General features: G+C 42.4%; 6 protein-coding genes across 13 annotated transcripts; 2 read left to right on the top strand and 4 right to left on the bottom strand.

Annotated features, from left to right (window-relative positions):
* Nucleotides 1-8,719: 8,719 nt before the first annotated feature.
* On the bottom strand, nt 8,720-20,835 carry mturn (maturin, neural progenitor differentiation regulator homolog (Xenopus)). Its single transcript, XM_088928714.1, has 3 exons — nt 20,404-20,835; nt 14,972-15,094; nt 8,720-12,946 (listed from the first exon to the last, which is right to left on the bottom strand). Exons 1-3 carry the CDS (start codon nt 20,569-20,571, stop codon nt 12,836-12,838), a joined length of 402 nt encoding a protein of 133 aa, XP_088784840.1. The 5' UTR covers nt 20,572-20,835; the 3' UTR covers nt 8,720-12,835.
* A 2,442-nt stretch (nt 20,836-23,277) lies between these two features.
* eaf1 (ELL associated factor 1) lies at nt 23,278-28,945 on the bottom strand. The gene is made up of 6 exons (XM_088929281.1): nt 28,687-28,945; nt 27,630-27,724; nt 27,169-27,305; nt 26,810-26,976; nt 25,218-25,415; nt 23,278-24,821 (listed from the first exon to the last, which is right to left on the bottom strand). The coding sequence occupies exons 1-6, from the start codon at nt 28,784-28,786 to the stop codon at nt 24,775-24,777; spliced, it is 744 nt and encodes a 247-aa protein (XP_088785407.1). The 5' UTR covers nt 28,787-28,945; the 3' UTR covers nt 23,278-24,774.
* Nucleotides 28,946-29,306: 361 nt separating this feature from the next.
* On the top strand, nt 29,307-33,930 carry mettl6 (methyltransferase 6, methylcytidine). The gene is made up of 5 exons (XM_088929071.1): nt 29,307-30,083; nt 30,917-31,051; nt 32,281-32,451; nt 32,734-32,875; nt 33,451-33,930. The coding sequence occupies exons 1-5, from the start codon at nt 29,610-29,612 to the stop codon at nt 33,588-33,590; spliced, it is 1,062 nt and encodes a 353-aa protein (XP_088785197.1). The 5' UTR covers nt 29,307-29,609; the 3' UTR covers nt 33,591-33,930.
* A 2,500-nt stretch (nt 33,931-36,430) lies between these two features.
* Nucleotides 36,431-60,546, top strand: LOC148822523 (SH3 domain-binding protein 5-like). Of its 7 annotated transcripts, none has more exons than XM_088928851.1 (10): nt 36,431-36,754; nt 38,016-38,280; nt 39,950-40,012; nt 43,746-43,874; nt 54,545-54,709; nt 54,979-55,109; nt 56,489-56,531; nt 57,189-57,408; nt 57,922-58,203; nt 58,341-60,546. In XM_088928851.1, the coding sequence occupies exons 2-10, from the start codon at nt 38,167-38,169 to the stop codon at nt 58,565-58,567; spliced, it is 1,374 nt and encodes a 457-aa protein (XP_088784977.1). In that variant the 5' UTR covers nt 36,431-36,754; nt 38,016-38,166; the 3' UTR covers nt 58,568-60,546. The 7 variants fall into 7 exon arrangements, with proteins under 7 accessions (XP_088784977.1, XP_088784976.1, XP_088784982.1 ...); XM_088928850.1 differs by having other exon boundaries at nt 36,444-36,575; XM_088928855.1 differs by having other exon boundaries at nt 36,582-36,775.
* A 4,155-nt stretch (nt 60,547-64,701) lies between these two features.
* Nucleotides 64,702-86,690, bottom strand: capn7 (calpain 7). 2 transcript variants are annotated; one of them, XM_088928996.1, is made up of 22 exons: nt 86,637-86,690; nt 84,843-84,961; nt 83,963-84,071; nt 81,801-81,958; nt 81,401-81,468; nt 80,409-80,609; nt 79,556-79,642; nt 78,706-78,832; nt 77,142-77,227; nt 76,579-76,672; nt 76,193-76,339; nt 75,655-75,761; nt 75,112-75,232; nt 74,139-74,283; nt 73,592-73,691; nt 72,996-73,131; nt 72,447-72,522; nt 71,167-71,312; nt 69,220-69,282; nt 68,670-68,800; nt 66,435-66,527; nt 64,702-65,858 (listed from the first exon to the last, which is right to left on the bottom strand). In XM_088928996.1, exons 2-22 carry the CDS (start codon nt 84,942-84,944, stop codon nt 65,714-65,716), a joined length of 2,442 nt encoding a protein of 813 aa, XP_088785122.1. In that variant the 5' UTR covers nt 84,945-84,961; nt 86,637-86,690; the 3' UTR covers nt 64,702-65,713. The 2 variants fall into 2 exon arrangements, with proteins under 2 accessions (XP_088785122.1, XP_088785121.1); XM_088928995.1 differs by lacking the exon at nt 86,637-86,690 and adding an exon at nt 85,188-85,289.
* Nucleotides 86,691-88,179: 1,489 nt separating this feature from the next.
* Nucleotides 88,180-119,356, bottom strand: LOC148822521 (collagen alpha-1(VI) chain-like). Its single transcript, XM_088929484.1, has 29 exons — nt 119,272-119,356; nt 117,114-117,243; nt 115,996-116,196; nt 114,492-114,651; nt 113,542-113,697; nt 113,471-113,491; nt 112,859-112,908; nt 109,686-109,730; nt 109,260-109,286; nt 109,029-109,055; nt 107,467-107,520; nt 106,746-106,801; nt 106,429-106,525; nt 105,917-105,979; nt 104,878-104,940; nt 103,590-103,638; nt 102,321-102,383; nt 101,413-101,475; nt 98,150-98,212; nt 97,470-97,535; nt 96,413-96,448; nt 95,925-95,961; nt 93,881-93,889; nt 93,653-93,786; nt 93,443-93,549; nt 93,046-93,229; nt 92,026-92,197; nt 89,431-89,460; nt 88,180-88,787 (listed from the first exon to the last, which is right to left on the bottom strand). Exons 1-29 carry the CDS (start codon nt 119,354-119,356, stop codon nt 88,180-88,182), a joined length of 2,856 nt encoding a protein of 951 aa, XP_088785610.1.
* Nucleotides 119,357-124,393: the final 5,037 nt, after the last annotated feature.

The raw sequence follows: 124,393 nt of genomic DNA, 5'->3' as shown, positions 1-124,393 counted from the left end.
GGAGGCACTATATACACAGTATATTATTAACGTCTTTCATCTGTAAAATTAAATTACTACCACTGCTCTTACTGTTGATGATAAACATTGATAATAAAGGTATGTGTAATAAAAACTTAATGTTGCTTGTTATTATTACTGTAACTCCTTTTTACGGTTACAATTAGTCGCTTCTCACGTCGTAAACAGATCTTTTCGCATATGATACGTATGTTTTCGACGTTCTTATAAACTTACTTTATTTTTATGCCATTGTTACCAGTGCTGGTTAACAATAAACAATAATTCATAGTGTAATAAGTTAGATCTACAAGCATGCTTATTTCTTTGGTGTATTCCTTGTCATCAAGGCATACAAAAATGCAATTTAAACTTAATGTCTTCGTAGTCACGGGTGAATCTGTCTACATAAATTTGTCAGGCTGTGTGAAACAGGAGGAGGAGAATGTGGAAATTTTGCCCAGATCTTTACAGAGCTAAAATTAACATCATGCAGATGGGTGACAGGACAGAATGTCTTGTATAGCAAGTAAATTACAAGGTGAGCGATGATTGATGAGAAGTATTATTAACCACTAATGTTTTATTTTTGTTTTGCTTCATTCTCAAGTATTGAGAAATCATCAACCTTTACATTTGCCTTGTTTTTTTTTTAAACAGTTTTAGGCTGGTTTTAGCTGGGTTCCATATTTAGCATGGCAAGATAAGTTCTTTTGGCATGCCCACAGGGACATAGTGCAGCGCAGTGGAGATCTCGGTCCATAAAGATGTTTTTTTCCAAGTGTTTCCTTGATCAGAAGTGTTTCACAATGTTCGTTTTTATGAGTACCAGGAAACTATTCCTCATCCTTTTTCAGAATTGTACCGAGCTATTTTCAATGGAATTAATTTTCTGCAGGCTGTTGCTAGACATTTTTTCTCTCATGTCACAGATGTCCTGATAAATGTTTGAGATCTAAGGAAGTTTGGATGAACTCCAGGACCCCCAACATACACATTCACAAAATTTAGTACACGTATCCAAGAATCACGAAGACTCCCAAAGAAAAATGTTATTTAGTTATTTAGAAACTTTTTGACAGAACTGTAATGTGTTTTGGCACAAAAACATTCAACAACAGAAACTACACAAAAGCTTTATAAACCAATCAGCGGTCTAATAAAGCCTTTTTCATACACAACATGCAGCAAGAAGCCTTAGAGCATGTCACAGAGCAGTTTGAACTACTGTAGGTGAGACGATCTGTTAAGTCATTATGTGGAGGAAAAGTTAAAAGGTCTTTTGTTTACACAAAACAGGCACAAATGAAAATGACGTAAGTCACCTTTTACGAACTACAGCCTCTTCATTTCTTCTCAACACAAAGCTTGCTGTCTGTCATCTCTTGAAAATAACATACAGTAAGTATGAGACAGAAGCAACAGGTCAGGAACCATATCTCTGAGAATCTCAGGTCACTAAGCCATTAAATCAGACTTTTCAATAAGACACACTTTCAAGTCTGCAGATGGGCAGGCTGGTGGGGACCGATCTGTGTCACTGGGGAAGTACAGTAGTTTGAAAGATGACTATAACCCGTATTTAACAGTAAACCCCTTAATAATTGTAACCAACAACCATAACATTTGAATTTGAAAATTTGTATTGTTTAAACCACACAAACATGAGTCCGTTTTGTTCTCATTGTGTCATTAAACAACAAAACATGGTTAGTTGCATTTAAGATATTCCATATACAGTAGTTACATTATATTCCAGCACAAGCAAGTAAGCAGATTTGAGCAGCACTGAAACTTCCCATGAATTAAAACTGAATCAATTAAAATGGGAGTGTGCGTTTGAGAGGCTTTCCTTTTGATTGCTCAATAGATTTTCTGCCTTTTTAAAGAGTGGAGCACCTACAGCCTGTGGGGAACACAGATGAAGTTTGAGCGATGTTTTGCTGAATGCAGCAACGACTGAGTCTCACTCATGAAGTCTCTATGGGCCTTCTCTTGCACAAAGCAGAAGCATAGAAATAATCTGCCTGTGGCACGAGGTTCAGTCTTGATGCACGTCTCAGAGCTCTCCTGGGGCATTGGCTGTTGACTGTAATTTCACTCACTGTTCAGGGTTTGCAGTTAGTTGTTGGTGTGACTTGTTTCACGTTATTTTGTGTGTTCCTTTTTGGTTACATAATGTTAAATAAATAGAATACACTGAGATCTATTTTGGACCCTGAGGAGATAGGAAGGGTTGTGTGTCTAGAGAGCTGCAGAGGAATGTGCACCACTAGTTGTGTTGCTCTAGGCTCTTCCTTGCTTCCTCTTCCTCTTCTCTCTCTTATAAACAGTTTTGGGAAATCTTGTCTGGTTTCTTACTGGTGAGCAGTTATAGCCATTAATTAAGATATTCATGGTTAAAGAACCTGGGCTATGAGAAAAAACTGTTCATTTCCAGAAACATAATGTGGCTTGTGTAGCATAATATGTATGAACTTTGTAATAATATGTGCACTGTGTTTTAGCAGGGTTTTAATTCTACATGGATACCTGTACAAGCAGAAACAACAGAGAGTCACATTATAATCTGTGCACTGTGAAGAGCTGAACAAAATACACAAGAATTAATGAAACAATAACTAATGTTAATAACAATAACACATTCAGTCATTTTTCAGTAATTCATTTATGGATTTTGTGTGGAAACACATTGTTTTGTGAATTTATATATTGATAGGATCCTTACTGTGCTTTTAAAACTATAGTCAGCATAAGGAAAGGGCAACAGCTAACATTGACTTCAAACAGTGCAAAGTTCCAACACAAATGTGAAAAATGATTATTGCTGTGAGCACACTGAATGCAACAATATAGCATTGTCTATCTCCTGTATTTGCTTAAAACAGAAAAGTATTGTGAACCTACAGACAGCAATTCACACTGTATTGAAAGAACACTGAAAGAAAGTCTGTTCTTTTGATTACAAACTCATTTCCAAACGATGAAAACAACGAATAAGGAAAATTCTTCATGCTGTACAAAAAAAAGGTACTTATAACTCCAGCAAAAATATTCTTAATGTGGGTGCACTGATTTATTAATGAAATGCCTCAAAAGGTTTAAGGTTTAAGGAGCAGTGTTTTAGATTGTTTTAAGGTACTGGTTAAGAGGTGGTAATGTTCTTCCTTACCACCTCTCAATAGAATAGAATACTCTATTCTAGTTACAAGTTTTTAATCCATGTTCTCTGAGGAGATCTAGGGGACTGATGTGATTGGGCTTCAGGGATTTTACTCTGATCACAAAGTAATTAAATTTAGTATCCATTGAACAGGGACACCCAGATTCAATTCTATTGATAAAGGGCCTTTATCCTGAAATGTATGAGTTGTTAGTAAAGAGTAACATGGTGTGTTGTTATTCTCGAAAAAAGCCTCATTCAAGAGCAGGAGCATTTCCAGAATCTGTGCTGGCTGCTGCACTGCGTGTTATCAATAGGGACATTGCTCTTCTGATGTGTAAAATTGTAACAGCCTGTGCTCAAGAGACCTTAAATGTCAACTGTGTCAAGTACAGCAGGAAGCTGACAGCTACATTTCTGTCAGTGTCCTGCAGCCCCCCTCCAACTGATTGCAGCAGCTGTGAGTTTGTAGTGGGTTTTTAGTGTGGGATTGCAGACAATTGTAGATCATACACAATAGATATGAATGATGCAATTAGTGGCGTACCACAAGGGTCTGTACTAGAAACACTGATCTTCTTAACTGATATCTAGATTCAGGTCCAGTATAGTTAGTAAACTCGCCAACATTTACAGATGATACCAAACTAGGAGGATCAGAAAACACAGCAGAAGTAGCAAATCAAATTTTAAAAAAGGCAGATAAAATTCAAAACTGGGCCAACACCTGGCAGATGATATTTAATGTAAACAGCTGCTGAGTTATGCCTGCAGGTTGTGAAAACATAAACTGTAAATATGTCATGGCAAATGCTGAGCCAGAAGAGGCTGCTTATGAAAAAGACTTAGCTGGTCACTTACTGTACAAATTCCAGACAATGTGGGGAGGCAATTACATATGGAAACAAAGTGCTGCAATGTATAGCTAAAAGTGTAGAACTTGAATCAAGGGATTCTGCTCTAGAAGTAGTCTAGAGAAGAGAACCCTGAGAGATTCTGGGGTTTAAATTAAAGTCCTACACTGACAGGCTGAAGGAAGTGGACATGTTCCACAGAGCACACACTATGGGCTGTGCAGATTTTTCCAAGTTGTTTGAAGAGTAATTCGCAAATTGCAGACCATGTTAATCTAACATAATACATTTTTCAGGTTTTGAACTGGCTAATTACTAGAGAACAATACAGATAAGACGTGATTACTCCACTGGGGGGCAATGTAATTAGTGGAGTACCATAATAATCTGTATTAGGATTATTGCAGTTAGAGTTGTACTGTTATAGTGCATAACTACTATACTAATGCACTAGTAAGGTCTCGTTAAGAATACTGTACACAGTTTTGGCCGCTGCTTTATTGAAAATATTATGCTGCTCTGTAAATAGGTCAGGAGAAGAGCACCCAGATACTTTCTGGGGTTTAATGGAAAGTCCTACACTGACAGGCAGTTTAAGTCTTCAACTAAGATTGCTGCTACAAATATTCAAAATCCTCCAGGGCCCAGACAAAGCCAATTCCTTCAGAGTGAACAGTGAGACACCAGGGGAAATCACATGGACAGGCAGTTAGAACTGAAAACTGGGGCTACTTCTGTTTGGAAGAAGCTGTTATTGTTGTGCTCTATCTACAGTACCTGCACTTCATTTCCAGTCGTGCCTTGAAGCTCTGGGGTCTGTGCTGAGTACACTGTGAGGGTGGGAGGATTTCTAGTCTGTAACAAGTGCTGGAACGACGAACCGGAAGAATATATGTCAGGCATTCCTGAGAGCGATGCACCAGGCCCTGTGAAAAACTACAGCTGAAAGGTATTATTCTTTACCAGCCCTCTGCTGATTTCATATTCTTATTTCATTTATATCCATTGATTGATGTCCCCTGTGCGTCTCTTGTTTTCTCCTTCTTTGCAGAAATCACTCTTTGGCTTCACTATCCCAGAAAAAAAAAAACAGGAAAAAAAAACTCTGTCAGAGTGGATGAGTCACCTTGGAAAACAACAAGCTGGAACAGAGAATCCATAAGGGCCAAGCGAATACAGAACACGTAGAAGCTAACAATTCAGAAAGGGTGAAGATATAAGATGCAATGGTTCTTTGTATATTAATGAATGGCTACTTCTTTATTGGGGAGTGTGATTCATCGTGTTCTAAATTTATGATGATAATTTTAAAAGTGACAAAGATCCTTATTTCTGTGCGCAAAGGCCATGATACCAGTTACCATTCATCCCCAGCTACGGAGGTGTATGGGCCCCACGTCACACCAGATGTCTGGTACAATGCTTTGATAATAGCAGGACAGAGCTTCATTGAAGGTCTCAGTTGTTTTACAATTTTAAAAAGCCAACAATTATACAGTTCTTCGTCTCTTACCTACCTCTTACTCCACTGCAAGTGTCCTACACAGACATCTTCCCCACAGTGGGCAAGCAGAGGCTTTGAGCTTTGAAATCAGAAATCTGAGTGATTTCATCCACCACGTCTTGATCAGAAAGTCAGTTATTCCTGGTAAGGGTCCAGTGTTATTTCAAACCATATAATGTTCCTGTAAATTATGTATTGATTATCTTCTAGTGACCTTTCATGCTAACAATCAATAAGCATAAACATGTTGAATTTCGCGATAGATTCATTTCTCTATACCAGGTACTTACTGTAAGTTCTACCACTTTATACAAACAGTCAAACAGTGCCCTCTGCAGCCCTAAACCTCAACTACAACACGCAAAAAAATACAAATAAGTGTTTTTGGTGATTGTGTAAAGATATGTAAGAATAGGAAATGTAATGTTCCTTTCTTCATTACTAACAAAAGGAGGTTTCATTTGCCACAGAATACTTCACTCGCTAATGACCCATGCACTTCTCAGCTAATGTCATGTCTGTACCTTGTCCTAGATAAAATAACACATGTACGTTTAGTTTGGTGAGAGACTTTACTGGGTTGCACTGTAGCTGCTAATTTACTGAGACTGAAGAACAAGCTACTAAGAAGCTGTGGGTTAGTTTTATTTAGGAATTTAAAAGTGAATTCCATTTTGACGATGATGAAAGATTATGACTTGTTTCTCCTTTGTGCCTGATTGTAGCATGAGGGGCTTGTGGATAGTGATTTTACTGCTTTATCTGTTATCCTGCAGGGTCAATTTCATCCGAACCCTTCGGACCTTGTGCCTCTATCCCACTGTTCACCCAGGGCCATGATCATCTCTAACCAGTCTCAGCTCTGTGCTCAGCGCCAGCAGGGATTCTCTAGCCTTTAGAAAGTACTGCAAGACTGGAAACAGTCATTTGGTTTCAGGCTGAAAAGAGAAAAACACTTTTACCAAAACAGATGCTAGAACAAGATCTTTGCAATTCCATCTGTTCCTGTCAGAGCTGGAGGACACCACTACAAAATTCATGAACCAATATGGCAGAAAAAGAGCTCTGGACCGAACTGCAGAGACCGAATCACGCCTGAAGAAAAAAAGAACACAGCTCGTGGACGAACACAGGCTTCGACGAGTTCTGGCAGCTCTCAGGAAGAACCTCTACATTTCAGTACAGCATTTCCCCTCTTAAGTGACAGCCATTATGTACCTTTCATTTTCAAATCTTTTTAAATTTAGTCCCTTTGTTATCTCAGGTGTATGGTATTTTTCGGGACATGACATCCTTTTCTGGGGACTTTGTGGGTCTTTGTCCTTGGACCCCTAGAGGTTTTTTTTCTCCTTACTAAGGAGTTTTTGGTTCCCCTCCTCCGTTGTCTTCTGGTCTTTTCTGTTCCATCTTCACAACATGTACAGTCACTTGCTTTGTTAAGAGCCTTGGGGCAACTCGTTGTGAAAGGCGCTATGTAAAAATAAACTGAATTGAATTACTTTCTCTGGCATTTTAAAATTGGTCTCAGATTGATAGTTTTCAGTTAAAAAAAATTTACTTTACTAAGGTTGCATGATAGCAGAAAAAAACGTTCTTCTCGGGTTGTTAGTACTCGCTGGGCCTAGACAGTCTAGAGACGTCTGCCTGTGACGTGCAAGATTCCCTGTCGTAGTCAGAGAGCAGGCGACAGAGCACAGCTTCTGACACCCCCTCACAATATCATGTATATAATTCCAGGAAGATAAGCCATCAATAAGTAAAAACATGCGTTTTTAACAGTCGGAAATGTTATTTTCCCCCAGAGAGATGAACGTTTGGCGTTTCATGCCCTTTCAGGGTGCTCACCGATGCCGATGTTGTTTTTCTGACACTTGTTTCCCGATGCCCTGCTTGGGTCCAGCGGTGAGAGAATTATGTTTGGTCAACAGCAGCTTGGGCACCGTCAGCACTTTGTATACATGTACTGTTCCGCCCAGCTGAACTCACTCGTGCTGATCCCAGCACTGTTATTGAATAGCCAGGCTCCCACAACAAGCTGCCTGCTGGTGTGAAGAGCTTTGCTGCTGTTTGGACCAATACAATCCATCAGACCGCTGATTTTCCACTTTGAGATGGGCACTGCAAATGTTTTGGTTTTTTTTAAATGTCAAAGGACTTCACTTTTCTAAACAAATCCAAATTAAATAAAAACAATATATGATGCAGGTTAATTGCACGAGTAGATAGACCTTTCCTCACAGCACTGCAGGACTCGACTGTAAGATGTTTTGCTGGAGATATTGACTGCTCAAATCCAGGGGGCCAGTGGGAAGAACGCCCAGCCCAGGCAAACAGCAGTGGATGCAATCAAAGCCCTGTTCATCAGACCCGCCTTTCAGACTCCCAGGGGCAAGCCAACAGTCTGGGAAAGGGCGAGACAATAATAGGATTGTTTTCTGTATTATATAGGTTTGGTACCAGAAAACAACATACGAGAACAATGATAAAATAAAAAGATTCACTTCTTCCTGTGCAATTTGTTTTCTTTCCCCAGGGAGCAGCAAACATCTTTATCCATCACCCCATCGTCCTGCCTGTAGCAGAGGTAATCTGCACCATGCAGTCTGCAGACACAGACTCCCCTTCGAATCTGCACATTCACAAGCTCACACTGCTGAGAAATAAAGCATTGTCTTTTAAGATAAGATCACTTTATTGGCCATATACAATTTCTTTCATTAGGAATTTGTCTTTTCACATACCCCAGCTTGCTCTCCATGAGACACACAGACAGGGAGAGAAGCTTGGGGTCAGAGCGCAGGGTCAGCCATTTATACGGCGCCCCTGGAGCAGCTGGGGTTAAGGGCCTTGCTCAGGGGCCCAACAAAGTAGGATTCCTCTGCCGGCTGCGGGATTTGAACCGGCAACCTTCCAGCCACAGGCGCAAATCCTGAGCCACAGAGCCTTTTCTTCACTAACAAGTACCTGTGACCCTGATTGCTATGAGGGGAAATATTGTATTGGTTTTTGAAAGAATTTAAATAGAAACTTGTTCACAAAAAAGTTGGTGTAACACCTCTCCAGTCTTTCAGCAGTGCTTAAGAAGTTGTTTGACAAAACAAGTCTCAGTATCAGGTTAGTTTCTGAAAGATAGTGCCCATCCTCCAACACCAAAACTGTCAAACAAGGACCAAACACAAATGAAAACACACAGCCAACATGATTTCAATATATATATTTTAAACCAGAATTTACAGTGAGAGTAGAAAACAAAGCACAGAGACAGGGGAATATCACGTTAAAAGAAGCAAACAAAAATCAGATCATTAAAAAAAAACAGTGTGCCTTCATAAAGTTCATAAAAGCAGTAAGCAGATCCAGTGCCAGAGCAATGTGCCAAAGAAATGAAGGAAATAAAAGTGGTCCAATGCAATGGCCTGATCTCACGCCAGACCTAGACGCAGTTTAAAAGCCTCGAGAGATACAGTACAGGTCCAGACCAGGGGGGCAGGTTCGATCAAGCAAAAGGAAGCAGAAGATAAAGACACAAGTGAGGGTCACACAACACACCCACGGCCTGTGAAAGGACTGGAACGGAAGCAATGAACCGCACGGAAACTGAACATCTCAACAGCCGAACTCAACAGGGCAGGGCTCAGCTTAGACCCGCGGTGTGGCCCTGCGTTTAGAAATACACACTGATGCGGAAGGACTATCCCATTGAGTTGACATGCATGAGGAAGTCAGGACGTCAGGGGTCAGTTAGTCCTTATGTCTTAGTGTTAAGGCCTGACTAAGGTTTGTACCACATTTGTTTTTTTCTTCCACCCTGTATTATCAGAGAATCAATTCACCCAGAGCACTTCTCAACCTCACCAGATGGAGAAAAGGGAAACCCATTTTAAAGCCGTGAACAAACACCACAGTTTATTTCCACCCGGGGGGCTCTCACTCAGTCCTGGGAGCGCCTGATGTCTTCTAGTTTTTGGTTTTACCTTGAGCCGCTAATTGCTTTCAGAATTAGACAGACACAGGATTGTTGCTGAGGTCTTTTACAGCTGGTTACACAACCCATTCACCTCATTACAGGTAGAGTTGCCTACAAATCACCTCAGAGCCTGGCGAGACCTTCAACAATTATGCAGCTAATTCAATAAGTAGAGCAAGAATGTAGCTGAAAAACGTGACTGGAACAAAAACCAGGGCACACTGGGCCCCTGAGACAGAGTCTGGGCCCCCTGATTTACAAGATTGATTTTTACTATTGTTCTCAGAAGTGCAGAACCACCTGGCTGGGCACTCTGATGAAATTCAATGGGCATCAGTCCAGCAGGTGATCTGTTACACCTGACTGGGGCCAGATTCTTAGCATGCTTCAGCCTTCAAGCATCACTTGATTAACGGATTGATAGCTTACAAACAACTGACCTATGACTAACTGAACGGGGGGACCGCAAGAATGATAGTAGATTCTGGTTTCAAGTCTTGGCAAATATTCAACGATCACTTAAAACTAGTGAAAACCCAAATCAGAGAAACAGTTTAAGCTGTCATTAAAATGCTATAATTTTACATACAAACTTCACACAGACTCCCCAATTAATCCATGGGGCCCTAAAGATGTGTCTCCTTATTCAGCAGCAATGTTCAAGAAGATGTGCCTTTGTTCTGCAAAACGCTGCCCCTTGCTGTTCCTCTACATCCAAGCAGTAGTCAAATCACATCACAGCATTTTTAGAGAATGCACAGTACCTGTTTGCTACCAAGGGGGGTTCTGCTGCTAATGAAATAAAACCAACTGGAAAACATAGCCGGGAACTGGGACCTCTGTTCACGATCTCAGAAATACCAGCAGCTTGTCATCCCAGTACAAAACATTTTCATGTCAGTTGAAGTATATTACATGTGTCTCAGTGTCTGAAGAGACAGAGAGATGACCAACCACACAGTGCAGTGGTCAGGAGAAATCTGTGACCTCTTCCAATCCCAGCTGAACATGATGCAAAGCTTCAATGGGAAACAACTGTCATTCATTAATTCATTAAGGCTTAGATTTGCAGTTGAAGGTAAACCCAAATGCAAGAATTATTTTGGAAAGGCAGATTAAAAAAACTCAAAGCCATGTCTTCAACTAAGCTATGTTTGTGTAAAACACTTGATATAATTCACTCCCAAGTCTTTGATCTCCTGCAAAACAATAGGCGTAGTACTTAAGGCTTTGAGTTTAAGTCTGAACAATATTTAGTATCTCCTCTGCAGCAAGTGATATTAACCTGATAAGAAATACTAACCATTAATATGGAAATGGATTTCAGATATGCAAGTCTCCAAGGTTTTTTTCTTTAAGTTTAGGACTTTTGTAAATTGTTACTAAACACAGGCCTTCTTCTCTATACAGGGTTGTGCAAGAGACTTGCTTAATTTCATGTGGTGGCCATGATCAGTTCTATTCAGTGCAAAGTATTTTAATTCATCATTTTATCACTCCATGTTGTAATCCTAATTTCAAGGCCCCCACGGTAAAGAAATATTTTAATATGCGGTTTACCAAGAGTACTGGGAGGCTTGACATTTCTGAAATATTGTCCATCTCTGAAAAAGTCAGGTTGCCCATACAACGAGGGCAACTTTTTCTGTATGTGTTTTAAGCTGGACAGCAGAAGGACAGGTGCTCTCTTTTCCAGTTTCTACGCTAGTCTGGCTGCAGTTCTCTAAACTCACTGAATACAGCTCACTTGAAACAGAGGCAAGAAGTATCCCTTTGTTCCACTGCTCTGTAGCGTTCCACACTGCATAATAATTCTCTCCGAGTCAAGTGCCACTTAAAATGTTCAGATAGTGCTTCTCAGCAAATTACAATGCAAATGTAAAGTGCCATTTGAGAGTTGCAACCTACTGCACTTCATTATACCCAACACGGAGAGAAAAAATTCCAGAAGATGCACTGAGATTTTGTCCTGTCTGGAGGTTACAGGCAACACAGCCATGAATTTTGCAAGAAATTGGAAGAATCACTAGCAAGACATATTATCAAGACGCAACAAGTGTTAAGTTTGGATCAAACTTTAATAGAAATCAGAGCTGTATGTAGCTTATGACACCTTATCTTTATACATTTCTAACTCTCTTATTGCTGAAGACAAAAGCAAAACGCTGAAATCTTGATTTGTGTATATTTTTAAATGAGAACTAAGCTTAAAGAGCAAGAGAGTTAGCTCTGTATATTTCAGCTCTTACTTTATTATTTGGGATTAAGTATGCAAGAGGAAGAATCACTGCTTTCTGCAGCAAAACATGTGGGACTCAACTGTCTGAATATCTACTTAATAATATAGATCTGGTAATACTGCTAAACGTAAGACAGAAGCCCAGCTAAAAATGCAGGAATGTCTAGTGGACAGTTACATATACGGTATGCCCTTCTGAAACATGTTTTGCAAATAATAAAAGCCTCATCAAACCCATCAGACGGACATCTATCAGTTTAGATGCATGTTCTAATTTATTACATAAAAGCATTGAATTCTAAATAATGAAAATTATAGCCATACACTGTACTGTATATGTCTGGGAAACAATTTTCTAATTTTCACAGGGTTTCTGCCAAGCTTATTGAACAATTAAGATCATTTTTTCTCTAGATATATTTAAAATATCGTAATAACATGTTTCATTTCAGATTTCCTCTTGTTAGCTTCCTCTCTCCTCTTCCTTAAGTGTTGCACATTATTCAATCGAGAAGAAGCAAAGACCTCCGGACTACACATTCCGCTGTAATTCACCTTAAATCTGCATCACGACGGGAAACGGCTTCCATTTTAACCTGTGTGGAATGTTTGCACTTCGGCAACAGCAAATGTGTCCTTTCAGTTTACTCTCGCTGCCTTACTCTTAAGGAATAACAATTCTTGCATTTAAGTTGTAATAACGCACTGTACTGGCAAGACCCTTTAAGCCCGCTCACCATCTTTAGGAAATTCAAGGGAAACTCCACTCTAAGTGGAGACGCAGCTGAAAACGAAAGGGCTTGAAATACGCTACTTTCTGTGTACTCTGCCACTGCGATGGCACGGTAAGAGAAAGCAAAGAGGTTTTCAGAACAAGAAGGAAACGCAACTGATAAGCTGTTCATCTGACAATAACCTTCTAGAAGGACAAGCCAAGGTCGGCACGGGCTGCTGGAGAATGAAGCCTGCTGACATGAAACTACGGGGTAAGCCTGGCTGGTGTGCAGTGAAGGGAGATGTAGGTGGAGTTTTGCTGGCTCTCCTGTAGGGGGCAGCACTGAGGTTCTCTGGCAAAGGCTCTCTCTTCCTCTCCCTGCCAGCGGCTCCCTCACTGCTGGCTGACGCCCATCTGCTGGTGGTCCGTCTCGGGCTCCCCCTCCTCCACGTCCGCGTGGTACTCCTCGAAAGCATCGTCATCGATATCGGGGAGCCCCAGCAGCTGCGCGGGGGAAACCAGACAAGAGTCAGGGGGCGCTGATGGTACTGCAGGAGGAGCGAATTCCTGAAATAACCCCGCGACTCCGACAACAGCGGTTCAAATAATTAGTATGTTTCATATAAGGATGAATAACACAGCCACTTCATCGCAATGATGTCTTTCAGGTGTTTCTCAACCTCTTCCATCACACACACTCCCATAAATGAATAATTGTACGGCAGACTGCCCCTATCCCCACACACACGGCACCGGCCCTGCACAATGTCATTAATATAAACTAAACTCACTGCAGTGCGCAAGGTCTGGCAGGAACTGAGGACGGTATAGGACCATTCAGATTTGTCAAACGTCAAAATCCTACCTCGTACCACATGTTATCGTCACGGACAGAGTGAAGCCTCTATCTCATGTGTAGACTCCAAAGAACTTCAGATAAATACGTAACATTTACTCATTTTTTAAATTTTTCTCATTTGTGACTTTTACAAAATTCCACGGCACACCCGTTAACATCTGGAGACACAATGTTTTACCATGACGCACTGACTGAGAGAGCACAGAGCACAGCCCATGATGACACACTGACTGAGAGCACAGAGCTCAGACCATGATGACTCACTGACTGAGAGCACAGAGCTCAGACCATGATGACACACTGACTGAGAGCATAGAGCTCAGACCATGATGACGCACTGACTGAGAGAGCACAGAGCTCAGCCCATGATGACACACTGACTGAGAGCACAGAGCTCAGCCCATGATGACACACTGAGTGAGAGAGGAATGCAATCCAGACCGGTAGTAACACAAATCACACTCAGGATTTCGAGTACAATAATCCCCCGAGAGACAGAGGGATCTGAACACCATCAAGAGGTAGGGGAAGTAACCTTGCGTATTCCAATAATGAATCTAGAATTAATTAATGCTTGCGAACACTGTCACTGGCTGAAGTAACTCCTCTACATCCCTTGTAACTCCTCTGCTGGCCGGTCAGTCTCTTCTACAGCCCCTGCCCAGTCCCTGCTGGGACAGGTGGGGTAGGACTGGGCTCCATTTGGTGGCTTTCTGGTTTTGCAGACTGATTTAAGTACATGCTGAAAGCATGCCAGCCATGACGCACGAGACATCTGGGACATGTGTAAGAGTCTGGAATCTGGAACGTGAAAGAGGCCTCGGATGATAAATTTGATACGCGCCAGGATCACGAGAATCCCACACAAATTTCCTCTCTCACTTTGAGGCTCGATGTTCTGATCTCCTCAGGATGTGAAGCCACCATGCAGATCTGTTCAGTTCAGTTCATGCAGTGTCTACCCAGTAAACTGCCCGGCCCAGAGAGGTGACATTGGAGATGCACGGAGCCTTTGCAGCCCATCACCCCTAAAGAGGCCAGCTCTCCAGGGTGGGGAGAGGACAGTGAGGAATATCTCCTACTGCTGCTGCCTGTACAGCCTTCTCTTTGTGGCAGAAGACATCTGAGTCACCTCAGTATTGCTTAGATGGCAGCTGTTGATAGCCCTGCCCCCCATAATGTATGGATGAATTGGATTTTTTCTTTTCTGCTCTCTTGATACTGAAACTCTTCTTTAACCTTCTCTTCTTAACCTATAACAACATTCACTCAAAATCCCTATATCCACACCACCCCTATGCATTGTGCTTTTGAAAAATAAGGTATACATACATATTCCTACACTGCAGCCTGAGCGTGCTAATTTTACATTTACATCTTCAAAACCTGCATGAAATTTTGAAACAGATCACACAGAATCAAGGTTAATGAACTGGAACTCAATTTCCAAGTGCCCCGATTTCTAAAAGATCATTTTTCGGCTGCTGCTTTGGAGGCAACACATAAAGTAAAGTTTATAGCAAATAAGCTATAACAACAAAAAAACCCCGGCAAATTCTGAAGTGCAAGACTGAAAGCTCTTCTGTACTGCTCTGTTCCAGATGTTAGCAGACCCGCCGGAGAAGCGCGGCGGCCGAAGTGGAAAGAAGCCCGGCGGGACGAGCACTTACAGGCCGGAAGGAGCGGAAGACCTTGTCCAGGATCTCCAGGAGGGTCTTCCTGCCGCAGGAGGAGATGTAGTCCTGGGCCAGCTGCAGGAAGGGCAGGCAGTCCTCGCTCTCGCTCCACACGTGCTGCCAGAGGAAAGACCGACAGTGAGGCGGGTGAGGCCCCGAGCGCCCGGTGCCGAACACCAGCGACACCCGCGCTTACTCCGCCCCGTGCCGAAGTATGACAGAAAATCCAACAAAAATATGGAATCTGGAGAAATCCTGACATAAAAAGGCAGTTGCATACAAAGTAGTTGACATTTGAAGGTGGGAGGGGGGTTGTGTTGTGTTTGAGCTGTTTCTGGGGGTTATGTCCCGTTAGAGGAAGTGACATCAGCTCTTTCCGTTTCACATCAGCTCTTTCTGGGCTTCTGCTGGTTTCTGGGACCCAGGTTTGAGCCTGCCCTCACCTCAACTTCCACAGCACACCTGGTCTCCGTGTTAGGAGCGTCCATCCCAGCCTCGCTGGTATTTGAACACCAGTGATCCTGTCGATCAGTGCAATTCCTCACTGCTGATATTCTACTGGCAATACCTCTGTTGGAAATACTTGACACACAGTAAATACATAACTTCTGAAATCCAGCAGGAGTCACCAAATACAAGACACCACGGGTCTTGAACAACAGCAGCAAAGAATCTTGCTGGTTTGCTGGCGCCGGGTTTTCAGGCAGCTTCAGAATGGCAAAAGTCAACTCGCCCTTCAAGATGCAGCTGAACAGACTTCCTTGTACGCTTTCTCACACTCCCTGCATGAGTAGTGTAGATGTTAACGGCCTGCTCTTGCACAGCTGTGATTAAGTCAAAATGATCTGGCCCAGACTAATTTCTTTCTCGTAAGGTCAGCCACAGATCTCTCATGTGATGACTAACGGCCTCTCCTGTAAGGCATGAGTAGGTATTTAATAACATTCATGCCATTGTGTACGTTATGCTAACTGAAATTAAACTGTTCCTTTAAGGAACACTAAGACTTAATACCATCTAGGTTTATAAAACTGCTTTTTTATTCCTTCTAAAACTAAAACGCCAGTCTATCAAAGGGCTGAGGCGCACACACTCACACCAGGGCCACTTTTCCCAGAAGGCAAATAACCTGCCAGCATGTCTGGACTGTACCGTGGAAACAAACCCACATGAACACAGGGAGAACATACACAACCTCCCGCAGACAGCAGCCCACGAATCGAACCCAGGGCCCCAGTGCTGTGAGGCACGATGTTAATCATCGTGTGGCCCTAACATGCAAGCCACTAAAATAAAAATTGTTTACAATGAGTGAAAGCTTCTCTTTTAAGATGGGGAAAAATTCCAACCTTATGTCAAAATCCGGGGAGAGCTTTTTTAATATTTACAAAAGATGAAAGATTATCTGTAAAACAGCTCATTTTTACAAGACTGCCTACTAATTGTGAATGCCCTTTTACGGTTTTAACAGTGATTATTTCACTGAGCTAAAGCTTTTAGATCTCTAAAGCAGCACACGTTTTGGATTATGAGTAATGCACACTTATAATTTAAAGATTTCAACAAATCACACTTGTAACATCGCAGATGATAAATTGCACTTATTCAATGGCAGACATCACATTTCTTCTGTCAGTTTAATCTCTGCAACATGCACAGACAAACAAGGGCGGCAGTCGCTTATCATGCAGGTTATTGAAAAGGCAATGAGCTCGTTCTGACTGTTCAAGGCCTCTTACAGGCATCCTCTGTAATTACAATAAACTGTAATTAAACGGACGGGGAAGGCATATCTTGGGGCTTATAACTCAAGCATGAACAGCAAAGGTTATGCAAAACAGCCAAAAGGTACGGCACACTGAATATCCTGTTTCCATAGACGAGTACTGTCAGGGGCCACGCACATGAACCTCGACCGCACTACTGACTCCTAAGGATGCCGCACCGACTCCGTGTCTTGCTGAGATTACTAAAAAAAAATCTGCATATCGGCCAAGGTCAGACCAGAGCCCAGTTTCTACAGCTCTGCACGCGTTCACAAGTACACGTTCCCACGCACCTGCATACAGTAAATCGTTCTCTAGGTGGCCCAGGTGCCTCTTGCGGAAGTGGAAGCCCATCCACAATGAATTTGCCCCCATGGCAATATCAAGTACCCAAACCGACTGGGCTTTCAGGCAGCGAGGCACCGATATCAGCCCACTGCCCACCTGTTCCCAGACTTTTTCACGCACCTCGATATTCAGTGTTGCTGTGATTGTGAAAGGCTGGGCAGCACTGGAAGCAGAAACTACTTCTATTCAAAGCAGGTTTCAGAAGGGCAATTACGATAAGAGAGAACACGGAGTAATATGAAAAGACAGCAATGTCTTCTTTAGTATGGGCCTGTTCCAGGCCTGCCTCCGACGATGATGATGATGTGGTGTTGTTAACCAGCATCCAAACAGTACTTGTTACAGACACACGCCCTGTTAAATCCTCCTACAAGGAGGCCTGAAACTCAATATTATACAAACGAACCCCACATCTTTCTACAAACCTGAGAGGCTCCAATGGTCATTGACATATTTAGATATACATCAGGCATGGTGGTGCTAAGGGAACAGTCGTGGCATTTAGGTTGCTGTAAGACAGCTGAGGTTTTTAGACCTGACAAAACCAGGACTGTATCCACAACCAGACCCTCCTGACACAGATTCCTAACACCTCAATGCAGGGACACTTCCTTTTTACCAGAGAAAGAGGATCCATCGTCATCTGCGACTCAATCATACATTCTTGATTCATCACAGATCTGTACGATCCGCTTGATTAAACAAAACAGTGAAGAACGAGTAAACGGAGGCTGAACTATACCACTATTGAAAGTCTAGACTACACTGTCTTTGCCATCTTTTTCTGATTTATAGGTTATTTTAAAAAGTAGGTCTCTTGCAGGACTTCAGCAATGTTATAATGTTCTCTTCAAATTAATTATTGAATTTTATTAAGAATAGGACGTGTGTTTTCACAGTACATTATGAGGTCAGGGAGTAACACCACTGTGCACTCACGTCCAACAAATTTCCGTTTCTGTTGACCTACTGACCACGAATCTGTAAGCCAGCTTGAGGGTATGTGTCCAGCCAGCCTTTGTGTGCTCCCCACATACAGACTTGACCATCTGCTTCTCCATGTGCTCCAGTTTTCGGGGTAGGAATTAGAAATTCATTGACATCTGTGTAGTGCTATCCATGCCGAAGGAGCTGAGAGACGTTGCTACAGTATACAGGAAGGGATGCACTGCAGAGCAGCTGCCCCCTGATACCGATCAGGAGGCAGAGGGAGAGACCACCTGACCAGCTGAATGGAGGGGGGTGTTGACGTGGGAGAGAGGATGAGCCAGTGTGTCGGGGTGGCTCAGGGGGCTGTGCCAGTTACAGAACCGACGCCACCCCCCTCTGAATTCTCGACAGTGCGAAACCCCACCTGCTGGACTCCTGGACAGGCAGGCTCGCTCTGGGCCTGCAAGCGATTGGAATCGAATCGCAGCAGGGGAGGGAGGCAGGACGGGTTGGAAGTGGACACGAGCCAGGACACTGGAGTGAACGCCCCTACTCTTACACACAGACTGACGGGCTCTTTAGTGAGGTGGTAGTCAGGGCTCCAGGTTAAGGTGTCCTTCAAAGGACAGCAACACTTACAGCACAGTGTTTTCCTCACTGGGTTTGCAAATTCTAGTCCAGAGGGAAGAGTTACACCTACAGGGCACAACAACACCACTCAGAGCAACAATCCCGATTTTCCTGAACGGTTTTCCCATTCTGGGACTGTTCGGGCCCAGCCTTGCGGGGCGTCAGAGATCCGACAAGATGGATGGCAACACTGCTGTGAGGCAGGTAACACTGCCTGTCCACTGATGACAGCAATCTCATCTCAGCTTCTGTCAACTGAGGTCTCATAATACAGCGTTAGAGGAATTCAGTCTGTTGGCTGTCTGGATTGGAGGCCTAGCCTGAGTGTCCTTGACATTTGAACACAAGCACTGCGAGCTGAGGCAGGACAATGACCAGGGCAGACTGCAGGCATCTACTACAGTAAAGCGCGTCTCGCTGTATCGTCTGGAAATTCCAAACCTATGACCTCAGCTAATGGTACTAAGATTTGTCCAATAAATATTGTAAATGCACTGTGAAACGGTGAACTAATCATCCTTTTTATTTAAAGGCCTAACAGGCATTTTAATATGCGTTCATTGCATACCAATACAAAGAGGTGATGACATTTATTCTGACTTAAATTCAATAAAGATAATATCAATTATCAAACATTTGGTGCGAAATTTAAATCTTGCTTTTACATCCCACTCGACTGGTACACCTTGTTAAGTGCAACCAGAAGACTACAGTCCTACTGTAAGTGTAGATGTCAAAGGCAGCAATCAGCTGCTGCTAAACTGTTTTTAAAAAGCTCTTTGAAAACCTGTGAGCTGACTTCTCTTTAAGGATTCAGAGAAAAGAAGGTTAATGTGGATACTAGGCAACTCTCTCAAGCTGTGAGAGTAAATAACCAAAGCTCATCCATTTTGGCAAAGTCATTCAAAACATCTGTCTGCATCCCCTGGAGAGTATACAGCACAAGAGCTGTACAATCACGTTTCTTCTCCCCTCACTAACACTGAGGATGCAATGATCTTGCAGAATGTAAAAATCTCACGCAAATCAGCAGACACACAACAGTTGCTGGAGCAGGGGGATTTCGTATTGCATTGACTTCTTTCTTGATCAGCTTTATTATACTGACCTTGTCGGTGCACAAAATCTAACGTAGGTATGTATACACGTTACGGGGCGGAAACGGAGATACTGAGAGACGACTGCTCGGCCAGCTGGCCCAACTGGAAGCCGTCAAGCCCCTTCCCACAGAAGCCCCGTGTGGACAGGCGCGTCATCGCCGTGCTACAGGTTGTAGCTCTAACGCCCCAAGACGGTGTTAAAATAAAAGGAAAGAAGGCCAACCAAACTGCCAGGATTGGCGTTGTGCCGTAATCGACGGTTTATTGGTCTACCGGGAAGCTAGCGGAGGACGCAAGAACGAAGAAGAGACGACACCATCCTGCACCTTCGCATACACGCCCTGCCGTTTAGGCACCGTAAAGCACTGGCTGAAGGGTGGAAAACACAGGTTCACGGGCACACAGGGCAATCAAAAAGCAACGCCCGATTCCGGCAGGCACCGCTTAATTTCATGCTTTTAACGTCAACCGGTCTGTTTCGCGTCTATTTTGCATGCGTCGAATTACAGTGTGGCGTTAAAAAAAACAACGTTTTTTTGTGCGCACGGGAGGTTTGAAGCGCCTGCCTTAGAGCATTATTTTTACAGGATTCTGGCAATACCTGACAATACCTCCCCTGCCACCCACCCCACCCCAGTTGAATTTTACTTACAAAATTGTCAGCACCACCGTTCATATCGGGACACAGCACGTAGAAGGAAAGTCCGGGCTCTGCGTAAAAATCCAGCCGCCTCTCGTCTATTTCCTCGGCAGCGATTAAATCAAAAGGGGTGCCGGTGCACCATTTCTCTGCTATGTCCACCAGCTGCTTGAAATCCATTCTTTTGTCAGCTGTTTGTACACCTGGGGAGAGGGGGGGGTGCGGAGCCGCCGCTTCACCAGGGTGGGTGTCCACGCTCCCCTGGGGAACAGTGCAAAGCAGGTCCCTCCTTAAAACCCGCACCTCGCCTGCATGGTGGATCCGACCGACGTTGGCTTCACGGGCAGCGCTCGGGCGTCCGTCACTGGGGAAAAAAAACCCCACAAAACGCTGTTTTTGTCGCGGCTCGTCCGAGGAGGCGAGCCTTGCAGACGCCGTGAGTGAGCCAGCCGCACGCACGCACAAGGACTGGGCACGTCACGTCCTTCGCCCAGCGCGGTGACGACAGGCGGAGAACTGCAGCCAATAGAAACCTGCAGCCCGGCGGCCAGCGCCAGCCTGCCGGCGTCCTCGCTGGTGTTATCGGGGGATTGGCCCGCAATACCGCGGTGATCCACCTAAAACGTGACGACCACGCTCCCGTTCCGACGCCTACCCGCTTGAGACGAAGGATATCCAGGCCGCTAGAGAAGAGAGCGAAAAGCGAGTGTGCTCCGACTTAAGACGTCTACACAAACGCACGGTGGTTCTTGTTTTTAACAGTTTTCCCAGAAGATCTGGTCTGGGCTTTTTCTGTGCGCTCCAGTTGCAAGTCAATATGATAAAATGTTACAGTTTAAAATAGGAACAAATGTTTCCTGCCTTCTTCCCTGAGCAGCGCGTTACTCTTTGTGAGCGATGGGGCAGTTACATTTCTTGTAAATGTTACGCATTCGTGTATTAGTACATCAACAGTGCAGTGGAGCTCTTCAGTAGTTTCTGCTTGTGCTGAGCCTCCTTTATATGACATTTGGTGTGTGGGAACGCAGGAGGCTGCTTATCATTCCTTACCATGGGGCGCTGCAGAGGATGAGAAGTTCAATACAGGGGGTGAAATCATAAACGGAAAGAACTGATGTGTTTTACCACCTAATCCTGTTTTTATGTGATTCAGTGCAATGTCCTATCTGTCCTGCTCCAGTCCCACACGTCAAATGCAACTGTTAAGACTACATAACAAATGCTACAAACTAGAGGAGATCTTTCAGCACATCTAGACCGTTTGCTAGTTGCTAGTTAATTGATCACAGGATCCCGTCCAGCAGAGTTTTGAAAGAACCCGGGGTATCGGCTTCGACAACACAACTGGAATGGCTTGTTCCACACTCACACAACCTCACAAATGAAGCTTTACTACTGCTTTATTACCATTTGAGCATAATTAAAATTTGAGCTTTTGACTATATTTCTTCACATTTTATTTGCTTATTTCTTGGTTCCCCATATTGTTTAGAAGGTGTGACTGATGTGAACACCTCGTGCTGCTGCGTACACACATGGTCAAGGGACAGGGCTAGCCCTGCGTTGAAGTACAGTATTGCAATCAGGGCTGCAACATTCCTCTGATCGCCTGTAACACAGCTCGCACTGGGAAGGAGATGTTACATAATACAGGACACAGGGCATTCTGTGCCTCCAGCTGCATGCTACCACTTATGTCTGTAATACCACAGCATGTGCCTAGATTCTTCTTATTAATCTCCTAGGAATTGTAAAACAGAAAGAGCCTGGAAGAAATACAGTTTACAAAATTCTGCATAAAGACAAAAATGAAGAAATGGCAAACGCTGATATGCACACAACAACAGGAATGTAGAGCTGGGTTGTGCGTTCACTCAAACTGAGTGGTAGGTCACAGCACAACACAGCTGTTGCTATAGCAAGAAAGGGGGATTGACCTAGTTTAACTAAGATCTAAATATGCCCACCGCCACGCACACAGCCCTTGCTGGTGTTGAGTGACAGAGTGATTAGCCACAACTCATTTCGGTTATCTGGGATGCCAAACCTGGCTGTAAAATTACTAGAACACTCCATTTAATTTTATAGCTGAACAAAGCTTTTTACTTTTTGTTTTTGGATTAACAACATGAAATAAACATTAAACAGGAACCAAGTCAAGTATTTGTTTAACATTTAAAATATTTCTTTGTGAAATGACTAGCAATAAGGTGCTTAAGAAGACCTAACCGGTGGTGGCAGATTTATGTTATGGGACTGGTTCTCATCAGCAGGGACTGGCTTGTCAACAGATGGAGCAAAACACACTCTTCTTTTCTGAGAGGCAAACCTGCTTCAGTCTTCAAAAGACTTAAAACTGAGCTGAAAAATGACTGTCTGCGGGCCAATGACCCAACACAAGGCCAACCTTTTGAGGTGGCTTAGCAAGAAGAAGGTGAACGTTTTGGAGTGACCCACTCAAAGTCCTGACAGGAACGTGACAGAAAGTTTGTGGCAAGCCCGAGCTCACAGCCCCCGGGCACTGGTCACATTCCCACGTGGACTCAAAACACCTGCCGCTGCCCTGAGAACTCGATCGGGTCACCTGTCTGTGCAAAAGCAGCTTCCACCAATTATTGATTTGGGCAGGGGGGAGGGGAGGGGGTGAATTCTAATGCAATCAATATTTTACTTTTGATTTTTTTAACTTCTTTCATTCAGAAAAGTGTTTAGTTGGGGCATTCACGTTTTGAGTAAAAACATTCACGTTAAACAATGTGTCATTTGTAATTCAACAAAATGAGACAACATCTGAAAGGGATGGTGACTTTTGCAAAGCACTGTATGAAAAGATTTCTTAACTAGAAGTACTTGTTTCTGAAATATTTAGAAATAATACAGAGGGCCTTTTTTGATCTCCCCAGAAAATTTTCAAAGTTTAATAAAGATACAGTGCTTGAAGTGCAAAACACATGTAAAGAATTAACAATAATAAGCACACAAAAATAACTACACAATTTTACAAATCTGGCCAGAAGAGTATTAACTAGATATGATACATTGTTCATGTACAGGATATATCAAACTGAAGTAACTTTTGTAGTTAGACAACTGTGTTTGTTTTTTTCCTTTGTTATTTAAATGTCAACCGTACCCCTGTGCTCTTCCTTTCCATTTAAAGAATGTGTTAGTAGCTGTCTGGCTTATATACACAATATTAAGAGAATAAAACTCTCTTTAAAAGTAACTTCTTTTTCCACTCTGCTCCTATTTTAATATATTTCCAATATTCTGAACTACACATTTTAACACTTTTGTCAACAGAATTGTTTACTGATAATCATTCAAACACAGCTTCTCTTTCTCTAAAATAATTGATTATGCATTTTGAACAAATAAATTAAGTGACCAAGGATCTGGACCCAACCACAAATTGCAGGTCTTGTACTTGAGTGTGGGTTGCTATTGGTAAGCAGCTGAGGTATCTCAAGCCACAGGTGCAATTAAACACCAAGTCTGCAGTTCAAAAGTAATGGGTGGAACTGCTACAAACAACGGCAAATAAGCAAAGGAAGTTTCATATGTTAAATGTTTCATTTCACCATTTTATATGCTGGCACCAGTCAAAACCTTTACTTTTTTTAAAGTATTTTTTCCTATTATGTACGTTGTTCTACTCAAGCACACTTGAAAATCAACCTGACTACACTCAGGACACCCTAACTGCTCCATCAGGATTTATTTTCAGGAAGGAAACTGGAAAAGAATGTGATGTTACGTGCTGTTCTGTGGAACAACCCCAGGTTCAGGAAACTCTCATGCACAATGTTCAGAGCTCGGTCATTTCAGGGACTAGTGTGGCTGTTAATTCACAAAAACTGAGCAGTTTTAACATGCAGTTTAATAATGACATGTTAAAACGAAGGGGTTCAAAAACAACATAGATTTATGTGATATTTCTTCTGTGGGGCATGTTCATGTATAAAAATTAAGAGCTTAATTTTGCTGATACTGATATAACACAAGTCCAGCAGCACAGTGTTCTAGGCTGTTAGTAAAGGCTTTAGACTTTCATGAGAAAAAAAGAATGATTTTTTTCATTCCAGATATATATATATTCTATTCCCTTATAATGTTATATGGGTATAAAGACACAGTGGACAAAAATAAATATAGAATCCTTATGTATGTATTCATAATATCACTACTTGCAAACTCTTCTGATGTTAGAAGATTGCATCTAAGGATAATGAATTACATACGTAAGAAAATACAATCTAAAACTCTTCCGGGTTGGGCAGGCTTGTGTGAAATTAAAATACACTAAAATCAGGCAGTAAAAACGTATCCTCGTGTTAATCCTCACTTGGACTCAAGTCGCTGCGATGAGAGAGGACCCAGGGCTTAGTCGTCACTGTCACTTCCAGATTCACTGAGCTGCAGGTCATTTCCTAAGGCGAAAAACAGCACATTACTCCACAGGGACTGCTGGGACTTCAAAGTCCCGATACACTTCAGAAACCCTGTCAGTTTTAGTTGTTAATATCGCTTATTTCAATCAAGTCCTACTGAAAATCCACAGAGAATGGGGATGTGTAATCCAGACTTTGTTTCTTTAATCTTTCACAGATAATCCTTAAACATCTCTGACAGGACTGTGAAAAAACAGGAGCTACTGTATAGGTTGGGTGTTAATGATGAAATCACTGCTTAGCAGAAAGCTGCTTATTTCCCTCTGTTTTATGACACGATAACTCAGGCAGATGGAAAGCTCCTGTGATTCCAGCTGTGCTGCAGGAACAGGAAGTCCAGGTGCTTAACGAAGCAGACAGCCCCGCGGTACTCACTCAGCGTGCTCATGAGCTGGTGGCTGCCCTGCGGCCGGCCCGTGCCGTTCCTGGCGCCGTGCTGCGGCTGGGGGGCCTCCTGCTCCCCGTCGCTGCTGGAGCTGTCGTCCTCGCTGCCCGAGGAGCTGCCCGAGTCCGAGGAGCTGCTGCCCCCGCTGCTGCTCATCTGCTCGATGATCTCCACCTCCGCGCGCAGCTCTGCACGGGCGGGAGCACCGACACCAACACTTCCTCCTCTGCGCTCTGACACACCCGCAGTCCGCAGAGCGGCAGAGTGCCCCTACCACACACTACTGGCAGTACAAAAAGAATAAGGACTGGAAAAGGCTGAACCTGAACTGTTTTCCTCTGTACACCTGAGTGCTGTTTTTCTATATTCCCTTGAGAAACAGGAATCTATGAGCAAAAAAAGTCCTAGTATTACTCACCTTCTAAGATAATAAAAGATCATCTTCCCTTAAGCACGTTTGTCTCAGTAATAAACAAATGTATATACGTAGACTGTTAGTGCACACATGAACCAGATTCTGGGACAGGACTGCAGTGATCGTACAGTATATGGATCCTATCTCTCTGCTGGCCGGGGGCCCCTCAGGAGGAGCCGGAGCCTGCTGCTGGGGACAGGGGGGTCTGCCCTGCCCTGCCCTGCCCTGCCTGTTACCACCACGACCCCCCAGGAGTGAACCGTTAGAAGATGGATGGACGGACTGACAATGCACTCTTACTCCTAAAGAGAAGTAACAGTGGCCATATTATTATTATTCACCGTTTATCATGCCTGCATTTTTATTGTGATGTCGGTATCGGCACACGTCATTTTCTGCCTTGCCAGTACATGAATGGAAAAGATTTCTAGGATGAGGCAATGTGGACAAGAATGAACAGCATTTTATTCCTTTAGTTAGATGTTTCTTTTCAAGCATTGGTATTCATGTAGCAGGGTGTGGCTGACAGGCCTTCTCTGGACGTCGACAGGCAGACTGCTGATATGGCTTGAGTGGGTGACTACAGAGCCTTAGAGTATGGTCACACTTTCTGTCCTCATTGCTGGATCAATTTATTTATTTTTTGCACAGCAATATCCACAATTTTTTAATTGCAATGGGATTGCATTCCATTGTCAGGAAATCACTTATTCGTGGCGAAGGCCCAGCTAACCCAGTTTCCTGGACACAGAAGGGACAAGGCTGGAGACCCCCCGCATGGGATGTCAGTTTAATGCAAGACACATCCCTACGCATTAATTAACCCCGACAAAGCAGCACAAACCCATGACCACCTGAGGTGGACACACAGTAACTGCAGACAGAAGACATTTCAGTCCAGATTCGAGCCCAGTGCCTACGTGCTGAATGACTGCAGCCCAATCTGCAACCCCAAAGGCTTTATCAGAGGGTGGCGATCAGAGTTTGTATCAGAGAACAGGCAAAAAATCCTGAAAAAGGAAACTCTTTTGTGTTGTGGCCACTGATCACGAAGGACCCACCTGCCCAACGGATAAATTGTTTTTGGCTAATCCTGCAAATAAAGGTTACAATGTGTTCTGATGGTTTAATCTGTTTTACAATACAGAATCTTCAATGGGCACCTACCTCTCTTAATGTCATCCAGCTGGGGCTCGGGGGAGGGGTTGTCTTTAGTAGGGGAGGTTTTAGCCCCGACGCCAGGCTTGGTCGGAGCTCTGAACTGTGCGGGAGGCTGAGTTGCCCGAACTGACTGCTGCTCTATTCTTGCCTGTATTTTACTGCTGCCTTCAGCTCTGAAACCGAACAGCAAGATGATTTAATCACAACAGGACAGAATAATTTAATTTGCCATCACAGTACACTGTAAGTAAGAGTGTTATCTGCTTTTTAAACAAAACATATCGACATTTGGCTTTGATGTGCATTATGAATTAACTGTTTAAAGCCTTTTTCGGGCACTGTAAATTTTGTTACATGGCTCTTACCTGGTTTTCTTCACTTGTATGCTGCTGCTGAGTTTCTCCAGCATGAACTCCCCTGTGTCATGGTTGATGATCAGCACGCAGTCTTTTTGATATGGTCTTTTGTTACCTTTGAACACAGTCATTGGTGGTGTGGAGCCCTTAAAATGGAAAAAAAAACCACAACAACAACAACAACACAGCTTTAATTTAGAAAATGTCATACACATGTAATACATTATATTCTACACCAATATTTTAAAGTAAGACTATGCCAAGTTTAACATAATTTCACATTTTCAGTAAAAAGTTAATAATTTACAACTTTACCGACTTCTAGAGATCATTTTAAGAAAAAGAAATTTATTTTAGAATTAAGAGATCTGGAATCAGCAACCATGCATTAAATTAACCACTAACGACCACTACAAACTACGTTTTAGGTCTGTAGCCTGAAATGAGCCATGGTGAAGATTGGGCTTTACCGGAATGTGAGGTAGGGTGATAGTGACTTCATCTCCTTTGCCTACTTGGAGCTCCCCTTCACAAGATGTGTCGATGGATGCCGGTTTAAAGTCATCTGTGGAGCACATGATTAGAGGATGCGGAAATGAATTCTGACAGCCACCCGCGATGTTTGCACTTTCATTCCAAAATGTTTTTCGCACCAGAGAAAGAAAACCCCATCACACCACCCACAGGGAAGCCGGAGCCGATCCCAGCCAGCAATGGGTGCGAGGCAGGGTACACCCTGGGTGGGACACCAGATCATCGCAGACACACACGCTCGCACCAGGGCCGGTTTTCCCATAATACCCAGAGGAAACCCACATGAGCAGGGGGAACATGCAAACTCCACTAAGACAGAAGCCCAGGTTCAGAACACACATACAGTAACACCAAACCTTTACAGCCAGTAGCTCTTATCTGAGACTGTGTTTAAATCTTTAGTTATCCAGAGTACACCTGTAGTGCACTCATCTGTATCAGCGGGGTATTGGCTGGAGTAACTGTGGGTGAAACACCCTGCTCAAAGGCACAACAGCAGCATCACGTTCAGGGTTTGAACCTACATTCCTTTCTAGAATTACATCACACAGCTGCCTTGGCCGAGTTTAACTGATTAATAAATACAATAATCATAAAATCATATCCTTGGAGATCATTTTCCTTATTTAACAATACAACCAATAAAGGAAGGAGTATTATTATTTTTAAATATGCATCAGATTCTATTTTGATCACATCTTACCTTCTTACCCAATATACTTATTCTCTGAAAATGACAAAAATCAGGATTCCAACTTTTAGACGTTCTAAATTCACGGAGGAGCCACCAAAGAAATCGCTTTCTGAATTTGTAGCGTACTAATTCTACTCCCTATCCTTTCCGTTCCCCAAGATAGGTATTGTCACTGCACATACGTGTAATTAGCCCTACAAGTAAACAACATTTAGAGCCTTTATAACGTCTAAAACGTTGCTGAGACTTCGATTGTTAACCACAGGATTATTGTGAATAAACGTAAAAGTTTCACTTACACCTGATGGTGTGAAATGATGATTTCGGACGCTTTTCAAAGCTCTCTCCGAGCTTCAGGACATGTTCTTTGTCTAACAACGGGTTAGAACTCCCATTCATGTTTCCAGTTTCAATGTCCGATTCACATTAATTAAAAAAAAATAAAAAATGCAGCGGCACACACTTTTAAAAAAAGTAGTGGGACATAAAACCAGATTGTAGGATTCCCAGTCGCAGGAGGCCGAGCATAACAAACACTCCTTTTCCTGTTTGTGTCCGACACACAAATGTCGCCGATGACAACATCGAGACCAAACTGGAAGTTTCAACGTCGTGAGAATTAACTGATAATAAAGGCAATTTTTTAAAACTTGAACATCTTGATTCGTGTTTGTATAAACTTATTGCCAGTGAGTTGCACAAAAAAAGCCATTTTGAACATTGACCTACAAAGACAATCTTATTATTTGGTTTCATATCCATAACACGGGAAAAGCACTGACACTGTAATACGGAAATAAAGTAAACTGAATTACAACAATAAAATATAAACAACATTTTTTTTTGCAAAATCATCAATCAAAAATAATGAAGGAACGCAACATTTTTAGTTGGTTTAACACGGATTAAATTAATCGACGGAAAGGATGTTTTAGTTGTAATATTCCGGGTGGAATTTTAACTGGAATAGTTGGACCTCAGTTTTTACGCATTAATGTTTAAAATATGTTATATGGAGTAACTGTACAAAATAACTATTATGGAGCAAAAAAGCAAATAGTGCTGTTGCGTCCCCGTTCGTACAGCTGCTTTCAAAATACGAGTGGTTAACTGAGGCACGTGTAAGACTTTTACACGTTTAGTGCTGCGTACAATTTTAAGATTCTTTTATTCGGGTAATCCATTCATTTCCTTAATTTTAGAAAATGCAATTGCATACTGTATGTGGTTTTGTTTTCTTCAAGTTCAAGTGAGTCTTTGCGATAGAACGATTGGCTGTTTTTTTTTGTTGTTGTTGTTGCAAATTTCTGTTTCCTTCAGTTTTATTTTTTGTAAGGTCGTGCAAGAAAAAAAAACTATGCCACTTAGGATGGAGGGCATAGACTCTGAAGATGCCTGCGGTCCACATTGCGACAGTGCAAGTCCTTCAACTGGGACACAGTTAGCTGGGCTTGCGGACTCTGAAGTATCTGAGACAGTATTCCAGAGAAAGGAACACTGTGCAAGGGCTCTGTCACCGGAGGAGAGGGCGAAACTGAAAAGAGACCAGTATTTAGTGTCGGACTTCAAACAGCAGAAGCTCGAGAAGGAGGCACAGAGAAACTGGGACTTGTTCTACAAAAGAAACAGTACAAACTTTTTCAAAGACAGGCACTGGACCACAAGAGAGTTTGAGGAGCTCCAAGCGTGCAGAGAGGTAAGGCAGATGGCTCTGTGTCCTTATAACAATATAATAATCAACTTTATTTTATATGGCGCCTTTAAAGGTGGCTTCTCAAAGCGCTTTACAGAATGACAACAACAATAAATAACACTTAAAATATACAGAGGAGACTGTGGATGGTGGTACTATGAAGAGCAGAGGGGTGAAGAATGGAACCAGTTCAGTAAAGGCTCTTCTAAAGAAGAAGGTTTTGAGTCTGGATTTGAAGGAGTTTAGAGAAGGTGACTCTCATATCCTTGGGCAGAGAGTTCCAGAGATTGGGGGCATAACAGGAGAAGGCCCTGTCACCCATACAATGTAGATGAGCTTGGGGGACAGTTAGGAGACCAGAATTAGAAGAGCGAAGGTTGTGAGGTGGGGAGTAGGGCGATAATAGCTCAGACAGGTACTGAGGTGCCAAGCCGTGCAGAGCCCTATAGGTGAGCATGAGGATTTTAAAGTCTACACGGAATTTGACAGGAAGCCAGTGCAAGGACTCCAGGATAGGAGTAATGTGATCACTTGCACTAGACCTGGTCAGGATTCTGGCTGCCGAATTTTGGACATATTATAGTTTGTACCCCTGCGAGTAGAGCATTACAGTGGTCAATTTGAGAGAACAAAAATGTGTTGATCAGCTTTGTGTCCTTGAGGCCAAAGCAATAATATTAGCACGAAGGTTCATGCTAAGTTTTAATTGTTCCTTGTGTGTTCAACCCTGATCTTCATCAAAGTAAAGTGAGATGCTTGGAGTGTTTTCCCCACAACATTCATTGAAAACTAAAAACGTAAGTATTTATAATCCTGTTAAAATTTGTGTGTTTCAGTTTGAGGCTCAAAAACTGATCCTGTTAGAAGCTGGCTGTGGAGTTGGAAATTGTATATTCCCGCTGTTGGAAGAAGATCTCAGTATCTTCGTGTATGCTTGTGACTTTTCCCCAAGGGCAGTGGAGTTTGTGAAAGTGAGTAAACTGTAAGAAATATTTATAGTCTTATATTTTTTGCTGATTTAGAACCCACTGCATCGTTGTTTGCCCTACCTTACTGGCAGTTCAGACAATGAATGCCAATTGGACATATTAAATGTGGAGACCTTTATTTTTTTTTCAATTTAACCTGAAAAGGTTTAATTTTTAATGCATTGTTATGTGGTTTTTGTTAATTTGTCCTTGAGATTTGTTCTGTTTTTAGTTTTGTGAAGTGCTGGAATGCCTCAGCATCAAGGCCACACTGTAAAAATTGCAATTATTTTGTCTTTCCTGCTGAGTGCCAAATTAAGATGGGAGTCATTGTAAGAAGTGTGTGTTTCCCTGCACTGTACGCAATGCGGGTTTCATTAGGTAATGATCTAAAAAAAAATGTCACATGGTCTTCAGCATGACATAGCCACAGATGATAACGTTTTGCAGTTAACAAAATGTGTACAAACTGTCAGATATTCAAGATGCATAAAGCTTGAGTAAATAATGGACTACAGACTACGCCAGCTGACGCAGCTACCCACCTGAACAATCTCAGAATAAGACTGAAAATCCTGCTTCTCATCAAGGAATGAGTTTACTTCTGACTTCAGCAGTGCATTTTGAACTCCCTGTACGGATGTGGCATACACACCCTTTGGAGTCTGTCTTTCTCTCAGTTCACAGAACAAAGCTCTGAACACTGGGAGGCCATGTTTTCTGTTCTGTTGCTCCAAGCATTTCTAATGATCAACCAGCTAATATTAGATCTTGCAAGTCACTCAACACCTTCAATACTGTCTTAAAACTCACTTTTTTATTTTACTATACTCATTTGTATACAGTTGTCTAAATTATATTTGTAATGCACTTTGAAATTATGTATCGTAAAAAGCACTACAGTATACTCCCATTGTGCTCAAGCTCTTTTAAAGCATGATAATGTACAATGTTTATCAGTAAACCATCTGAATGTATTAAAGTAGTTCAGGTGGGGAGCTGCGTCAGCATGTGTAGGTTGCAAAGGAACAAGTAATAGGTTTATTCCATGCTGAAAGGAGAAGAAAGAAAACACAACGTTTCGGCTGTGGAGCCTTCTTCAGGTGTGAGGATTCGGGTGTTCCTCACTCCTATAACTTGTTCCTTTGAATGTATTAAATATGGCTTAGTGTGAGATCATGTTTTTCTAGTCTATTATAATGTATCTGTTTGATGCCGTTGTTTTAATTCAGCAAAACCCCTTGTACAATGCCGAGAGATGCGAGGCTTTCCAGTGTGACCTGACCAAGGATGAGTTGTCAAAGAATATCCCACCTGAGAGTGTGAATGTTGCCACCCTCATATTCGTGCTGTCTGCTATACACCCAGACAGAATGCACCTGGCCCTTGAAAACATCTACAGAGTAAGTACAGAAGTGGTCTTCCTCTCAATGAAGAAAAAGAAGGTTTAAATGGCTCAAGCTAGGATCTTTCTCCATTAAAGCTTCTCCATATACAGTGTATTCACCCCCCTTGGACTTTTTTACGTTTCATTGTGTTACAGCATGGAACCAGGATGTATTTAACTGAGACTTCTTGCCACTCATCAACACAAAGTCATCTATAATGTCAAAGTGAAAAAATACATGTTCCACGCCTTAACACAATATGATATTTTGTTTTTTTTTCTTCATCGGGGTGGGCAGGTCTTGAAACCTGGAGGCACTGTCTTGTTCAGGGACTACGGACTGAACGATCACGCCATGTTGAGGTTTAAATCCGGGAGCAAGCTTGGAGAGAACTTCTATGTGAGGCAAGATGGTACCAGATCGTTCTTCTTTTCTAAAGGTGAGTAGCAGACATTCTCAAGCCATCGATACCGTTCTGTCACCCTTTCAACTTCAGGTTCTCTAAAAAAAATTAAAACACATTTTAGTAGCTAAGCCTAAGCAGGGGCAAGATAGGATTTATACAAAAAAAGATATAAACAAAACAAATTTGCTTTAAAACCCTACTAATGCACTGCCATACAACAGCATCTCAAAGTAGCAAAATGTCTGAACTGTCAGAACTGAGCCTTCATTAGTCATTATTGGTTTATTATACTGGTTAGTTTTATCTGAATGCTGGTGAGTCCATTACTGTGATTTCTGTAGATGCAAATATAAAAATATCTAAGTAAATATATTTATATATTCTACGGTATATATGTAGTTTATATTTGAATATATACATACATGTAGTTATATATTGAAATATACACATAGTAGTTTTAACTATATACAGTACATACCGTATAGCTATAACTACTACATATATGGTTATATAAAAATAGAAAGAATGAAAGGCTTTTTTTCTATATGTGATGTTTCATAGTGTGTAAAACCTGCCTTTTAATTTGTTCCTTTTACTTTTCTGTCTAGAGTTCCTGGAGGATCTGTTTACAGCGGTGGGTTACGAGACCCTGGTGAATGAGTACGTCCTCAGAGAAACTGTCAACAAGAGAGAGGGGCTTTGTGTCCCAAGAGTTTTTCTTCAAGGCAAATTTAAGAAGCCACTCTGACAAACAGCCTGATGGTGATGCTGCTACTAGGAAAGAGAAGACTTCGTATCTGAAAAAAACCCAGGAGGGATTTTATTTGTGATTTTCTTGGCAGAATTCTAGCCGATCTCATTCTTCTGACCAGCATAGGATTTCACGTCCATTTTAAATACAACACTTTACCTGCTTGTGGAAGAGAGCCTTACGGTTTTCACAGCTCAAGTGATTTTATCTCGGAAATAAGAATTCTCTATTTAAATTATTTTTTGATGTGTATGTAAAGACCTGTAATGATCTTGTAATGATTGTGTTTCCACTGTACTGTTTTTGTTAAATAAATAAAATATTGCTTTTTATTTACAAATGATCTTATACAGAGCAAGGATAACAGGATTAAACATCTCACGGATCTTCCAGCACACTGTTGAAGCCAGTCTGGAAGATTACAAGGCTAAGGTGTTTCCACAGATGCTGTAAAAGAATGCAGTGTGGAGTAATGGTTAGAACTGTGTTCTCTTGATGGCTGGGACAGGGGTTTAAATCCCTAGAGTCCAGATTGCTCCAGCAGCCTCTGCTCTGTCGATATCGAATTTCGATGTTCAATGATGTTTTTAGCATTTTTTAGGTTATTTGATGTGCTACAAGTATCTGCAGAAAACAAGGCAAGGTGTGGGTCATCTTTGTCCAGGCAGAAAGGTACTTTATATATTCTCATCCTTGAACTCTAAATCTCCGCACACACCTTTTTCCTTCCTGGTGATATCCACAAGGAATTCCGTGTTTCCCCGAGCTGTGGTGTTTGTGATGTGCGTTTTCCTTCTCAGTAACTCGTGGTCTGGCTGTCATGACGCCAGAGCTCAGGATAGGGCTTTTTTTGGGACGCGTCTAGTCCTGCTGTCCTGTCTGGCACCACTGGTGCCTCTTGCTCGCAGTGAAATGTCACATCCTTGATTGTGTTCTTCCTGTTCAGACAGGTTTCGGATGCAAGTCCAGTTTGATATTCCTTTAGAGGATGTGGATTACAGGACGGGAGTATGAAAGCTGAGAAGGAGCAGGGCATATTACTCCCAGGCGGCAGGAGACTCTGAAACTTGAGTTTTTAGTTGGCTGGTCGACTGTATGAGTCCAGTTCAGAAAATCATTTCCTTGGTCTAAAGTTGAAATGAAGCCCCACACAACCTGTCAGTTTCATTCTTCATTTTTTATGGCTGTCTTGGACTCTGAGTGGGAAGCCCAGTGGGTAAGTACCAGTACTCATGCAGACAGTGCTGCTGTACCCCTGAGAGAGGTACTGTACCCCAGTGGCTCCAGTCCGCCCAGCTGTGTAAATGGGGGACTGGCACTGCTGGGAGTAATCCTTGATTTTCTCTCCTGTCCTGGGGGATGTCACTTGCTCTTGCTCTACTCTGCTTAACCCTCCAGAAACCAGGATGAGCTCTGCCCTGACGTGCCGCTGCAGCTCAGATATGGAAATTGCCTACCTACCGTTGGCACAAGAATCAACACACTCTGTGACCTACACAAGCAAATTAGTGGTGAACTTTTTGTAGGGATAGGAAGTGATTGGGAATGGACCATTTTCGGATGTGTAATTGATCCAGCTCACAGATTCAACCAGAAAATCAAACGTGAGCTTGTGGTGGAGACTGAAGTACGTTTTCACCTGAAGTACAGTAGATCGTGTAGGAAAGTAGGGAAGGAAGGGGGGGGGGGGAGTTGGAATGCTTTACATCCTGTTGCATCGGGATTTGTAGGAGAACAAGTCCAGTATGACATCAAATCAAATTGCTTTGTTGCCGCTTTAGGGACCTTCAGCAGAGGTGCATAAACTTTCAGTCCGGCCCTGTCCTGCCGTCAGAGTTGTCATCTCGGGTAAAGAGGTTGTAGCTGCGGGTTGTGTGAGCTGAGCTGAAAGTCTGGGGTCTAGTCAGGGGGAGAAGAGTGTGGTTCAGCCAAGTGTGCAGCTGGACCACTCAGCGCAGGCAGGGCTTGAAATTCGTGGTGAACAAGGGAGCTGCTGGCTCTAGCAGGTCTGTCTGTGCCAGAAGCTCCCGGCACAGCTGCAGGGAGAAGGCGTTGCCTCCATGATGAAGATGCATTCATCTGAGGTCATGGGTTTTCTGCGTAGACAGTGGCGGTTCCAGCACTATTCACAGAAATCTGTACCCGGCTTTTGTAACTGATCTAGGAGCTCACAAAAAGAAACATTTTGCCTTTCCTCTGATGAAGAACACATTACGCCCATTATTGTTTCCTTGGTTACCAAATAATCCCAACAACAAAAAGAGCCTTATTAAGGAGAAGAGATGTTTGGTATAAATTGACAGCACAGTGGCCCTGGAGGAAAATTGAAAAGAGTACTTTTAAACATTTTATTTTGTACTTTATTACAGCAGTGCATCATCTGGAAATTGATTAAATTCCCGGATCTAATTCCCAATTACAAACCAGCAGCTCTAAGCAGTACTCCCACAATTTTAATAAAACCACCTATTCGGATCAGACTTTTTCAGGGTTCTAAAGTTCTCTGTTTTTCCCGGATAAAATCTCTCTATGACTATCCACAGCTTCTTAAACTTCATACTTTTTTACCACAATCCTACCCCTATCTCTAGGATCTGTGGGTCAAGTGCTCCCAGAGGGGTTTTCTATGATGTGGCCAGGTGTGCCTCCTATTTCCGAACAACTCTTGACAAAACAGAACGGTAGAGATACCTAAAAACACAGAATTACGTGTGAATATTGTGCCATGTAAGAGTGGTGTTAATAGATAAGGGAGCGTGTAAGAGTGGGGTTAGTAGATAAGAGAGCGTGTAAGAGTGGGGTTAGTAGATAAGAAAGAGTAATATGTCAGTTGTAACAGTAAATTGACACCAGAAATGAGTAGAGTGCTGAAACAACTATTTTGGCTTCAATGTGGACATTAATTTGACTGTCATCTTCATAGAAATGTAATTCTGACCACGTAATTTTAGTATTGGACCAAGGAGAAATCGTAATGTACAGGTAAATACTGAATAGCAAATAATACTGAATAAGTACTGAAATAGCAGAGCGCCTGGTGTTGAACCCTGTGAAGCACCAGACGTAACAGCCTCAGAAGTAAACCCAAGAGAAACAAGAAGATCACCGTGTAACAAGAGGCAAGGTATGACCGGAACCACTTCAGGACAGCACCAGAGATGGTAAACAAACTCTCCCATCCAGTATGTAGAACGTCATGACTTAACAGTATTGAATTCAGAGTTCAGGGAGTCATTTACAAAATTAGGTCAGGTGGGTAGCTGCTTCAGCGTGGGTAGTCAGCCAAGGAACAAGTAACAGGTTTATTCCATGCTGAAAGGGGAAGGGAGAAAACAACGTTTCGGCTGAGAAGCCTTCTTCAGGTAATTTATATCATTATGTTTGTTACACACCAGAGATACGAGACCAAAATAAAACAAACTGAATAGAGCAATAACAGCAATCAGGAGGAGGCTGGTATTTTTATACACTCTTCTTTTCTATACTCAACTTTTCATTTTTTTCTATACCGGTGTACAGTATAAGACCAACAGCATTACAGAGTAATTGCGCAACGCCAGTTCACTATAAAGCCCTTCCGTCATTGCTTAATTTAGGTTTCAGATGTGCTCCGTCTACCGACCGCTAGGGAGAGACAGATCACTCTTTTCCTCTGAAGAAAATTTGGGGAACGTCGGCTTCAACTCTCTCCCATCCCTGGGGTTATTGTCCTTTTTTTCCCCCTCGGGTTTAGTAACCCCCCTGTCAGTGAGATTACAGGACATGACTGCTGTAATTACTGCAGTGTGTACTATAACTCAAGAGAGCTGAAGACGGGTACTACAGGATTAGTTGGGACCTCTTCTTGCTTAATATAGCAGTTTATTGCCATGTGATTTGCGCTGAGATGTAAACGGAGAGGAGTGCGCGATCCGCCGGGCTATTATTAACAGCATAGCAAAACAGGGAGGACATCCATTAGTTACGATAGGCGGCCGGCCCGGTCGAAAGGGTTAATCGGGTTTTCCGATTTCATCGCCCTCGCTTTTGTGTGCTGGCGGGGACCGGCAGAAGGAGCCGGAGACGAGAGGGGAAGCCAGCTGGGTCAAGTCGGACCGCAGCGGGCGTCGCCACACCGTGCGGGGCCGCAGATGACACGGAGGACGGCGGCTTGCTTCCGGCGTCGTGCGCCGTTCCCTTCGATTCGCGGAGCCAAATAAGAGCCCGGCAGGAAAATTACAATATTTCTGTACGTCTATCTCGGGGATTGCCTTGCAAAAGCTGGAAAGGGGAGGGGGGGCCGGGGATAGGCGGAGCGCTCAGGTTCTTATTCCAAGCCAGTTTGTCCGAAGAAAGGGGCACCTCCTGTGTTTCTGCTTCGCTGAGGGTTTTGAATGTTGCGGACCTCAGTTAATCCTTAACTCCTTGCGTTTGTGTTTAAAGATATCTTTTCCCCATATGCCTTATTGCTGAAACGGGGAGGAGGTGGTGGTGGTGGGGAACTAGAGTGGTCGCAGCAGCGCTTGGAGAACGACCTCAGCCTCCCCAGTTTCGGACCTGGGGAAAGAGAAAAGACATTACTGCTTTCAGCAAAATGGACAGCATGGAAAAGGGACCCAAATCAGACGAAGAGATTGATACGCCGGATGAAGAAGAAGAAGAGGAAGCAGCAGCAGCAGCAGAAGAAGAAGTCGACCCTAGAATTCAGGTACGCGGATGCTATATATATATTTATATTCCCGAGTTTGGTGGTGTTTTTTTGCGTTGTTGTGTTGCGCTGACCTGCTCGGAAGACGTGGACGCACTGTATGGGTTGGCGGTGGCGTGTGTATCCTGTTCCCGTGTGGGCTCAGGTTTGTGCCGTGCGGGTGAATGTCTTGATGGCATGGGAGCGGGGCTGTACTGTGGCTGACAAACTGACTGGTGCTGGGTCTGTGTGGCCGCGTCAAGAGTCTTTCAGCCTCCCTGTGCCCGAGCAGCATCTCCCCGGCACGGAGCTGCGCTGTCTCCGGGCGCAGCCGCCCCGTCAGTGCGCCGTGGCCGCAGATCAGAGTCGATCTTATCGGCCAAATGTTGTCATGGACTAGGATGTATCGCCACGTTTGAGTCGGATCTATTCCTAATAAACGAGAATAAAACAAAGTGTTTTTTTTTATTATAACAGTAGGGCCTTAACACCAACACTACGATCTCGATGAGATAAAGGGAATAATTTTTAATTCCATGTCATTAGCCCTTCTACAGAAGCACCGTTTTTGCGCCGTAATGGTCCTCAATAGTACTACATTTGATTTAGAGGAATTAATCTTGCAGCCCCGCTTAATTACTGTACTGATGCTATCAGTGTTGCAGTCTGTCAACGCAAGACGTTTTTCTGCTCTTTGTTAACGGACAGACGCCAACAAAAGTATGCAAGAAGACTGAATTACGCGTACATGCTAGAGAGGTCGTTGTTTTTATTGCCTTTGTCATCCAGTTCATGTAATTGATAAGAAGAACAGGAAAGAATGCTGCTTGCAGTGTGTTGTCAATACATACTGACCAGTGTCAGTCAACGCTTTGTGCTTTGAATTAATCATTAAATTGTTGGAATAACTGGACATTTCTTTAACTGCTCTTTCTTTTCTAACCAATTCTGCTATACCGTCCTTCTCTTTTCTGTAATATTTGTACCTTTCATAGTTCTCACATTTGTTTTACATCTGCCCACAGAAGCATGAAATATTCTTTCATTTGGAGCTGTCGGTGGGATGAGCTCTCTTTTTAAGAGGAGTGCTGACTGTACTCTATAATATGGTGTCTTTGGGGCGTTGTAATTGCTTAATTACCATCTCCAGCAATGGAGCTGAAGAAAACACAGTGGAGTTAGCGCTGCATTAAGAAAACTAAACTGTGGATCTGTCACTCTTGTGTCCGAACGCATTTTATTCAAATGTTTCTAGTGCGGGTTTTAGCTCCGTGAATATTTTATAGATCTGCTGGTCTGTGCTGCAAGGAAAACGGCGAAAAAAATACATCTTTTTTAAAGTGAGGATTTTCATGTTAATGAATTCATAGTTTTTAGTGATAGGTGCTCCGTGCTCAAGTTTGTGTTTTGTAGCTGACATACAGGTCTTAATGAACATTACTAATAAAATTAAACAGCGACTGCTTTTCCTTTGCTTCAGCTTTACTTGCCTGTAAGTCTTGCGGTGGCGGACGGGTAGTTACAGCTGGTAGGAAATGGCGTTTTGTTTTTTTTAAAGCCAGTTTTACACTGTGCCTCTGGGAAAATGTTTAGTCAAAGCTTTCTTTGCCAGATTTAACAAGCTCTGTATGCGCCTTGTTTCCTTTCCACGGTTAATGATGTCTTCTCTCTTTCCCCTACCCCTCAACAGGGTGAACTCGAAAAGTTGAATCAATCAACCGACGACATCAATAGATGGGAAACGGATTTAGAGGTAGGGTTTTTCTTTTCTCTGAGGGTTTTGTTTTGGCCTTTATTGAAACACAACAACACAAACACAGTTAAGGAAACTGCTGCAGGAGCAATTTTCCATTTCTGGATCCTGCGGTGTATGTTCATATTTTCCCAAAGCCATTTTTCTTGAAAATAAGTGGTTTCCAAAGGATATATTCAACCAAAGCCCTGTAGTGTAATACCCTCTCTTGTGTGTGTGTGTGTCAGTAAGAACTGCCCTGGTCTAAACTGAAGTGATTGTTTATCCAGCCGTCACTCACTTGAGTGTAGGAAGATAAACACAGATTATCACTGTGCCTTTGTAGAGAAAACATTGCAGGTTTCTCTGGGTTTTCTCTGAGTTCGTAAGTTTCCTTGGTGTGAGATTGGTGGGATTGGTGTGAGAATCACTGTATTTTCAAAGCTCAATGTATTTTGTCATATGCAAAATAACAAGTGCAAGTTATTTATTATATTTATTATTGTTTATTAAAAACAAGTGCAATGAAATGATTATTTGCATGTGTGCTCCAATACAGAGACATAAAGGAAACAATGAAAAACACAGTACAGCAACAAAGTTAAGTTACACTCAATTTAAAGGAAACTCAGCAGAAGCAGTGTGCAAAAACACATCAGTCTGAGTCAGTGGTAGGGATAGAGATCAGTAATCTGACAGTTTGCAGGAAGAAGGTGTCTCTCAAACTGGAAGTACGTGGCTTTATTCTGCATTAACTCGAGTTCAGTACAATAATGATAAAGGGAAAACAGTGACCCCCTTGATCTGGATTGATATATTGTTGATCAGTCTCCACAGGAATACAAAATGACGAAGAAAATGAAAACTGTTCTTATGTTTGTAGATATCCTGAAAATGTCTCTTAAAGTGGGACAGCGATGAAATGTAAACATCCAAATTATAAAAAAAAGTAAGATAGTACCTCCATTGATGTCAAAGAAGATTACATTCTTGGCTGTTTTCCAGTTTTTGATTTGATCTGGAGACTATAAAGTCAGAAAAAGGACAGGCAAGACTACAAAGGCAGGTTTGGATTTAGTTTAAACTAACAAGTCTTTTAAGTTTTTTAGCATTCTCTTCGCTGACATGGTAAATTTAGTGCTCTAAGTCTTGAGACTTGACCATTTTGACCATTGGTCATTTTAGTTTGTATGAGGTTTTTTTACTCGCATAAGAAGGAGAAGTATTTTTCAGTGTTTGTCATTCTTATACAGAACTGAACGTTTAAGTTTTAAACAATCATGCAGTCCTCAAAGCCATGTGGTTCATTTGGTTGGCTTCAGAACCAGCACTCAATCACAGAGCACGTTCGGGAAAGAGGGCATTTTAAACTGAGGACAGGAGGCAGCTCTTGACACAGACGGCTGAAACACGTAACTGTGACATGTTGCTGAAGCCTGTAAGCTGGCTGGGTGAGCTCCTCAGCCTGCTCACCAACCAGAAGTCAGAAGAGTTAAATGAGATCAAATTGCCAAATCTCTTCCTGACATTTGTGACCTTTTTTATTTTCTTACATTGATAGGACTGTGTTGCCCAGAGGCCTGTAATGAGTTTCTTTTCAGACTTCTGCAAAGACAAGCTTGGCTCTCTGGCTTTATCTTATTACTTTCACAGTCGACATTGCAGTGATTAAATTAAGAGTTTTTTTTTTCTGGTGCCGTGTTTTTGTGTAGCTTGGGGCGATGTTGGCAAGTAATGCAGAAGACGTATCTTTCTTTTATGGGGAACAGAGAGTGAAGTTTCCTCTCGCCCAGAGCTACCTCTTCTGGCGCAGAAGCTTTTCTTCTGTGTGATGGGTTACCTGCTTCGTTGGAGGAATAGTTAGCTGTTCCCTGGTGCAGCCTGAAACCTTATGTCATTCTGCAATGTAGGCAAGAAAGCGTCCGAGCACCAGTAGGCTAGATCTCATACTAATTACCCAGTCAGCATCATGCTAGCTAATTAATGTGCCCATATCCTTTCTCACTGAAGCAGCTTCATTACAGACTTGTTAAGTATTTGTAAGACAAATACCAGTTCAGAATTCATATGGAAGGACCGTGAATAATAAATAGCAAATATTTGATAGCTTCTGTCCAATTTGTATAAACGTGTACATGAACAGTATACTTTCAAATATTTACTTTGTTATAGTTCTGTAAAAGGTAAATGTGAGTTAATAAGAGTTTCGTGCTTGTTTTTTTTACAGAAGATGCTTAGGTATTTCATGTGAAGTGTGATGCATTAATCATAAACACATTTACAGTGCTGTGCAGATGACTGCATTGCTTTCCTGGCCTGATTATTTCACTAGATCCCATTGCTCAGCAGTTGAAAATTGTTAGTTTGCTTGCTTCCCAAGGGTAGCCTGTGGAATGTGATAAATGTGTGTGTATACACATTACAGCGGCACTACAGTTTGAGTGCTGCTGTGTTTCTGAAGTCTCATGAATCCATTTTACTGTCAAAGAAGTCAGGAGGGCTTCGTTAACTCATTATTGAGATCTCTTTTCTTCAGAGTGCATTTCCCTTCAAATCAGTGTTTTGTTAGTTGATAACTTGTCCCAAAGTGGCTGTATAAATGCAAGAAGAATTTACCTTAAGAAAGCAGATCTATTCAAGTGCACTTTCTATGGCAGTTTGCTTAGTTCCAATTTCTTCTGAAAAGTTAATAGAATAGAAAAATACAATATTGAGATTTTACCATTCTAGAAAATGGCGACTTTCAGTATGTTGGTGGCCCATCTTGTAGGTGATGGGGTAAACCGAGAAGGTGGCTACTCCATGATTCTGCTTTAATGATCATTTTTTAAAATAGTCAGTTTGTGGAGATGGACAGGGGGTTTTAATGCCGACATGCAGAATCATGGGTCAGTGTAGCCAAGTCCAGTGGTTCCTCGGACAGGAAGGTACATATTAAAATGGCACAGTGCATGTGTGACTCCCATCTGATGTTAAGGTTTTTTTATTCTAAATAATTGATGGTATCAATTTTGTAGAAAAACAAAGTTATAACAATTTCCTTTTGGAAGGGTTGCAGTATCTTAACATCATTTCATATACATAACGTCTGGAGCTTTGGGTAATCTGCAGTTTTTGTTAAATACAGAGGACAGCACCTTTCAATAATAATAATAATAATAATAATAATAATAATCAATAGTATTATTCTGCTGTAGAATATCTTGTAATTGTAAAGTTACAATCAGCAGCTCTTCAGGAAAAGCTTCTTTAGCTCTTTAAATCTATTTATATTTAGCATGCATCTTCTGTCATGCCTGACGTAATAAGAGAGGTGTTTTCTAGTGTCTGTCTGCATGAACCAGACATTGCTTTGTTGATGTCTTGATTTTTTGTCTATTTTTTGTTTTGGTTTAACTGCGGAAGGCCGGTTTGCCATCACTCCTCTTAACTTCATTAGACTCAAATTGAATTAAAAGACATTGCTCGCATTAAGGAACTATAAAGCTCAATTATTGTAATTTTATTTTCTTGGAAATCAAGTGTGCTGATGGTTGGTGTGCATGGATGTTTGGGTGTATTCAAGGAAAGCGGTAAATTACATCAGGGGAGAAACTGTGTAAACATGTTTTTTGTGCTGGGCAGACTGTTGGGTTTTTGTTGGCGCTGTTTACAAGAGGAGGGATCTGCTGTCTGGCTGAGGACAGTGGCTGTGGCTGCCGGTGGAGCAGGATTGCGATGGGTGCTGAGACACTGCTGTGGTTTGTCTTCGCAGGAAGCTCGTCAGAGGTTCCGCTCCGTCCTGGTCGAAGCCACCGTCAAGCTGGATGAGCTGGTGAAGAAGATTGGGAAAGCGGTGGAAGACTCGAAGCCATACTGGGAGGCCCGGAGAGTGGCCAGGCAGGTGGGAGAACGTGGATTGATTATTTGGCATGCCCAGTGCTGTCATGTGAAGCCCAGAGTGCTGGTACTTCCCTGACCAGTGTTGCTCGTCTCCAAATGCGACGGCTGAGCGTCAGGACAAGGTGTTCGTCGCCACCACCCTTTTTGGCACTGAGCTGCTTCGGGTACAGTTTGGTGTTCTGCAGTGACCTGCAGGTGTGAAGCGCAGCTGACATGAGAGCCTGTATAAGTCACTTTTATCCAATAAAAGTTTGTTTTAGGATTCTGGTGGGCATGCTAACTCGTTCTAAGCCGTTGAAGAAGAACGTGATTATAGTGGAAAATAATGGCGGAAAACACATCTGTTGTTGGTGTTAAGATAAACGTGCAGTTTCGCCTGTTTTGCAAGGAGTCCTGGGATAAACACAAGCGGCAGTTTTGTTTAATTGGAAAACTTCCATTGGTTCACTTTTGCCTTGTTTGAATTACACCTTTATGCTTGAGCCTCTCTGCACAGGAAGTCAAAGCCAGACTGTTTTCAAATCTGAGGGGTGTGAAATGTTTTAAATAACCTTCACACAAAATGTTCAAGTCATTGGGTAATCTACATGTGTACTCCTGAGTATTTGTCTGAGCACACAGCTGCCTCTGTTTAAATTGTGATACGGCTACAGTTTTGAAAAAAAGACTTTTCCATTTTCTGTATGGTTGATACTATTTTAGTATCACAGTTGTTACTTGTAATTTCTACTGTTTTAAAATCTTGCTAAGAAATTGTAGATGTATGCACATCTTGTACTTTATACACTTTTAAAAACGTATCTCATTTACAAGTCACCTTCTGAGACACATATACTAATTCATCATCGAGCACAGGAGCGGAGCAGCAGTGATTGTTTTGATTAGCACATTCTAGTCCTCTGTACTCGAAAGTGTCTCTCTCGATATCATTCTGCACTATAAAAATGTTTTGGGAATTTACATCAATGCTCTTTATTACTAAAGACACGTTAGAAGACATAATACTGCAGTGTGTTCAGCTTGTCAGGGGGCTTCAATTCTTTACCACGATGCCAGAAATTCAGCTGTGTTTCACTGAGAGAATTTAGAAATAATTATGTACATGGGGCTGACATTTAAGATGTGGAATTTTAAGTATTTTTAAAACACAGCGGGGTGTTGCGTATTGCACTGCTAAAAAATCTGTCAGTAATCAGCCTTGATAAAGTACTATGGCGCTGCCTCAGACGGCGCTGGCAGTTTGTTTGCCATTAGTTTCTGCAAAGCTGTGGTTATGTAGTTTTCAGCTCCTTAGCAATCCTGCTAAAATTATATGTAGTTCTTTTGTTTTTTTTTTTGCATTTTAAATCCACTTTTATCTCACCATTAATCCTCTTGGAGTGAGAAACGTCTCCCAACAAACATTATGACAAATTTTGTTTTTGCTTAGAGCGCGATGAATCCAGTTTAGCTGGTGCTGTGTATCTTATGTGTGGGTTTGTTTAGTATATAAACTTATTCATATCCCCAGTGCTTTCATTTTCCTAAGGTCTGTTCACTTTCTGTCTGTGCAGAATACCAGTGTAATTCCAAATCCACACTCTGTTTATAAGCTGTTCATCAGCAAATCAAACAGTCATATTCACAAGATGTGGACACATTTAAAAGTGCTCCGACTGTGCAGAGTGAATATTATGCTGGACTGACATTGTACAATATATAGAACATGTACCAGAATTTTTCATTGTGAAAGGTTAAGGGTAACAATGATAGTTGACTATAATTTTCCCTGAATTAATGCCATTTTGTTTTGCTAAAAGGCTGGGAATCTGTGCAAATTGCTGCTACATAAAGATGTACTGTCTAGGTTTGGGAGTGGGTGAAGTAGAAAGGCGCTTGATTGGAGCCTTGTCATACAGGTGCTGCTGGTTCAAGGCTGGGCTGTGTCAGGACTCGGTCAGAAGCTGGGCAGGCTTCAGAAGGTCACTGCCTCCTTGGCCTGCTGGGAGAGCATCTAATACAGTAAAATGCAGGGTTTCCACACAAGCCCCGTTATCTCGACAGCACAGTCCAGGAACTGACAGTAGCTTTGTTAGAAAATTGAGAATTGGGAGCCTGTGTATCTACCAGCTGCTGTGCCAAATTACTGCCTCTCTGCTGCCAGCTGCGTCATCCATTGTGCTGTGCAGCATGTTGCGTCTGCACCTGTCCATGCCTGCGTTCAGACCGTTCCTTCCAGGGAAGTGTTTTAGGTACAACAAATCAGTTTTATCGCGACAATGCTTTAACAGGATAATGGTAACTGATCTCATTCTTTGCGCCTCATCCAAGCGTAGCTCTCATTGCGGTCTTCTTGTGTGACTGCTCTGCGTGATGAATCCTTTCACTGCAGCTACGAGCTCGGACAGCCTGGACCTACTGGATGTGAGACTCAGGTCTGCTTTCTGACTTGGTCCTTGTCTTGCTCTTATAACATTTAAGAAAATGACAAGCGGGCAGAGGAAACTGTGAACACTCTGGATGAGCTGGAAGACGCGGTGCTTCAAAATGCTTTCTGTGCAAAACGCGTGCACGTGACGATTTGATATTCTCACACAACGCAGAGCAAATAAAGCCCTAGAGAGGGCGATCTGTGTTGGGGTGGGTAGTTAAATGTTCCACGTGTCTCCCACAAGGGAGACCCTGATCTTGACTGGCTGGGCTCTGCTGATGGGGGGGTGGAGTCTGTAGGAGGTGGCCACGGTGACCCCCCACAGCCCATACACTTGCAGTCCTGCAGCTTGTGGTGTTGAGAGGCACTCTTCCCCTGCAATCGGTGAAGCCTGTGATGCGTGTTGAGCCGCTCATCCTTTTAACACAACTGGAGGTTGCAGGCTGGAAGGGTGTGAAACCAAAAGTAATTTCCAGTTCTACATTTTTTTGTAGTCTTGGTGTCTTGCGCCTGTAATCTCTTTGCAGTGTAGCAGGCCCCAGGCTCAGAAATCATCTATCCTCGGTCAGTGCAAGTTGTTTGTGTTAGGATATCTAGTTAAACCCACTCTGTACCATTAGGGTCAAGAGTTCAGAGATGCAGAACCATAGCGATTTAGGGTGCTGTAGTTTTATCACTCATCGTTGCACTTTAACAACATAATGAGCACCATCACAGGGACTTTGTGCTGTCAAGCTTGAAATAGTTTTAGTCATAAAATATACATTCAGCATTTTTTTTTCTCCCCCAGTTAGAGCACTTGTTCTAGTATAACTAGGTCATGCGCATGTCTTCTCTCTCTGAAGCTCCATTTTGCTTTGGCACAAAAAGAGAACTTGCAACAGTAAATAGAAAAAAAAGGCATTTTCTTATTTTCGTTGAAGAAATTGATTAGAAAGAAAAACTTGCTCTTTCCACCGATTAGTACACATTTCGTTCTTTCACAATCAAAAGTGACAGTGTCTGTAAAACATTCTGCTGTGGGAAACGGAGCACTTTTCCAACACAAGACGAGGTTTAGTAGATTTGTTCCTAAATGAATCTTCAGCTTTTTCACCCTGTGAGCTTCTACTGCGTAACTGAACAAAAATGGCATTGATCGGATTTATGTTTATTCATTTGGCAGGTGCTTTTCTTCAATGCAGGGTGGAATCGCAGCCAGTCGCTATGCAATATGCTTGCAACGCTAGCGTAGATAGACACTAAAAGCACAGAGAACGGCGAGTGCTGGATTTATTCGGTGCTCGGATGCACGGTGCTGCCTGAAGCTCAGGTAGTACTCGCACGTCTGTAAGCACTCATCTGGGAGAGATGCTCAGAACAGGTGCAGGGAGATTCTCTTCAGGAGCGGGGCAGCTACAGATTTGTGGACGAGATGAAGACGTCATGGTTAATTGGAATTTGTTTTAGCCGAAGTCGGCGAGGAGAGATGAAATCTGCTCGGGGAGAAGTGGGGTTTCACGTGACGGGGCCTCGGTTCAGTCCCGCTTCTTCTGTTAGGAATAACTGGGCCGATCCACTCCGTGGGTTTTGTAATGAAGGAGGAATTTTTTCCTGAACCGCAGTCAGCTCTGTCCCAGTCCTGCCAAGGATGATGGTGATGTGATGTGACAGGGCTTTACTTTATAGCCTGCTTCACCGCACTTTCCATTATCTCATGTAATTACTCCGCGAGACTGGCTGTGGCAGGTCATTTAAATCTCACCTATTACTGCTTCACCGTGACCTTGGCCTTCTGGACCGGATCTTTGTGGAGGGATCCATCTTCATCCTCGATCTTAAACTATTCACTGTGCAGTAATGCGATGTGAAAACACTGGATGAGTTTGCCGCAGTAGAACTTAAGTCTGCTTAAATAAATCCCAAGGTGGAGTTTGGTAAACTGTATACGTTATTTAGCTTGAACAGTTTGTACGTTGGAGTCATAGTTTTTGCTCTTTTGGTGGATAAAAGTCAGGCTACAGCCTTTAACCAAAACGGAAACAAAAACTCGGGCATGCAAATCCTTATTAAAGCCACAGTGTGAATATAACAGGTGCGAGAGTCTACAAAATTCCCCCCTTTTTACTTTTATATTTCTTAGTTTCATTATTTGGTATTTTCTTGTTTTTCCATCCCCTTTGGTTTCAAGTAAGTGTTTGTAAACTCTTCCCCGATGGTTTTATTCTTACTTTTTTAGCTAGCAATTTTTCATTTCCCCTACGAGAAGGGTTTAACCCTGCTAGCCTGTAAAATAATGCAGCAGACGTGTGAAACATTAAGCACACAACATTGCAGACAAACAGGTTGTACTGAAATTCACAGAACCCCAAATTCCCATTGTTGTGTTGTTTTGTGAATGTTTGTGGTACACTGTTATTGTAAGTGCATTCTTAATGTACGTGTTTGACAAGAATCAAGGTGGATGTCAGGGAGTTCAGATTGAGCTTTATTTTGTGCACAAGGTTGTACAGGTGCAGTATTTGTTACATCACTTCAACCAGAAATTATTTGACTTGTAATTGAGGTCAACTATATAGAAGCTCACTGTCTTGTGCTATACAAGGATTTTGAGAGACTTTAAGCACAGAGGCTTGTAACTGTAGCATGCCTCACTGTGTACAGTTTGTGGTTAAATTGCCTAGAATGTGTTTAATTTTATCTGGTGGTTTCCGGAAATATTTGTGTGGAAATACCCCTAGTGTGTTTTTTTTAGCCACCATGGCTGTTACTACTGGCCAATGCATGGCATATGTTTGTGTTCAGCTTTCAATAATCTGTTATTTTAACCTTAGTTTGCACAGAAGATGCTTATATGCAGCATAACGTTGTCAGAGGCCTGAAACAAAACGGACTGCTTTTGATTAGAATAATTTTTGCTGTAAATGCACGTAATGATTTCATGACCAGAAGCTTGACTGGTACGTTAATTATTTACAAATGCCCAATATCGAATACATTTTCGTTAGCTTCCACTCCATCATTTTTAATTTTAATGTCACACACAACATCATAATGGAGTTTTTTATGCAGGTAGCAGTCTAGATCTTAGGATACGCAGTCATACAATTTATTATAGCATTGCCATAATAAATTAGAAGTCTGGTATTGCATGCATTTCTTTTCCCATAGGGGCTTAGTGGAGCAACCTGTATCCCATTTACTGTACAGTGAAAAATGTCTGGACAGAAGGTTACACAGTGCTGCCAGCAGCAGCGTGGGACAGGGATCGCAGCTCTGATTCGTACCCAGCAGGCCACGCAGGAGCTTTGATTTGGGCTCACCCTCCCTTAGGGGCTCCTTTCTTAGAGGCAGGCTGGCAGGCTGTACCAGAAGCACCGCAGGCGGCTGCAAGTCGTGTAAAATTCACTTGACAATTTAAAGAAGAGGGTGTGTGAAACATTTCTACTTTTCTCTCCTGCTCTGATGAATGTATTTCGGGCTATGAGAGTCCTGCTGCCTTTGGTCCTTTCCTGCCTTTGACATGACAGATGCATATTTACATTTATAACTCAACCAACAACCAAAAAAATATTTGAGAAATAATAGAATCGGATAATATAATTTTGGGTAACATGCCCGCTAGAAATGTATTTAATTTTATAGTGATAAGTATATTATTTCCCATATCCAAGACAACTTGCAATACATTGGGTTTACTTTAGATGTACTTAAGTGCAAGGAAGAGTTGTGCTGAAGCAGTTAGATAATTAATAAAATGACAATAAGGGTCGTCTGCCGTTTAAGGTCCTTTAACGACTATCCATCTTGTCCAAACCTCTGGGTGCTTTGTCCCGGATCCCCACGCTCCTTGATGCCAGCTGCTCCTCAGTCTGGTCGATGGCCCTGTGAGTGTCCGTGATGAGGGAGCAGTGAAATGCGGGGTCTCGAGGAGGCTGCAGGAAGCTCTCCACCTCCTTTCTTGTCCCCTTCGACGGGCTTAAGTTTTGAGATCTTTTATTATTATTGATAAAAGTAAGTTAAAATACTGTTTGATCGTTTTGTGTCTGCTGTGATAAGCACACGAATGCGGTGTTTGTGTTCTTTCACATTGCTGAAAGATGATTCTCTCCAAGAGTAGTGTGCTTTATATTTCTTTTTGAAGTGAGCTTGCGAAGGCAAGAGGGTGAGGACTGGGTTTATCAGGACTCGGAGAGATGAGTGGGATTCGGAAGAGAATGCAGGCCCTTCCCCACCGAACCGCCACGGAAATTCCCGTTCAGATTCTTTCTTCCGATCAGACTGAAAGCTGCAGTGAAAATCCTCCAAGCTTTCTTCCAAGACAGATTTTACTCCCTTATTTCAAAGGTAAATCATTTGACAAAAGGGTCTTTTTCAAGATGCAGTTTGTACCCCAGTTATCCAGAGAGAATAATTTAAAAGAAGTATGAAATCAGGCGGTCTTTGGAGGTCTGGTTAACGTTTGAGGGAAGTTCTCCACTAAAGCATAAGAGCTGTAGATCTCCTCAACATGACGAGTCTGTGTTCTTCAGCATGTAAGGGGCTCATACTTTCTGTATGAACGGCGTTATATATGCAATAACAAGCCAATGTTAACCACGACTGATTTAACATTTACCATATACAGTAGCATATGACTCGTGTAGGAATAGATCTGAGATGCACCTTCTTAAAGTAATTGTTGAATTGTTTTCAAAACGTGCAGAAAAAGCACTACCAGAAAATAAATGTACTGAACCTAGCTGTCCTTCTTGTCTCAGATGATATGTGAGGAGAGCTGTATGCCAAACAACACTTGGAGGCTTAGATTATCAGTGATTTATTTGGTCTCCTGTTGTCTGCCATTACCGGAAACATACCAAAGGCTAGATATTTGTTAGCCAGACTTACAAAGTGAGGTCTTCTGTTCTCATATAGTGCATTTTTAATCTAACGGATTAGCAGTTATTACACTTGTGTGTCATTGTTGAGGGAACTGGGACATTGTTTATTGTTCTGATGGGTGCTGTGAAATACCCTACATGCATCTGAGTAGAAATTGAGGGTTTTGTATCTCTCAGGTGTTTTTAAAAGATAATGAGTAGAATTTTCCTCAGGCACACAGTAACCATCCTATAAATCCATATCAAACAGTGAAGGTGGGTGATACAATTGCATTATGAAGCATGACATCCACATTGCAACATCTGCCAGTGTGAAATGAAATTATTTGCTTCAGTTATTACTTAAGGAATGCAAATTGAGAATCGTTCCTTTTGTTTTGGTCATTTTGAGTGTGCTTTTTAGAAATTGTTGCATTCCTGAATTTTTTACAGTTTTTACTGCCTGCTCTTGGTGTGTAAATTTGTTGACTGCTCATCGTTGTCAGGTACTGTTGTTTGACTGCATTTGCCATTTATTGGCTTCAGACATGGCATCAGAATATTAAAGAAAATATAACTTCGGGAAAGATGGTAAATGTCATTAAAGAAGCAATTGTCATTTTTCTGAGTAGGTTATAAATCCTCCTATCTCCACTACAGTGGTGAATCATCAAGGTATAAATCTATAGACCCAACTTGGGTGGCTAGAAAATACAAATCATTCTGCGTTACTGAATTCATATCAAAATCAATGAATTTCACAGACCAAGAAAATTCATGCAGAGCTGTGTTACTGCACCTGAAGGGTTAACTAACTGCTTTTTGGAGAGAACCTGTCCAGAAGGATTTTCTGGTGTGTGGTAATGACTGGGCTAAGACCCTGGAAAACGTGTTCTTATGAAAAAAGTAAGGGATTATAATACCGGTTCTGCCTCTAGGGACGACTCATTGCTCAAGCTGTCTGGTGAGGTTTCCAGTTGACTGGCTTTGTTAAGCACCTTATGTGTGTCTGTCAGTGCTGTCGTTTTTCACCCACAGCTCTCGGCTGCCCATGTGAGTTAGGATGCTCAGCGTTTAATTTAGGTTGTGCAGTTGAGAGGTTGCTTGTTGTTAAACTCTGGGTATGGATCTGCAGAGCGTTCAGATGGATGAAACCTTCATGACCTTATGTGTCTGCATGTGTTTTAGTGAAATGCATTTCAATGCATTAGAAACACTTAATTCATCTAATATGATTAAAGGCACGTTAGGCAAGACTTAACGTTCTTGGAAATCTTTCCATTTCGTTTTAAAGTATTAAACATGTCTGTCTGGGTCAAGATCTAAATAAGAAGATGAAGGCCTATGGACAATTAGTTGTACCGCATACTGGATCTAACTAATGGCTTTTGGGAAGGTTTTCTTTGCAGTGAAGAGACCGTTTCTGCTGCTAAAAAGGTTGCTGGTGTTCTGTAAACTATCAGGTTTGTGTCTCAACAGTGCTTTTGTACTACAAGTTTCCTCTGCATCTTGCTAAAAAAATGCAGTTAACTTGTGAGCATTTTACTGGTCGTTGTACCATGTTTGGACAGATTTAAATTGGCCTGTAACTGCAGCATAAACTAGTACAAACAAATTCTCTGACGTTAAATAAGCTATAGTGTATACAGTATGTCAGAGATAATTCACGTGTTAATCAGTGAAGCTCTAAAATAATACAGAAAAGCTGTTGAGAGCTCAGCTGAGTCACAGTGCTTTATTGGATAAGCCAACACATTATTTTAATTAATGGAAGAAGAGAATCAGAAAAAAAATGTTCTTGATTTTACATGATGTTTCAAGTATTTTGGAACTTTAAATGAATGGCCAAACTGTATTATAGAGTCCTTGCGCTTCTGTGAGGCTCCGTTTCCTTTTTTAGATCAGTACTTTTACTTCTTTTATGATTAAGAGCCTCCAGAGACATCACCGAAAAAAAGCAGGCTCATGTGTTAGTCGTTATTTTATTGCAGTTTTTTTCTCCAAACAATAGTTATGAAATGTGATACAAGCTGTCGCAAAGTCTAATTGCTTTAAATGTTAGAAAAGTTGCAGAAACGCTTTGCAGAAGAATGACTTTTGGTTTTTGCGTCTGGTGTGTTCTGTAATTGCCCTTCAAATAATGGGAACATCTGCGACTTGCATAATGTTGGTTTGCAAAAAGTCATTAATACTTTTGGCACCAGTTGTAATGAAAATGCCTTAAGCCATGTGCTTATTGTTTTAATGATAACTACATTTATTTGTTTTTTACATGACTCATTTTTTTTTTTGTTCCAGTTCTGAAAACTCGCGGTTTCTCATAGATATTCATTTTCCTCACACTGGCAGATCAGGATATTATATGATTAAATCAGTTGCAGGCAGTTTAGTCGCGTAAAAACAACAGATGGCTGACAGAAGGGGCAACTGTCTCTGATCCCCTCAGATGCATTTATGAAATGTCATGGAACGTCTTTGGGGTGAGCCCTGTTTGTACAAGAGTACTCGGGTTGTTATTTTAAATGGGTTGGGCAGTGAGCGTTGAGGCTTGCACGATGTCATCACTTTTGTATAATTAAAGGGGAGCTGCAGTCACAATTTTGTCGACCGCTTATTAAATCTCTGCAACAAAATAAATTCATTGACGGTATAGAAAAATTTGACAAACATCTCATTTCGAATGAAGCACAAAATTGTGAGCTTGGTGAAAGTACCGTGAGTCACCGTGCTGTCGCAAACCCCCGGTCTCTCCAGGGGCGAGAGCGAGAGTTCGTGAGAATTGTGACGTGAGGCGGCCCTTCCTGCTCACTAGTCTCCGCCCTGACTGATGTGATGCGATGAACGTGCGAGTAAGTACAGGTTGTGCAGCCGATATTTCACCACAGAAACGTTCCAACGTGATGTTCATGCAGAGTTAACAAGTAGTATGTGTCGGCAAAACGGTCTGGAAGTTGAGAGCAGTATTTCTATTGAGTTTAAAGACGTATTCACAAGCCTGCTTGTTTCCAATGTAATAAGGCCACAACACGTCATCAGAAGTTTTGTTGCCTCGTTGGCAAAATATGATGCTGCAGGTACCTGCAAATTTTGTCTATTTTGTTGATGTAAGTAGGAGGTTTTACAAGTGACTTTGAGCATTTTACTTTGTGGTTTGAAATGCGCTCATCATTCATTCTAACCGCGGAATATAAAAGTAGCGCTGCACTTCCCCTTCGAAAGGGGGGATAAGAATTTTAAAAGGCTTTCGCGTTGCGAGCTGGGAAGCGGAGGGGATGGAGAGTGTTGTCGCCGATTGGTCATAGCGCGGGAGACTGGCTCCGTCACCGCTGGGTTGTGGCCGGTGTGTGCGTCTGTCAGCCGGCTTCCCAGACCCCCCCCCTCCTTTCCCCTGACTCACTGTGCTCCCCCGTTTCCTCAAAGGCTCAGCTGGAGGCGCAGAAGGCCACCCAGGATTTCCAGAGGGCCACGGAGGTGCTCCGCGCGGCCAAGGAGACCATCGCGCTGGCCGAGCAGAGGCTGCTGGAGGACGAGAAGAGGCAGTTCGACTCCGCCTGGCAGGAGATGCTGAACCACGCCACAGAGAGGGTGAGCACTGCACTAAAATCCACAGGCCGCGAGCTGCGAAAGCGTCTGAGACGGCACTGGAAAACAAATCAGTTAGAAACCCCCGTAGCTTTAAAACATGTGGTGTTGGCAAGGAAAGGAGTACAGTCCCGAGTGGTGGTGTGACTCTGGTCACCACCTTAGCGGGTGGCTTCACCTGGGACAGCCAGCCATGCGATGATCTGCCGCGTGCCTGCCCCTGCCAGCCGCCGCGGCCGCTCACCGCGCTGTTTCTGCCGGCCCCGCTGCAGGTGATGGAGGCGGAGCAGACGAAGACCCGCAGCGAGCTGGTGCACAAGGACACGGCCGCCAAGTACAATGCTGCCATGAGCCGCATGAAGCAGCTGGAGAAGAAGCTCAAGAGGACCATCAACAAGTCCAAGTGAGTAAGGGCCGGGGGCCGGCCGGATGGGCTGCCCTCCCTGTGCTTCGCACGCTGGCGCGGAGCTGTGCAGGCCTGAGAGGGTGGCATTTAGTCCATCCAGCACCGAGTGTTCTGGGGCTGCGACGTCAATGGTTGTGATGAAGTGGGCCCTCGCTCCACTGTGATCTCTCATGTGGAGCACGTCGGGGATCTCTTGTTCAGAAGCTCCTGGAAACGTTAGATGTTTTAGTACAAATGAGGACAGGAGGGGGTTCATTGTCCTGCGTTCAAGCAGCTCACGTTCCTGGTTTCCTGTATGGATAACACCACAAGAGAACTGAGAGCGATACCATTACTAGCTTTCTGAGTTCTGAGTTACACTTCTCTGCAGTGGTTCAGCCCCCTTGAACAGTGAGCTGAAGTAAATCAATTAGCAAACAGATGGACGCTTTAAAATGTGAAAATATTTAAGTTATGAAATCTTAGTTCTTCTTGAAATGCCATTATATCAGGCATTGGTGTTGTGCGCAAGATACACTACTAGTTGTGCAGTATGAAGCAGACGGCTCCATTTATCATATAGCATCTGTGCCGGGAGAAGAGAAGCCTTTCAGACTTCTGACTTGGTTCCCTGAGGATTTCCTCAGGATTCACATTCATTAACTGCAGCTCGGTTCCCACTGCAGTTCCAGCTCCAGAGGAGCTCTGAAGTTCATTCCCATATTTCTCTAAGATACGGTGAAGTGTTTATTTGTTGGAATGAACTTAAATTGTAACTGACTTCATGTAACAACTGTATATATTGTAGATGATACTTGTTTTGTCCTTGACTTATTTTTATTGCAAGGAATGTGCTGTGGTGCAGTTTGACAAAGCCAGATGAATGCTGCAGCTTAGATAATGTAACAAGTGAACTGAAGTCATTTGTGGTTAAATAATGACTTGCATAGGACACAAACGTGGCCTTTTTAGTAAGCGTCTTGTGACTTGTTGACCCAAGAAATGATGCAGTACCAAGTGGGTGTTTTCTCAAGCAATTATACAGGCACTCTGGAACCTTACAACAGCCTCTCTCATGCCTCTAATGTGGAATCATTGTTTTAATGTGGGACACTTGAGATATCACATGAGGCCGGAGTTCTGGGTTTAGGGTTTATTTCTTTACAGTGTCTTGGCAGGCCATCCTGTCTGGGCCTAATTCTTGCCAGGTGCGGCCTCCACTTGAGATCACGCAGTAAATGATGAAGCTCTATGGCAGGACTTTGTTTCCCTTGTGAAATGTGAGGAATGTGACAGCTCGTTGAGATGGTGTCTGTTTCTGCTGAGTTTTTCAGTTACCATGACAATCCTTTTGACGCGCTATGCTCGGTTTAACAGTTTTCTTCTCTGTTTTGCAGGCCGTATTTTGAAATGAAGGCAAAGTACTACCTGCAGCTGGAGGTTTGTAAAAAATTGTATACAAAGATACATCTGCCCGTGAGAGCAAGGACCGAAGGTTATTACAGCACTGTCGAGTCTGTTGGCTTTTCAGAGTGTGAATATAATTCTAGCCTGGAGAGGAAAGCTGTTGAAGCTGTGACCCAAAGATTACTGTTGTGGAGCAGGTCTGAGGGTTTAATGGCTACCTTGGTGGATATTACCCAGTTCTGAATTGTGGTTTCTCAAATACTACACGGGTTTCCACAGAGCCGGCATGTCATTTCCTTCCCATGCCAGTGTTAGGCTGGGTCTGGGTGCTGCTCGGTCAGAATTTGACTGTGGGTGTTGGAGGATATGTAGTGTCACAATCCCAGTTGTTTCTGGTTGTGAGATAACTGGTGAGCCTATGTTTATAACAAGCATGTGGAATAAAATAAACTGCTTATCCCTGCGGTTCGGCTCCGATAAAATAAATATTTTTTTTCTTTGGAAAAGGCCTTGTTAAGGGCAGAGCTCTATGTAATTGCAGAATAAACCGTAAGCAAGCTAGGAAAGCCGCGGTGTCGGAGGCGTTAGGCATTCGTTCATGTGGGGCTCCTCGTCGAGAGCTGTACCACGTGCTCTGGCGGTCGGGTGCTTGGTGTTTGAGCGCTGCTCTCCCTTCTCTCGGCGGCTCAGCAACTGAAGAAGAACGTGGACGAGCTGCAGGCCAAGCTGTCCCTCGCGAAGGGCGACTACAAGACGGCGTTGCGGAACCTGGAGGTGATCTCCGACGAGATCCACGAGAGGAGGCGCTCCTCCGCCATGGGCCCCCGTGGGCGCGGCGTGGGCGCCGAGGGCGACAGCAGCTCGGGGGACGACCTGTCCGGGTTCAAGCTCGAGTCGGACGCCGTGTCCGGTGAGTACAGACCGGGCCCGCGCTCCTGCGCCAAGGTGTCGAGCCGTTGAGGCGGCCTTTACAACATCGCGTTTCACAAGCAACATTAAATTCCAACCGTTTGAGTAGCGGGGGGAGGGGAACTTGCTCAGTCTCAGGGAGCTGTTAAATAGAAGTACAGGAAGAGGTCAAATTGTAATCTTGCACTCCTTTTGTCCATAATATTTAACGTAAAGATTTAGACACCTGTGCCTCGCTTTGTGCTTCTGTAGTGCTCCTTCCTCCACCCCATCTTCACCCTTGCAGCTGCCTCCCTGGCTCATTCCTCACAAGTCAGATGTTTATTTCACCCTGGACCTCTTGGTTGAGACTGTCATTTCCTCTGCCATTCAAAGTAAAGCTGAACATGAAAATATTAAGTATGCTATTCTGTATATTTCATTTCTTATTGCAAATGTGTGTGTGTGTGTGTGTGTGTGTGTGTGTATATATTAGAATTTGACTTGTGATTTGAGCTGGGTGTTTCTTTTGCAGTGACCTCGGAGGTGTTTGAAGAGGATAACTGCAGCAGCGCTGTGTCGGAAGAGGACTCGGAGACCCAGTCCATGTGCAGCCTCAGCTCGGTGCCCGCGAGTCCGCTGGACCTGCCCAGCCCCTTCCCCACCTCCTACTCCTCCTCCTCCGTCTCCTCTCGGCCCAGCAGCCTGGACCTGCCCAGCCCCGTCTCCCTGTGCGACTTCGGCCTCATCTCCCCGGTGCTGGGGCCGCGCAGCGAGTGCAGCGGGGCCTCCTCCCCAGAGTGCGACCTGGAGCGAGGTGAGCGTGCCGGCTTGTTCCCGCTCAGATAAGCCTCGGTGGTTTGTTTCGGGCCATCGTGTCAGATCTCGATGTGGATCCGGGGCGGTGTCCTGGAGACCCTGCGTTTACTCTCTGCCCTCGTCTCGTGTGCGCAGGAGACCGTGCGGAAGGAGCCGAGGACGAGGCCGACAACGCGCGCAACAATAATAACAACGGCAGCAGCAGCAGCAGCAGCCACAAGAAAACCACGAGCCTGGAGGCGCGCTTCGGCCGCCTGTCCTTAAAGCGCCCAAAGACTGACAACCTGAAGAGCGCCGAGAGAGACCGCTTCAGCCTGGCTCAGCGCCCTGCGGCCTCTGCGCTGTTAGTCAATGGGCTGTAGGGAGAACTTGTCTTCATGAAGCCCTACAGGTGCCAAGGACCACTGTGCCAACAATCGCTCCCCTTGATTATGAAGGACTCCACAGAAGGCTTACTCTTAACGACCCCACCCCTCTTGCTAGTTTTTCTCCCATCCCCCCGTTTTGATGAAACGACAGCCCCTGCGCTGGAGACGGCACCGTTTCTCTGCTCTTGGTCACCTCTGTGTCATATGTACACCTCGTACCTGCGTTGTAAACCTCACGTGCCCCCGGAGCCGAGGCACGTGCGACGATACCGACTGTCCTCGCTCTTTTCCCGGCTGTGTGCAGACGCGCGCTGGTGCTCCTGCGCCGGCGTGGCTTCGTCTTGTGTTCCTGCAGATTTCGGCGCCCTGCCCCCTCTCCTGCAGGAGAGCTCCGCTCTCGCTCAGTTGTGTTTGGACAGACTAGTCCCCGCTCGATCCACTCTCTTCTTTCGAGGACCCTTTTCATGCCAGTGCCAACCACACCGGAAAAACAGAGCGCTGCATTTTCCACCTCACTGATCCGGATGGATTAAATTCCACCGTCTCCTGCTGTTGTAAACCGCATCCCGAAGAATGATTCAGATCTCGGTCACGCCCAGTCTACTGCTGTTGTGCCGAGATGGAATTAAATCGGACTGCTGATGTGAACAATGAGACATGGGCGGTGGAATTGTGATGTTTGGACTGTGATGTTGTAACCACCAGCATGTGGACGAAAGAACACATGGAGCAACTACACTGAACGGCCCCTGATGTAAACATGGCCGAGACATCTTCCCATGTCTATGTGTAACACACTTGAGTAGAGTATAGGCAGCATTAGTCTTGCTAGAAAAGCACAAGATGGACTGAATTACTTCAGATCTGTGATGTACTTCCACACTAACCTGTTACATCCAAGGTTGCATTCTTACAGGTACTGAACAGATCGAACCAGGAAAGGTGTAATTCCTAATTGTCCGTATTATAACAGAAGAATGATTTGCAAGTAGAAACACTGGCCGGCTGCTGTCCTTGTGTCACTTCTTAAATGGAGAACTGTTTCTAAAGGAAAACAAGTCTTAAATTTTAGTCCTAAAAATTTGTATGTTCGTCTGTTGTTTGTAATGAAGTCTTTGGCCAAATTGGATTGTGCGTTGCCAATAGGATGTGAATCCAGTCCAGCCACTTCCTCGAGTTTTACGGTCTCTGAAGAGACGCATGCATGAGTGAGGAACTGGCTATGTCTCGCGATGCTTTTTCAACCAGTCTGTCCCACTGACGCAGGGCAGTGCTCACTAGGCGATGGTGGGGGAAAAAGAAGATCTGTGTTTTACCAAATGCCATCCATTTAGTCTCCCCTGTACAAAATAGTGTTTACATTTAAAAGACATTTCAATATGTCTCCAAACTAAAACAAAAAAAGAAACATTAGTCGTACACGAGCGGCTAGCGCAGTTAGAAAAGAGTATCCACGAATCTTTCATGGGAGTCTCTCCAGTTGCAAGTGGAATTGTGTGGTGGCACTGCCTGGACTGTAGATTGCCTTGACATTCAGGGCTTCATCTGGAAACCAGCCTGAACTGGGGGCCTCCGTTCTGGAAGCATCGCACAGAATTTGGAGGGATTCACCTGAAGTGAAACTGAATTAACACCCAGCCTCCTCTGGCCTGATTTCATTTGGCTGACTTGGGTTGCTACTGCTGAGCATCCTTAGTCCTTAGTTCACAAAGCCCATTAACAGGTACTTGGTCAAGAGTTCAAATACCACATTCGGTAGCTGCTTCCTTGCACTGCCTTATTTTATAATGTCTTTTTCTTCTGTATGTGTACTGTATTGTAAAGTATATGAATCTATATTTTCACTGTTTCTTTTAGTGTGTGTTATTATGAAAGCAGGAGAGGAGATGCCTCTTGTGCTACTGTTTCATTGTCTTGTACAGTATCTCACAATGGCTTGTGTACCTGTGTTCAATAAACAGCTATTCACTGCATTGCACAATAGTTAGTTGCTTTTTAACTAGAAGGAAAAAAATACATTGGCCCTGAGGCCCATGTGCTGCAGGGTTCTGGCAAGGTTTTTTAACAGATAGCAGTGGGCAGAAGTCGTCACAGTTGCACCATCAGACGCCTTTTGTTTTGAGGTTTCCTGAATCGGTTAGGGAAATTTCATATTCTTCGCAACTACACTGAAAAGGTGTGAATACGCATTTGCATATAGTTCAAATATGAATGTGAGGTTTAAAAAAAATCGGTGCTTCCTTTTAGATGTAGAGGAAAAAAAGCTACAAGTCATATAAACACTGACAGTATTCATAGAAAATGACATTTCAGATTATGAAATGTGCTTATTTTTTGTTACATAGTTAAAGGGAATATAAATGTTTGACAGTGAAAAGCTTCCTTACAGTCTGTCATGTAGCAGATTTTTGACTGTTTTTCAGCAGGGTTTTTATTATTCACGTGTAGACACTGTGGAATTATCCTGCATCACTGAAACACAACTGTCAGTTTCCGCGGGTAGAAAATAGGTACTGGAATGTGAGATTTGTTTTTAGGGACAGGTATCGGAAATTGCCATTTTCTAGGTTAACAGTTCGGAGTTTCATTTTTAGGAATATCCTGCTGTTCTGAAATTTCTGCAGCAGAACAAACCACATTGAGCCTAGGCAGCTAATTCAATCTATGGCTGTTTTTTGATGAGTTCTTAGTCATATTTACAATGTTTACATTTTTGCTCTGCAGCACTATGTTGTTGAGGGCATTGTGTGATTCTTCAAGAATAAAAATGTGCAGGAAGCTAACAAGAGCAGAACGGTGTAAAGACGCTTCTAGTCATCAGTGTGACACAGGTAACATTAACCATTATACTGTTACAAGCTGCAGGGTGTAAACAAATTCGAGGGGACTGAGATTTTACATACAAGATCAGCTCCCGACAGATTGCAACAGTAAACAAGGACGCCCCCCCCCCAGTGGTGTCATTGTTCCCAGCACTGTGAGGTAGTGGAGTCATAAACAACACGGCAAGCTTCACATACACCGTTATTTACAGTAACGGACGAAGTTTGCGAGAGCCAGGACCAGTCTTTTAGAGAACCAGGACATGGAATTCAGCCCTGCAAATGAGGCAAAAGGGTATCGCCTGTGTCTTACAAAACACAAGAGTCTGCGTAGGACTGAATCACCTCCAGAATGGATACTGAACAAATGGGAACCTCTCTACAAATAATGCATCGCAATACGAGCAAGAGATTTCTGGTACCTGTGGACACCACAAAAAGGGAATAGGATTTAAAGTACTGGAACCAAGACTGGTTTCATCAGTTCTCACATTACGTGGTAGCATTTCGGCCTGCAGTGACAGCACAGTTTCTCTTCTTGATTGTCTCTCCACCACTGTCCTCTTGTTCTTGATCATTCTGTGGCTCTGGAAGGGGTATGTGAAGCCTTATGTATATGGCATAGAGGCACAGTTTTTCCTCAGAAAGGCCTCTCCTACTGACCTCCCTTGATCAATTCAGTCATTGTTAAGTCTTGATAACATGAACTGGCCACTTAGGCTCTGTCCCTAAGATAAAGGACAGATGTGGAGCTCCAATTACCCTGATCAAACACTTGGAAGAATGCCCATTGTCTTACGTGCAAGATAAGAACTACTAACATTTCTTGTTTCTTGATAGCCACCTCCAACACACACAACTCATCATGTTAACTCCTACAGCGTATTTATATACTAATTTAAAGGCAGGAAAACTAAGATGAATTACAGGCTGGGGTTAAAAAGAAAGTTTCTACTAGCTAGAGCACAGTTTTCAGGGTTTCCGACAGTACCTCAAAAATAAAAGCCCAAAAAATCCACACAAAAGCTTCAAGAACACATGCTGTGAGACAAAAGATTACTGCAAGTTTCTGTTCCCTGAGCTCAGACGCCTGGCCTTCCCATGATGCTTTCTTAACCACAGGCCTCCCTGCGATCCCCAGGGAGCCCAGTGAAACAGAGGAACCGGTCACTTTCCATCTCAAATCACTGTGCAAAAAAGACATGTGGAACACAATTGTGGAATCACACCATGCCAAGACACAGAACCCTTAACACCATACTGTTAATTTCACTGCCCTCCAGTTTTCTCAACTGAGTGTCTTTCACCAGCACAATATTAAACTGCAGATATTTTATGGCAAACTCACATAATATCCATGTCTTTATTTTTAAACACATGCTTCCTTTCCTTGAACTTAACAGAGGGATGGTTTTTCTTAAATGCAATAAAAAAATGACAATCATTGAGAAATCATGAATATGTCGGATACATTCAGATTTTCTTCATTGATAGCGCTTCTGTACAGAGTTCTCAACTTCTGAAAATGTGTTACCGGTTCTTAAACATAACACTTTGTCTGCCACATATACCGTACTGCAAAAAAAACCATAGCCCTATAACAAGCAGTCTCTCACACTGTTGGTATGGCTAGGTTTGATACATGTGTGCAATTGGTTGCTTGTGTCAAAACAGAGATTAGCTGGAGTCCTCAGTAGTAAAGAGCAAAGGGATTTCTGCAGTCGCCTGCTTTTTTTAACCAAACGCCCTTTTGAATGTCACTCTGACCCTTTTGAGTTTACTAGAGAAGCAGTGTGGAATGGAGTCAGCCCACGGCTCTCCATAAAACATTCAGAACGGGAATACAGGGAAAAACAGCAACAAAAATAAAAGTAAACCATGTCCCGTCTGTCCTCCACAACATTGATTTTGCTGGGGAACTTATTTACTTAGATGGCAACACAGTGCTGTTCACAAACCAGCATAAAAAAAGTGCAACTGGATCATTAAACTTCTTATTCATTCACTCATCGTACAGCACATTTACCAGAACAACTTCTTACTAATTTCAATACAGTAAGATTTTTTTTTAAATACATAATGACATCCTGGGCTTTTCCATTCTACGCCAGTTCAAGACTGTTTCTTAAAAGGCCTTTGTAATCTGTTTACACTGCCCTTGAAGAAAGGAAATTAAACCTTTTATTACAATACTTATAAATATCCAGGGCTGAGGGCGAACCTCCTACTGTCAAACACTTGCTGTGCAGCCTCGCCTTTGGGGCAGATGATATGACAACTCCATGTTTTAAAGAATCAAACCTGAGTGATACAGCTCATTCCAGTAGCTTTTTCTTAGCTATAATACATACCAACTCTGCTTCAGAAATCATCTGCTAAAAAACCCCATAATAACGGGAATACTGTAAAAGAAGAAACCTTGCACTCGTGCTTCTCCCACAGTGAATATTCGTGAATCATTTGCAAATAGGAGCTGTGAAGGAATCAGAGGCACATCTAGAAGCAGGTTCAGGATCAAACGCTCTCTCACAGAAAAGGGCACACTGTCGTTTAGCTTTCCACAGGACCAGCTCACTAGTGTGGCCAGGAACTGAAATAGCAACACGGGGTTGAGCCCACGTGCCTCCTCTCCGCCTGCTGCAAAATCAAAGCTGCAGCAGACCCCTGCTTCACGTGGAGCTTTTAAGCTGAGTTAGTCTCAGGGGGGGCTTAGGGAGGTGGGTGAGCCTTTTCATTTATTATTGAATGAAAAGGCAGGTTGAGGGTTCGAGTCCCTGCTGCAGACAGTGCTGCTGCACCCCAGCAGCTCCAGTCCACCCAGCTGTATAAATGAACTGGCTTAAACCAAGGGAAACCCGCTGCCTCTCTATTACGGACTGACAGCCTCATGTTCCAGTCATTTCTCTCAGAATCAGTACGGAATGTTTTGTACAGTGAATTATTGAAATGGGGAAGGGCAGATTTATTGAGAAGTCTCCCTTTCCTGAACCGAATGTCTCCTCAAACCAACGTCGTGAGATACTTGGGAAGGACGCTCAGCCCTTCCACAGCACCAAGCGAGTCTCTCTTCTTATTTATTTTTGCAACCTGATCTCAGTCCTTCCCTGGAGATTCCCTGTGGGTTGTCGGCTGTTGCATCTGGGCACTATGATTAGGCCTTAACTGAACAATTAACTGCATGCCATTTCAGTTATTTTCTAAGGGGAGATCAAACAAAAAAACAACAGCATTAGGACAGCAAAATACGCAAACGTTTGATTAAAGTTGAAAGAACCAAGAAAAGTCAACAGACTGGATAAAAACAACTTCGCTCTATTTCTGATCAACATTTTATCTTACAGGGTAAACGAAATAGCTTCTTACAAAGCTTTAATTCTCTTTTGTGACAGAATACGTTTAATCCATTCATTTGCTCTTTATAGTATCAAGAGATTTTTACAAACAGAAAGTGCCACCTTAGTGTACTTTACTAGTGCATAGGCATAACCTTATGGTTTAATTGTAATGGTGTTTTTAGCGACGCTGAATGAAAACAAAAATACCTTTACTTGAAGTATGCTCCAAAATCACATAAAATATATATTGAGTCTGTAAAAATACAGAACTTCCAGCATTCAAGGGATTGAAATAAAATTAATCAAAAGAGCTCCTGGCTCCTGCGCTTCAGACTGACCAGCTCACTGATTATGTGGTGTGAAAAACCCATTTTGAAACACCCTCCAGGTTTCCTCTGGACTCAATTCAAGTGATTCACAGAAGCCCTTACATATCATAACACAAAGACCAATGAGCAGAAAGAAAAAGCTGTGTGCATTCAGCCCAGGAGCTAGAAAGACATCATACAGGAAGCTGGACTTGAACACATCCAGCTTGTTAACCTGTCCTGCGATGGGTCTGAATCCATGTGCTAGTCACTTCAAGTGTTTCGTACGTCTATGTGCAAGCAGGACTGGTTACAATGCATTGAAAACAGAAAAGGACAATGACGGTAAACAGGTGACTGAGTATCTGGTGTGCTTATTTTGGATGGTAGATGGTTTGATTAAGCCACACGTGTATTAGATGCCAGTATACTTGCTGCGCTGTGCAAAAGGTTTACCCAAAGTCAGTAGGTCATTCTTTCATTGTTTCTTTTTTGGTTAAAGACCATGGCCATGTGACCCATTGGAGATGGGTCATCTTCACTAACGGTAAAAATAAACATCATCAATTTACAGACGAGCTCCTGAATTCACTGATGGCTTAAAAGTTAACCAGGACCACAACTTTTGCCCTCTCGAGTCAGTGCGTCCTGAGAACATGGACTTTGGCATGCCCTTTACTGAAGCTTAGAGACCTTGATCGGCGTCGTAGTGTTAAAGTCCAGGAAGAAAGGGCCTTCTTGCTTGGGTAGGAAGGTGGTGGGAATGATGTTGTAAACTCCAGCAGGAACACAATCAGCCTCCATGTAGCAAAAGCCACACCTAAGGCAAAAATAAAGACGGACAGGCAACAGACAAGGGTGAGATTGTGGCTTAACGCAGCAACAATCTGAGAGCAACAACACAGTCATGTGAAGAGGCAACAAATTAACAGGTTCATCTATAAATGATTCAAGGAAATGGAGCCAGAGAGGGGTACACTCTCATCTCACTCTGCTTATTAGTAAAGTGATTTTAGACAGAGGCACGAATTGTTAAGAAGACCTGGACTTAGTTCTAGAAAGTTATTAATAGGAATACCAGTGTTATTATGGAGATATTAAGATGGGTAACAATTAAAACACAGGAATGCACTTTGAAGAACTAACACATTTACCTCTTACTCTGTAAACTGCTGCTATCTGCAGCATTCTTATGTTCTTTTAAGGTTTTCAGGTCGTTTTAAGTTTAAGGGTTTTCCGCTGCTTTTGAGTCAAGCGGAGTGATTTCTGCAGCAGTCCTGTGTCTGCTCACAGAGCAGGATCGAGAGACCCGCCCCGGCACACCTGCTCACAGAGGCAGCGGGAGGAGAGGCGGCACTGGCGTGGAGTGAGCTCGGGCGAGCCGAAGGGAAATTACCGGTAATCCCCACTGCTCCTCTTCTGAGCGGCCGAGGGTCCGGGATCCCCCACGGTGGAGACCGCGATCACCTCAAACCCCACGCTGTACTGCCTGCGAGAGGCCGTTCACAGCACCCAGCAGCGTCGGGAACCAAGGATGGAAAGGAAAAACACGAACTCAGCAAAGCAAGAAGACCTTGTACAGCGAAGTGGGTTAAAAAATGCGTGATACGGAAAGAGACCTGTAGGACGATAACGTCCTCTTAGAAGCCGAGACAGTCTCATTTATCTTGCCCCCACAACTCAACTTCTAGATGGGCTCAGCGTGGAAAGCAGGGGGGAGAAGAAACAGCCAGAAGGCCTAAAGTCCGGCTGAGAGCTACAGTCCCCCTACGGCGCCCCTCCGGCAGCTCCAGCACCCCCTTCCCCTTTGAAAACTACTACCAACAAGCACAGCGCCCCCTGCTGTTGACGAGACTCTCCTCAGTCCCGCAGAAGTGAAACACAAAGAAACATTTTGTTGTGATGGGGGGAAAAAAAAACAACTTTTTCATGGCTTTTCCAAAAGGGTCAGGTATGGGTCCACGAGCATTTAAATCAGGAAGAGCACATTGTCTGCTTCTTGAAGCGTGGCAAACAACGAGAAGTCCAATTGGTGCGGCATCAAAAACATTACATTACTAGGAGCTTTAAAAAACATGGTTGTGAAACTGCACAAAACTAAACACATCTCTAAGGTCAAACTGCACAGATTTCTACAACGTGTTTCAGCTTTAGTCATTCACTCGTACAAATGTCATTTAAATGCCACTGAAAACTTGTTAACGTCATCATGTTTCACTACAATCCCAATTCCCATGCAATGAGAGAAAGTCTGTTTACAAGGTCAAGATCCTTGTTCCTGTGGGAAGGTTTTGGAGAATGGCCAAAACAGCCTCCTGGATTTCCCAGAATGAGCAACCATGTCTTTTGAACACAGAGGCTATTAAAACAATCTCAGAGAAAAATACACATTACGATTAAATCTGCTTGCCCTCTCTGTTTGAGTAATTAACAGGAAGGGCTTGTTATGATCTTTTTATTCTCTCTGGTTTTTCAGCTGAGCTCTCCATTTCTATCTCAAACAGTAAAGTCACGTGTTTAAAACAGACACTCGATAAAGACTTGCCCTGTATCAAAATACTGCTGAGGGATGCTGCTGTTGTCCTCATCCCCTGCTGGAGATAAGGCTGTTTTTTGCTTTGTCTTCTATGAAAATGTTAAGGCAAGCGAGGTCAGAAACTCTCTCTACTGAACCCCAATTAGCTTTAATGCTACAAACATACACAAGTACCTTATGTGGCCATACAATAAACCACTGACAGAGCTTCTGAGCAGGTAATTCTGTTGAAGCAATATAATTTCTTCAGTGATCCACTGACTATTTAAAAATAAAATAACTGGATGTTTGATGAACCAGTTATACATTGGCCTATTTACTTATTTTGAACTGAAGATTATAACTCAAAACAAACCTTTTGTTGTGTATTTAAGATTTCATTAAGATGAAATTACTAAATGTATGACAATGTCATACACCTTAGCATGCTATCACCTCCTCCTCCAGAGCTTAGGAGATGTTAAACCCATTCTTATACTGTATAGTGTGTGCAGAGTTCAATGACCTGGTCTGCAATGCATTCTCAGCACAGAAGCTGAAGCACAAGATTAATTTTAGATGCACTCAACCCATAAGAACGATCAAGACATGCATTACTCTCAAACACAACTTTGCATAGACGAGAAAAATTGTTCTGAATTAAAAATAGTTCATGCACTAGCAGGGTGTCTCTTAAAATGCCGAATTCTGTTCTTCAACAACGGGGAAAACAGAAACAGATATTTTAACAGTCTTATGAAATGTTGGGGGGAAAAAAAGCTCAGAAAGGTATTTCTCTGGAAACAAAAGGAAAGGGAGACTGGGGTCTCTAGAATCACTGAACTGCTGTGAAACCCAATGCTTGACTCACATGACCTAGATCCTGTTATAAACCTGGGCCTTTGAGTACAGCACACACTGCCCAGCACAGACACTGCTATTTCAGGACAGACATGAGGCAACCCCAGGCACCGTGTGCAAAGGCAATCTATCCCCCAGCTCGCCTTGCCAGCCCCGACGCTCCGCAGTCATCAAGGTCAGCGTATTGACAGTGCGCCACGAGAGCCTGGCGCCAGCTCTCCGACAGCACACCATCGGACTGTTTCTCTCACAGACCTGGAGCCCCGCAGCTCAATAAGGAGAGGCCCCGCTTTCTCCAGCTGGAACTGGTAGATGGGGTTGTACTTGTGCGTCTCCTTGTAGTTCCCACAGCCGCCGGCACTCTGACCCTTCCACTGGCCGTTGACCTGCGGAGACAGCAGTGGGGCACTCCGGTAGTGGCAGGGCTGGTCGCTCGTGTCCGCCATCGCCATGCGGGCGATCTACCGCTGCCCAGAAACACCGCTGGGCCTTGCGCACAGCACGGCTCCCAGGCTTTTACTCAGGTACCGGCGAGCGTGAACGTGCAGCATAACCAGACCGGGGCAGCAACAAAACAGCTGTTTTACAGGACGTTGGCTATTCTACAGGTGGTTGCTACTCTTCCACGAACTTCCCCATTTTTTTAAATGACTCATTCGGTGAAGTCTGAGAACGTGACCCCTTTGCAAACCGGAACAGATACCCCTGTGCGCACGAGCAGTTTGGAGTGTTTCAGCGGGAATCGTATTTTCACGCCCGTTTCCTCTTTCCGAAGTGGTAGCCTTCGAGTCCACCGAGCACTTACCCTCTTCGAGTGAGTGTAAGGAGTAGGGATCTTCGAGAAATTAAACTTGCATCCAGAGTACACCTGTTTGGGGGAAAAAAAAAAAATTTAGGAATAAGTCAAATGTGGCCGTTCAATCTGACGTTTAATGCAACTTCTGACAAAAGTAACAAACAATCTGTGGAAATGGAACATATTCTACTAAGAGGACAGAGCGATTTTCAGCTTTAAGTATTATTAATGCCACATCTCCCAGGGGTTGTAACATTCTATTTGGAAAGAACTGTACAAAATCAAGACATTTGTATTGTTATAGGAAAACAATACTGTTGTTTAAAATATATTTTACCATGCAGTGTAATTTATGATCAAAGGTAAAAATGATAATATAATAATAACTGCACAGGCTTTGGCTTAAACCACTCTCTATTCCTCTACGATTATAATGGTAACCGCACAGATATTCACGAGCCGCAAACTCTACTGCTCCTGACACACTGAACATGTATTTCTGAAATCTTGTTTTTCTTGGCATTTGCTTGTCAGAACTGGCTTGATGACCATCTCAGAATCAACATCTGAGGCTGTAGGTAACCCAGCTGGTAGCCTGTTTCTTAATGCATTCAAACTGATTAAACAACATTTTCTCTGGACTCAGCAAATCTCAAGACCAGCAAAACAATGCCCTTTATAAAATAAAAGGTGATTTTTCTGTAGTCAGTTCTGTAGCAACTGGAAAGTCTTAAAAACAGCAGGAAATGATAATTTAATGAACCAAAATTACAGATCTGTTTACCGGTGGACATGTGAGAAGATCATAGAATTTAGACGTAGAAAACATTTATGCAACTTCTCAAGAAGAAATAAATCCAATACTGCTTTTACAGTTAAGATTATGGCACAAGCCAATCTGTTGCACAGCTTTCTTGAAAATAAGGGATTTACAGTATACTGACATCCATGATTTAGGTTAGAAAAAACAGCTTGTAAAGAGAAATGCTTCTCCCCTCTTCTGAACTGATGATCTGAATGTTTAAGAGACCCTGCCTTTAGGCTGTAAGTGTGCACTTTCAAATACATTTTAACTATAACTGTGTTTATTTTGTTAGATTTTTCGTAGGCAAAAAAAAAAGAAAACTCTAACAAGCTTGTACTTTGGAGGGTGCGCATCATGTTTCTGACAGCCATTTCTGGGATCAAAGAGGCAACATATTGCTGGAGGCTTCTTTTATGCTAATTACTGCGCCATGTGGCTGACTGCATCCTTCCTTCTGTCATACAGACATAACTGGGACACTGCCCACTTTATACTGGGCCCGTGCATTCAAACGCCTCCAACAGCATTCAAGATTAAAATCCGTGATGCAAACTCGGAAGTACTGAAGGCTATAAATATGGCTTTTGAAAGAATTAATTCACACAGTCAAAGCTGAGTGGCATCAAGGCTCCCATTCCACAACGCTCTCTTCATTTTGACGAACTTGGAGTTTCAAAGACGTCATACAGATCTATCCGGAGGCCTGAGGGCACCCTGCTTGACAACAAAGTATTCACTTTGGTGATGCAGCCACGTTACTTTTTTACTGAAATAAAACTGTTATTATGCAGTAAATCTCTGTCTGTCCAAAGGACTGCTTCTGTATAAGATGGGCTTGAAAATCTCCCAATACTATGACGCAGACATAATATTCTTTTTCTTAGCACAGGATGTCTGAAATGTTTTTCCGAAGTCTCAATGTCAGTTATTCTATTTCTCACAAATCAATCTACGTGTTGCTGAACGCACTTATGCTGGGGGTGAGAACGCGGCTCTGAGCGTTTTGACTGTGTGCTCATGGGGCTCAATGGACAGCGTGCTTTGATTTGTCCATTTCTCAATACCGACAGAAACACAATGGACGTCTTCAGAGCCCTGCAAAGCGACTCAGATCTCCATGCAGTGCTTTGGAAGCCTGGCGGTCCACTTACCCTCAATGTGTAGTGGATGGTGTTCTGCTTCTCGTACTGCGACACCACCAGAGAGAAGGTGTGGGTGCCCGCGCTCGTCAGCTTGATTTTGGTTAGATAGTGGGGACTGTTGATACGAATCCCATCGATGTATGGGGGAGGATCGGCTGCAAAAGAGGGGTAGCAGGTTTTAGACCTCTGAATCAACAAACACGTTTATCAGCCCAAGAAAATACTTTGCAGTGGGAGAATCACCTAGTTAGGAGTAGTACATGCTGGAGACTAATATTACTGTGAATCACCCATGGCAGTAGCAAGTGTGCAGTAACTGCAACATTGCTCTGATGCAAAACACCCATATAAAATGAAAGGAATTAGTGCTTTAATATGGATAAATACTTCACCAGCACACAGTGCATCAAACGCTTGTTTTCAAAATGAACCATGATACTCGCATATATGTGGAAGGCATTGCATCAATATGAAAATACCGAAAGCTAGCATTTACATTTCATGTTGCTCACAAGAGTGTACACTCTTCTAAATATGTGGTTAAACTGCCCTTTAGCAGGTATCACTTCTGCCAAAAGCAAATTCTGTATCCTGTTCGGAGTGTTAATCATTTGCTGCAGAAAGACATCACAATGGCTTTTTAAGCAGCTGGGAACCGTCTCTGTGACTTGGGTGTATTTTTAAAGCAGCGCTTTCTCATGCATGAAAAAACAAAAGCTTGTTTTCAGTCGGTTTCATGAGTCAACCAGACGCGCAGTTTGACATGCTGGCAGGATACCAGGGGAACGGGGACAGCAAGTGTTCGCCTGTTCGCCTGCAGCAAGTGAGGAGAGCAGGAGCCCCAGGACCGAGGGGCTGGTCTGAGAATGGCACACACAGCTGTGCTCCTGTTTGAATCAACCTGCACTCGACTAGCAGCTACATTAACACGTTTTGCACACTGGACTTCAGGAAGATACCATTTTAGAAATGCGTGGGGGGGGGGGACTGAAAGTGTCCAGGACGTTCAGACATACAGGAAACACCTTCAACACACGGCAACTACGAATTGGTCAAATTTGAAAACAACACATTATACACAAAGGGCCTATTGCTGATGATAATCTAATTATTCTGCGCCTTGATTTGTAAAAATTCACTTTCCTTTTCTAGTTCAGAACTAGCCACATGAAAAAGCCCCTTACAGCAGTTTTGCTAGGGTTTGTAGAGAGTTATTTTAACTCAGTGTTATCCCATCATGTGGGAACAGGTACGGATCTGAGACATGGAAGTTGTACTCCTGTACTCACAAGGATAGTAGACTTTCTTCCCGTCTGTCTTGTACACAACAAGGGTGATGAATTCTCGATTCTGGGCAAAGTCATCCTTAATCACAAACAGAAAAGAAGCAAAAAATAAATAAATCATGCATGCACACCTTTTAGACCACACTGTGAATCCATGTTTTAAAACTACAACTTCAGAGCTCTTTCTTTCAAACATGCACAATTAATATCAACCGCACTTCATCATTTCCTAAAAAAAACTGTTACTTGCAGGAGTCATAGCAATTCAGTTTCTGGCCAGTTAAGTCTCAGACGTACAGTGCTTTCCATTATCACACAGCTCCCCTCAAATCGTAAGCAGTCACTTGAAAATCTATGCAATTCATCTGGTACCACCCTCTGTCTGAAACACCTAATATTATGATTTCAAACATCTTTTTAATCTATTTTATTAGAAACACCTTCCAACCTTTTCTTTTTTGCAATTTTAAAAATAAAAACATAAAAGTAAATGCAAGCTACTCAGTGAAAGATTAAAACACGGATCGCCACAGTCCCTGCGAAGGCCCATACCTTGTCTGTGATGTGCCTAGTGAGGAGAACCCAGACTGCAGCGCCCCCTTGTGGACACTGCACCTCCAGCTTGTACTGGGGGTTGTTAGCCAGGCTGTAGGCATCTTTTACTGGGCCCTGCTTGGCTTCCCAGGTGCTGTGACACACAAAACAGCAATAGACCATTCCCTACATTTCTTATTTCTCATTGCCATCATTAAAACACACCAAATGAAATCAGTTAATGCCCACACACACCTAAATCTGAAATCTACTGGCACTCCAATGGGGAAGATGAAAAGGTCAGTAATAACCATTCACTGCTGTCTGGGAAGACGGCGTATAAAACTTGAAGTGAGACAGATTAAATGGAATTTTAAAGGCTCTGTTATGACGCGGGGCTCAGTTTGGGTAAAAGTCAAGATTCTGAAGTATTGCTTTTGGGAAACGTTCATGAGAAAATGCATGACTCTTTAGCGTAGAGGTTGCGCTCGCAAGGGTCTTTCCCCATGTGTCTTGTAAGCAACTCAAGGGCAACTTGAAACAAGCAGGCTTGTAAAACCCCACTCCCGCCCCCACGGGACGCGAGTAAGGCCAGAGGCAGAGGAGTGGCTGACCTGTGGATGCAGGAGGACTCTTTGAACAGCACAGGGCTCCAGCTCAGGTATATGACATCGTAGTACTGGCACAGGTCTTCCCATGTGATCCAGAAGACCCCTGACACAAGAGCAAGAGAGCGTTTGACAGAGGAACACCTGGCTGGCCTCCCCACAGCCCGCCATTCTCTTCAACCCTGTTTCCACAGCAGGAAGAGGGGATATGACAAAACGCCACTCGCAGTTCTACTCCTCACTACATTCGTTACTTATGCAGGTGGAAAGAGGTACAAAGGTTTGGCGGCACAGCCTCCAATTCCTTGATATTTCACAAAACCTAGAAAAGAAATAGTCAATAAAAGAACGCTGCAAATGATTACCAGGTTACCAAGCTGAAAAAATTACACCTTTGAACGTTAAATTCCATACCTGGCATCCATCTTTGAATATGTACCGGACAAAATATTAATTTTGACGTTGAGCATTAAAAGGTCGCCTGAATATCAAAAGTTTTTTTTTTTAAAAACTAAGTGCTTCATCTTTCCAATTCCGTTCCCCCTCACGGTACCGTTGTCGAACCGCTGGGCCATCTTGGGGTCAAAGTTGAGGTACTTGAGGAGCTCCGGGGTCCAGCTCTTCTCGTCCCGCTCGCTGAAACGGCCCTTCCACCGCAGATGGCTCCAGGGGTTTTTCAGCTGCAGAAACCGACTGCCCTAGAAGAGAGAGACGCAGCACGATGTCACAAGGCTCCGACCTGAAGACTGCTGGAACCTCTGTTCAGGGCTTGTAATCTGTGGCCATGGGGAAATGGGAGGGTGGCACAGTGGTGAGCACTGATGCCTTGCAGTTCAATTCCCTGGGCGCTTTCTATAACCCGGGCAGCTCAACACCCTGCTCCTCACCGCTGGCAGCCCACTGGAGCTCAGCAGGTGTGGGCCTGGCCGGTACCTGGATGGGAGACTCCTGGGAAAAACTAAGTACGGTCATGAGGACACTACACTGCAAAAAGGCGTCGTGTTTCGGATGAGACGCAAGACCGAGGTCTTCGTTTCTCGAAGAGTAGGGGGTGTTACCCCGTCGTCCTGGCCAAATTTCTCCCTGGCCTTTACTAGTCATGGCCTCCTTATAATCCCCATCTCTGAACTGGCTTCATCACTCTGCTCGCCTCCCCACTGAGAGCTGGTGTGTGGGGAGCGTTCTGGCGCACTATGGCTGCCATCTGCACCCATAGTTAGCTGCAGATGCTAACTGCCCTGTTTTTCCCCATATACAGATGATTTGTAATCAAGCAGCTGGCTCTTATTACTTTACTGACTGCGCTCTTGAGACAGGCGTCTTGCAAATGCTTAACTGATCTCGACACTTAAAATACTTCACCCCACACTCAGAGACTCCATCAATGTGTAAACACAAATGTGAAAACACATTTTTAAGTATTTTACAGCTAAGTATTTTCTCCTACACAAAGCTTTTGAATCGTGTTAATTGAAGAACTTTCTCTAATCCTCGCTTTCAACTCTCAGAACTTGTCTGCTCAGTACCTTATATTCCCTGATGTCCAGGACTGCATAGGCGTGTGTGGACACCAGGCCCCATCTCTCAGCCTCCTCTTCCGTCATCACCCCGGTCGCCGTGGTGATCAGCACGTGGCCCTGGTGAAACCTAACGTTGGGGAGTGTGGCAATAAGTATACCCCTAATCGTTGTCGCCTGACTTGCAACTGTGTCAGTGCAAGTCCCACAAAGTCAAGGCTACCGATCCTTCACACCTAGGAGACCTGCCGTGATCATTTCCTTTTCTACTCTGACTTGTCCTACAGATTCAGAGATCTTTCACTTTCTACTCAATCATTTGACTGTGCTATGAAATCAACAGTAACTGTTCACCCATGTTTGGAAATAACACTGGATATACGTATGAGATCAAACTACTTTTTTCAGGGACTGATGTCTGATAAGCTTATTGAACATGTGCTGTGTACTCAAAGACCACAATGGATTATAACTCAAATGCACACACTATATTTAGATATTTTAATATCAAATTGTTCTAAAAGTTACTAATCGGGAAGACAACAGACTTACCTTTGATACAGCATTCGAAACGTGCTGTCCTTACTGAAAGCTTGATTGTCAGAATGCATAGCAATTCTCTCAGGAATCCAGCCTGTGAGCGCATGAAGATCGATGTTCTACAGAACAAATCACAGTGTATGACAGGTAATTGTGAGTTATTCCCTTACTGTCAAGATGCCTGCACTATTAGTAAGACACGAACCACCAGTGGGAACTAATATAAAAAAAAACACTTTTTATGCATGATATAGAATCGCCATGACTAAGAATGCAAGTAATGCTTTCGGATTAACCAGAGGTGATGAAAAGGTCATAGAAGGCTTTTAAACACATGATAGGCTTTTTATTTTTCACCAAATGTTAGAAAACAGCTTCATTGGCCATGACATCTTCCTTCTAACGGTAGACAGGAACTCTGATAACAACACAGGGCCTTCTATGACAGCTAGAATGAAAATACAATGAAAAGAAAAGCAGCGCTCGATTCCCAAGACGTTTGCCTCACATGGAAGAGAGGCGATCACGTCGAGGCGGTGCTGTAACTCACTGAATTGGAGCCGGGGAAGTCGTACCCTCCCATGACCTTCATGTACGCCTTCTCGATGAGAGACACCCACAGCTCGTTCTTATTGCTGGAATAGGAACAGAGCAGCTCCCCATTGCGATCCACCGGCAAGTAGTCATCGATAACAACCTGGCGGCAGAACAACATCACAGCTCTGAGAGCCTGCTTCTTGCTCGAGGAAACGGCTGGAGCTGTTTTTAGCAAGCCTAAAATCACGACACTGAAACCCTTTGGCTTCCGAAGGGCCTGCTCTGAAAGGGAGAAAATCGTTCAGAAGTGTGCTCTAGAACTTTTTTCCTCTCACTTTTCCGGAGAAAACGCATTCCTAACCCTTCACGCTAGATAAATTCAGAACTGCGTGCACTTGCCTTCCTGGGAACTCCATTAATGTGCAGCTTGACCATGTACTTTCCACAGGGGTTGTACTCTGGTTCCCCCTTCTTGTTCTGAGGATATATAATGCTGCATAAAATAGCCAGAGAAACATCAACGTCATGACCAGCTGTTCAAAGTAACGTTGGCAAGTCAAGACATTATTATGAGTAGTAATGCTGTTCAGCAGATGCTCTTATCTACAGTGCCTTACAGTACATTCAAAAGATTTACAGAACTGTGTAAACGTTACACTTTTCAACCCTACACAAAAAGTAAAACAAAAAAGGCAAAATAATAAAAGACACAGTGGGTACAGCAGATACGGAAACGGATTACTGTATGATGTTAGAACAGCATGATGACGACAAAAATTTAGTGAAACAAAAAGCTTTTGATTGCTTGTAGCCAAGTGCCCCATCCAGCCTTCTTGAATGAAGCCAGGGTGTCAGCTTCAATAACATGAGCTTGTTCCTGACTGCTACAGCCCTACACGTACAAGTGTGCTTCCACTTCTTGGACATACTGATTGCTACTAAGAGAAGACTAAGACTCTTACCTTGTGATTAACTTCTTGTTATAACGTCTCTCGTACGCTGCACTGATGGCCAATGAAGCTACAAATGAGCAGTCAGATACCACTGTCTAAAAAAAAGGGGGTTTTATTAACTCACATTGTGTTCACTGGATTAACCTACTGAAATTGATCTATAAGGATTATAGTAGATTATAAAAAAAGAATCAGAAAGTGAGATGGCAGTGAAATTCTTTGTTCAGATGAACTGACCATAAGAAACCAGCATCCCTTCAGGGTGTCATCTGCCACTACATCACTGTATTTACCAGGTTTTACTGAACATGCAAGGATGTTTGTTTTACTGTTTCCAGAAAATCACAGTAAAAACACATGATAAATTCAAATCAACAGAATAATAATTTTGTTTGGGGATTCAACAAAAATATGGGATTCTGTGAAAATCCTCAGAGTTGGAGTATTAAACAAAAATAAAATCTATTTAGCGTTGTTCTTTTCTATGGTCATATATCCTCCATTTCCTAAAAAAGGTCACAGATTTCATCCGAGACAGTCTCAGATATCCACTGGGAATCTGAATTTAAAGAAAGATTTAAATAAGAGTACCACAGCATCTTACGGCTACATCCTTAAGCCAGACATGAGTGAGCAGCGGATGCTCCTTTGAAAAGCACTGCGCTTCTGTAAAGAAACACTGAACTACTGCAGGATGTACTAAAATCCTCCAGGGGTAGGCAAGATACAGAACAGAATCCCACCCTAGCTGTTGGCTCCTAATGAAGGCTTACTGGATCGTTCTCCATTCCTAAGAGACCTGCCTGTTTCTGTACAAACAACCTCTTTTAGTTTAAAAGCAAATGTGCAAAGCAATGCATATTTGAACCAGGAAAGTATGTCATGTGGAAATTTCTTGTGCACGGTAACTCTACAGCCTCAGCTTCGATTCCAGGCGTCAACAGGTACAAAAATAAGCTGCTTGGAATTTTCAGTGTTATACTAGTAGACTAATATTGCGTAGACAAGTGCAGCAGGGAGAACTAGCAAAGGAAATTCATTATGGAAAGACCTAGATGCTCAGCTGTCTAACCACTTTACCCAGTACAGGGTCATGGGGGAGCCGGAGCCTATGCCAGCAAGCAACGGTAGACACTCTGGACAGGATATAACAGTAACTGGTGTAAAGGCATTCAGCTCCCTGTTCTTCAGTCCTGCTTGTACTGTCAAATTTGGAGCTGTCAGTTGTTTTTCAATTCAGCTTTCCAGCTGCGAAGCTGGCACCACACAGAGAAAAGGAGAGTTGTGACTCTCCAACATCTGGTGGAGTTATTTGACTTGTGACATACCGCCACACCCCAGAGTGCCTTGTGACTGACGCCACCTCTGCCCTGCTGCTGACTGCTGACTCAAGAGCTAAGTGAACAGCGTCCAGCTAAAGCCGGCCCAAATCCCATGGCTCCTCAACACTTCTTCACAGCCACTTGTGAAATCCTGGTCACAGTCGATCAATGACTTTGCCCTGGTGCGCAAGGGGAGAGCTCCAGATCCCCGAACTCAATTGCTGGGTGTTTTCAGGACAAACTCCTCTCACCTGTTTGATGCTGAAGCTGGAGACTGTAAAGATCATGGTGGGGTTGTTGCAGATGTCATCAGGTCGAACCCATCGCGAAAAGACTGCTTTCTGCTTGGGAGAAAGGGCCAACTTGCCAGATTTGTCTCTGTAACACAGGTGTAGGGCAGTGATGCAGATTCCATTGTGTTTTTCTCTCCTGACATTGCTCTTTGCCATTACTACAAACACTGGAGTGGATTATTATTATTAAAACAATCAGACATTAAGGAAACAGTGAAAAGAAGACAGACAAGAAATACAGAACAGGCATTTTCCAATCATGTTTTGCTTGAAGGAGGCTAAAAAAAACATAACGCTTTTGTAGCCTCCTACTCCTTGTACTGTCATTCTGTGCAGTGCTTATTCACGCATCTTTAAGGAGTTTTTTTCACCTCATTCAAGTAAAGTGGGGCCATTTTCCTTCATGTACTCTACTCCGGTCAGACATGGCGGCTCTCCTGCGTAAACTTTGGGGTGAACTGGGACCCTGGCTTCCAGTGCTGAGGCTCCTCCTATCAAAAGTGTAATGAGGAGGCAGTGCTGTGCGATGAGGCTGCTTTGCAGCTCACAGGGATTCAGCATGGTCCTGGCTTTTAAAAACTACAACCTGAACACTTGAGATAACCGCCAACAATAACAAGTCGCTGTTGGTTGAACACATTTGCTGTTAATTTCCCAAAAGGACTGAGTTAATTAACAGCCAGCTATAATAATGAAAGAATTGGCACAACTCTCAAAACCGGTGCTTTATCAAAAGCGGCCTGCACACAATTCTGTGGCTGTAAATGCTAAAATACAAAAATAAACATTCCGAACACACAGAACTTACGAAAATGGGACAGGAAAGGCGAAGCGCTCCCTCAGATCGACACTCATGAAGGGCACATATTCAATGCCATTGATTTTCGACGTCTGCCTGCAAAACAAAAAAAAAAAGACATCCCGCTAAGGTAAAGCACAGTTAATCAATACTAGAAGCCTAATTAATTAGTGCTACAGATTAATTGCTCAGAACAAGTATTTAAAGCACAACAAAACTTGTTGTCTGCATGTCTTACGCCTGCCCTTCCAGTAATTTTGCTTTCCTAGCATACAGAGCAGTGCTGTAATTGTACTGTGTTTCGATTCCTGCAATAGCAGCAGATGAAAGTTTGAAGCTGGATGGGTGGAAATAGAACACAGAACAAGGGAAGGGGACTGGACTGACATAGTGTGACCCTGTTTTATCACCCTTGTCTAGCCTCTGGGAATATGAAGAAACACAACAGTGGAGAACATGGACAATGTGGGTTCTGCAGAGCTTCTAGGATCTTTACCTTGTCATCAAATGACAGTTTGCTTCTTTCTTAAGACATTTTCAACCCACGAATGGGGTACTCTATAAGCTTTGCTGCAAATACTGTTTCAACAGATTAATACAAGAAGCCCACCAATATTGTCCCATTTATTTATTTTTAAATTGCCACTAAAACACAGGAATGACCCCCAAAACCTGAACCCAGACAAACAATCTCCTTGAAGTGGTCATCTCAGATCAGGGCTTTTCATTTAGCTGCTGTGTACTGTAGCAGGAAGTGCTATACACAACGTACCGCTGAGTAACCGAGGTGTTATCTACACTAAAACACCTGGTTCAACATTTTTATCTAAATATTGTACATGAACAGAACACGTTCTATCACCTTAGCACTTCAATCTCCTCGGCGGTGTACTTCTGGCCCTGCGGCTCACTGGACTGGACCGGCCGAACTGCCTGTGGTTTGTCGTGCAGAGAGAAGTCTGGTCCCAGGGGCAGGTAGGGTCGTGCCTGGGTACTGGTTTTGGAGAGAACTGGCTTCTCCTTCTGAGTGGGTTTAGACATGGAATCTTTCAGCCCCTCTGCTCTGTAAAGAAGAAAACTTTTATGGCCATGTTCGTCTGATAGAACCCTAAATTTCCCATTTTTAGTAACGCATAAGCTGAATAAAGGCCTGTCCTGAAAAAGGTAACCCTGTGTACCGGCTAAACTGGATGTGTTGGATGTCACAGTCTTTTCTGCAGCCTTTTCATGTTCTTATATCTAAAGTTTCAGGGCCAAAGACTGCAAAAACCTCTTATTGCAAGGGTGCAAAACGGGTAAAATAATGCGGTAATCAACCGTGCCTGGTTGGAGCAGACATAATTGACCACTACAGGCAGACGCCAGAGCTCACGTCATCAAAATCCGTCTCCACTGTATCCGGGTGGCGATTTCCATAGAAATATAAAGAAGGATCTTCTATGGGCGGCTGCTTTTAAATGAACAAGTAAAGGTTAATTCCATGCTGGAAAACAGAGAGGAGAAACAACCTTCTCCAGGCGAAACGTTGTTTCTCCTCTCTGCTCTTCAGCCTGGGTTGAACCTTTACTTGTTCCTCTGCAGCCGACACACCCTGGTGCAGCCCACCCCCCCTCCAACTTGAACACGTTTGTTTTTAAAATGCCAATATTGATAATACTTAAAAGCAACTTTCACAACACCAGAAAAAAAAAAAAGAGAGAAAAGGATCAGCGATTATGAGGATGAACTGTGCAGCGAGCTCCCTTGTGGAGATCGAATATGCCAGTTTTAGGGCGCAGAGCCTACGATAGGATGACCAGAGGATCAGTCCACCTCCGCTCCTCTGCGTCCGTTACGACTGCGTCCGTTACCCACCGGTCCAGCGCCTGCCGAGCCAGCTGCTTCAGCTTCCCCTCCAGCGCCTGGTCAGCGGTCTCGTTGGCCTGTGAAACAGGAGGCCGCACTCACTACCCAGCTCCAGCAGTCGAGAGCCCTGACCCTGTAAAGGTCTTTTCAGCTCCACTGCTGGCTCCCACTCCACACCGCCCACTGCAGAGACACGAACTGGAACTGCCCCAGTGGGCAGCGCACTGCACCCCTGCACAACGCCCTGCTGCAAGAACAACACCGCCATGTCCAAACAGGGAGCAAGACGACGGGTACACGTTTCTTAGAAACATTTTGTCCTACCGTTCTGTCTTTTCTCACCTGTCCAAACCCGCACATCGAAAGTCACAGACGTTCTTGAATGAATCGCGTCGCTGCGCTCGCCTACCGTCTGTATGCACAGCTCCACTGCCTGCGTGTACAGCTCGACGGCATCGTCCACGTTTCCCTTCTCGTCTTCCTCGAAGGCCTGCGTGACCAGGAAGTAGGCGCGCTCCAGGTCGAGCTGGTGCTTCGACTTCAGGGGATCACTGCTCTGGCCCTGGACTGAATCAGAACAATGCCAGACACCATGACCGGCTGGCCTGCGCACCCTCTTGGACCTGCATAACACAGCCCAGTTCACCTGAAAAGCTCTCCTCATCGTGAAAGAGGATTGCCCAACCTTTATTTGTGGTTTACTACACCACGTGATTCACCAGGTGTTCAAACAAATTATTTTTATTTAGTCGAAAGCACCTCTTTCTGTTTGGAAAGGTGTAAATGCACGGCCTCTTTTGCGGCCTCTTTTGCGCGTACAAGCAAGAATGTGTACAGTGTCTGTGCAGAATTCCGCGTCACACTTTCTCAAGAACCAACACTGGAAACCTGCAGCATTCGTTTAGAAATCCAGATACCTCTTCAACTCACAGAATAAAACCTTGAAGTCCTGTGAGCACAGTTAATATGAATATAACTCTCGAAAGTTGTACCAAACAAATGTAAACAACCAACAGAACAATGTCACAGTCTGCTAGAAGGCAATAATGTGATGAGATAGAGGTTTTTACTTTCGGATCGGAGAATTTTAGAAATGCATTATGTATGACATTCAAAGCAACAGGAAGTCCAATCCTGAAACATCAAATAAACACGCAGCCTCGAAGCTTGTCTTCTGGTAGCTAGTCAGTCTGCTCGGTCCTGGCCTCATGAAACTCACACCTACGTACTCAGAACACTCTGCTCTTTATTCAACGAGTAATGGAAAAAATGACTGCTGTGGACTTTCACAGTAATTTCCCACCACAGAGGACTTTTAGTTTTAATCACACAAGGGAAAAACCTAATCATTAAGTTAAAAATATTTCATATTACATACAGCTATGCTGTACAATCAATTACAATTCCCTGTCTCATTCACAGGATTGCTTTTGACAAGTTCAGTGAATACTTTGCTCCATCTTCCCTTTTAAAAACAGTCTTTTTGAAATCTCAAAGATCATATATTAAAAACATTAACTGCATTTTTATATGCATTTTTGCTTTACCTTAATTGGCACTGTCTTACTTTTATAACTACAGTACTTAAGTTTGTGTTGCAGGAAAATTTGTGTTAAAGGAGGTCTGTAATTAGGAAAAATCATAGAAGCTTCAAGAAACATGCAAGCTCTACATTTATGTTATCTTTAACTTATTGTCATCACTTCTTAAATTGGACCTCATTCATTGACAAAAACACAAGTCAAGCTTCATATGTTGCATAGCAAATCATTTCACTTAGAATTTATACCATAATTCACTAGTTATTAAGTCATGTTCTCAGTGCTGCTTATACTCTAGCTCAATTCCCACATCCTTTTTTGAGATTGTTTCATAAATGCATTTGAAGATTTATTACCATTGATCTATGAATGATTTCAGCCGTTTTCATGAGGGACATGCTCTGCCCCAGCTGAGTTTAACAATGCTGCTTGCCGGCGTGCAGTACAGTAAACATTCAACCACTCATAGCTCAGCACCTCAGAAGCAGTTAACAGTTCTAATGAATCGCATTGGTTAAGCGGTCAGCACAACTGACAGAGTTGAAAACAATGGATTTCTGCTGATGCATGCCGTTCCATGCTCTCACCAGCACACAGGTTCAGTGAAGTGCGGAGAACAGTGCAAAGCTGAGCTTTTCTTAATGCAGCAAGGAAAAGGAAAAAGCAGCAAAGCATCAATTATGATTACACTGTTCAGCAGTTTAACGCAGTTTTTAGGAATTGATTCTTTTGAGAAAACATCGACAATGCGAACAAAATCTGTGAACGTGCCAGAAATGAGAAAGTGTTCCCTTTATGTTTGGTGATTCAAGCGTTATTGCAAATCATGCTTTTCGAATGGGAGACAATAAAGCAGACTGGTTTGATCTGCTTGTTGTTAGACAGACATTAATGCGACCAACATGTCACAAACTTCAGCTATTAAAAGATGGGTGGTTTTTCTAAGGAAATAAAAGCCTGAGGCTAGCGGGTCTTTTCTTCTCGGTCTTGCCTCGAGTCATGCAGAATCGCAGACACAGGCAGAACCCACCTGCACTGTGGAGCGCCTGCACCCTGTCGAGATACTCGTTCACCTTGTCCTGAATGTTCTCCAGCTTGGAGCCCGCCATTCCAGCATAGATCAGGGCCTGAGCAGCTTCCTGGGAAGAAGAATTGAACAGGGGATGGAACTTGCTGTGGGTCAAATAACAAATAGTTACTTGCTTTGCTTCCAAAACGACAAGATTCTCAGGCCTTCGCTACCATGATGTGGTCGTATAGGAACTGAATGTACTCAAAATGTCATGCAGAATACAAAAGGCCTTCTGACACTATCCTTGATTTAAAAGTATTCACTGATCAAGTCTAGTATACATAAAAGTGTATACTAGATCATTTGTGCTAAGGCAGTTGGGAACATACTGAAAAACCTTCTGTGGCTGTTTAAAATTTTTATTCACTCTGAGCACCCAGGACGATGAAAAAGACATTTTGCTGTTGCTTAACGTTTTTTTTTTACACAGTACGACCGCTTACATTCAAATGTGGCTCTCTAAGAAACGTTCCAGCTCAGACTTTAATCAGTAAATGTGGTGGCAGTCACAGAGCGTGACAGTTTAATTAGTTTAATGACAATCAGGTATTGCTGATTCCGCATTGATTCTAAAGAAGGCTCGGTAAAACCCTTTAACAGTGTTATTTAACTTCACCTAATCCTATAAGGCAAAGCTCAGTTGGTCATCACGATAAATCCTCGGTATGAACAGTAATGTGGTTTTGTTCTGAAACATGTTTAGCTGAGATACTGACCAGCGGGCAGGCTTGGTCTTCCGCTACACATACAGTAAATTAGAATCACTGTGGCATTTTTATTTCGGTGTCTTTTGGTTCATGATAAAGAGGGTCAATGAATGTGACGGCAACATTCCCACCTTATAATAAAAGACGGCTTCGTCGTATTTTGCGGTTTGGTCGTAGAATACGGCGGATTTCGCAAATTTCACGGCGTCCAGCTCCAGGGCCGCCGGATCCATATCTAATTTCCCTGACTCTTGAAAAAGTGAAAGGAAAAAAAAAACCTCTTATATGAGTCCGCTAACGGCGTTTGCTCCCCTCAGACAGTGACCCGAGTGCGATTTCCTCATTCTGCTTCGTGTCTCCGGGTAGTGACACGACAGGGCTCTCTCGGCGCCGGCTGCCAGCTACACACCGTACAATCACGAAACAAGGGGAAAGCGACACCACCATCGACACACGAAATGGACGGAGACCAGTACCTGAACGCTGAACCGACAGAGTTAATGTCTCACTTTCTTACAAGAGTCCCACTCCAGTGTAGTAAAAGTACCACAACAAACGCCTGGGTTTTCCTTCCGGGTTCGGGGGCGGGGCCTGTGACGTCAGACCGGTCAGGTGAGCCAGGCAGCCAGCTGGGTTTATTGCAGCAGCAGCAACAACAACAACAACAATAAACAATTTCTTACACTTATACAGCGCTTTTCTGGACACTCCACTCGAAGCGCTTTATAGGTAATGGGGATCCTCTCCACCACCGCCAGTGTGCAGCCACATCTGGATGATGCGACGGCAGCCACAGTGCGCCACACACCAGCTCTCAGTGGGGAGGAGAGCAGAGTGATGAAGCCAGTTCAGAGATGGGGATTATGAGGAGGCCATGATTGGTAAGGGCCAGGGAGAAATTTGGCCAGGACGCCGGGGTTACACCCCTACTCTTTTCGAGAAACACCCTGGGATTTTTATTAATGACCACAGAGATTCAGGACCTCGGTCTTACGTCTCATCCGAAAGACGACGCCTTTTTTACTGTATAGTGTCCCCGTCACTGTACTGGGGCATTAGGACCCACACGGACCGCAGGGTGAACGCCACCTGCTGGCCCCACTAACACCTCTTCCAGCAGCAACCTGAGCTTCTCCCAGGAGTCTCCCCTCCAGGTACTGGCCAGGCTCCCCCTGCTGAGCTTCAGTAGGTTGCCAATAATAACAATAATATATACAATACGCACACGAGTACATATAACATCATCAGGGGTATAGAAGAGTTGCATCTTACAGAAAAGGTTAAATGAGGTTAATGACGATTAAGTACGCACAGCAGGTGCCGCCTGCGTCACCCGAGAACGACGTCACCGGGTCGCGCGTCCTCTGACGTCAGTGTTTGCGCCATTGCCGTTCTTTTCCGGGAATCGATGCGCGTTTTTTTTCTCATGTCACCATTCAACAACTTTCTGGCACTCTGTTTGTTCTTGGCTGTACGATGGTAATATTAGTGTACATCTAACTTTTAAAGATATTGTTCTCGGTGTCTCGAATCCAAACAAAGAAGTCCGTATAATGGTAAATGTCATTCTCTTGTTTGCAAGGATTTACATACACACTTGTAGAGTAAAAAGAATCCTATAAGCTTTAAAAAGTTTTCTAACTCATTCAAGCAAAACTAATTCATTGAAAATATGTAAAAAATAAGCATGGTGAGTTGGTCTACATAAATCGTTTACCACATAAACGTATTTAATGTAACTCCTAACACCACATGACCTCTGTACTGTGGACAAAGTGTTTTTTTGTGTTGTTTTTCCCTTTTCCCCTGTTGCATTCACTTGTTGCTACCTTGTTGTGTCATGTTGAGACATCAGTATATTTGTATGCATATACCCCTGTTTGCTGTATCTTCCCTTGTTTGTTTTTTAAATAAAAAAAACAAACCTGTGTAGTAATTTTTCTTTTTTGTTCCGTTTCATTCACCTGGTGATACCTTTCTTCTATCATGTTGTGCCATCTGTATATTGGCATGTATATACCCCCTGTCTGTTGTATTTTTCCTTTTGTATGTAAAAAATAAAAATAAAAAAAAACAAATTGATGCGCAGAGGAGCTGCACAACGACAGCTCACGAAGAGGTGTGTGGGAACATGCTGCGCGGCCTGCTCTGCGTGCTGCTGCCCCCTTGCCACTGGCGTGTGAATCGCCCTCAATTCACTCCTGCATGTCACCTTTCCCTGTGAACAGCATATACAGTAAAGGAGAAATTAGAATTAGAATTTACTTTATTATTGTCTACACCCGGTGGCGTTTTTTCCACTTAAAAGACCCATGAAAATATAAATTCTGAAACAGTTCGATTAAATTAAATTTTAATAAAACAGCGCACATTCATTTTGTAGCGTACTGTAGCACCATCTTTTTCGGGCTCTTGTGGGATGAGCCTGTTGACAAGTGGTGACTCACAAACTGGTGGCATTGCTCTGGTCCCCTTCAAAATGAGCAATTTTATTGACCAGCAAGAAAAACAGCATCGAAATGTATGCAAGTGTACTAACACAGTGTATTAAATGAAGCAATTTATTTTCCCTCGTCCCCTTTGATTTAACTAAAGTAAAAATGAAACAAAAAATACAAGATTTGGGCAGTACAAATTTCACTGTTCAAAACAATATGACAAAACAGACGCAGCACCAAGGTTTTACACAGAAAACACCTCTCCCAGAGCAAAACAGCTAAGAAACTCCACCCTGAGGAAAAGCCTTTACTTTATTTAAAACACAAGGCCATCATCGAGTTCATCAACTGTACGCCAAGAGTTCCTGTCAAATAGTCTTTAAAGAAACAAATGAGGGAATAATACAAACACTTAGGAAACAAAGTGTTCCAGAGACCTTCTGTATGAAGAATTTCCATTTAACAGTAACTCATTAATCTACGATATCTGAAACTGTAAATGATATAATTAGTATATGTTAAAATTTGATTTGAATGTTAAGAGAATGTAGGGTCCAAAAAAATAAAATAAAAAACAAAATCAAATCAAATCTCATCAGGAAAAAGTGTGTTGTAAGGTAAGAAAACAATGTTAGCATATTTTCTTCAAAAATAGCTATTTGGCTAAGCAACGGTTGTTTCTTCTGTTATGATGTACTTCTGTAGCTATGCCTGTAATGAAGCTGGGCTAGTTTAGTGTCGGAAATTACAGGTCTTGAAAAACTTACACATGACCTGCAGTATAACTGGAAAGCGTGGGTCTTGTGACAAGACCTTAGTGGGCACTGACACTGAGGCTTCTGTGAGCTTTACACAATCTTGTCACTGTTGGTTTTAATTACTGACAACAGAAGATGTCAGAACTAACTACCCAAACAACTACAGTACCAGTCACACGCGGATTTACTGCTGTTGCTAGTGTTAAGGCGTGTGGTGTCTGCGCATGTGATTGGTGTACTATTTGAGCATCGCGTCTGGGGTCTTGAAGATCCTAGACCTTCGACAGCTTCCGAAGCAGGCTCTGCAGTAGCACTTGTTTGCGAAGGTCGGTGTAGTGCGGCACTCTGAGCACCCGGCTGTCCACAGCGGTGTAGTTGAAGTTATTGACCTGCCCAGTGACCAGCTGGCAGATGCCGCTCTCGTCCAAGCTGCTGCCCACGGCCACAGCGAGCAGGTCCAGTTTCTGGCGCAGTGCGCCGGCTGCGGCCTCTGGGATTCTCAACCTGGTGGCGGACTTGGACCTCCCGTCCGAGAAGATGACCACTTTCTTCCGGACGTCGGGGCGGCCCTCTTGTTTCAGGGTGGTGCCCAGAAAGGTCAGCGCAGCCGGCAGGTCTGTTGCCCGGTTGATGTAGCTGGTGGCTCGAATGTGGCTCAGAGCCGCGTCGTCCAGCTGGCTGGTGAAGGGCATCTCCACCCTCTGCTGCGTCGAGTCGCTGTACTGCATCACGGACAGCCTGAGCAGTCTCCTCTTGTCTGCAGAGAGAAGCCTGACGACCGCTTTCTCTGCAAGGTCTCTCGTTCTCTCGAAGTTCTTCTGTCCCACGCTAGTAGAGCCGTCCAGCATGAAGACAATGTCAGTTGGCTCATTAAACCCAGCTGAAAAATGTAAAAGAGGTCAGAACAGTCACACATTTTGAATAATAATTCTGTGATGGTTCTGAGAATTTGTGCAAGAACTTTAAAAGAAGTTTGTTATCATTAACAAAACTGGCAAGCGTGGACAATTAGATGATAACAAAAAGTACACTTCTCGCCAGCTATAAATAATCAGTAATTTCTGTCAGTGCATTTTCCAGTTTGCTTACACTCAAGGTCAAGACATTCCTTGGACACATAAACACAGCATTATATTATGTTACTGGATATGAAGCACAAAATATGTTACATATATTTGATCTATACTGTATTTCTCTTTTAATAAATGCTTAATATTTTAATAAAAATGTTTTTTTTATTCCTTCTAATAAAAAAAAACAATCTGCTTGAAACTTGTAAAACCCATTAGACTTTCATAAGGACAGTGCTTGAACTTTGCTAAGTTACAGCCTTGTTGTGTCACCAAATCATGTCTCTGGGTAGAAGCCATGTAATGTGGTGTTGTGAGTAACCGAGACGACCAGGCAGCCCTCTGTCTGAACTGACAGCATGCATCAGCAGTGCTCCTGAGGTACCTGCCCCATACTGTCATTTCAGTAACACCATGCTAAAAACAACAGATACACTGTACAGGCAGACTTACCAGGGCAAGTGTAGTCTGGACACTTACTGTCTGAAATGCAAAACAAAGTGAAGAGCACTAATCAGTCAATATTCATTAAGAGGTATACTTCATGCACATACTGTACACTGCAATCATCATCGTTAAGTAAGTGCATGTAAAGTCTAATTATTATGAGCAAATTTGACAGAAATATTTATGCTGCATGATTTCAGGAAATAACTGAAACAGTCTTCTTTAAGGAGGCCTGTTCCAAGCTTTAAAGTACAATGGACACGAATTCCATAACTCAGGTATGCATATTTAGAGCTAGTTAGAATACATACTACCTGCACGAATTATGGCAACTATAATTAAATCATTCTCAGATGCCTTTTTTACAGTTGAGGTAATGGAGCGTTTTTCTTTAAGAAGTGCAAAAATTAGATCGCATGTTTCCTCTTGCGTGGAGTATCAGTCACAAAAATGCTCTGTACTCTTTGCATAATATAGATTAGTATCCGATTTTTGGTTTTTGTATTTTGGGAAAAGAAAGCAACCGTACTTCTTATGTTTGTGCTCACACGTTCCGTGTTTTTCAGCCGCTATGTTTTAATTTAAATTGGAAGCAAAAAGTGCCCTCAGTGTGAAAGAAGAAAAACACATTCAGCACAGAAATGGGTCACACGCTTTCTATTCGGTTTTGTGAACGGAATCGGAATCATTTTAGTGCTTGGTGTTAAAGCAAAACTAACCAGAGACAAGGCTGCGCCCACATCATTCACAGTGCAATGCAAGTCATCATCGTGTTGCTGCTGCCAGTAGCTCGGGTTACCTTCGCTACAACAACCACACCACCACTGGAATCTGATGGGAGTTCTGATAACTTGAAACGAGATTTTTTTGGCGTGAAAATCAGTTTTACTGGTAGAGTTGTGTTGATGATTATTTGTTTTCATGATCACGCCGACTCCGCAGCAAGAGCACAGCAGGATGTTATCCCCAACATGACTAATGTGTTTTGCAACAATTTTAAAACAAAAAAAAACGGCATTGATGACTATATCTCTTATTCGCTGAAGTGGATTATAGTTTTATAGCAATGATGTAAAATCCAGAGTATTAAACACCATGATTGCATATACAGTACGTTTCACACGCTGTGCGTTTATTTTGTAAAGTAAACGTTAGGAAATACCTACGCACGTCTAGGTTTCAACTTTTGAAACCGGTATTCCCTACATTCAGTTTTTAGGTTGTTTGATCCCTCACCCCTAGATGTCAGACTTTAACCGCTTGTTAAAGAGCGATTCCAGAGAGCTGCAGACACCTGCGGCTTTAATTTCAAGCGAGACACGACCATGCTAATACAGCTTTCAACAGCGGTGACCTTTGTGCATGAAAGAAGCGTAGGAAAGGTGTTTTTAAACGGTGCATTTAACCTTTTGTATAATGGATGCATGCAATAAGTACAAGTTGAGGTTAATTCCATGCTAAAAGGAGAAGAAAAGAAACACAACGTTTCGGCCGTGGAGCCTTCTTCGGGTGCCAATAGCCTTCAATAGCCTTGGATAAACCTGAAGCAGGCTCCACGGCCGAAACGTTATGTTTCTTGTCTTCTCTTTTCAGCAGGAATAAACCTCTACTTGTTCCTTTGCAGCCTACGCATGCTGACGCAGCTACCCACCTGAACTATGCAATAAGTACTTCTATTATCTACAGTATATTGTTGCCAAATATCTGTTATTATACCTTTGATGTTTAACAACTGACCTTTATATTCGAAAAGGCTGACTGAAATGAATGAATAACTGAATAAAGAGAGGGACTCGAACTCCCGTGCGACCCTGTTTTGGATAAAGCGGTTAGAAAACGGAAGAATGGACGAATAAAACTGTAATTTGGAAGAAATTACTGTGCAGAATTAGGAAATGCCCCGTCTCTGATCTGATGACAAGAATTTGGTTGTGGGGAACAAATCGTGCATGTGACTTCAAGTGTAGACTGAGTTTTTTACACTTTTGTGAAACTCAGTGTTTCACATGAATGTACACGCTTGAATGAAAGAAAAAGTAATGAAAATAAATTAGGGTGTAATTTGTCCCAGTTTGATTTTCCCGTTGTAGTTCGCATCTATCTAAACTAATGAAATTACACAAAGGGGAGTTCTTATTAATTATATTGTATATGGTCAGCCGGGGTTCCCGAATTATGGCCCGTGTCCCCCTGACGGCCTGTGAAGGTTACTACAGGTGATCCGCAGAAAGAAAAATAAGTCGTGGTACCAGATTTAAGGCTAAATATTTGATCACTTTAGCCTGAAATACCAGCAACGTCCATATTATTCAGTATTCTCATTCTGCATACCTTCTCATGTGCGTGCTGCTGCGCTTCACCGATATATTATATATAATAAGAATTTCACATAGTTTAAGGTGGGAACCGAGTTTTACCGAGTGCAGATAAATTCTTTGCTATTGCTTGAGATTTACATATGTCACGGAGGGCAAAAACGAACAAATAGCGCAGGGAAGTCCGCGAAAATGTTTGGAAACTGGAAAGGGGTCTGGAAACAAGACAGCAGCCTTGGGTGCTGCTGGACCTGGTAAGGAGTCTATCTGGCTGTAACGCCAGTACCTTCACAAATGTAGCTGGTGACGTTCTCAAAGAAGGATTCCTCCAGAAGCTGGGCATGGTCAGTAATCTTCAGAAACAGCCCCGGCTTGGGAGTGGACTGACAGGTGATCTCCTGCAACATGGTTGTGTATGGGGACCTGCGGAAAATGTCACCGATCCCAATGCCCACCACCTGCAAGGAAGGATGTGGAGCAGGAATATACAGCACTCTAAGGCAGGGGGTTTCAACCTCGTTGACATGCGCCTCCCCATCCCCAAACCCATTGAGAAAACAATGCGCACACCCTCGTCACACTCACTCGCGCAATGTAACTGACATTATGTATACATGGGAACAAGTAATAGGTTTATTCCATGCTGAAAAGAGAAGAGAGAAAACACAACGTTTCGGCCGTGGAGCCTTCTTCAGGTGTCAGTACGCGTGTATACGTACATGCATTTCAGCGCCTTTAATTAATTTGCTTTAATAGTTTCACGTTCACCGCTGTTGTTAACTTCAGCAGTAAGCCACCGGTCCATTTTTAAGTTTGTAATGGTGGTATAAGGCGAAGTCTCAATTCTGCGGCAGCCTTCGCCAACGAGAACAGACGGCAGGTACGTGAGCCAGATTGCAACACCCCCCTCTAGTGGATGAATAATGAATGGCTATGAACGACTGAAACAACGTGTTCGCTGCAGCTGTTCCATTCTTTTTCGTTTTATTTGCGCCTAAATGTCTCGTAATCTGGCGCCCCCCCGGTCGAAAACCCCTGCTCTAAGGTAGCGAGGATCTATTTCTTCTGCCTTTCTCACAGACAGGAGCTAGGAAAAGGAATACAGCACATTGCCTAACCGTTGAAGGTCAGTCTTGCTGGCCAATGTGGTTTGAAACACATTTATAAAATGCTTCATAAGCAACTACGCAACGGGGTTTTTGGACAACACATTTTCTTGTCGTAATTGGTGTCTATTTGTGACCGAAGTTACATTTTCACTCCCCCCCCACCCTACAGCCTTTCGGCAGGTGCAGTGGGTACTCACTCGGATGTTGGGAATGTTGCACAGTGAAGACAGTGGCTTGGAGTCCCGGGTGTCTGACCTGCCATCAGTCAGAACGATGACCACTTGATTCGAGAGCTGCGATGTGCCGAAGGCCTGCCTGGCAAAGTCCAGCGCCTCTCCCGTGTACGTGCCCCCAGCGATCCAGCGCATGTTCTTCACCGCACTGCAACACAACGGTGTGTCAGAGCGTCCCCTGAGTGAGGTACACCCCGTTACACTTTTTGGGCCCAGCATAACGCTTGATCTATCTCCCCCTGTGCGTAAGAGATGTCTCCTGGCTTCTGCACGATGGGAACTCATGAGGGAACAGACCCTCTGCTGCATATATAAGACAACAAAGAGCTCCAGGGCCCCATACCCCAATAGCATGTCTGACCTTTTGAGCTGAGAGAGAGTTGTGATGTTGGGGTCATCCATGGACACCAGTTCCTGCGTTCCTTCATGGCTGTACTGCACGACTCCCACACGCGACCCAGGCTCATTCTGAAGACACAGACAGTTATTGAAACTCAGCAGTGTTGAAACCCATTGTGGCAGCATCATCGTTCTTGCACGATTGCTGTGGTCAGGCCCTCACGGGTCTCACCTGGTTGTTCCCGATCTTGGTGATCTTGTTGATGACGCGGATGATGAACTGCTTCTCCAGGGTGAAGTTCTGCAGCCCCACACTCTCTGAGCTGTCCAGCACAAACAGCAGCTTGACGGGGCCACAGCTGCACTCTGGGGCAGACAGGCACAGAGCACACACTGTTGCCACACGTCGCTCTGCTGACTCTGTTACCACTTGAGTTTTCAGATACAAGAAAACACTCACCACAGCACGCTGCAAAAGAAAAGACCAAAATAATTGTTAAACACAGCACTAAATATATACACTTAGAACCCTGTTCTGACTTCACAGGGATTTACTGATAGAGGTACTGTATGGCTGAGCATGGATAATTCAACTCTGCAGACACGAATGACATATAGTACGTGTCTTTATTCACACAGGTGGGGCTGCACATTGGTGGTGGCTGTGGGATTCTCCATTACCTGTAATGTTCTTTGAGTGGAGTGTCCAGAAAAGTGCTATAGCAGTGTAAGGAATTATTAATTATTATTATTATTATTCTCCAGGGGAACTGAGGTGTCTCGTGCATTTTACACTTATATTGTTCCCATATATTTTAAAATGTTGAAAACGGATATTTTCTAACAGAGGTTGTTGGATATCTGGATGTTGCCTGGGGCTATGAATGTTTACATACAGTAAATAAAATAATTTAATTATTTTTGCTACAGTATCGTAACATCCTTTTAGAGGTTTACAGGTAGAATTAGTTGTGCTAATTAATTAATTAGTTGTGCTAATTATTTTTTTTCCACACTGTCCTGGTTAATACTAGCAAATGAAAAGGAAATCTGTAAGCAAACTTTTAAATTTTTTACAGCCAAAAGACAGCTGCTCCAGTCCATGTGGTCAGTTCCAATACAATGTAACTATACAGTATGTAAATTTTTAGACTGTATATTTGAATTTGTCAGCACCGTAAATCAGATGCTGTTATACAAACAATAATAGACACTTAGCAGTTAAGAATTTGGCTGGTGTTGAAAAAACGTCATGAACTTTGGATTTCTTAGTTTAAACTTGTATTCGTTTTGGCACAACCATTGCCAAAAGGTTCTGAAATTTATGTCAAAGCAAATTAATTTACCATGAACTGAAATATCAGGAAAGGGGAGTGCAATCAGCTTCTAACTCAGGCTCCAAATGGAATTCCTGAGTGCCAAGGACATTTCAGGAACATCACTCATACAAGGTCTCTCTGGTAAAATATACAGTGCTTTGCAAAAGTATTCACTCCTTTTCAATGGCGTCCCATTACAAAAGGTGTATACACAAGTTTTAAATTAATGTTTTTAATCAAATATAAATGATAGAACTGAATGATTGTGTGAGTGAAAGAAGTTCAATGTCAACAAAAACTGCAAAGAAAATACTTGAACTAAAAAAAGTTGATTAATTAAGTATTCACTCCCACTGTTACAGCAAAGCTAAAAATAGTTCAGGCACAAACTTGCTATGACAGGTCACGTAATTAGCTGAATGTTCTCTGACTGTGTGCAGTAATGTTGGTCCACATGATTTCAGAATAACCCCACCTGCATCTGTGAGGCATCTTAGGCAGGTAGCGAATTTTAAGCAAAGATTCAACCCCGAAGACGAACGAAATGCATAAAGTTTTAGAAAGGCATGGATTTGGATAAGGGTATAAAAATTTTCAAAGATACTGATTATTCCTTTGAGCACAGTAAGGTCAATCAGTACGAAGTTGAAGGCATATTGCACCACCCAGCTGGGCAAGCAGGAAACTGTTTAGGGAGGCCACCAGTGACTTTGAAAGACATACAGAGTTCAACGGCTGAGATAAGAAAAAATGTTCACGAGTCAATAATATCCCAGTCACTCCACAAAGCTGGCCTGGATGGCAAAATGGCAAAACCATCTGGCCACTGAGCGTTTCAGAGCTCCTGGAATAGCTGTTGTGGGTCGGGCAAGATAAAACTGGATCTTTATGGCCTAAACGCAAGACTCCAAGTGTAAATTAGAGGGAGGACAAAGGACCTGAAACTGGGGCAAAAATTAATCTTTCAACAGGACAAGGAACCAAAGCCCAAGGTCGAGGCCACACCTTCACTCATCTGTCATTCAGCTCTTCAAGTGTTCAACAGCCACACCCAGGATCTGAGCTCACAGCCCTCCAGTTGCAGGTCCAGAGCCCCAGCCTGGACTTATCTTGCGTTCTTGGCCTAGACGTTCATCAGTTAAGCCGGTCCCTTCACTGTTTTTGAATTTCCTGCAGGATACTTACAGCAGAGTTTCCGAATGACCTCCAGTATTTCACACTCCTGTAAAACACAGAGGTACGTAAACAACAGTACTTACAGTACAGTCCGGAACACAGTTGACCCCAGAGAGTGCACAACAGTGTCGGCGTTGCAAGGGAGAAAGAACATTCTGCAAACAAGGTCTTACAACTTCAGGCTATTTACCATTGTGCTAATAATGATTTAAAATGAACAGCTTTAGATTGCAGGTTAACACATCTTACACAACTCCTTCAACGACTTGAGTATTTTACATTGCTGAGACGGAATCAAGTAATGAAGACGGGTTAATGAGTTGGATGGCCTCCTCTCGTTTGTAAGCCGACACTTGTCTGCACTGTAATCATAAACCTGACTAACCTAACAGTACTTTGCGCGGTGACTCAGTCTCTTTTGACTTTATAGCCATCAGCCCATCTATGTTCCCTTCCTCACACCTGTGCATAACCAAAGACTTACTCATGTCACTTACATCAGAGCCTGGGGAGCCTACTGGTCCAGGAGAGCCCTGAGGGAAGAAGGACAGAGCAGTAACATCTCACTAGTGCTGCTTCCCTTGACCTCCAGTGTGGACACGGTTGTTATGATCACCTGGAATTTGTTTTTTTTTTCTTTTACCAAAAGAGGTGCGTGATTCGTACTTCAGCTCTTTTAAAACTAAACTCTTAATTTAAGAGGAGGGAAAAGAAGAAATAAAAAGAAGTTACAGCACTGAATTATAATGCTGTAATACATCCTTCCACATGTAAAGCACTTTTAATCCCAAAGGATCCCAAAACATTTCACATACAGGATGACACTCACATTATCCTCCACTGGCGTTCCACTCTCATCTTGGAGAAGCACAGCATCTATTCTGCACCGGCAGAGCACGAGGTGGATCAAGTAAATACCGCACCAGTCGAAGGGGGGAAGATGAATTGTTCAGGGCCAGAGAGGAATTTACCCAGAAGGGTGTCATAGGATCTACAGTATGCCTGTATAACAATCTGCATGCTGTGGCCCACACCCAGCAGGAAGAGAGAACTGAAAAGTGTGTCAGATCTTTGGCTTTTGTAGCACGTGTCGTCTGCAATCGTCTACAATCAGTGAAATGTGAAGACAAAATGGTGATATTGAGCTTTGAACACTTTTGGAAACACGCCTGCCTTCAAGTCAAGCAGTGATGATTCCAGTACAGTATACAACTGCAAAGACAGCACAGTGTGTTAAAAACAGAAAAAGCAATAGAAAACTATTGTTTGGTTGCTTAAGTTAAAAAATAAAAACCCACAGGTGACGCTGTCTGTGTTAATTGGGATCTGTAAACTGGCCTCTGGCCTGTGTCTGAGTGTGCGTGGGCCCTGTGGTGGACTGGTGTCCTGTCCAGGGTGTCTGAGTGTGCGTGGACCCTGTGGTGGACTGGTGTCCTGTCCAGGGTGCCTCCTGCCCAGCACCCACGGTCTGCTGGGATGTTGCTCCAGCTGACCACAACCCTTCGATGGACTGCGAGCTGACTGAAAAAAGCTAGAGCATAAATGCATACATACATATTCCCCCCGAAGGCCTGGATATCCCTTTGGTCCTTTGGGTCCCTCTTTACCTGCCAGCAGATTCTAGACACCAACAACACATGAAAAACCTTCAATACACGACTCCCACTTACACATTCAAGGCCCAGCAGAATACTTCACTAGCTTTTACACTTGTCTGCGATAAAAGTTGAAACCATTGGCCCGTCAGCTAGCTGATACTTTGGTCTTCAGGAAAAAGAGGTAAGACGTCCTTTTGCATTGTTTACGGGAAACGCTTTCTCCTCTTGGCCTGATTTAAGTCATTCTGTTTCTTTATTCTGAATAAATGCGCTTAAATCTTAATGCCTTACACACCATTCTGTCAGACGAGTATTGACTTTTAGCCAGGTTTTAATTACAGACAGTCAATGAGAAGTAAAGTCTTCTTAATAAGACAGCAATTATTGTGCTGACGTAGTAGATACAATGTATTGAATTACAATACACATGCATTCTAGGGGAAGTCATTCTCTCAATGGTTTTTGTTTTAAAAGAGTGACTACACTTTTGCTGCCAGTCTTTGTGCACCATTATCACCCCTATCCTCCCTCGGCCAGTGGTCACTCTTTCGCTGCTGCAGGTGCACGACGGCCAGGCTGCCAAAGAGACCAGCCGGTCTGTAGCTCAAGCACGCAGTTCGGAGCAGAAGATCTTACATCATCTCCTCGGTCTCCCGGCAGCCCCTCATCGCCCTTCAGGCCCGGGAACCCCCTGACGCCCTGTCGGGAACAGAAGGAGCGGATGCAGACTCAGGGGCCTGGCTGCAGACTGCAGGCCGGCCTGTTGTTTGTGTTCTTTGGGGCGAGTGCAGCAGCGTGTTTCAAACACTTGTCAACAGGAAACTGTGTGGGGGGATATTGGAAGTGCACTGTGCTGGAGTAAAAGTGTCTCCAGTCCTTTTCAGTCTGGGATGTTTAGTTTTGAGAAGCACTATTTATAACCACAGTATTGAAGAAGCAGTGAAACACAAAAACTTTAAGAAGACTTCAATTTATTTGTCCGTGTTTGTGGCGTTTGTTTATGTCATGCCATACGTCAGTGGCTATGACATTTCTCAGCACAATTGCTCAGTTGTTACAGCTGTCGTGTGTAGCAGGATCCGCCAATTAAAAAAAATAAACTTTTTTGCTTAGACTTTTCTGATCTTGTTCTGGCAAAAGTATAATCACACCAGCGTGAAATGCTTGTTTTGTGCTCTCACTCCTAAAGACTGCAGTTAATGCGGTAGAGTGTGAAGCTGTACAAATGTGGACCTTGATTCTCTACATGACACCATGCTACAATGCCCATGTCTAATTGTTGCAATTCTGAACTTTACCTTCAGGCCTGGGGGTCCCCTTAATCCTGGAAATCCCTAGAGAAGAAACAAATAAATTACTATGATGGTCCATTTAAATCAAAACCTTTTACTGCACATCTTTAATTTTTAGGTTTTGACTTCCCAAAAAACAGCGTTTTATTGTTATTCACTGGCTTTACACTGTTAACTGTTGTGATATTGTAAGAACATAAGAAAAATGACTAACGAGAGGAGGCCATTCAGTACCTTTGGTAGTTAGTGACTAACTGATCTCCTCTGTTTTTTTCTTGAAAGAAGCCAGGGTTCGAGAGACATGGCTGAGTGGCCTGTTTCATACTTTCTCATCCCTTTGTGTAAAGAAGTGCCTCGTATTCTCAGATATAAATGCTGTTTCACTGCTGAAACTGAAGACGTCCTCTGGATTGACAGTGTCTGTGCCCTTGAGGACTGAGTACTTGGATACAAGGTCCCCTTGTAGTCTTCCCTGCTGGAGACTAAAAAGATTAATCTCTTTTATCTTGTCGGTGTAGGTACTATACGAACCTAAACTTTTAAAGTGACCTAATGTGACAAAGCCTTTGCAGAAACACTTTGAGATAGTGCTTCTCGCGAAATGGCACTCTAAAAAATTAAAGAGGAGGACTGCTCATGGATTGAGAGGTGACCTGAAATCCTGGATATCCCAGTATTCCTTGTCCTTGTACACCATCTTCTCCCTGATAAAAAAAAGTACAACAATGATGTAATTAACTGAACAAAGATAAACAAAGAGGTTTGAAGTAAAAAAGTAGACTGTATGAATCAGTGCATTCAAAATTTAAGTGCAGTACACTAAAAAAATTCAAACCATCCATAAGCTGAGGACAATTTACTGCCTTGTGGATACAGTATCACTTTTGAACTTGTTTTGAAGTGTTGTCATTAAATCCGTAGCATCCATTTTCTAACTTCTTTATCCACAACATGGTTCCTATCCTAGAAGGAGTGGGTATAAGGCGGGGTACACCCTGGGCAAGACGCCAGTCCATCGCAGGGCACACACAGACACACACACTCACACCAGGGCCTATTTCCTCCCCCACCCCACAGCCCAGACACATGCTGGCAGGTTAGTTGTGTTCTGGGAAAACCGGCCCTGGTGTGAGTGTGCGTGTGTGGCCTGCGATGGACTGGTGTTCCACTTAGGATGTACCCCGCTTGTATCTGTTGCTTGCTAGTCAAATTCCCAGGCTCCCCAATGACTTTTTGTACTGGATAAAGTGCTCAGAATATGGATGGATGTATTTTAATTTCATCCTCCTTTTAGGACTTGGCTATAAATATACTGAGACAATAAAGAAATGTGTCTTTTTCACAGCTATGCTCTTCTAACGTACTACATAACCTGCGGCCCTTCTCGTATAATCCATTGCAGAATAGTGGAAACAGCTCTTCAGTTCTTTAATTGTTAATTAGCAATGGCCTCTATGACAGGAAGGGGCTGGCTGCATCAAAGCACTAAAACTCTAAACATCTGAAATAAATCAGATTGCAAGGGCCTTATGCTGAGTAGCCACCCCTGCTAAATTCCAATGAAGTCGAATGACTCAACTGAAATTATTCAGAAATTTTCTCTGATAATAAAAGAAATATTTAATTTAAAATAAAGCTCTATATGTTGTTACACACTCCAGGCAAGAAAGTGCGGAAAATAGAAAGAAGCAGTAACCTCATCAGGGTGTATTCAGAGCAAGCTGCTTCATTTCCATGATGACCAAGATATTAGTACAGCACCCCCAGAGGCTTGCAGGGCAATGAGAATGGAGCTCTCAGGTGCAGTAGAAGAACGAAGAATCACACTTACTCGTTCACCTGTAGGTCCTGGCTCTCCCACAGGGCCTGGCTGGCCCTTTGTACCTGTTGTGCCCTGGGATTAAAACAAAAATGACAATGTGACAGTAATCACCCTTTACACACTGTACCTGTGTGACGGGTATCAGTGGAGAGCCAATAACTGGCAAGTATCAGGGTGTGTTGTTTAATTTCCTCTCCTTTCTGTCCCTTATTTCTAAACAGGCCTCTGTGGATTGCATGATGTCTGAGGGCTTGTATTGATGATTGGCAAGTACTGGGCTGTGCATGTTGCCTTATGGGCATCTAGGCAAACCGTGGCAATGGCTGCCACTGGGCTAATTCAACGAGAAAGCAGGAGCTCTAAAATGAAAGAAGGAGTGATAAAGAACAGTAGATAAGATAAAGATCAGTAGAGCCTTTGCTGACCAAGAAGTGGACAAGGGGGAGTAGTGTCAGGTATACAAGGTGTATGAGTATAAGATGCCGAATGAGTGAAAAGCATCCATGTTGTTTGTGTTTATGAACGAGTGGCACAATCCAGTTCAAAGTGGACCGGCAGATCGCTGGAGTTATAGTCCTGTAGCTGACGGCAGGCTCAATACGAACCCACTCGCTACGTCTACCTACCTCTGCCCCTGAAGGGCCCGGTTCCCCTTTGTAGCCCTTCAAACCAGTGACTCCATTTTCACCCTCAGAAAAATAAAAAGGAGGTATGAGACGCGGAGGCACAGCTTTCAACGGCACACGTGTTTGAACAGCTCTGGAAGATTTTGAAAAGACACTTACTCTTGACCCGATCAAGCCCGCGGGCCCCTCGTGCCCTGGTGCCCCAACGGGGCCAGCAGTTCCCTGAAAAAGAACAAACACGCTAACTCAAACTGAGCAAGTAAAGGTTCACTCCACGCCGAAGAGAGAAGAGGAGAAACACAACGTTTCGGCTGTGGAGTCTTCTTCGGGTGACCCGAACGTGGTGTTTCTTTTCTTCTCCTTTCAGCGTGCAATAAACCTTCACTTGTTCCATTGTAGCCTACACCTGCCGACGCAGCTGCCTACTTGAACTCACTCCAGCTGAAAGCATTCAGCAAAAATCCCTTGCCTTCCACCTGCTGCTCTGACATTGATTCTTCAGCTCCCTCTTTTTCAGTTCACTTTTCAGTAAATGAGTCACCACTAACAATAAAGGCTGGATAAATGTCCTAAAATTGTGTTCAGCCAAGTACAGAGAGGTCAGGGGTAATAGACACTTGATTACACATCTTTTGGGGGTTCACCACAATGAATACATTTGGGAAATATGTGTTGGGTTACATACTGTATCAGGTCCTATTGTCCCCTAGTCCCCCAGAAGTCCTGTTATTCCCTCTACCGCAGTTAACACTATCAAAGCTCGGCAAGTGAGGTTTTTTGCAGGGGTGGCTGCAGCAGGGAAGCCCGGCTGCACTGTCACTATGCTGGCAGGCTGGGACACGGGCTAACAGGTAAAGTAGCTCAGCTCACGTGACGTGTCGTGTTCCGTGTCTAAGTATTTTCACTTCTTTAGTTTTTTTTATCTAAAACACTGGAATGTACACTGTCAATCCCTGGAGAATGTGTCTGTAGTCTGTCTTGTTCTGTGGTTCCTTCTCCCAAGGGGCTGGGCTTTAAATACATTTAATAAAAATAAGGAATTGTTCACGAAATTGGGCGGGATTTACCTTGTCGCCTCGAACACCTCTGACCCCGGCCGGGCCTCTCAGTCCCTTCTCTCCTTTTGCTCCCTAGTAGAAAACAAGGAAAAGAGTTCCATCCTGGGAGTTTTTACTTTCCTTTTCCACAGCTTTGTGTTGTACAGGCAGAGTAATAGGTCTTTTTCTTCGGAATACAATACCAACAGACAAGATATATGAAGAACACAATATCATTTAAACAATACTAGCAGGCATGGAAACATGACAAACAGGAACTGAAACCAATTTACTGTAATTGAAATGTCTGTATACATTTACAGAATAATTCCTTATATATACATATTTCAACGGCTTCCAATTTCTATATTGGTAAAGTAAAGATATATTAGGAAGACCATAAACCAGATATGGCAGTTTTGTCTGTCTATACAGATGTCAAAGAGCAAATCATTTTTAAAATGAATAATGATCAGCATCCTTTTTGGCTGTTGGTGTTTACCAACCCATTCTAAGTAGTTGACATAACAATGAGAACAGCAAACAGCATGAAAGGTACAATTTTTAAAATAGATTTAAACATGTTCAAAAAACAATCTGGAAAACATTTTTAGCTACGCTCATTTGTTCTGTAGAGTGGATGTGAGTGTAGTGCCAAGAGTGACAAACAGATCTTTTTCATTCGCTTCATCGTTCTTAAATTACCAGTGGCTACAGACCCGGGAATAACAGAAGTACGTGATTGGTCTGGTGAAGTACCAGATGAGAAGGAAGTCTGGCAGAGGGCTTAGTGATGAACTGCTCCTGGCCCTGAGAACTACACACGTTTGTAGTTTTCATCATCTCTTTTCAGTGAAGGACCTAATTAAACAGATTATTTGCCTAACTGCGTGTAAGGCAGCCGCTGTGTCTGGGTTTGCGCTGTGGGTGTGCGGCTCGGGGAAGGAGAAAAAGCACAGGCGTTCACAAATGACAAAGAGAAAATGATTTTTACAGGAAGCCCAGTGGATGTGACCACCAGCTGCTTCTTAAACAAATTCAGCAGTCTTTTTTAACTGCTTTGTTGGTAATGAAGCTGTACTGGTAATGAAGACCCACTGAGAATTTTTAATGAAAGCCATTGTATAACATCAAGTAAGAAGAACTGTTGCTCAAGTAATTTATACCGTTCAATTTTAGGAGTCCATACATGCAAGGTTCATAACCACAGTAAATGTTTTGTTAATCTGTGTTAAAACAAGCCTTTGGGTTATTGTATTTGATGAAAAGCATTCACTCTTCATGGATGTCTTTATCTACTTGATTTATGTACCTTTTTCCCAGGAGCTCCTGTGCTGCCAAAATCCCCCTATTAAAAAAAAAACAGAAAAGATAGTTTTCAAAGGAAGTCTTGGTTGCTTCTTGGTTGTGACAGGAGGCATGAATTGGGCCGATTTGATCTTTTTAATAAGGACTGGATGCCAATTTGTTATTACTCAGTTTTATGATTCCTTTTCAGTTTTAGAAATGAGTCAAATTAATCAACATGGTCCACACCTGAGATTTCCCTTGCCCTCTAAAAGTCTTGCCGGTGTTACATGGAAATGAACACAAAAGCAGGGTGTAATAGTTCAACAAACCACAAACATACCATACATATTCTCAACTTGTTTAAAAACATCTTGACAAAAACGGCTGTTATTGTATATCCTTGATGTCTGTTATGTAAATTATATTGCTTATGTTTAGCTCCAATGGCTGTGGACGGCCCAGCAGAAAGAACACATGCTGTCATTGTTTCATTGATCGTCTTCATTACAGACACAGAGAGGCTGGTTGCTGTGCATGAATGAAAACAGATCCTAAAGAAGATGGTAGGCAGAAAGGACATACAGTACATATTTCCTACTTTGCCATTTAGCTTAACCTACTTATTTATGGTTTGCTGTAGGATTAGGGAAAGCAATGATACTTACATCATCTCCTCTGTCCCCTTTATTTCCTTTCACCCCTGCTGGCCCTGGATCCCCCTGGAGTTATCACAGGAACATCCGATCAGTGGTGCAGTAGGTGAGAGGAGAAGGAGAACATACAGGACATCTTGTTCTGAGCCATTTAATGATGCAAAGGCTCCAGTTATCAGTCCTGCAATTAACTGATGTGAATTGAAACTCAAGCTCCCCGGTCCTGAAGAGTTCTCTGAAAGTCCAAAGCGAAGCGCACAAACCACTACATCTCAAACGGTAAGATAAAAGAGTAGACAGAAGTTCAGTAGGTTGGTAAAATTCTGATTATGAGGAAACGAGCCAACTAATATAAAGAAAGGAATGTAAAGTACTTAATATTTTAGCACTTAAGGCTGTAATGTTTAACTTGCTAGGTTGAGGAACTGACAGTCCTGGCTGAAGATCAGCCTAAATACTCTCTCTTACAGGGAATGAGCCGGGGAGACAGCTGCAAGGGTGTAATATTCTGTATTTAATATCTATTCTGTATAATTATTCCTAACACTTACATGCTATAAATATATTCTTCTTTTATTCTTCTTCTTCTGATTATTATTACTACTACTACTTGTGGCTTAAAGTGCCATGTGTTGCTGCCTTACCTTGGGGCCAGTGCTTCCAGACACTCCAGGCAAACCTGCAGAGCCAGAGATCCCCCTCTCCCCCTGCAGAAGGACGAAACACTTTCAGTGGAGTTTTACTGCTCCAGCCTCCACGCATGGGAGGAACACGCCCCTGGGCAAATGTCTCAGGCGTCTTAGACATGGTCGGGAATTACAATCTATGTATGTCATAAGGGGACCCAATGAAAATATTCAAAATCCTCAGAGGCATTGCTCAAAAGACAGAGGATGATTTTTTCAGAACGAACAGTGAAACTTGAACCGAGAAGTCACAAGTGGAAACGACACGGAAGTGCATATACAACCACAGACAAGGGCTGTGGGAGTACAGAACAAGTTCTTATTGAAACCAGGAACCCGGCTCCTTTTTCGAGAAGCAGCTGGATGAGATCTGTGGACCAATTAACTCTCAACTCCCGAAAGGGCCGGAGGGGTTGAATGCACCCCTCCTAAAGATCTCTTCAACAACTCGCTCAAAGCCTCCGCTGGTGTGTCCAGCTGTTGTAACAGCTTATTCATGGTACTGCAGCAACCCAGCTTGAAGTACAAGCAGTCAGGCTGGTCGTTTAAAATCTTTAATTCACATTGATCAAAATCTTTTAAAAACATGACCCCAGCAGGTCAAAGTAAACCACGCATGTGTTTTCTGAATGACTGGAGAAATATCCGCCACTTCAGTTTCCTGAATTTCTTTTTTTGACAAATTTGGAAGCATAAATTGAAACATCACATATTTAGAAAAAATCTGCAATTATCTGGGAGCAATATGTTCCTGCAATATCCAGTACGCGCCATCTTGCCATTTTTCATTCATTTAGGTAGACGCTGTAGACGCAGAATGTACAGTTGCATTTATTGGCCATCAGTTTAGTTGATTCAAGAGAATGAATAAATCAGGAAACTTATGTTTTAAGTTGTCATACTGAAAAAAAACTTTTTACCCTACACCATAAAATATAGAACTACTTCAAAGAGATATCATGATGTATGGTAAAAACTGGTTTGTACAAAACATTACCTTTTGTCCTTTAGCACCGAAGGGCCCTGAATCTCCTTTTTGTCCAGGTGGACCAGGCTCACCCTTCAGAAAGCAAGAAAATAAGCTTATAGTTGTGGAAAGGAAATTCCTGTTTCAATCATTTATCATGATCTCACAGTTCCTTAGAAGTTAAGAAAATTCACAGGAAAGGACTGGTGCCCGTTCCCCATAAGAATGATTCACTAAGATTCACTAAGAGCCACATTTAAATTATACATTTACTGTGCACGGCCACCAGAAATAACTACTGTTTTAATCTGCAGTGTGTGTGGAGAAATAAAATATGATTAAAACCAGAAATAGCAGTACAGTACATCAAAACCTTACCGAGTGCCTCACCCCGACAAGCTCAGTCATCAGGCAAGCTGTTTCTGTTTCAAGTCATCAACAATGCCAGCACTGTGCCCTCTTCAGGCAAATGTTAGCATGATATTATTTTTTTGTTAATCTGGAATTAAGGCCAGTTGTGTGTGTTTTTAGGTTTTAGCTACGATCCCTGAGTGTCCCGAGAGCCCTTGCTGACTAACCGGCTGCGCTCGGCCAGGTGGGGAATCCCAGTGCCATGAGCCGGGCTTGAACCCGAGACACCTGCAGCATGGAACTCAACCAAGCTTTCACATCCCAGCTATTTCTGATTAACAAGCGGTAGTGTGACTCAAGAAGGAAGCAGTACAGAAAGAAAGCAATCTGTGAAGACAGTTTTACTACACTGTGAATGCGCCCAGGTTCCCTTGTGTCTAATCAACTCGCACGATCCTGTTTTTCTTTATCACATTGTCACATTCAGGGAATGTCGATATGTATTTACTACACATGACATTGTTCTCAGTATCTGTGGATTTCAACAGCACTACATCTAACCGCCTAAAACACAGGGAACAAATGTTGAAAAGAACAGACACTTCTGTCGGTTCTATCAGTTACATAATTGTATGGTATCAATTGATTTTAAAGCATTTTTAAATAAAACATTTATGTATTTTACTACAAATACTTTCTAAATAATGAATCGAATGAAAATGAGAAGAACAATGAGGGAGAAATTAAAAATATTCATTTGAATAGTGAATCCTATGACATTTATTCCAGAAGTGCTATGCTTAACTACAGTGATATAAGATGATCACAATGAGAAATCTAATCTAGATTCTAGAAATACTGATTTCCTATTTTTTAACAACTACAACAATAAATAACAACAACAACTCTCTATTTAATATAACGCCTTTAAAAGTAGCCTCTCAAAGCGCAATGTAGCGCTCAGATTGCTGGATGTCACAATGAAAAAGGCATCTAGACAGGTACCTCTAAGTTTAATTATTTTCTTTTTTCACAGTTCTGATTGATAATGTTTATTGGAAATAAACTTTCAACCACTGTCGTTATTTCAACTGTATACAGCAACTGTATTTTTTTTACAATTCTTGACATAAGATACATCCCCGAATTGCACAGGAAGAAAAGCTGTTAATCTTCTATTCACGGAGCTCAGAGGGGAAAAGGCCAAGATCTGGACTGTGTACACTTACGTCAGGCCCTTCATCTCCATCACACCCTGGCAGGCCTGGGGGGCCTGTCTCTCCCTGCCCAGACAAGGGAAGACAGAAGAACACATTAGAGGTGCAGCTCACTGCAGCTACCTGAGCTCATCCTGGTTTTCGTAGTGTTAAACCGACTAGACTCCCCCTGGATGGGACCACTGTCCATCACCGGAATCACCCCCCAGCGGCGCTGATCCCCACTTACACAGCTGGGCAGACTGGACCCACCGGGGTACAGCAGCAGTCTGCCGCAGGGACTTGAACCCTAAGCCATACACAGGCGGGCCCCCATTAAAATGCCCAGGTTTAAAAATCCCAGCTCTCAGGGTTAGGACCCGGAGAACTGTGATGTTGAGCAAAGCAATGTAAACAGGGGAATTACCCCCCCATAAAAATGATGTAAATATGGAGGTTGTGAACTATAAGGGTGTAAACGTTGCCCAATGCGATTTAAAGCAGGAGGCATTTCCCATAAGAAGGTGGAAACCAAATAATCAAATATAGTAAGAGGGTACTGTTATAAATCCAGGTTACCTTTTTACTGTAAATAATGCGATTTACAGAGAAAATGACTTGAGTTGCATTCCCAACATACAAATGTCCCCACATATTGCTCTGTTGTTGCTTTTGGCACAAGAAACATACAGTTCAGTTTCTCAAATAACACAGCTGAGATCCCAACTGGAGTCATAAAACACCAATGGTATTTTCACCCTAATAAAACTAACAAAACAATTAAAATGCGCAATTTAGTATTTCAGTCACACATTCATTTGAACAAATTGACAGATTCCCATCTCGGTGTTGCTGTCCATAAGCATTACAGTCTTAATTACGTCTGTAATAAAGTCATTTGGAGTTTTTAAGCTTTGGTTGGTTTTTGTATTTTTCCTGATATCAGATCCATTTCAGACCCTTACTCACTTTTTTGAAAAGTAACCAGTTAAGGAACAAACCTGAGAAGTAATACTGTATAAAATTCAAAACGGATGTGTTAAAACTGAGCTTGGCCTTCCTATCTCAGATATTTTTAGCTGTTGTAATGAAAGGTATGTGGAGATACAAACCATAGCTCCATCTTTCCCATCAACACCATTTGCTCCTTTTTCTCCCTGTTAAAGAGAAATACATGCAAGAATATTAGTTCACACTGAGAGCATTTAGCCTGCACAGGTATTGGGCAGACATGGTAGGAAGGTGTCTCCAGTGTCCAGGGTCTTCTGAGATACCTGGTGAAACCAATACAAGTCACTGATAAACTAAGAGTAATTTTGTAAAAGCACACCATTTATTTGGAGTAAAGTACTGATGTCATTTTGAAAGAGACGGAATACAACTTGAGTTTTTCCTGTACTTTAAACTGTCCTGGATGTTTTTTAAAGAATATTAGACAAACAACTGAAGTAGCTTCACGTTCAAAAGTGTTCATTCTTACATTTTGTGTTCAGCGTGTGTCGTAAGCTTGTGTAAAAATGAAAAGATATCATAAGATACAAGCTGAAGATTGCTGGAAAGAATAAACCGCCCAGAAAACGAATGCACATACTAACCTTTTGTCCAGAAAGTCCTCGATGGCCCTACAGAAAACAGAGTTAAATAGTTGTTATCAAACTTGTCTGATTAGAAAAAAATAAAGGTGACTGCTTGGTATATTTTTTTCTGGTGACTCTCTGAGCGATTGAAAGCCCTCTGTAAATGCACAATCAGCTATAGTTGTGTATATGTAGCTGCCATATTATTTGTATAAATGTTTGGAATTCGGCAGTACTGTCTGACCTTACCTTTTCACCTGGGGGGCCTTTATCGCCCTGTAATGAGAAGAAGGTTGATCTTTAACATGGTATAGAACAGCACAAATTAAGACAGGCTGGTGAGTTGTAACAAAATACAGCAGTGCGCGGAACTTCCTGGCACGACTCTTAAAGGGAGGCATGCAAAGATAAAGATCTTGATCCAGGGGAGGCTGTTAAAAGCTGTGCTTTATTTTTCATTTGTCACTGGAGAGTTTATAAGCGCAGAACACTTGTGAAATAAACCACATAAGCAATGAACACTATTGAAGAACTTGCGAGCACCTACCAAAAGCTAGCAAATCAGAGGTACTGAGGTACAGAGGTACTTTTCTGTTCTTTTAACCTAATAGTTAAAATAATAATAGGACCATCTTTCTTCCTGGGTGGTACCTAAACTAAATAAAAACGAATTACCTTTTCTCCCACATGACCTGGGGAACCCTGATCCCCAAGAATTCCCTGTAAGGATAAAGGTAACAGGTCGTCACACACAGTCAAATCGATTTGGCCCTAATGCGTATGAAGAAAATACTCTTCTATAAAAAATAGCAGTTCAGTACTGTAGACCTTACAAGAACTCGGTTCCTACGGTTTCTGTAATTCCCAGCACACCACTGGGTGTTTTTAATTTTTATGTTTTACGTTCTGACACAAGAGGCAGCAGGCAGTGGTTCTAGGTAATATGCCCCTGTCTATACGGTATGTGCTGAAAGGTTTTCCATTTTGGTGTTGCAAATAGAGCTTCTTTGGGCTTTTTATTAATGAGTGGGGTGTCTACAGCCACATCTAATCACAGTGAGATCCCATTAGAAAAGTAACTAAACAAATGTTGTCCAGTCTCCATAGTAACATACCTAAAAAGGCCAACATGTGACTAAACTAAACTTCAGTGGATAAAATACACTTTAGTGCCTAAATAAAACATTTGAGATGTCTGTCTGATGAATGATAACACTCATAGGAGACATAGGTGAAGGATTCCACCTACTCTAATGTCTCCGGTACTTGATCTGTCAAAACCCTTTGGTTAAGTGCCTACTACAGCATCTGTATTGCCTAATTTTCAAATCAGAAATCGGAAAACCAATTATTTAGCAGGCCAAGTGCCACACACAGAAATTAGTAAAAAAACAATTTTACGCTTTATATCAAACAACCACAATAGTATAATACCGTAAGTTTTCATAACATACATCCTTGAAAGCCCATACGAGGTGTGTTCACATACACTGTACACAGGCTTATCTCCATGTATCACTAGGAATAAAATATTTCAACACACCTTTGGTCCAATACCTCCGGGCTTCCCAGCAATACCTTGTCTTCCAGGTGTCCCCTACAAAACAGTATTGAGCTAATGAACCATTTATTTTCACTTGTTGACTAAGTTTGGACTCCAACCTACCTAGAGCTCAAAGGCATTGCTCTCTTCATGGTGGGGGGGGGGGGGAGGGCATGTTGGTCCTTTTTTGTGTATATGTTTTTTTGTTGTTGTTGAATCATTAGGTGTGACATTCAACAGCTTAAATCGCCTCATTATCTGTGCCCACTCAACTCATGCAGCAGTTAAAACCACTTGGGCAAGTTGTGGTAAGTCGTGAATGATGAATTACAACATTTAATCAAAATCGTGATGCCCCACTCATGTGAGTTAATGTGAGAACTACTGTAGTGTTTCCTAAATTAAAAAGTGGTATATATTCTTTAAGTCTGTTAATCCAAAGCTGCATAAATAGAGTATTACCTGTGCTTTATTTTTGCAAAACATGGATGCATAAAAAGTGATGTATTTCTATGGCTTCTAGAAATCTAAGGGTTTCCTGTCATGTGACAGCATAAAGGTTACCCTTTACAGTCTATGCAAGCCACTGTCCGAAACACCTGGGCTCAGTTAGGGGGACCCCCTGACACCCCACGTATGTCAGAGGGGAAAATCCGCATTACTAGTCCCAGAATTATGAGCATCCACATTTTAAGATTGACAGGACTGGCCAGAATCAGACTTCATCTCTAAAAAAAATTAAACTCTACTCCATCCTTAGCCTCTACTTGTTTGTGCGTGCTTAACGCAGAGCACCCCACTCTTATATAGTGCACGGTTCCAGTTCATGTACCTTCAGATACATCCAATCCAGTACAGTTTACATTTGACATGGAAAAGCATTTCTAATTCAACAAATATTTTACCAGATATTTTTATATACTGTATGTTTCTGAAATACATACAAAAACAATCCGTAAAATATATTGTGAAATATTTAGTGCAGCATTTTTATATTAATAACCATCAATATTTCAGATGTGATTTTCTGACTAAATACTTAATAGATTGTGCAGTAGATATCTATTATACCTTATGTCAGAATTCAATTTAGAGGTGATAATCATACCAGAGGTGAAAATGTTAATGGATCTGTGCTTCCATCAGTTTCAAATATGTTTTTTAAATCTTGTGAGAAACTCCTGAATACTTGATGCGTCCAAGTGCTTATTGCCAAATTCAAGTTGACTCCAAACCATGCGATCAATTTTCTTCTCATAAACATACTTTTGTCATAGACAAGACTTATCATTGCCCACCAAAGTTTTGAAACGACAAATCTTCAGCTTCATTAAAGGACTTTCCAAATTCCTCAAATTGTGGCAGGAACCCAATATGGCAGCCAAACCATATGACTGACTATAACTTTCAAACTGATACAACATGCATGAACTCTGAAGCATGATTTCCTGCCATGCGGTTGAGATTTCATAGGTATTTGAAAATACCAGTAGAGGCAAAAACTAAAGAAGAAACAATCCTGGCAATATCAACTCAGTTCCAAGAATTGTGATGGCTGCCCCCCAAATAACTGCAGCAGATCTGTCAGTTCATAAAAGACAAGCTAAGGTTGTGGCCTGTTTTATGGCCCAAACCTGCATTTTAAGACTAAAACCCAAAACTTTTAAAAGCTGTGTATTACACAAGGTGTCTAAAAATACCAATTATGATGCTTTGAAGGAAGGACTAATTTGGCTTTAATGCCACATTCCTACACTAATTACGTATACTTATACATTTTTTAATGCTCTTTTAGCCTTGGGAGTAAGGTTCGCTTGTACAACAGCAAAAAAAAAAGTCTTAAGGGATAGTCTGTGTAAATCAGCCCAGAAGCAATGACTGTTTTACAACACAGCTGTTCTGCGTGTACTTGAGTAACTGCTGAAAGAGTTCCTGTAGGACGTTTACATCCCATTTACTCTTTCTTCACAGCCCCTTTATCTTATCATCGTGACAGGTCCGATTCACGGCTCTCTTTACTTCAGGAAACACGCCAGCTCTTTGATTAGGTCCTTAGGTTCTCGACCTCCAGTTTTAGCAAAGGATGCAAAAGAAACTCTTCAAGATGTTTTAATGACTTCACAAATTTCTGTTAATATTCTTATCAATTCCACTTGAGCTTTGTGTCATAAATCTTTAGACCACTTTCCCTGAGCTTGATTCACTTCCATTTCCTCATGTATTTTGTCTCATAAGAAGTTATACCAGCTGGACTGGCTGGAAATCTTCTCCGAGATTAAAAATTGGACGATAGGGTTGTCTGTACTTTACCGCTTCTCCGCTGTCACCAGCAGGTCCAGGAATTCCTATTCCAGCCTGCAAGTTCAAAAGAAAGACCCTTATCAGCAGACTGCTTTGGCTTCTCAAATAAATCACTGATACTATGCAAAGAGATGACTGCTTCCAAGCCCAAGTCCAGATCTTTACCTTGCATTCGTATGTGCAGCACTGCAATGGAAGACAAGTATATGATCAGATAATAAGTTTACGATCATTATTTTTTACAGGTTATTATGTCAATGCAATTCATGTACTGTATATGATATGCACAGTGCCATAATATGTATGCTAAAATAGAGAGCTGAACAATTTTATACTGAATTGTTTGTCCACATAAAATACAACATGATTTAAAAACATGCACTTATTTATAGTACAAACAATATAAACCATGGCACACATATATACAGTAAATGCACCATTGAAACACTTTATATGCTACAGTACATGTTCATTCATCTTTACTTAACTCCAAGTGCATCCTACATGACATGAACTAACATTCAGCTTAAAGATCAGTATCTTTCCAAAATCCACTCAAACGCTGTAGAACAGTTCTATTCTCTGCCTGCCCCCGAAGCGGAATGAATCGACTCACCAGAGGCTCTGATTCCTTGTACTGCAGGAAGGGAGACAGAAGAGACACAATCAGTAGGACAACATGTTAACCGTGGGAAATCCACTCTTTTTATCGGAACGAGGGCCACTTACAATGGTGGAGATGATGGTGTTTATGGTGTTTTTTACCACAGCTGGGTTCTCGCTAGTGGCCGACAGGTTGAGTCTGTACTGAACATCAGTTGCAATGGAATTCAGTCGGTTATCCTGTGTCAGAAGCAGAAGACTCAGTCCTGATACAACTCTTTTTCTGTTGATGATGCAACGCATGTCTAACCTGTGGTCTTTACGTAGAAAGACTATAACCTTTTAAAACAATCTTCTGCAATTTAATAGATGGCATTATACTGTAGCCACATTGGAGGAAACGTAAGAAGTTTGCGCGGTACAAAAACTACATATCTCACCTCTGTGGTATTAAAACAAACCTTAGATTTTGGCTATTTAAAATATTTTACTTTACTAAGTCAAATTTCACCCTTAAATTTTATATTCATCCAGGTTGCTAAACTGTTCTAATACTGTACACTGTATATTTTCCACATTTTCACTGCAATATCACAGATTACAGCAATACTGCATTGTAACTGAAACACCGGAACTGTAATATATACAGTATATACAAACATTAACTGTGCTTGGCAGGGTCTCCCATCTTATGATATCCTTCGTACTTAAGTCACCTGCAGTTGTCTAGACATTATCTTTGCAGATAACATACCCCTCTTGTTAGCAGGGGTCTCTGGTACATACAGTTCAGCAGCTCTTCCATTCAGAGACAGCTTGTCCTTGTGTATACCACCTTGCTAATGAACAAAAACCAGACACAAGATAATATCAAATATTTCCCCATTTGATGTAATTCCAATCTGAGTTCGTAGTTGTTATTGGGTGGATGTAACTGACTAAATCCATTGGGATTCTATAGCTGAGCACGGCCACCAGCGACGGAGGTCTTTCTCGGCACCAGCGGCCTGCTGCATGGCAGTCTCTGCACATACCAGATGATCAGGAGAAATGGCCACACCGAAGATTTTAATATCCATTCCTTTCGCTTCGGTGACTGCATAGCCGATTCCCCCACAGGGCTCCTTGTAGCCATCGAACGGATGCCCATCTGTTACAACAACCATGTATTTGTTACCATGGAAAGGTGAGCTCCTGAAAGAAAACAGATCAAGACCTGAATTGGTAAACAACAGAACTGCAGTGTTGTCAGAAATATCAATTATTTAATACATGGCATAAAAGGATGTAGCAGCATTTTGTGGTGCAACTGTTGTACTGCAACAGGAAAGCAAACTATCATTATGTATCAGTAGAGAATATTAGTTACAAGGAAACAATAATTGTCGTATGATTTAGAGGACAGTGACTTTCTCAGGGAAGTGGTCACAGTTCTTCTCTTTCATGTAGTATACTGTATAATACTCTCCTTCCGAATGAGAAGACCTTGCGAGGATTTTGAATCATGATCTAAATAATTGACATCCCTTTGGGCAGCTGTGTGCTGAAGGTGGTAAGCTTTTACTTCTATAGTTTTGCAGGTATGTGCCCTAAGAAGAAGTCTGAGAAACTAAATTGATGTTATCAGGTGCTTGGAAGAAGCTCTACTGCTTGAGGGATTATATACCCCATATGAGCGCATGAAGATCTCGGTTGTAAATCACCTTGACAAGACGCTGAATAAAGACACCACTTACTGAGTGAGAGGATTGCAGTCCTAACTCAGTATTCAAGGTCTGAACGGGGAAAAGGGGGTTCAGTAGCTATGAATAATTTGTGTTAGTCATATTGTAGTTAAGATCATACCTCCATTGAAAAAATAAAATTAAACTGTATCAAGGTCAGTGATTCATTTTGCAAATACACCTCAGTATCAACAGTTATATTTGTAGTATTACCTAATCAACATAGTTCTTTAGCAATACTTGCTATAAAGTAAACCCAATAATAATTGAAAATGTTATAAAACTATTTTTTTGTGTAAGCTGATTTGAAATGAAGAATGTGTCAGACAGAAAGGGGGTTCATTTAAAATGTCCTGAAGTTATTGCAATGCTCAGAAAATATAAAAGAATATTTGACTTTTTTAACTTTAGATTACAAAATGGTTTCAGGCATATACAGTAGGTGTATATGCTTATTCAGTCAAAAGAACAAAACTAGCCTTAAATGTTGATTAATGGCAGTAAGTAATTCTTTAGACAGTAATCCTTCAGACAATAGCACGGACAGTGTCTTCTATTTGATTTATTTTATTGATCCCAACAATATTGTGAGGTACTTCCAAAAATGAAATAGTTGAGAATCAATGTGATTTTCTTTTCAAAAAGCCCTTTTTAAAAGAATTTGTCTCTTTTTAAAGTTCCTGCCCATTGTAAACTTTTCCACGTTTTACAGAACTGATGTTAAGACCTCAGAAGATGTTGGGGTTCTCAGTCCTACACACACCTCTTCAGGATTGAGAGTAAGTGCAGGCAGGAGACAAGAGGCTTGGGTTACCCTGACATCAGCTGCCCTGTGGCCACAGCAATGGCGCAGTCGGTGTGTGTGCCTTTTCCAATGTAGCGCACATCTTGGATGGCCTTCTTCAGCTTCCAACTGCCTGTGGCCATACTGGTGAGCTCACTCATGATCTTGACCTCATCGCTGTAGTGAAGAATCCCTGCATTCCAGGTCAGGTTGCGATCACAGCGGTAATACCTGTGTTCAAGATCGAAAGAGGAATGTAGAGATTATCAGGCGAGATCAGCAGTGGTGACACAGCCACTCAGACAAAAACAGCCTGCTCCACACTACGTAACAACTGTAATAAGAGAGGAAAATGCAACAGCCACGTAATATCCCAAAATTTAGCCGTGTATTCCTTTGAATTGGAGTGAATATTAATTAATGCAAGTTCACTCTATAGTGTAAAGAGGTCTAGCTGATGGTGAGTATGGGATCTATCTATAAATGTATGTATCTATATACTGTATGAAGTGGTGCTCACTCAACCATAGAGACTGCTTCAATGTTTGTGAAGCTGAACAACACTGATTCGTTAGTCAGGAGATCATAATTTATAGGAAAGCTCATGATGGCTTTTCTAAAGCAATTACATTGTAAAATGAAAAGGTGGCATCAAGAAAAACACATTTGGGATAACCTCTGTCTTTGGGAGAGGCATTGCTCCATTATTAAGGATGTTATGAAAGGAAGGTTGTTGAGCTGTGGAAGACATATACAGCTCATCAAAAGAATTGGTGAAATTCTTGTCAAACGTGGGAATGAAAACCTACTTTGGTTCCTACAAAGCTTTAAAAATGTGTGTTTCCATGGTAAAATGCACATCTGGACAGAGAATTTGAAATGTCACAATGACTATGCTAAATCAATCTGTCCTATGACTTTTTTGAAATATCAGCTGCCTGTCAGGTATTAATTGTATGACATTCAACAAGAAAAACATGATGGTGTAACACAGATACTGTACGCTTGTCGCAAATGCAAAAAATTCAATTCAAAGCAACGGTAATTTCTAAATCTTCACAGACAACAATAGCTAAGAATATTACTTTGTTATGTGTAGCTAATACTAAATTAACAAAAATGAGGGTTATTATTGATCATGTACAAACCTGTTGTTCAGCTGGTCCACAAAGTCCAAAGCGAACTGTTTAATCTTCTCAACAAAAGAACCGTATGGCTTGACTCTCAGCGCCACACTCTCAGAGGTGTCCAGCACAATGTAGACATCAGCAGGACATTCTAAACAGAAAGACCTCCACAGATCACAACCTTTCAACGTTACATACACATATCAAGAAATTGACAATTTCTTCAATCCTAAAAGTTAATCAGTGTACTTACAATATTAATTGCCTTACTCACTGACTTACTGTATTAATGAACATGTAGTTAGCTCCATTGGACTTGCATTCGTAACCAAGTATTCTAATTGGCTTTATTATTGCTTCTGCATGTTATCTATCTATGAAAAACTATAATGGTCCCAGCACTGAACCCAGTGGGACTCCTATTCGTCCAGCCAAGATACTTCTCATTTTACTATTACTCTCTGTTTCTTGCTTTTTCCTTTCTCCAATATGAAGTTAATGCTTTTTTCCAGATATAGTTATCTGAAGGACCTAAGAGGTTCAATGGTAGTAGCCAATACAGTTTAATAAATAATATGAATGTCTTGCTTTGAAGTTGCAAATAGTTTTTGCTGTATTACATTATTTTACTAGCTCAATACCAAAATGTGGAAGTCCACCTCTGCAAGAAAGTGTATTAGTTGCTACTGATTTGTTAATGCGAAATAACTGTCCTGCTTAATACATGGGCCACAAAACAGAGCAAGATAAATGAGGAGTTTCATGTCTAATTTATTTCAAGATTATCCTTTACTTATAATATATTCTATAGGGAATAGTTTCTGGCATATTTGGAAGGTTTTATGAATGGCTTGTAGATAAATACATATGTTTTTAATAAATATAAAACAATTTTCGACAGAGCGTAGGCGCAACGGTTTCTGGTTTTAAATCCATGTGTTGTAGATTTACGGTATTTTCTAACACGCTTGTATCTTTTCCCTCAGTTACTGGTTCATCCAAGCAGTAGCCGGGAAATCAGTTTGGCAAAGAACAGATGAATTAACAAGGAAACCCACGCTACATACAGTAAGGGCGGAGACTCTGTCTTGAGACAACTCTAATGGTAAAGAAATTACCGGAGTACAGTATTAAATAAGGACAGCAGAAATGTAATTAAAAGGTAATGAAAACTGGCTGATTATTTGAAAAATGTGCTCATGCCACATTTTCTAGGACTATGTGAATTTAAGTAGTTAAAAAGTATCAAGGAACCAGACATTGTTCAAATATCGATAGATGTCTTCCTCTTATACCATCTATTGGTACAGATCTGTTCAGACGCTATCAATATTATTTTCCCTTACTTTCTCCCATCTGTTTAAGGCATTAAACCAAACACAAATCAGGGCTCAAATGCACATTTATTACTCCCTGCCTTTTATCACGTCTTTTTCTATTCGAGAAACTGTAAGTAACACTGCTGTTAATGTGTTGAGTGCTGTGTCTTCTGACAGAATTCTGCGACTTTGTTAGCTGCGAAGTCACTGCTGTATCAGTGAGAAGTTCACAGTACTATTTAAGCGCGTAAGATCTAAAGTTTATTTGATTACCTTACCAGGGGCTGATTTTCTGTAATAGCTTTACCAATGCGTTTCCACTTTATTGAACCCCGGTGATTAGTTAACACTTCTAAGAAGACAATTCTCGCCTCCTCGGCGTCTTTTCATGCAAACTGTTCAGGTCAGTTATAGTAGCTTCTCTGATCTTTCAGCACGTTTATTGGTAACAGGGGGTACACATCATTTGTACAAAAAGTGAAAGTGTGCGTCTTCAACAAAAAGCAGATTTTTTAAATAACTCTTTTTTTGTCGTTGTTTCATTATCAGCTGAGTCAAATCAGGAATGAAAGCGCTGGCTGGCTCTACTGTATCTTGCTTTTTTTTATCAGATGTTAGTCCTGATTAGGAATACTGTACGTCTGCCCCACACCAGGCAGGGGCTAGGATTACGGCAGCGGTCCTGTGTATAGTGCAGTAACAAGACAGGCCGTGTAAACAATGAAACCAATCATACAGCATGAGGAATGAGGGTGTCATGGTCTAATATGTGTTTATGGAAATGGTCTAAATACGTGCGTGACATGTTTAGAAATGTCTGGGCTGGAGCCCAAATCATAGCCATATGCAACATCTCTTACCGTAGAAATTATTTTTCACCTTGAGAAAGCAGTCCGCCGTGTTAACAAAGTACAGCAGGACAGCTGTCCTGAAAAAGGAGATCATGGCGGATGAATTGCCTGCTTCTCTTGGCGTGAGGATATCCTTATAGGTAACCTTTTAGAAAGCATAAAATAAGACAGCGTTTTATCTCAAGAAAAACTTTCATTAAGAGGTATGTTTTTTAAATTTAAAACTACCTTAGTTGTATTAAGTACTTCAGTCTGAACACAGAGCTCTTGACGGCATGTTTTGAACGCCATGCTGGTAATAATTATGATTTTTTAAACATAAATGGAATATAATTACTGCCTAAACCTGCTCTCCTTAATCACTCCTTAAGATTATGAAAGTATATTATTATAATACAATACTTATTATAACATTAGGTTTCACTTCCAACAGTAATTCATATTATTTGTTATTTTTATGAGGACTGTTAAATTCTAACAAAAAACAAAAGTAGATTTTCAATATTTAATAACAAATAAAAACAGTCTTTGGCCTTGGGACATTGCCTGTTTCCAATAACTTTGTACATACTGTATGTCCTACAGCACCTTGTAAAAGCTGTAGAAAATAGTGATTATTCCTATAAAAAAGAATACCTTTATTCTGAATCAAACATTCAATTACAACTACAATCTTAAATATTTCAGTGTATTTTTCAGAGAAGAGCATACACAGAAATGGTCTTACCTTGTTAGCTTTGCATTGTAAGGATTCTTTTCTTCTGCAGCTCCTTACCTCATCCAGGTGAGTGGTTCACTCTCCTCATGCAGGAGAGGGAGGAGAGTCTCCTTCAACACACCCCCCTGGAGTGAACAGAGTCATCTCTTCTCAGGTGTTGGTCTCATCAACATCATCAAACCATGAACCATTACAGTCTTTAAGATACTGTAATAGTCTTTAACATCCCAGGCAAACAGACAAAATATGCATGCACTCCATTTCAACTTTTCAGTGCTGGCTTCAGCATCTGTATTTTCAAAAACTAGTCATTTTTAATGTTTAATGATTTAGTGCATAGGTAGTAGACTTAGAAGACTGTAGGTGATTTGTTACTACATAATTTACCACATTCAGAAGTTTGATATTGCAGTACAAGGACACAAGGCAATTGTAAAATAAAGTGATTGTAAACATCCTGATCAAATACATTTAAATATTGGCAGTGTTATGTGCTTATTTGTTTATTATTTAATTGTTTCTGTTTTTGCTACACCTCGACAGATATCTCCATGATTTAATTAATCTGAGCCATGGTACTTTTGTCTGTGTAACTGCTAAGGTTTGGTTGTGCCTCTTAATGACTTGAAGCCTTAGTGAACACCAGTGTCAGTGAATCTATCATCTGAAAATATATGATGTACACTTATTTTATCCCTGGATAGGAGTGTGTAAAGTATTTGGGCTTTTATGTTGTAATAGGTAATTAAGCACCCACTAGGGAAAAGATGAAGAATTTAATGGGAGGTTACAATTTAACAAATGATGTTCATTGCACTTTACTGTCTATATTAGTTCAGAACATAGTTTGAGGTACGTTGGGCATGAGTGGGCTTGTCTGTGTTTGTGACTTTGATGGTAGAAGTGCACAGATGTTCTTTTTCCTCTTTAGTGGAGAAATGTATGACACTCCCCATCCAGAAAGTTTGGAAATTTGCAAGAGTACTGGCAAACAAGAACATCAGTGCATAAGGAAGATTACAAATGAGACGAGGACATTTGGCCCGTTTAGTAGTTCGTAGCTGATCCAAGCAATTTGTAAAAGGAGCCTTGTTCTTGAAGTTTGTTCCCTACTCCCAGAACTCTTGGCATAAAGAAGTGCCTTCAGTTCTTATTTTTAAAGGCACTTTCATGCTGTTTTTGCTTATGTTTTCTGGTTGGTGTTTCACGGTTCATTCTGAAGAACCCATGGTTCATACTGATGGATACTGACAGACTCTGGGTTGTGGTCTTTATGTCTGTTTTGTAAGATGCCAAACGGAAATGAAAACAAGAGAAACTGCAATAACGTCTCAGTGCCATTTTTTCAACATCCCGAATTACAGTGAGCAGTTTCAATCGAAGGGCACTGCCTCAGAAAGGGAAGAAGATGAGGTTGTGCACAGTGGCTGTATTGTGTGGAATGTCAGTATAGTTGAGTTTGGTTGCACATGGGCCTCTGTGTAGTGTCCCGATCCTGACTGTCCTTATAGACTCTACAACTCACAGCCTAAGTTGCCCATTCTCTGTTTTTTGTCTTCCCCTCTATAGCATGCTGTCAGGAGTAAGCAAAGTCTCACATGTAGCTGCTTGTCTTCAGTTTAATTCCTTCCATTTTGACATAAAGTTTCAATTCACAGGATTCGTGCTTTATCCCATATCTCACTATGTCAGTACCTAAATGAAGCATGGATTACAGCTGTTGTCTAGGTATTTTGATCATCAGCGCTTTAGGTCATAATTTGCTCTTCGAAATAGCAGAGGATTTGATCACTGGGACGAGGTAAGGTGGACCTTGTGAAAAACGTTTTTTAATGCAAAATGCTTACACTGGTCTCATTGTTATTAATCTGTTTGTGAACCAGAGGGAGAGTTTAATACTGAAAGAAGTAATGAAAGTATAGAATTCCATTTTGTTCGTAAATGAACAAACCATGGGTTGTCATGGTTGCACTTTCATAAATAATTAGATTTCCAGATTTTTAAATTACCACAGTACACAGCTGCATTGTTGAATATCAGATTGTAATACAGTATACTGTTTTACCATTTTTTGACATTAGTGGAATTGTGCCAGACACACATCCAAATGATGTCACGCCCTTAGTGAAGATAAGCACAACGTGTGACTTGTAGCCTCACTAAAGATGCAGTGCAGTATAATGGCTACAATAGCATGGTCTCCTAAGTCATTCAATCCAATCAAATCAAACTGCAATCAATCAAAATCAGTATCACTCCTCGCTGACATTTCCCACTTTACAGACACACTCTGAGGCAAAACCAGGTTTATCCCTGAATTAGATGGGGATTTCAAACAGCAGAAATGATTTTCTAGGAAAGGAAACACTTGATTCTCATCAGAAGTCCCTTGTCATCTCCAGATTTAAAAAACAATGTCTATATGCTCCTTTATAGTATTCCTGAGTACTTAAACAAGGAAAATATCTGTCTCTAAATGTTCACATCTTTAAAGTTTGTGAGAATTCCAGTACAGTTCCAAAAATGTAGGGTTCTGCAATGTGCTAATAGAATCTCATAGGCTTGATTTCCAATGAACTGTTGCCCTCAACGTAAGAGACCTGTCAGATTTCGTTATTCAATATGTGGATGTGGAGGTCTCCATAGGAATTTTCAGCTGATGGACGAGTGTTTGCTTTATTTGTCCTGTCATCCATCAAATGACTCTGAAAAGAAGGGCGACGATGGTATGAGACGAAATTTACTTGGAGAACATGTTTTAACACATTTCAGCCAGAGGCCTAATATTCATGCACCATGTAGTGGAAATCCACTATTTCTGCGGAATTTTTGCACTTCTAAAAACACAACAGGCGGGCTTCATTGCTCAGAGATTTGTCGATGCATGCATTTCTGTGTTTCATTCTCACATGGAAACTCCTTGCAAAACCTGGCTACTCGAGCTCGAACTTTGAAATAGAAAATCTGAAATGTATCTCACAATCTCACAATAAGATTTCTTTATGTTCATTTATGCTATGACAAATGCAATTATGGAGTATGAAAGAATTTATGCACTAGAGTTCAAATACTCCATCATAACCAATCCATTCTATGATTGTATGTAGAATAATGTTTAATATCTGTCATGAAATAGCCACCATCAATGCACACAGAACCCAGACAGACTTATATTATACTGTAAGTGAAGTGCAAATTGAAATAAGACAGTGGTATGTTTTTGCATTGAATAATATATATTATTATAATAGATTTGTTCGTGTAATCAATAACTGTGAGTCAGTGAAAGTAGCAGCAAACTAGCAAAGGAGATTATAGGCATGAAGGCCCATGCCAGATGAGAAATGTCCTGTTAAGTGCTGCAGTAATTATCTCTATTAGATAGGTTGACTGACAGACTCTGCAAGTGAAAGGGGGCTGCCCCAGCTCCCAGAATAGAGATTGTTTACATTGGTTTTCTCAGCTTAGGAGAAGGATCCATGAAGTTTATATTTTGTGAATCGAATGCTTCTAGGATTCTGGAATACATTATTCCCTTGCCAGTGATGGAATGTGGACAGACAGAGAAGTGGTGAATAAAAGCAGATCGACAAGCAGAGGCATACTGTATGTTTAGTTGCTGCTGCAAACTAAGATTAAAATAGCACAGTGCATGAGTTTCTATCTCAGGTTCATTAAGCATTTATCTGTTTGTGCTTCTGCAATGCTTCATTGCTACATTTGAAGATGATATTTCAATTTAGCCCTGAAAAAAATTCTCTTCCAAATCACTAATACAAAATCCGAACAGTATATCTCTGCCTAATAAGTCTACATACACACATGTTGTTGTTTCCAGTTTTTTATACTTCTTTTATTAACTGATGAATTTTAGAAAAGATATAAAAGTAAAGAGCATTACATAGCAGATAACATCCTTTTGCAGAACTTGTCTGGCAAGCTCACAAAAGGATATCATATCTTTTCCTTTTAAAGCAATAGAAGATTTAATAGAAGAATATGAATCTGCTTTATATAGTCTAACTCATTCAATACCTACCCAGCACACCACTGATGGTAAAGAAAAACTATTGTGTAACATAGGCCTATCAGAGAAAAGTGGCAACCCAATAACTTTAACCTACTGCTTTATTCGTAAAATGAAATAAAAATAAACAAATTCATAAGACAAACGCAGTCATGTGTGGATGTAATTACAAGACTAACAATTATTCAACTTCACCAAAAGCAGTTAAAGCTGGTCCCATGATTTAATGTAGTGTCAGAATTAAACACGTTAACGGTAATTTACTTTGAGATAAACCAGAGTAAAACGACCCCGAATAAAACCAGCAGAAGATTTCGTTTTTACTTGAGGCGTCCTCTGTGTAGGGGTTCTGGAGCGCACAGCAAACCAGCGGTATCAGAGATCAG

The sequence above is a fragment of the Atractosteus spatula genome, chromosome 12 (genome assembly GCF_055471065.1).
Source record: "Atractosteus spatula isolate fAtrSpa1 chromosome 12, fAtrSpa1.hap1, whole genome shotgun sequence".
In the NCBI taxonomy this organism is placed as follows: Eukaryota; Metazoa; Chordata; class Actinopteri; order Semionotiformes; family Lepisosteidae; genus Atractosteus; species Atractosteus spatula.
The sequence above is the reverse complement of the archived record's forward strand: the minus strand, read 5'-3'. Positions and strand labels throughout refer to the sequence as shown.

What these genes read in the sequence shown, in the direction of transcription:
- LOC148822521 (XM_088929484.1), bottom strand. Translation starts at nt 119,356, where the DNA reads ATGATCTCCTTTTTCAGGACAGCTGTCCTGCTGTACTTTGTTAACACG. An exon ending in AAAAGAGTGGATTTCCCACG is followed by an intron (nt 113,492 to 113,541) that starts GTTAACATGTTG and finishes CCCTTCCTGCAG; the next exon opens with TACAAGGAATCAGAGCCTCT. An exon ending in ATGGAGATGAAGGGCCTGAC is followed by an intron (nt 106,802 to 107,466) that starts GTAAGTGTACAC and finishes CCTGTGTTTTAG; the next exon opens with GCGGTTAGATGTAGTGCTGT.
- capn7 (XM_088928996.1), bottom strand. Translation starts at nt 84,944, where the DNA reads ATGGATCCGGCGGCCCTGGAGCTGGACGCCGTGAAATTTGCGAAATCC. An exon ending in TTAATGGAGTTCCCAGGAAG is followed by an intron (nt 76,340 to 76,578) that starts GCAAGTGCACGC and finishes TTCTGCCGCCAG; the next exon opens with GTTGTTATCGATGACTACTT. An exon ending in CTAGGCACATCACAGACAAG is followed by an intron (nt 72,523 to 72,995) that starts GTATGGGCCTTC and finishes TTTGTGATTAAG; the next exon opens with GATGACTTTGCCCAGAATCG.
- LOC148822523 (XM_088928850.1), top strand. An exon ending in CCCGGAGAGTGGCCAGGCAG is followed by an intron (nt 43,875 to 54,544) that starts GTGGGAGAACGT and finishes GTTTCCTCAAAG; the next exon opens with GCTCAGCTGGAGGCGCAGAA. An exon ending in AGAGTGCGACCTGGAGCGAG is followed by an intron (nt 58,204 to 58,340) that starts GTGAGCGTGCCG and finishes TCGTGTGCGCAG; the next exon opens with GAGACCGTGCGGAAGGAGCC.
- mturn (XM_088928714.1), bottom strand. Translation starts at nt 20,571, where the DNA reads ATGGATTTCAAGCAGCTGGTGGACATAGCAGAGAAATGGTGCACCGGC. An exon ending in ACGGTGGTGCTGACAATTTT is followed by an intron (nt 15,095 to 20,403) that starts GTAAGTAAAATT and finishes TTCCTCTGGCAG; the next exon opens with CACGTGTGGAGCGAGAGCGA. An exon ending in TCTTCCGCTCCTTCCGGCCT is followed by an intron (nt 12,947 to 14,971) that starts GTAAGTGCTCGT and finishes TCCCCCGCGCAG; the next exon opens with CTGCTGGGGCTCCCCGATAT.
- eaf1 (XM_088929281.1), bottom strand. Translation starts at nt 28,786, where the DNA reads ATGAATGGGAGTTCTAACCCGTTGTTAGACAAAGAACATGTCCTGAAG. An exon ending in TCACCCTACCTCACATTCCG is followed by an intron (nt 27,306 to 27,629) that starts GTAAAGCCCAAT and finishes TTCCATTTTAAG; the next exon opens with GGCTCCACACCACCAATGAC. An exon ending in GCTGGATGACATTAAGAGAG is followed by an intron (nt 25,416 to 26,809) that starts GTAGGTGCCCAT and finishes CCGCCCGTGCAG; the next exon opens with AGCTGCGCGCGGAGGTGGAG.
- mettl6 (XM_088929071.1), top strand. Translation starts at nt 29,610, where the DNA reads ATGTGGTTTTGTTTTCTTCAAGTTCAAGTGAGTCTTTGCGATAGAACG. An exon ending in GGGCAGTGGAGTTTGTGAAA is followed by an intron (nt 31,052 to 32,280) that starts GTGAGTAAACTG and finishes GTTTTAATTCAG; the next exon opens with CAAAACCCCTTGTACAATGC. An exon ending in CCCTTGAAAACATCTACAGA is followed by an intron (nt 32,452 to 32,733) that starts GTAAGTACAGAA and finishes CGGGGTGGGCAG; the next exon opens with GTCTTGAAACCTGGAGGCAC.